This window comes from Cyprinodon tularosa, unplaced genomic scaffold (genome assembly GCF_016077235.1).
Source record: "Cyprinodon tularosa strain WSP-4 unplaced genomic scaffold, ASM1607723v1 ctg1128, whole genome shotgun sequence".
Classification (NCBI taxonomy): domain Eukaryota; kingdom Metazoa; phylum Chordata; class Actinopteri; order Cyprinodontiformes; family Cyprinodontidae; genus Cyprinodon; species Cyprinodon tularosa.
This window is the reverse complement of record NW_024037924.1, coordinates 8,448-132,842: the sequence shown is the minus strand read 5'-3', so window position 1 is coordinate 132,842 and position 124,395 is coordinate 8,448. Positions and strand designations below refer to the sequence as shown.

General features: G+C 38.0%; 1 protein-coding gene across 2 annotated transcripts; it reads left to right on the top strand.

Moving 5' to 3' along the window:
* The first annotated feature begins 4,891 nt into the window (after positions 1-4,891).
* On the top strand, positions 4,892-93,842 carry LOC119794322 (electrogenic sodium bicarbonate cotransporter 1-like). Of its 2 annotated transcripts, XM_038301826.1 has the most exons (25): positions 4,893-5,162; positions 16,740-16,913; positions 47,175-47,307; positions 49,545-49,705; positions 54,016-54,195; positions 60,130-60,206; positions 69,435-69,592; positions 69,807-69,894; positions 70,838-70,992; positions 71,429-71,539; positions 72,811-72,985; positions 73,073-73,206; positions 73,595-73,869; positions 76,253-76,323; positions 77,248-77,433; positions 78,623-78,736; positions 78,885-79,046; positions 83,333-83,511; positions 85,428-85,500; positions 85,815-85,883; positions 86,043-86,216; positions 86,322-86,477; positions 88,626-88,719; positions 91,185-91,264; positions 92,554-93,842. In XM_038301826.1, exons 1-24 carry the CDS (start codon positions 4,955-4,957, stop codon positions 91,226-91,228), a joined length of 3,351 nt encoding a protein of 1,116 aa, XP_038157754.1. In that variant the 5' UTR covers positions 4,893-4,954; the 3' UTR covers positions 91,229-91,264; positions 92,554-93,842. The 2 variants fall into 2 exon arrangements, with proteins under 2 accessions (XP_038157765.1, XP_038157754.1); XM_038301837.1 differs by lacking the exons at positions 76,253-76,323; positions 88,626-88,719 and having other exon boundaries at positions 4,892-5,162; positions 73,595-73,926; positions 77,252-77,433.
* The last annotated feature ends 30,553 nt before the right edge of the window (positions 93,843-124,395 follow it).

Sequence of the window (124,395 nt, the reverse complement as noted above, 5' to 3'; positions counted from 1 at the left end):
GCCCCCTCCGAAAAAAGGACTGCTGAGTAAAAACCATAAATGATATCTGAAAAATTATTTTTATCTAAGCTACAGCTATATCTTGTCTTCAATTGGAGTAACTTTCATGGCTGTAGGTCATCTACAACCTGAATGGGAAGAGAAAGAAAAAGAAAAAAACGTTTTCTCACACCTGATCTTTTAATTGGGCTAGCTGCAGCAGGTCCCTCTCCCCCAGCTTTCTGGTGCTTAAAATGTCCTCCGAACAAACGACTGCTGAGCAAAAACCGTATGAGTTATTCAAAAAATTCTTTCACCGTGAGCGTCAGCCATCCTTCGACTCCAACTATGCCAACTTTGGTGTATGTGTGTCTTTCAGAAAAATATTTATGACGAGTTGAAAACACATAATGTCATTCGTTTTTCTCCCCACTGCTGCTCCAAAACCAATGAAAAACGGCTCTGATTTTGATCGACTTTAGGTCGGTCTGGAGGGTTTTTAAGGAAAAGTATTAATCCTACCGTAATTCCGAAGACATTGTGTGGGTCCAGAGATTTCAGTCTACAAACTGACCAAAAATGGTGACTCTAGCTATAAATATGTGGCCGTGAGGGCGAGTTTAAAATGTTTTTTGGTCTTAAAAAAACGGCTGCCTCACACTCTAGCTTTTCAGTCTCTCCACTCTAGAAGGGTGGATTTTGCTAAAACTTTGTGGCGCTTGAGGTCTGATTATACAAAAACCGTAGCAGTTATCAACATACCGTCTTCAGTTTTAAATAGACGAAGGATTTATCTACAAACTGAGCTTTAAACTGTTTTTCTACATGAATGTATGCCGACACAGTGAAGTGCTGTTTTTTATGCTTTTTTTTCCTCTCCCCATTCATTTCCTATGGGATTTTTTTTGCGACGTTTTCGCTAATAATTCGCGAACCTTCGGACTAATGAGAAAGTTTTATACAAGCACGCATCGCACCATTGGTCCCGACGCGTGTGCCAACTTTGGGCCCGATCCGATGAATGGTGCGTGACTAGTTACGCGCCGAAGTTTTTGGTGGCGAGGAGAACTATAAGCTATAATAAAAATAATACGCGGAATAAATATGTGAGATAGTAGTAGGTGGGCCATGCCTTCGGCATGTGGCCCCCCTAATAATACGCGGAATAAATATGTGAGATAGTAGTAGGTGGGCCATGCCTTCGGCATGTGGCCCCCCTAATAATACGCGGAATAAATATGTGAGATAGTAGTAGGTGGGCCATGCCTTCGGCATGTGGCCCCCCTAATAATAATACGCGGAATAAATATGTGCAATAGTAATAGGTGGGCCATGCCTTCGGCATGTGGCCCCCCTAATAATAATACGCGGAATAAATATGTGCAATAGTAATAGGTGGGCCATGCCTTCGGCATGTGGCCCCCCTAATGACATTATGTGTTTTCAACTCGTCATAAATATTTTTCTGAATGACACACAAACACCAAAGTTGGCATAGTTGGAGTCGAAGGATGGCTGACGCTCACGGTGAAAAATTTTTTTGAATAACTCATACGGTTTTTGCTCAGCAGTCGTTTGTTCGGAGGCTGTTTTAAGCACTTGAAAGCTGGGTGACAGTGAGCTGCTGCAGCTAGCTCAATTAGAAGCTCAGCTGTGATGAAACGTTTTTTTCTTTTTCTTTCTCTTCCCATTCAGGTTGTAGATGACCTACAGCCATGAAAGTTACTCCAATTGAAGACAAGATATAGCTGTCGCTTAGATAAAAAGAATTTTTCAGATATCATTTATGGTTTTTACTCAGCAGTCGTTTGTTCGGAGGGGTGCTTTAGCAGCAAAAAGATGAGTGAGAGGAGCTGCTGCAGTTAAAACAAAGGGAGGAGCAGGTGGGATCAGCCATTTTGTTTGTGCTTCGTTTTGGGTTGTGAAAGACCTACAGACATGAAGGTTATCCCAGTCTGAGACAAAGGATAGATGTTGCTTTCACTGAAAGAATTTTTCAAATAACTTTTACGGTTTTTGCTCAGCAGTCGTTTGTTTGGAGGGTAAGCACCTGGAAGCTAGCTGACAGTTAGCTTCTGCAGCAGCCTGCTACAGTGCAGCTGCTGAACTCTTAGTGTGAGGCAGCCATTTTTTTTAAGATAAAACATTTTAACTCGCCCTCACGGCCACATATTTGGAGCTACAGTCACCATTTTTGGTCAGTTTGTAGACTGAAACCTCTGGACTCACACAATGTCTTCGGAATTGCGGTAGGATTAATACTTTTCCTTAAAAACGCTCCAGACCGACCTAGTGTCGATGAAAATCAGCCGTTTTTCATTGGTTTTGGAGCAGAAGAGGGGAGAAAAACAAACATCACTATGTGTTTTCAACTCGTCATAAATATTGTTCTGAAAGACACACATACAACAAAGTTGGCATAGTTGGAGTCGAAGGATTGCTGATGCTCATGGTGAAGAAATTTTTTGAATAACTCATACGGTTTTTGCTAAGCAGTCGTTTGTTCGGAGCTGTTCCTCCCATTCAAAAAAGCCTGAGAGCGAAGGGACGATAGTGCTGCGCTTTTCTCTCTGTCACTGACAGGCTCGTTAAGCGTTGTCAAGGTAACCGTGCTTCAAACAGATTTTACCTCTGCTGTTTTAAACAGCACATATTAATCTAATGGAGGGTGAAAGCACTGATTTAACATTGGGAAATGGATACTATATGACTGCTGTCCATGACACTTCCCTTGCCACTCAACACTGATAGACTTTCAAAATAAGACTCCAGGGACCCTACAAAATAAAAGCCTCTATATTTTTTACATATATTTATTGCCCTATATGGCTCAACATTATGACCCAAACTCAACCCCATTTTAGAGAATAGACTCTAGGAGACTGTTTAAAACACACCCTATGGCAAATTTCAAAATAAAAGCCTCCCATTTCATCTTCATCTACTGCCCTAATAACATGGTAAAAAGAGTGATTTAACGATTGGAAAGTCATCAACTATCATTGCTGGGTCTGAACATTTTCTCTAAACACAACTCTGTTGGACTTTCAAAATAAGACTCCAGGGACCCTACAAAATAAAAGCCTCTAGATTATACTAATGCAATAATTGATGCAAATGGCTCAACATTATGACCCAAACTCTTTCAGGTTGTTTTTATTAGACTCTAGTGACCTTTTCAAAAACACACCCCAGAGCAAATTTCACAATAAAAGTCTCCCATTTACTCTGTAATACAGCAGCTATTCACCTAATAACATGGAAAACCAGTGATTTAACATTTGGAAATGGATTCTATATCACTGCTGGGCATGACCCATCTTTTGATGCACATCCATGATAGACTTTCAAAATAAGACTACAGGGACTCTACAGAATAAAAGCCTCTTCCTTATACACACTCATACATTCTGGCATATTGCTCATAGCCATTTTTAATTTCATCACTGCAATGGCTCTGAGCATGCGGGCGGAGCCCGCCATTGGTGATTTCATCACTGCAATGGCTCTTAGAAGGCGGGCGAAGCCCGCCAATGGTGATTTCATCACTGCAATGGCTCTTAGCAGGCGGGCGGAGCCCGCCATTGGTGATTTTTTTCATCGCTGCAAGGGCACCTAGCATGCGGGCAGCGCCCGCCAACTGCACTTTACCCACTGCGGTTCAATATGGACAACCCATATTACCCTTGTGCATCATATGCTGTGCACGTCTATTTCCCAGATTTCAGCACAAGTGGCACACAGCTCTCTTTGCCCATGAACTAGCCCTCTTTCCTTCCCTCAGCAGCCCTCAAAGGCGTAAGCAGTTGGTCTGGGGAGCCCCAATGTCACTTGCCAGGGCCGTATTGGCACAGTTACCCAGACGGGCAGTAGGTGGCCCCCCTCAAAATTTCTTTAGAAATTTTCTAGTTCAATATAATGCTGCATTAAGACATCTACATGACAATGATCTAGTGAGAAGACTCTGGTAGAAACTTCACAAATGTTTCAGTTTCCTTGTTACATCACTAGTAGGTGGTATGATCTTCAAAACTCGACATGCGCTAGCCTAAACCCAATATGCTTTACCTTTGCCATGTCTACCAACACAGGAAGGTTTTTGCTGTGTATATGAGAAGGGAGGTATTGCTTCAAACCTTCCAGAAAGCCTTCCACACTGGCACATTTCTGTGTCATAAATAAGGGTGTGAAATTTGTGATTTTAGATCCAAAACATTAATAAAACATAATTTTATTACAATTTTAACCCTTAATTTTACATTAACTTGATGTTGCCACGCAGGATTACACACTTTAACAACCCCATCTGACATTTTCACAAAACTGACCTCCTTTTTGCTTATGAGCAGCAGGGATGAAATTTTCAAAAGTTTGTTGAGAAGAAGCATGGAGGGTTTATTTCATTTTCAGTTGAACACTTGTGGAGACATTTTAGAAAGTTCCAAAGAAGCTTCCCCGGCCTCTAATGAACGAGTATGTGTGTGTTGTCACTTAAGCAAAGCCGGCATAATCCCGTAAGGGCGGATGAGTAGACAGACATGTGATGGCCCACTTGTTTCTAAGGTGGAGGGTGTTGGAGAGAGAGGGGGGCTGGCAGGCAGGCATTAGCAGCAGATGGAGAGGCTTTGTAGTATGTGTGGGCGTCTGGCTAATCACAAACACAAATTCAAAGTTTTGTTTGATGTTTCGTTACTGTAACTAAAGGTCTTATATGGAATGATGTTGCTCATTTGACGAGGTTGATGTCTCATTAGGAGCAGCACCAGGTTCTCTGTGGACTACACTAAATTAGCCGGCTTCCTGTCCTCTCCCTCACCCTGCTGTACCAGATTAAAGCCACAACATTATACCTGTCACACTTAGCGTTCATCAAGGACGGCCCACACACGCTCACCCACTTGTGCTCGTTCACTCGCTGCCCATCACAGGCGTCAGGTGTAGCCTCTGGTGTTTTATGGTTCTTTAATGGGTGGAGATGAGCGCCACCAGCAACACCAGACTGAGCCCTAGTCCTAATTTACTGCAGGTCAATGAGCCAAAGCGCTATGGCTCAACGCTGTCACTGGAGGAAAAGTGTGAACAGTCTTTCTTCCTCTTCTACTACTACAGGATGGAGGACGAGGCGGTGGTGGATCGCGGGGCGTCCTTACTCAAGCACCTCTGTGATGAAGAGGAGGTAGAGGGTGAGTTTACCTGTTCATTTTTACTCCAACTTATTTTAGATGGCATCATATGTTTGGAAAGCATATAAGCTATGAAAATCATTTATTTATTTTCAAATGAAACTCACTCATTGATAAAAGCAGGATGTTGTTGATACTTGTAACAGGAGCCAAATTGGCCCACTTCCTGCATGTACTGTACACCCTGGTGTTCACCTATTTAACGAGCTGGCATGATGAAGATGTAGAACACAGAGCATGTGATCCAGTGTTTACCTCACTAATCCTGCCATAGACCGACAGGACAACATGGAAGATGAAAAGAGCTGCTAGTGTTCTAATAATATAGAAGTAATCACTAAACCTGTTAAGAACTCTAATGAATAGGTAAAGAAAGACTATGAGACATTTGTCTTCTTTAGGTTTAAAGATTCCAACTTTTAATTGGACTGCATTCATCCTGTGGAGAAAATTACCCTGTGAAGAGGCATTTATCTAATATATCATCAATGTTGTCAAAACCGCTGATAAAATTGTATTATTTTTCTTTAGCTGTTTATACTCTGATGAACACTTTTAGTGAATCAGTTCTATGTTAATGTTGCCACAACTTTGAGGGTCATGATGCTGTTGAGGTTCCTACATGAAGCCCATTTCCACATTCCTGGCAGAAGCTACCGAATTTTATTTATTTATTTTTTGCCGTTTTTGGGCCGATTCTCCAGTCGTGCGAGAATTTTTTGATCGGGCCGACTTTCAGCCTGATTGCGCGTCGTGTAGTGTAGAGGGGGCAACAATGGGAGATTAATCTCTCATGAGCACCTCCTGATCAGGAATCGTAAGGTCAGGAGAAAATTAATAACGGTTTGAAATTCAGTCGCCCGTCAAGGGCAAATCGATCAGTGGGCAAACAAGGATTCTTCTTCTTCTTCCTTTCAGACGAAAACACAGAAGCATGGTGGTGAAGCGAGTGAAATGGAGATCTTTCTGTAAAATTGACAGACCATAGTAGCCATGTTTGCTCAGCCATGTCTTTGTCCAAATATGTCGTCCCCTTTTTTTAGGGCTTTCAGAACAAAATTGCATGAATTGCCGAGGCAGCGCGTTTCACTCCAGTGAACTTTATATTCCTCTTCTGCTCGTTCGGCTTCCAAATAGACGAGTCTGAATAACGCCATCTCACTGTGGAGCTGAGTGTGACTTGGTTTTTAGACGTACAGTGTGGCAGGTAGATCGCATCAGAGTGTCGTGTCACACAGTGTGAGAATATACATAGTGAGCGGTGACCTATTAAACCCTGCGGTTTCGTCATACCAGTGACGTGCGGTGAGGTTCATAGCTGGTGAGGCACTGACGTCATCAGAATAAGATTTGCAAATAGATGCATAGATTGACAGCAGTTTACAGGTTATGTTTCACTTCTGCATCCTTACACATACAAACTGTAGCTCACAAAACACACATTTCCTTAAAAAACAAAACAAAATAAATGTTATTACTGTCTTACCTTTACTTATAAATGAAGTCCATGCGTCGCTCCTTCTGCACAAAAACATCCGTCACTCCTTATCTTCCTTCAGTTTTAAAAGTCTCTCTGTCTCAATGGAGATCACTGCCAGGGAAGAAAGCCTTCCTTGATCCGTCCTGTTCCTGCTGTATGTTTTCAGTCTCTTGAGCACCCCCTGCCATGAGGCAAGAGAACTGCCTGCCTCACCTCGAACCTGTTCTCTGCCGTTTATAATCGCTCATTACACGAAACACGTTACACAAACACAGTTGGTGACAAAAACACTGTACATTATATACATAAGCTAAATTATTAGAAATAAGTTCACACATTAAATTTGTTTAAACCATTTTATTGACGCCGTACAGCACCATGCTCTCTCCGCTTTGCAGCCAGCGCAGAGCCAGGGGTTGCGCAATCCAAGGTGAGGCAGAGCTCGCTCACCGGCATCGCTTCCAAGCATTTGAATGGGAAAATAAGAAAATTCAGCGATTTTGAACAAATAAAAATCGAAATTGGTGAAGCTACATGAAAAATAAATATTTTTTAGTACAAACCACCGGATGAATATAACAATTTAAATTACTTTATGATTATATATTTTCTTTCTTTCCATGATGGCTGGTGAGGCACTGCCTCACCTGCCTCCCCTGACTGCACGTCACTGCGTCATACAGTGTGAGCTGTAGCTGCGTGCAATTATTAAAAATCGCTGGTTGTTTTACAAAAATTTACAAATTTGCGATGGTAGTACAGCGACAGCGTTTCCTTTGCATATTTTCTAAATAAAAGGATGACATATTGATAGAGCATAACACTTGCTACCCACAGCAGCGAATCTTTTGTTGTTGTGTTGTTTGGTTTATCCTTTGTAGGGAAATGCACCATATATGAATTATAAATGCTTTCGGATTCTCCTTTTCTGATTAACTCGAGTCGCATTTTTTTCTCGTCTTTTTCATTTTGTGAAGTGGCTGAGGCCAAAATGTGTAGTCCTAGATTCATTTTTAAGAATCCAGACACACTGAAATCCCTCCATAACCAGGCCCCCTTTTATCCAATATTTTTGCCATTAACTGGAGGTCATATGCCTTAATGTTGCTTATTTTTTATTTTATTCAGATACATTTATTTTTCCTGCTCTAATTCACTGGATTGAATTAGAACATCTTGAAGTACCTTATAAAAAGATTAGAAATATAAACAGTCAAATCAGTCCTTAAGACATATTCTGTCATTAAATCTAATAAGCTATTATAGTGCAATTGTTAAATCTTTTTGTTGTTGTTGTGTTTGCTTAGTGAAATGAAGCTCTCTCTGCCTGATATTGCTGTAGACTGTGCCCATTATGCCTTCATTACATGTTGTTTGGATAACTGCAATTCTCTGTATAGTGGGCTCGATCAAACCTCCATTCAACGCCTGCAGGTAGTTCAGAAAGCTGCAGCTTATTTAGTTACAGGTATGAAAAAGTGCAGCGTCCTCCAGTTAGCTACAGGATTCATTTTCAGATTTTATTGATGGTTTTTTAAATGGGTTAGTCCCAGTCTATCTTTGTAATATACTGTTGGTCCATGTTCCAGCTCAATCAACAAAAGGCCATGCCAAGATCTCAAGTGAAAACTGGAGGGGACCAAGCATTTGCCTTCAATGCTTCTTCCTTTACATATTAAAACAGACCAGTCACTTTGCATTCTTATGTCTTAAAAACCCTCGCATTTGCAGTATTTTTTAACTCAAGTTGAGCAGGTTCTTCTGTTATTTTTAATCTTTCTTACAATATAAAACAAATCAAATGTGAGTGCATTGAGGCAAATCTACCATGAAAAAATGAATAAAATAAGATACATTTTTCAGTTTGACTCCATTGTAGTCATTAGGGTCAACAAGCTGAAAGAAGTAATGACCAAAGTTGACTGGTGTAGATTTTGGGGGTTATTTGAAATGTTGAGAATTAAGCAAAGATAAGGAGCTCTGTTTATGATGTTTTATCAACCTATTAATTGTCTATTGTCGGTGGCTTAAGGAGCCAGACTGTTAAAGGCTTAAATAAAAGTTAGTAGAATAAAATAAATGGATATTTGAGAGCCTAAACAGAATTATTCACATTTAAATCACTTTTTAGAAAACAATTCAAAGAGTGCTTTTAACATTTGGAATATAAGATATAATTTGTAATTCCTTATTTTCTGTTAATTTGACCTTTTATTTTCAATGTTTGTTTGCATATCGCCTTCGATTAAACCCATACAAAGTGTAAACCAAAGAAAACCACTTAAGCTCTCTTAAAAAAAGAAATTGTTTTTAATAAGCATTAATTTAGGAAACAATAAAGGAATGCTTTAACAATAAAAAGTGAAATTTTCTGAACTGTTTTACTGTAAGATGACATGACTAATGAAACGAGAATTTGTTTGAGAGCATTTTTCAAATAAGTGTCAATTTATCAATTTGTCCTATTTTTATTATTTTTTTTTAACTTTGTCGCAGTTGGGTTATGTTTATAGTCCTGTCTGCTCCCAATGATGGTGGTGATCCTCATTCAGTTGTGGTTTACGTGGCGAAAATGTCAGCCAGCTGCTCTTGCGGCACGATTCTTGGTCACCGTCCAGCAGGTTGAACGCTTTGGCTCAGAGCCCATTTTAACATCCAAGAACATTGTGTTTTGTTATGCTTTGTCTGTGTTGGTACTGAAAATGTATCTAGCTCAGTTATCTTTGACATTAGAATACAAAAAAAACAGAGGCTTTTATAAAAAAATAAATAAAATGCATACTGTCCGATTATCACCTCTGATATAATAATGTCCCAGAAGCAAGTGTAGAACTGTATTTATTGAGGCTATTGCTGCATTGGTATGCTGTCAGTGGCCTGTAGTGTGTCCCCATCCTTCTTGTTGGGCTAAGGAGTTCCCAGTGCCTTTGTAGTAGCAGAAGGATCAGGCTGTACTGTTTCTTCTGGTGTAAAATCCACTGAGCTACACAAACCTCCCTCAAAAAACTCCATTTAATTTTATTCACTGCATGCTTACAGGCTGTTCTTCTTCCACCCCCTAAAAATAGAAGAGGAAGTCGTTCCACAAAGCTACCCTGGAAGTGTGCAAATCTTCCTTTCCAGAACCTCAACTTTACTGTTTTTACTTCTTCTCCTGCATCACCTCCTTTCTTTCACCGTCTTTCAGGATGTCCCACATTGAAAAATCAAGAAATCAACTTAAGTTAATATTTTTTTTGTCGGCAAAATGTTTTTTCTTCTTTACTGCTGTTTTGAAGATTCGACACATGGATTTATTATAACAATGCAAAATACCATTAAAAAGTCAATTTATTTAAATTGTTCTACAGAAGGACATATTCATGTGATCTTTTAAAGTATGTGGCACATAGGATTATATTTAGCTTTTTTTTAATTTAAATTATTATCATAATTAGAATGATTGTAGTTATAAGTAATACAGTAATTATATTGATACATTTACATTTATTTATAGAGCACTTCTAAAAAAAAAATCTATAATCAAAGATTATAGAATAAATAATTAACATTAAACTAGCTCTCAGCTAAGAAAAAAACGAAGTTATTTATACTTTTACATACATTTGCAATATATGTAGTGCTGCCTAGAGGTGATCAGCCTGTGAGTCTGTGGAGGTGTTTATATGTAGCATAGGGTCATTTGAAATTTCCCAAATGAAAAGCAAACTACTTTGTTCTCAAGACAGAACTTTAGGGATAGAAGTTTTACTGCGCTACCCTTTTAAGGGAACATGCTTCTACAATTCTGGATGATAACTTCCATATACTTCATTTTCTTAGTTTTATAACTGATGGAAATTGTGTAAAATTTAACTTGGTATCATCTTGAAAAACTATATATTTTTGTATGTGATGAACAACAAGTTGGTGCAGCACCGAGACCAACTACCATATAAAGAAATTGTCGGGATGAAACAAATAATTTTGATGGTTTTTATTCTTTTTTAAATACCAGCAGGCCATAACCAAAATTAGCTCAAATGAAACCAAACTAATTTGTTTATTTTTAAATTGTAATGAGTAGAAACAAGAGATAATTGCAAGAAAATATATAAAGAGTAGAAGTAAAAAAGTTGTCTAAAAATATTTACTTAAGTAAAGTATAGATAACCAAAATCTGTACTTAAGTAAGGTAACGAGGTATTTGTATTTTGTTACTTGACACCTCTGTTCTGGATATGCATGTGTGCTTAAAGGGAATTTACTCCTCAGTACTGTCCATGCTGCTTATTAAGTTATTGTGCATCTTTTTCTGCAACAAATGGCTAAAGCAGCACAGATAGCATAATGAGTTGCAAGCGCACCTATGGTCCAAACTACAGGAGTGAACACACCCAGACACACAAAAAAGCAAGAAAGAAAAAAATAAAGAAAAAAATGAAAAATCTCACAGTAATAGAAATATATACTGAGGAAAATATCTGCAGTTGCTTTGCTGTTTGCTGTTCGTTTGCTCCTGTAGGCCACCGTTTAAAATAAAATACATAGAAAAATGGAAAGACATAAAAAAAACAACAAACACAGAAAATGAAGTGCAAAATAGATTTTAATCATTTTAAGTTTGGGTCACTTAACAGTAAAACATAAAGCAATTAAGAATCAATGATGATTAACTGCATAGACCCATTTAAACATCACAGTTAGATATAAAAGCTGCATCAGTAAATAGTTTTCATTGCTTAGTATGCTGTTTGTTACAACACCTTACTTTTTTACCTCATCCAGTTTGGAGTAAAAACAATAAGGAATAGCTGTGTTTACATGTTTTATTCTATGTGACTGTGATTTGATATTTGACAGTTTATCAGTTCAAAACCTCTGATACAGAATAGCACATTATACAGGTGCTGGTCATAAAATTAGAATATCATGAAAAAATAGATTGATTTCAGTAATTCCATTTAAAAAGTGAAACTTGTATATTATATTCATACATTACATACAAACTCATATATTTCAGATGTTTATTTTGTTTAATTTTGATGATTACAAATGACAACAAATGAAAATCTCAAATTCATCATATCAGAAAATTAGAATATTACTGAAGACCAATAAAAACAAAGGATTTATAGAAATGTTGGCCAACTGAAAAGTATGAACATGAAAAGTATGAGCATGTACAGCACTCAGTATTTAGTTGGGCCTCCTTTGGCCTGTATTACTGCAGCAATGCGGCGTGGCATGGAGTCGATCAGTCTGTGGCACTGCTCAGGTGTTATGATAGCCCAGGTTGCTCTAATAGTGGCTTTTAGCTCTTCTGAATTGTTGGGTCTGGTGTATTGCATCTTCTTCTTCACAATACCCCATAGATTTTCTATGGGGTTAAGGTCAGGAGAGTTTGCTGGCCAATTAAGAACAGGGATACCATGGTCCTTCAACCAGGTACTGGTAGCTTTGGCACTGTGTGCAGGTGCCAAGTCCTGTTGGAAAATGAAATCTGCATCTCCAAAAAGTTGGTCAGCTGCAGGAAGCATGAAGTGCTCTAAAACTTCCTGGTATGTGGCTGCGTTGACCCTGGACCTCAGAAAACACAATGGACCAACACCAGCAGATGACATGGCACCCCAAACCATCACTGACTGTGGAAACTTTACACTGGACTTCAAGCAACGTGGATGAAGTGCCTCTCTTCTTTTCCTCCAGACTCTGGGACCTTGATTTCCAAAGGAAATGCAAAATTTACTTTCATCAGAGAACATGACTTTGGACCACTCACCAGCAGTCCAGTCCTGTTTCTCTTTAGCCCAGGCAAGACGCTTCTGACGCTGTCTGTGGTTCAAGAGTGGCTTGACACAAGGAATGCGACAGCAGAAACCCATGTCTTTCATACGTCTGTGTGTGGTGGTTCTTGAAGCACTCACTCCAGCTGCAGTCCACTCTTTGTGAATCTCCCCCACATTTTTGAAGGGGTTTTGTTTCACAATCCTCTCCAGGGTGCGGTTATCTCTCTTGCTTGTACACTTTTTTCGACCACATCTTTTCCTTCCCTTCGCCTCTCTATTAATGTGCTTGGACACTGAGCTCTGTGAACAGCCAGCCTCTTTAGCGATGACCTTTTGTGTCTTGCCCTCCTTGTGCAAGGTGTCGATGGTCGTCTTTTGGACAACTGTCAAGTCAGCAGTCTTCCCCATGATTGTGTAGCCTATAGAACTAGACTGAAAGACCATTTAAAGGCTTTTGCAGGTGGTTTGAGTTAATTAGCTGATTAGAGTGTGGCACCAGGGGCCATCAATTTTGAACCTTTTCACAATATTCTAATTTTCTGATATGATGAATTTGAGATTTTCATTTGTTGTCATTTGTAATCATCAAAATTAAACAAAATAAACATCTGAAATATATGAGTTTGTATGTAATGTATGAATATAATATACAAGTTTCACTTTTTAAATGGAATTACTGAAATCAATCTACTTTTTCATGATATTCTAATTTTATGACCAGCACCTGTATATCTGGCTCTGGGAATACACTAAACAGCAAAACATTATTTATTGTTGGACTACTGTTAAAGGAATAGTACACCCAAAACATGATTAGCCTTCATTTTCTACTCACCCCCATGCTGAACAACACTCTGGAGTACTTTTTTGATATCTCAAATGCATCTGGAGATCTGGGAGGCTTCTTGCTGTCTGCTGACATTCAAACAATGGAGGTCTATGGTGACCGAGACAGAAAGGTCCATAAAAGCCCACAAAAAACGTTTCAATATTCCTCCATACTGCTCGTCCAATGTATTCCAAGTTTCCTGAGTGGGTAGCATCCAGAATTTACTCGAAACGAAGTCATTTAGAATGTTTTTAGAGCATAAACAGTAGTGTATAGGATTTCCTGAAAAGCGCGCACATGCGCGATCACGACGCTACGGAAGCCGGCAGACCAAACCAGCGCATTCAGCTCGGCAAAGAACTCCTGCTCTTCCTCAACACTGAAGTCCTCAGACATTTTTCTTTCGTTGTTTCTTTCTTTGCACAGGTAAACAGCACATTTCTTCTTCTACGCTTGCATTATCGGCAGAGCAGACGCTGAATGCGCACTTTCATCTGGTTTGGTCTGCCGGCTTCCGTAGCGTCGTGATCGCGCATGTGCGCGCTTTCAGGAAATCCTTTACACTACTGTTTATGCTCTAAAAACATTCTAAATGACTTCGTTTCGTGTAAATTCTGGATGCTACCCACTCAGGACACTTGGAATACATTGGACGAGCAGTATGGAGGAATATTGACACGTTTTTTGTGGACTTTTATGGACCTTTCTGTCTCGGTCACCATAGACCTCCATTATTTGAATGTCAGCAGACACCATGAAGCCTCCCAGATCTCCAGATGCATTTGAGATATCAAAAAAGTACTCCAGGGTGTTGTTCGGCATGGGGGTGAGTAGAAAATGAAGGCTAATCATGTTTTGGGTGTACTATTCCTTTAAACAAAGAAAAAGAATGGTACAGAGAAATGCTATTTTTAGATTTGAAGTACCAGAATCTTGTACTATGACAACAGATTTCAAAATGATCAAGTCATTTATTTTTTCAATCTTAAACATTTTTCTCCTTATCAGTTATTGAAAGTTGCCATTTTCTTTTATGTCAGAAAATCCTGGCACGGCTTGTTTTATGTGTGACCGATTCTGCGTTTTCATGTTGTCCCATAAACACGGGTCGTGGGTCCTTTTTGTTGAACCCAAAGCCCTCTAGGTTGCAGTTCTGATATGGGTGATGCTGGCTAAAACTCTGAGTGTTTTCCTCCAACATCTCTTACTGAGGGTCGGATTTTTTTAAACTCCTACTTTTTACATGACCACTGGTCATCTCTCCTAATGAATGATAGAGCACTAATATGTGACGATGTAAATCTTTCCTGTCTTTCTTATTACCAATACCTTTTTTAATTTGGTAGACCAGTGTTTTCAATGGATTAAACAAAACAAACTAAAATAGGACATTGTGCTTTGAGCAAATACAGGATGCTGTTGTGCTTCTAGACAGATCATTGTTTGATGCTGAGGGGTTCAGTCACTTTCTTGAGGGATCATGTGCAGTGCTTGGCTCAGCTTTACTCCAACTGCTCCAGAAGGAGACCTCTGTCACTGATAGTCTTTTGTTTCACTTCTTTTTGATCCCATTTAGAAAACATAGACAGACGCTCCAAAGACCAAATGCTTAAACAATAACCTGTTTAAAACAGGTTTGCAATTTTGCTAAATCAAGCTGGTATTAATTGTTTCTTTAGATCTGTGTATGGCTCTGTTCCCGAAATGCTAATATTTCTTAAATCTTTGCCTTTTGTTCAAAAGAGTTCCAAACAATTTCCTTTCTGAATGTCCTCGTTTCCATTCAACTTAAAAAAACAAAAACAGTTAGTCAGTTTTAGAGAATTAAAACTTAAAATGTAATATTCTCATTATAACAAAATGACAATTGGTAAAGTTTCGATGCGGTTTTGTATTCCACATTTCAAAATTTGGTTACAAAAAGATAACCCTTATAAATCTGGGTTATCTGGCTGGAGGTTTTTTTATTCTGGCCAGTTTGACAATGAATTAATAATCATGTGTCATACCCAAACCACTAAGCAATCAAAGTAGATGGAAATAAGAACTATTAATGTACATTGAATTAAATCAAAGCTAGTAATTTGCTAGTCACACATCTTGTTTTGGTCTACAGACAGTGCTAAAGAGCGCATAAGATGGTGAAATATTCCTAATTGCTCCTTTAAGCAGGGTATCTTTGCACATCAAGTTGAGTTTGAAATAACATAAGGTCTTCTTGTGGAGTGGCAGGTAAAGGACACTATTTTAACATTTCCACAAGTTGTATACGTGGCTAAGAAACTTTGTTTGATAGGTCTGATTGATGATGAAAAAATAAGAATCTCCTTTAGATCGATCATTACTAATGAAACAGGCCCTTGGAGCTCTGATGATCAAAGTTCAGCCATCTAAAACACCTTACTCCTAACCTTTCTAATATAAATGATAAATAGGGGATAGTTTCTGCTGTTTTAAACTGGGTTATTGGTTTAGAACAGCAATGTTTTTTTAATCTCACCTACCAGTTCTCTCAGTGTAATATAACCCCTAAACGCTGAAAATGGGAATATTGTTATAGCTTCCCCTCATTTTTCTCTCCTTAGTTTTAGGATTAGGATTTGATAAGGCAGATAAGCAATTAGCATAGAAAGTTTTGTTTGGTTAAGAAAAATAAAACGGTGGCTTTGCTGACTACTGCCACATGTATAAATGATATTGTGTTAAAATATATGATTTTACATTTTGCCTGATTCTTTAGCTCTAACTTGAAGAGTTTTAAGTTTGGGCCAAGTGTGAAAGCGGAAATTTGCTTTTAACATGAAATGTTGAAAATTCCTATGATTAACAAAACCAATTGAACTCTAAATTTTAAGTTAAAAACCACCAAAACAATTAGTTTGAGCAAAATCTTTACTTAAAAGTTTTTGTCTAAAACAACACATTTCCAGATAGCTTACCTAAGTTCTATTGAAATAATCAGGATGCCTGGTTATTCATGCTTATGTAGGTCAGGTTGAATTTCATTGTCAGTGTCTCAGGTTTCTGTTGAGACCTGGTTTGAAACGCTTCAATCGCTGAATCAAAACGCAACATAAGCGCTCTGAACCTAAACCACCTATCATATATAAAACTGCACGTTGTCATTGTTGTTATATCAACATATAGACGAGGGAAGTAGCCATGCAGACAGTCGTGGCGTCTTCACTGTGATGTGATACTTCTTTTTTGTCCTAATATTTGTTTTGACAGGGTACTGCCACCCCTACTTCCCTGTTCTGATGTACTGTCTGGAAATATTTGATGAAAAATGCTGGTTCATGCATGCAATAACTTTTGTTTTTTTATCCCCTCCTCATCTGTTAAAGGTCACATTACGCTTTTACTTCTAATGTGCTGTAATTCCCAAAAGGACTTTTTTTGTTAACAGGAAGATGCTTTAAAAACTCATCATAACATCTGAAGTATAGTTATAATTTCTCTGATGTAGTGCGTTCATTTCCTTTTTGTCCCTTTTGCAGGTCACCATACCATTTACATTGGAGTCCGTGTGCCGAAGAGCTCCCGGCGTCGGAAGCGCCATCGCCGGAGAACCAGCCACAAGGACAGAAAGGAGAGGTTGACAGCTAATGCGTTTGACAAGTCAGACACGGGCAACAACGACGAGGCCAGCAACAGCATCCTCAAACCTCTCAGTAAGTTCTGATGGACTCCATGTCAGTTCTGATTAGGTTCATGTTTCTCCTGCTGAAGGCTGCTCTCTGCCCCTGTAAAACCCTGTGGCCCCTAACAAAGTTGCTGAGTCCATTCATTGGCCAGAAATAGCTCTGCTGTGTTCTGCTGAGTGACATGTTTATTTTGGACAGAACAAAATCTTTTTTTTTTTTTTGTTGGATCTCATAGCTAGTTATAGCAATGGTGCTGTGGTAGGCGAAGCACATATTCTGGTTAATTATGGTCCTCAGATGGTCTTTAGTAATCAGATTAAATGGACTTTGGAAATGGGCTTCATTGTGGCACAGTTTGTAGCATTGCTGCCTTGCACCAATTCCTAGCTTGGGGACTTTCTGCTTGGAGCTTGCATGGTCTTCCCTGTGCATTAGGGGTATCTCTGCAGGTACTCTGGCTTCCTCACATAGTCCAAAAACATAACTGTTTGGTTGATTAATATTTCTAAATTGCCAATAGGCATGCAAATGATTGTGTGTCTCTGTGTTGCCCTGAATCAGACTGGCAATCTGTACAGGGTGTACCTTGTGTGGCGAGTGGTGGCATAGTGGTTAGAGCAGTGCGCTTGTGCTCTGGGAAGGTTGCAAGTACCTGGTTTGATCCCCACAGCCTGCACTCTGGACCTCTGACAAGACCCTTAACCCCACACTGCTCCCCAGGCGTTGCACAGTGGTAGCCCACTGCTCCCCAATGGGATGGGTTAAATGCAGAGAGTGAATTTCTCCATTGTGAGATCAATAAAGTTAATTTCTATCCTTTCTACCCCACCTTTAACCTATAGTCTGCCGGCTATAGGCACCAGCCCTCAGTGGCCATGGCAAACATGTGGTAGAAGATAGATTGATGGATTTGTGAAATCTCAATGATAATTAGTGACAATAATTGGTATAATTGGTAAAGGAGAAAAAAAGTACTAAATAATGTATAAAAATATGACTATCACTGAGGTTATTTGTGCTTTAATGATTCCCTTGTTTTTTTATTCTTGCTTTTTACTTCCACTAGCACTAATCAGGGCACTAACTCTCTTTTGCTGGTATTTTGTGGGCTGTAAACTGGAAGCTATCTTGCAAACCAGCGATCTGCATCACATTCATAATTTTTTATGAACAATTGGATTTTGATTCAGTCTGGTGAATTCTAGGATGGAGAATGTTAGAGTTAAACAGATAATTAGATATTTTTCCTTTGGGTATTGACTAGTTGTAAGCCGTCAAAGCTGTTTGTTTTCTAATTCTTATTAATAGTCAGAAAGTGGATCTTAAAAGAACAATATACCGTATTTTCACGACTATAAGGCACACTTAAACGTCTTTTTTTTCCCTCAAAATGTGCGGTGCGCCCTTTGGTGCAGTGCGCCCTATGTGTGTTGTAAGTGCGACTTTTGAGACCACCTCATTGAGGAGATGATGAAAGAGTGGCTGAATGTAAGGAGACCAGGTGTTTTTTTTCCACTCATCACCATCGCTGTTAATCTGTGACTCCATGCGTGCCCATCTCACAGCTGATGTGAAAAACATGGTGAAACAAATTAAGCTGTGCTCGCTGTTATTCAACCGCTCGACATCGGTGTAAACCGGACCCAGCAGGTGCAGCAGAAGCAGCGTGTTTACATGCAAAGTCAATGGTTGACGCGCGTATAGGCGCAGCAAAAGGTCCTGCATGGCGTTTTGAGCAGCAGGCGCTGCGCGTCGGGAGCGTTTAAGCATCTGACGCTCCGCCAACGCGCTGCTGCTGCTCGAGATGGAAAAATTGAAGTTTTGCTGCTGGAAGCGCCGCATCAACCAATCAGAGAAGCTGATCTGGGAGCTGACAGCGAGACAGACACTTCGCTCTGATGACATATGATATTAAGGCAAATGAAAAAGGCTGGATGGATGAGGAGATGATGAAAGCGTGGCTGAGGCAGGAGTATGTGAGGAGACCAGGTGGTTTTTTCCACGCATCACCATCGCTGTTAATCTGTGACTGCGTGCCCATCTCACAGCCGATGTGAAAAAAAAGGTGAATCAAATGAACGCTGTTATCCGGGGGTCTGACAAAGGAACTTCAACCGCTCGACATCGGTGTGAACCGGCCGTTCAAAGTAAGGCTGTGAGCGGCGTGGGAGCGATGGATGACCGACGGAGACCACAGTTTCACGATAAGTGGAAGGCAGCGCCGGGCAAGTTACGCCACCATTTGCGGATGGATTGTTGATGCTTGGACTAATGTGTCTGCTGGCTCTGTTGTTCGAGCTTTCGCAAAAGCCGGCATCATTTCTGAGGAGCCGCGCTGCACGGAAAGTGACTCTGACAGCGAAGAAAGGGAAATTGGCATGTCTGATTTAGCGCAGCTGTTTAATTCAGAAACAGAGGATGATGACTTTGATGGGTTTGATTAATACTTTGTAATAAATACTTGAATAAAGCACAATCATACTCAGTTTTGCTCCCGCTCTATTTTTCTACCTGAAAACTTAATTCAACAGCAGCCTCTGGCCGGGTCTCCTCCGGTTTCACCGCGGCGGCTGGCAGGTGTTTTTTCATCTAAATAATCTAAATCTTGCAGCTATATTTGCTGTGATCAGTGGGAATAAAGTAGTTTTAATATGTTTTTAAGTGAAAAAGTCCACCTGAAAACTTAATAATTGCAGTCAGTTCATCCAGATTATTATCCTGCCTATACTATTTCTGTCGGAGGCGCTCAGACCCCCACATACCAGCGGTGCACCGACAGTAGAAATCCCTTCAACAGCAGCCTCTAGGCCGGGTAGCCTCCGGGTTCACCGCGGCGGCTGGCAGGTGTTTTTCATCTAAATAATTTAAACTGCAGGCACCAGGATACCGGCAATAAAAGCGAACATATTCCGTCGGCAGGTTTCAGGATTTTAAGTTAATTTAGGAGTGATCACAGCGCTCTGTCATCTGCGATGCGTCTGTCTCACAGCCAGCTCCCAGGTTTGATAAATACTTTGTAATAAATACATGAATAAAGCACAGTCATACTCAGTTTTGCTCCCGCTGTATTTTTAAATACGCAGTAGAGGTATTTAAACGTAGTAGAGGACATGTACCTGTATATAAAAACGCGCCCTATAGTCCGGTGCGCCTTATGTGTGTGTTAAATACAGAAATGGCACACATAACTGAGACTGCGCCTTTTAGTACGGTGCGCCTTATGGTCGTGAAAATACGGTACTCAAAATGGGAACATTACTGTGGTAAATCAGAAAACCAGTAAAATTTGCCTGTTGTTTTTGTGCTAATTATCCTCAGCAATGCAAGTCAGTAACAACATTTTCTTCTCTATTATATACTACTTCAAAAACTAAAATAGATATTTACACAGAAGGATGTCACTGTTTGTGCCACTGGTTTTATTAATACATGAACCATCACAGGCACAACTGTTTTGTTTATATGTAGGAAACTAGAATAATCTGGCATAGAAAACATGTTATTTACTTGCAGATGAAAACGTTTGGTTATCTAACATAACCCCAGTTCTTAGAATAATATGAGCGAGGTGTCTCGCTATGGGATGCAGCCTCCTGCAGCCCTGATAGAAGCATCTATCTCAATCTGCCAATCCTGATTGGCCGGTGGAAGTGCCCATCATACGCCACGCCCCGTAGCTCCGACTACTAAAGCGTGTGCTGATCACGGCACTCCAATTCAACAAGCAAACTTCTTCTCGCCGCCCTGCAAGAAGGGTCGTCTGGCGAGACACCTCGCTTATATTATTCTAAGAACTGGGGTTATGTTAGATAACCAAACGTTCTTTTTCATAATATTCACTCGGTGTCTCGCTATGGGATATGGTAGCTCCCGTATTGCCAGACAGCTTATCGAACAAGAACCGGCCGATGGGGAAGGTCCACAAGGTCAGTTATGACTCTAGGACCGCACTGGCCACGCACGGTCCAGACACGTCAAGCATGTAGAACCGGACAAAAGTCAGAGGCGAAGACCAATTCGCCGCTGAACAAATGTCCTGAACGGACACTCCCCGAAATAAAGCCCAGGACGCAGCCATCCCGCGGGTAGAGTGTGCACGCAGACCCGCCGGGGGCTGCAGACCCCTGCTTCCATACGCCAAAGCTATAGCCTCCACCACCCAGTGGGCGAGGCGTTACTTTGTGATCGGCTGTCCCTTACGGGGCTCCGCCCAGGAGACAAAGAGCTGATCACTCCTCCTGAAGCTCTGCGTCCTGTCCATATAAGAGCGCACGGCTCGAACAGGGCACAGCGTGTGCGCTCGCTGTTCACCTGGGGAGGCGGCGAACGCCGCTAGCTCGATCGGTGAATAAGAACCAACCACTTTAGGAACAAAGGCCGGGTTGGGCTTCAGAACCATACGCGTGTATTCCGGGTCGAACCGGGTACATGCGGGGTTCACAGAGAGCGCATGAATGTCGCTGACTCGTTTCGCAGAGGCCAGGGCCAGTAACAGCACTGTCTTGAGAGACAGATGTTTAAGACTGGACCCCAACAACGGTTCAAATGGGGGTCCCTTAAGCCCCTCCAGAACCACCGACAAATCCCACGGAGGCAGCAAAGGTCTGGAGACGGGGAGGAGCCTGCGGGCGCCCTTCATAAACCGACAAACCAAAGGGTGTTGGCTCGCCGTTTTGTCTCCAAATCCTATATGGCATGCTGCTATAGCTGCCAGATAAACCTTAACCGTGGAAAAAGCTTTTCCTTTATCAATCAGTTCCTGTAAAAACGACAGAATCGCTGGTACAGAACACTGAAAAGGAACGTAGTCCCGTTCAAGACACCACCGCTCAAACAGTCTCCACTTGGAGCCATATAGGCTCCTAGTAGAGGGAGCCCTGGCGTTTTGGATAGTAGTAATTACACTCTGAGGGAGTCCCGTAGTGGTTAAATTAAGCCACTCGCGGGCCAGGCCCACAGCTGCAGTCGCTCCGGGTGTGGGTGGAACACTGTCCCCGCACCTTGCGAGAGCAGGTCCCTGCGCAGCGGCAGCTCCCAAGGCTGGGCGCACAGCATCTGGAATATCTCCGCCAGCCAGTGTTGCGCTTGCCAGTGCGGAGCTATTAGGATCAGTTTGTGATTGAATGCCCTCACTCTGGCGAGAGTGGGGGGTATCAGGGCCAGCGGTGGAAACGCGTATAGCAGCTCGTGCGGCCAGGCGTGCGCTAGTGCATCTACGCCCAGAGGGGCATTCAGAGTGCTCAGAGAGAAGAACAGCTTGCATCGATCGTTTTCCCTGGACGCGAACAGATCTATCTGAGCGCGCCCGTAGTGCGCCCATATCTGCTCCACGACCTGTGGGTGCAGCGTCCATTCCCCGTACACTGGTGCGCCTCTGGACAGCAGGTCCGCACCCGTGTTCAAGTCTCCCGGGACGTGCGTCGCCCTCAGGGAGAGAAAGTGGGCACTGCTCCAGAGAATCAGGTCGCGCGCCAGATTGTGCAACATGCGGGAGCGCAGGCCCCCTTGGCGGTTGATATACGCCACTGTTGTCGTGTTGTCCGTCCTCACCAGGACATGGTGACCTGAGAGGAATGGGAGGAAGTGTCTCAGAGAAAGAAACACCGCCGAAAGTTCGAGAAAGTTTATGTGAAGGCGCTGGAGGGCCTGGCTCCAGCGACCCCTCACAGACCTGCCCTCGTGAATGCCGCCCCAGCCTGATAGGCTGGCATCCGTGGTTACCACGTTCCTGGACGAGACGGTGCCCATAGGCACCCCTTGGGTCAGGCAGGACGGGGCTCGCCAACAGCGCAGAGCTGTTATACAGTCCGCTGTGACCGTTATCCGCCGTGCGCCATGACGCACGGGGTCCATTCGGAGCGAAGCGACCCAGCGCTGAAAGTCCCGCATGTGAAGGCGGCCGAGGCGAATCACGAGGATGGCTGAGGCCATCAGACCCAGCAACCGAAGGCACAGTCTGAACTGGACAGACCTGTGCAGACGGAATTGTGCAAGGCACGCTCTGAAAGTCGTCACTCTTTCCTCTGACAGGCGGGCTGTGAACGGAACAGAGCGCAGGGATAATCCCAGAAAGCATATCTCCTGCGTTGGAGATAGGTGGCTTTTCTCCATATTTATCACAAAACCCAAATCCATCAGGTGTGTTGTGACAATGTGTGTGTGAACCCTGGCTTCCTGTTCTGACTGCGCTAACAGGAGCCAGTCGTCTAAATACGTGGCCAGACGTATCCCCCGGCGTCTGAGCGGGGCTACCGCGGCCTCTGTGCACCGTATGAAAACCCTCGGGCTGAGAGACAGACCGAATGGTAGAACACGGTATTCGTAACACACCCCTTGAAAGGCAAATCGGAGATATTGTCTGTGAGGGGGATAAATGGGAATGTGGAAATACGCGTCTTTCAGATCCACGGACGAAAACCAGTTGTTCGGTCTTACTAGATGCAACAGTGCTGCATGTGTCAGCATCCTGAACTTGTATTTCCGCAGGAATTTGTTCAGGGCTCTTAAGTCCAGAATAGGGCGGATTCCTCTCCCCCCCCGTTTGGGGACGAGGAAGTATCTGGAATAAAACCCTGACAGACTCTGTTCGGGAGATACGACAGAAACTGCTCGTTTGTCTATCAGAGAGAGAATTTCCTCCCGTAAAACTCAAGCTGATTCTCCCTGTGCATGTGAGTGTATTACACCGGAGAAGCGGGGAGGGACAGTGGCGAATTGAAGCCTGTATCCCCGGGAAATTGTGCGCAACACCCACGGTGGAGCTGCTGCTGCTCTCCAGCTTTCCTACCTGAGAGAAAGCGGGGGAACATATTGCGGCTCCTGCCCCGCGCCCCCCTGTGGTGGAAATGAGAAATGATTCTCGGGCACCACCGGAGGCACGGTGGGGCGCTCTGCTCTGCTCCGCGGGGACGGCGGTGCCCGTCCCGGGAGCAGAGCTGCAGGGGGCTGAGCGGCCACCCTGCTTATGGAGAGAGCATTGTCTGTTTTGGCTTTTTTTATTATCTGCACCCTCGGCTCGTGGCCTGGCTGTGACAGATTTATTATTTTTATTTTGACACCATTTTTTCTTTGAACAAGGGTGTGTGACTGTGCTTGTGGACATTCCGCTCGGGGCGCAACCGCGGAGACCTCCGGGGCGATGTCCTTCTCCTCGCGGACCGGCTCTGGGATGGGCAACGGTGGCGTGGGGTGCGCACAAACAAGCCAAAACGGTGGGCCTGCGCAACGGGGAGCGGCAGGCTGCACCAACTGAGGAACTGGCGGCTGTCAGGCCGCCCTCTTTTTCTTCCTCGCCTGTGGGACCGAGCTCGCGGTGGCTGTGGGCGGCGGCGGCGTAGCGGTCGTGGAGGCAGGTTTCCCCTGCCAGCCGGCTCCGCGCTCCTTCCTCATCGGAGGGGCCGGACCTGGCGGTGGTGGCCGTCTTGGTATCTTAAAACGCGGCGGCTGGGAGGCTGCTTGCGCAAAGGTTTTGCGCTGCAGGGGCTTTCCGAGGGAGACAAAGTTTGAGGGCCTCGTTGTCCTTTTTCTTTGCCTCACATCTTTGCTGCATTGTGGCCAATGCAGAGCCGAAGATGCCTTCAGGGACGATCGGCATATCCAGGATGTCATCCCGCTCCCTGTCGGTCAGGTTAGCGAGACTGAGCCATCACGCTCGCTCCTGGACGACGAGGGTTTGACATCACCTTCCCTGTGGCCTGGACCGAGATACGTTGGATACGGAGAGACAGATCCGCGATGACCGCCATCTCCTCCCACGCATCCGGGTCTTGCTCCTCAGCAGACGCGCCAAACAACTCCGCTTGGTAGGCAGTGAGGATGGAGAGGGCGCTGAGGGCTCTGGCCGAGAGGGCTGCTGCTTTGTATGCCTTTTCGGCCAGTGCAGACTGAAACTGTTCGGGCTTAGCTGGCAGCGTCGGGCGCCTGGGGGAAGCTGCAGACAGCTGGCTCACGCTGCCTGGGCAGAGGTGCGCAGCTACCGGGACTTCCACCGGAGGCATGGAGAGGAGGCCGTGGGCGTCCATCGCCTCGCAGTCGAGGGATGCTGTGCCCGAAATAGGGTTCCTGTTGCTGTATGGGCAGCTAGTCCATGTTTTGGAGAGCTCCGTCAGCAACTCGGGGAAGACAGGGAGAAGCTGCTTCACCGCATTTCGTGCCAGGGGAAGCCGTTTGCCTTCGTAGCGGGACCGGGTGGGCTCCGCTATTGCGACCGGCCAGGGGATCTCCAGCTTCTCTGCCGCGCGTTTGCACACGTCGAGCAGGTCCACATGGAGGGAGGGAGCTGGTGAGCTCGCTCCCCTGTCTTCCTTGGCGGTTTAGGCTTCTCAGGCTGTGCTGGGGCCATGAAGGTGTCATCCTCTTCCTCGTCCTCTGATATGAGGAACGGGGGTGTTGTCATCCTCCTCCATGGGGCTGACTTCCAGCATGTCTTCCTCGGGAAACGGGGGGGCATGGAGCTGCTCGCACTGGGCACCCCAGTCGTAGTCAGTCTCCGGAGCTTCCCCAGCTGTGTCCACGTCCTCCTCCGCGGCTGCACCTTGTGCGGCGGTGGGGAGGAATGGATCACAGTCCGAGACGCTAACCTGGCGGGCTAGCCTGCGTCTGAGGCTCTTAACCGTGAACACTTTGCAGTGTCCACAGGAGCCGGGAATCTCTAGGGCCAACCTGGCGTGGTCGACTCCCAGACAGGTACTGCACACCGGGTGGGTGTCCTTCCCTGAAATTTTATTCCCGCAGCCACAAAGACGGTAGTCTCCCCTGGCGTGGGGGTTTTGGACGGTCGCTAGCTGGCGTGCTAGCGTGGCGGGGTCGAGGAAGTAGCTGGTGTGCTAAATGCTCGTCCGACTCGAGCGTCCGTGGAGGGGAGCCGAGAGGGATTCCGCCTTGAAGAGAGACAAAAGGATACCGGTCCGGTCTGGAGTGAGCGGACAGGGCAGAAGCCAGAGCACAGTGCTAGCGTCCGGCGACGGAAACTAGCAAGGTCCGTCTTTGGGCAGTTAAGCTAGCAGAAGGCTCCGACGTGAGATAAGCTCTCAGGTGAGAAGAGGTTTTGAATTGGAGTGCCGTGATCCGCACACGCTTTAGTAGTCGGAGCTACGGGGCGTGGCGTATGACGGGCACTTCCACCGGCCAATCAGGATTGGCAGATTGAGATAGATGCTTCTATCAGGGCTGCAGGAGGCTGCATCCCATAGCGAGACACCGAGTGAATATTATGAAAAAGAACTGCTAATGTCTCAGTTAGGAAAATTGTCTGTGAACTTAAAGGCTTCTTGTATAGGAACTATTGAGTGGCCAGCTGGACATGAAAGCGGGACATTTGTTCAACTCGTCTATCAAGAAATATTTAATATTGTACTACTGTAAATGTAATTCTCATAGTATTTTTAAGACTTTTTATGTCTTATTTTTCTTCTGCTGCTAATGTGTTTGCAATGTACTACCGGTACACTATGCCGAGGATATGACACTGCTACAAGCTCTACAATACAGCTACACAGAACTATACTGTATGTTATGATTTATTTAGGTATTTATTAATAATTTGAAGAGCATGTGGATTATTCTAGATCTTAGATAATCTTAGTGTTCCTGCCAGATAACCAATCTTTGGAGAAATAAAGCCTAATCGTAAAGGTCACAGGATTGTCCCTGAAGCTGTTTTTTTTGGCTATTCTCTTTGTTTTTCTCCCTTTGAAATGAAAGTAGTTGTCTGTCTCTCTTTGCTGGAGCTTTTCAGTTTTAGATTTAATTTTACAAGTAATGTTATCCCAAGACAGGTTTTCTTTGCATATGTATAATTTGGGAGGGATATGTATAAGTATAGATATTCTAACTATACTTTACTTATGTACATGCATCTTTATGTATTATTGTGATAATGAAACTGCATATGTATAATATCTATTAAATATATATATATATATATATATATATATATATATATATATATATATATATATATATATATATATATATATATATATATATATATATATATATATATATACGTCTCTTTTCCCTGAAAAGGGTCAAATCTTAACAGATAGATACCTCAGTAAAACAGTTTTCCAGGCCTTTGATGACCAGGTTTAAATGAAAAGGTTTACTGGCAGTTTCCACTCTACGTTGCTTTATACAATTAATTTGGCACAGGGAAACATAGGTTTTAGCTGATTAACATTTTCATTTTGAAGTTAACTTTTAATGAAGTTAAAATTAAAGGAAAGTCATATAAAATAAAGATTGCAGAGCCAGTTTGATGGGCTGCCTTTATCTGAAACCAAAAGATGGCAAAAGGAAGTGGATAATGTCAAAATGTTTGTCTCATGGAGCAGGGTACATGAGAACTGTAGTAGTAGTTTTAAGAATTACACAAGTGAATGACACTTTTTCAATGTGTAAAGGCTTAGCTGCCCTTGCCCTCTCTGTCAAATCCAATAATGAGACAGAGCTCTGATGTTTCTAGAAAATGATACGATTTTTGCACGTCTGCTTGCACATGACGTGACAAAAGGACCAAAATATCTCAGAACTGGACGTATACATGCCAGCAATGGATTTCTCGAGAGCAGAAATCGCCTCTGTAGATAGATCTCAACAGCCTGTGATCTATTTCATTTGTTTCTAGTCTGTTCCTCTGAAATTATTCCTCTGTCTTCCCAGCGTTTTACCAGGACTACAGCTAATGTTTTGACAAAAAGATAAATAAGCAAGATAAACCCTTTTCTCTATATGTATTTGAAAACTAGATGATTCGTAAGTAAAATAAACAATAAAATATAAGGAGCAAAAAGACCATGTCACAGAGTTCCTATTCAATAAACAGCATTATTTCTTAAAGGGGAATCTCATATTTTCTGTATTGGACCTGCTTAACTTCGACCCAAATCTAAAAACTTTGACCTCTCTGTATGTTAAGTCCTTTTTTCTTATACCCCTGACTAAAATCTATTGAACCCAACAGCTTCTGAAGTCATGCTTTTCATATATAAACTATAATGGCCTAAGTGTCTAATTGAGTCTCATTTTGAAGACCTCACACAACATCCATGGAATTGAGTTCTGTTTATATACGTAGCAAACTAATCTCAAAGTACCTTACATAACATGGATCCAGGTTACACAGAAGAATATAGTCAGCACAGTCCTATTATACAGACAGGTTCAAAGCCAGTAGCATATATTTCAATATCATCCAGTTAACAGTGAATACAGTCAGGTTCAGTTTATTATGCCAAGTGTGAAATGTTTGCATGTAAGATGATTGCTTTGAGTCACTGACTTTGCAGAAATTCTTCCCTCTGAATAAGCATGCGGTTCCAGCAGACCATTAATAACTTAAGTCACTAACTTTTCTTGGATCCATCATCGATTTATTAACAAAAAGCATCATGAAGATCAAGGAAAACAGCAGATAGATCAGGGATAGAGTTGTGGAAAACGTGCTGCTGTTAGATGAGACCAATATGTGCTACATACAACCCTGCAGATTCCCTTGAAAGAAAATATTTCTTCAGTCAGACAGGTTAATGGTAGTAAAATGCTAACGGGATACTACCTTCAGCAGCAGTCGATTATTTGTCATGGAAGTAGGTGGTTAAAATTGATAGAACATGGAGCTAAATTCAGGTTGTACATGGGGGGAAAAATAGTTAAAATGTAGAAAAAAAAACATAAGATCTGGATAAAAGTTCCCCTTTAAACAGAAAGATGGCTATATACATGAGCCAGAACTGTTAACAAAATATCTTTAATTTTTCCTGGGAGAAAATCTGTTTGAGGCTAAAAACATGAAATTAAATTTCTCAGATCAGCCCAATGTAATATTTTGTTACCTCAGTTGAAGACTATACTCAAATCCAAATGTGTATTCTAGATAGGATTTTAGACATGATGTGCAAGTAGCCTTTAATTCTATTTGACTGACCTTAGAGATCAGGATTATAGGCTAATATATCAGTCCTCATATGTGAAAAGCTAGTGGGAAAAATGCTAGTTCTGTACTTATATAGCACTTATATATCACAGGCTACACACGCACAACAACTGAGATAGACAGAGCTGTTGTTCAAACCAGGAACCCTCTGGTTGATGAGCAAATTCCTACATCCTATACCAATGTTGCCCCTTGAAATACTTCCAGCTGTAATTGAAGCAAAGATGGTTCTATAATATATATTTTTACTAGTAAAACCTTTTGAATGCTAAAACTGACATAACAAAATTTCATATTTTGTGTTGTACTAAGGCTTGGAATCACAAAAACAACTTTAGAGCTTGCTGTGGAAATATTAGATAATGGAAAATAGTAGGATATGAAAACCTTTGAAAGGCACTGTACATACTGATGTATAGACCTTTAGCCATCACAAATAACTCTAAGGTCACCAAGTATTAAAGTATCATTGCTTGGTGTATACAGGTTAAATAAAATAAAACAGAATGGTGTACATATGTTAACACCTTAGCTTTTTTAATAGTTCCGCTGTACATCACTCAAGTAAATTAGTGTCAAATAGAAGGTGAGTGTCCAATTCTAAAAAAAAACCCTCTCTTATTTGAAGTCAGACCGCTGAGCAAGGATCGCGAAACCACAACATCCAGCCTTGTTTACGGCAACAATATTTATCATCCATTCATGGAAAAAGGCGACAATGTTGGCAGCGGACTGTGGAGTTTGACGTATTGTTAGCAGTCAACACTTGGACATGCTGCTGGTGCTGGTGGAATAAAAAAAAAGAAAACGTAGTGGTTGTTGTAAAAACCGGCATGAAAAGAAGGAATTCATGAAATGCATGTTGATGGTAAAACATCAGCAAGATGCAATGTGTATGTGTAAGATGCAATTATTTCATTCGATTTTTCATATAACCAGACTTCTGCACACCTGTTTATACTGCCTAATAAACCTGCCTTTTGGTTTAAGCTAACTAAATCCTGATGGGGACTAGTGAGGAGAGCACTTTTATTGGAATATTCCTTTTTTAATGCTACTTGAGTAATATCATTTTATCACTTATATCACATTCCCCACTGCAAATATTGGTTTTAAAATGCTGTATGCAGTCAAAAAGTGTGAGCTGTATTTTATTGGCCTGACTATTTTATTTTCATTTTGAAATAATTTATTTTGGCTATGATTTTTCGTGACTTGAAATGCCAAAATATGAACATAATTTAATATTCTCTATCTTATATAGTTTTCACAAATTAATTCAATTGTCATGATTGAACTATTAATCTGTACCAGAGTAACTTTTCTGGTAAGTCTTCAATACTATTACTTTTTACTTTTGCTTGATGAGAAATATATTAAAAATAGTGCAACTCGTAATTTGATGTTTAAGCTTCTTTTCCCGCCACTGGCTGTTAGCAAGGATGCAGTACAAATGTTGTGATACAAAGCAAAACAAATGCAAAACACGGAATTAAAACAGTAGCCATTTTTTTTTATTTCTAACAAATATTTATTTTAAAGGAATAGTACACCCAAAACATGATTAGCCTTCATTTTCTACTCACCCCCATGCTGAACAACACTCTGGAGTACTTTTTTGATATCTCAAATGCATCTGGAGATCTGGGAGGCTTCTTGCTGTCTGCTGACATTCAAATAATGGAGGTCTATTGTGCCCAAGACAGAAAGGTCCATAAAAGTCCACAAAAACGTGTCAATATTCCTCCATACTGCTCGTCCAATGTATTCCAATTGTCCTGAGTGGGTAGCATCCAGAATTTACTCGAAACGAAGTCATTTAGAATGTTTTTAGAGCATAAACAGTAGTGTATAGGATTTCCTGAAAGCGCGCACATGCGCGTTCACGAGCCTACGGAAGCCGGCAGACCAAACCAGCGCATTCAGCTCGGCAAAGAACTCATGCTCTTCCTCAACACTGAAGTCCTCAGACATTTTTCTTTCGTTGTTTCTTTCTTTGCACAGGTAAACAGCACATTTCTTCTTCTACGCTTGCATTATCAGCAGAGCAGACGCTGAATGCGCACTTTCATCTGGTTTGGTCTGCCGGCTTCCGTAGCGTCCTGAACGCGCTGGCGCGCGCTTTCAGGAAATACTATACACTACTATTTATGCTCTAAAAACATTCTAAATGACTTCGTTTCGAGTAAATTCTGGATGCTACCCACTCAGGAAACTTGGAATACATTGGACGAGCAGTATGGAGGAATATTGACACGTTTTTGTGGACTTTTATAGACCTTTCTGCCTCGGGCACCGTAGACCTCCATTATTTGAATGTCAGCAGACAGCAAGAAGCCTCCCAGATCTCCAGATGCATTTGAGATATCAAAAAAGTACTCCAGAGTGTTGTTCAGCATGGGGGTGAGTAGAAAATTAAGGCTAATCATGTTTTGGGTGTACTATTCCTTTAAACCTTTTTTGTTTTTTTTTGAGATCTGTGAATTTATTTTTATCATTCAGTATTTGAACACAACTGTCATACCAAACATTTTCAATAATTCACATTTTCATTAGTGTGTCATAAAGTAACTTAACACTTCATCCCCTTCCTGTAAATCATACAAAGGTATAAAGATTCTTTCTTCTCAAATTGCACATTGCTATGGAAAAATAATTATCCATCTGCAAAATGAAAAAAATAAATAAACAAATGAGACATTTTTTTTATAGTCTTATTAAACTTGCACACAAGAAGAAAGTTGACATAGTCTGCTATCATTCTGAAGACACTGGCTTTACATCACTTTTTAAGGACAGGGCTCACAATGGGCAAACAAGAAAGTGTGAGGACTCAGAACTTTGGACCCAGAATGCAGGCAGACAGACTGAAGTGATTTATAAACAGCGTTTATTAATAGCATGGAGTTCTGCATCTCGTCAGCTAGGACTAGACGGTTGGAATCTCTGTAGAGGGAGAAAAACAGGTTAGTGACCACGTAACTCTGACTGGGAACGATGGTGAACATGTGAGTCACTAACCTGGTTATTAAGTTAAGGAGTGGAATCCAGCCGGATGATATCCCACAGCATGCGGCGGACGTCGGCCATAGAGTTTCAGGAGTTGAAGCCAGGAGTGAGCTGAAGCCAACAGATGAGGAAAAGCGGAAGTATCCGGAAGGAGAATCCAAAGTCGGTGTGGATGGGTAAGCAGAAGTCCAGGCCAGAAGATCAGCGATCAGATGAGGTACTGAAATCTAAGCCAGGGTTGGGAGACACATCTAAGTTCGTTAGCAGGCAGAATCTAAAGGAAGTCTGTAGAGAGGTCAGGCAAACAGATCAGAACAGGCAATCAGAATAAACAAACTGGGGTAGGCTAGATAACCCTTAAAATAATCTGTCACTGATGGCTGGGAACAAGCAGTTTAAATAGGAACTGGAACAGGTGGATCTGATGAATGATAATGAAAACTGGGAGGAGCTAGGCAGGTGGATGAAAGAAACCAACAATCAAGCCATCAGTGCCAAGATCATGACAGAATGAAGGGTAGCCCCTACCGAATAAACACATGTACTAATTAACACAGGGGATAAATGAACACCCTATGGGCACAGTCCATCCATCCATCCATCCATCCATCCATCCATCCATCCATCCATCCATCCATCCATCCATCCATCCATCCATCCATCCATCCATCCATCCATCCATCCATCCATCCATCCATCCATCCATCCATCCATCCATCCATCCAGACAGCTTACTCTTTCAGGGCAAGAACGAAGCTCCAATTTAGATGAATTGCTTCAACTGGTAACAAGCAATTCCATACAGTTGATAACTTAATTAATTTAGTTCATAAGTTGCCAAGTTCAATGCATTAAGTTGGTCAAACCTAATAAAGCTACAAGCTTTTTGACAAGAAGAATGGGCAAACCTTTCAAAGCTTAGGAAGATGTTACCCAAAAGACCTGCCACTGTAATGGCAGCTAAAGGTGGTTCTACAAAGTATCGACTCAGGAATGCTGTGTAATAATGCACATCACACTTTCTTTCTTTTTTTTTTTTAAAGTAAGATATGTTAAAATCAATGTATGATTTTCTTATCAATTCACAGTTATGCTCTAATGTGTTAATCTTTCCAAGAATATCTATCCCCCCCAAAAAAAACCACAAGTTTTTGGATGTATCATAAAATTTGCCAAATAAATATAAACAAGGTAAGAAAACCTTGGCAAAGATTACAGAATTTGAATCAAAGTGTGAATTATAAATCTTTTACCTGCCAAATTATAAAACTTTTACTGTAGCCAGTCTCTGTTTTAATCTGCAGGCATTTGTCAGGCAGGCTGAAAACTGAGTGACTGCTATACCTCATGTCGTGCTGTTATTTACTCCATCTTACTCTCCCTGGGAAAGCTGCCTGAAGGGAAGGCTCGTGCCTGTCTGGAATCAAATCCTCTTGTTTAGTCAGATGGACACTGCAGGGTTACACGCATGTCCACCATTCAGCTATTTGACCCCCCTCCTCATTTTGATGAGCATGTTCTGTTTCAATCCTTTCAATCCCCATTTTTTTATACCAGGATCAAATGTTCCCTTAAAGTGGATTACAGAGATTACTTAGGTACTTTTGAGCAGACTGAAATGGGTTTCATTTCCCAAAGTCCTATGATTATTTATTTTTGCTCCCCTTTCATATTGAACCTCCACTTACATTTTAAGGCTAGACTGCAAGGATAGAGATCCCTGGATTTATAAAGAGTCACCATGATTTTACAAATTTAAAGATCAGCACAGAAACATGAAAGTTTGCTGTCTGAGTTAAGAAAAGTTCATATTTTGAAATGCGAATACTCTAGATACTTGAACAATGCAGAAAAACAACTACAAACAAAAAATGTTAGAGATTAAGCACTTAAATAAAGAAATACAACATACATTTTTTCTATGATGTTTTGTCCCCAACTTTATGCTGTCATTAAATATTTAGAGAAGATGTCTCACTTTAGTCTAGGCAAAAGCTGACTAAAATTAGTAGCATTCCTGGCCCAGAGTCTGCATGTGTGGGTTCTTTTCGGGTACTCCGGCTTTCTTGCACAGTCCAAAACCATGACGATGACCATGTTAGGTTAATTGGCTTCTTTACATTGTCCTTAGGTGTGAATCTGTGTGTGCATGGTTGTGTGTCTTTGCAGATTTTATACATACTGTGATTGTTGTTGTTTTATTATTTATTACTTAAAAAAGTAACCAAATCCCACATGATGTGTTGTTGAAGATGAACTATTTGTGGGTGCTTTTATTATGTGCAAATGTTTTACATATTTTTTTTTATTTTTTTTACAATTGCTTACATTTTGCAATATTTGGTTTAAATCCATCTTAGTGGTCTATGAGTCTAATACAAAGCACCACTTTTGGGTGTAATGGGGCTTTCGATTCACTTTTTAAATGAGAAAAGGGAACTCAAGTAATCTCTGAGGTGATGGTGTTTCCGTTTCCCCCTTTGAGATATATCTATTCTTATTTTTGTCTGTTACCACTGAAATGTGTGTATTCTTTTTTTTAGACACAGCTGCTATTTTCTTATTTTTGTCTATTGCCACTACAGCCTCTGTTACAACCATTAGAATGACAAAAACAATCTACATGGTATTATGACCTCTTAATACAAATGGAGCATAACATAAAACCATCTCACTTACTGTATACACATGCCGCTGTGGCAAGTCAGGAGTATGAATGGCAAACATTGATTGATAGCATTTTCCAGGTGGGTATTTTTTCCCTATTCAGCACAATGCTTTTATTAAGATATGGTTATTTTTTTAGTTATATCAAATCTCCCATCAAATTTTTTTATCAAAACCACACCCCCCCCACCAACCTCTGTTTTTTTGGCAATGCCCACCTTGAGGGCCTTTCAGTTTTTATTTTAGTTTAATTTACACTTAAACATCCACCGAAGATATTTTAAAGGTTGTGCCATTTTAAAGGTTAAATAAAACTTTACTCCCCTTCTGTCTTATTAAAAACTTTAAACCACTGCAATCTCAAGCATGAGACATGTGCTACAGTATGAATTCTGGCAGAAAATAGAGTTTTATTTGAGTAAAATTTATAGCGATTTAAGTTGTTTATTTATAGGGCTACGTTTTTGACACCTTTCTTATGTAGCAAGCTTGAGCTGCTCTGTAGCTAAGAAAAATCTTTACTCAACAATTGTAAGTTATTTATATATATATATAGATATATATATATATCTATCTATATATATATATAGATATATATATATATATATATATATATATCTATATATATATATATTTTTTTTTTTTAAATAGTAAGTATTTATATTAAATGTGGTGTTCCTCAGGACTGTGTTTTGTGGCACCCTGTTTTTTGTAAATGAAGGGATAGATACATTTTTTTTAAAGTCTTACCAGTAACCAAAAACTATATTTAACCATACAGTCACACCACCTTTAGAAACAATATTAAAAGTTTAATCTTCTTTTTTTGTCTTGCTTTTTTTTTTAGGTATATATATATATATATATATATATATATATATATATATATATATATATATATATATATATATATATATATATATATATATATATATATTTATATATATATATATATTATATATATATATATATATATATATATATATATGTATATATATATATATATATATATATATAAATAAAGAAAAACTTATTTGCTTTTAGTATTTAAAAGATTTAAAGCCTCATATAAAGGCTGTTTTGTTTTTTGATTCAAATTATCTTCTGACTATGAATAAAAGCTTTCAAAATTGTGTTCATCTATATTTCATTGCAGCCTTTTTTTTTCCCTCAACGGCTGACACTTGTTACATTTTCATCAGTAGCTATCTACCTCAGTTTCTCAATAAAATACCAGAACGGGATGTCCTGAGTATAAACTGAGCCCTAAATGAACCTCCCCCAGGGTGACATTCTTCTTTCAGCCCGATCCCTGTTCTCGGCTTGTGTGCTGGCTGCCCTGCATACTGAATCTAAAGTTTGGGACATGGAAAACATCTCCTGTAATGTTTCTATGAAATTGGATAACCATTGCATATTTTCTTACAGAGGGTATGCTATTAGATCTTTTCTTTGGTCATATTTTGTCATGTTTTTAGAAAGGTCAAAGAAGATGGTGAGTATTTGTGTAGGATGCATGTCAAGAGTGGGACTGAGCAGGCCTTTAGTAGCTTTCACACTAAGCTTTCTGCCGGGCAGCAGGCATTCTTCCTCCGTCTCGTATCCCATGAGCCTTTGCTGCCGGAACAAAGTCCTCTTTGTGTGCCCGTGGTTCTTGGCTAGAGCATACAGCGTTTGAACGATGGGGATTTTTCATCTCTATCCGTCCTTTTTCGTGCTTGCTCTCACCCCTTTTTGCTTTCACTGTGCAGTGAGACTAACCCTTTCCCCACCTTCCTCACCCACCCTCCCACAACTCTCTTAGCAACCAACTGAGTGGGACAGTATTACAATGAACCAACCCTGTGCTTATTTTCAGATTGGCTCCCTGCAAAAAGGCTAACGCATGCAGTATCTGGAGAAAATGATATGAATCCTTACTGTACATCGAAATAACAAGAAATTGAACATATTAAAGAATGAGTAAATGAATATCATGAACAATATGAACCTAAATATATCGCATTATTTATAAGAAAGACATTTTTAAATTCATATATGAAAATGAATAGGGCCAGTTTTATAAATAATCATAAAAGTGACTAACTTTTTTGGTCTATGGCCTAATGACTTGCCTCCACAGCCTCCCAACCCAACCCAGGGCTTTGTAACCCTGCTCATCAGACCCAACTGTCCTTTACGTTTTAGACAAATCTTTCCTTCAGCAAATCTGATGTATGATTTCAATAATACCTCAACGGCAAATAAATGGTTTATGACATGCAAAATCAACTTTGTTTAACTATGCTATAATGTTCTTTGTTAAAATCATACACAAAGTTGCATTAGGCTTAATATATGCTTGTCATGAATTCTGCTCTCTGAGCAGCAGGCCATCCCTGTTATTAAAAGCAACTGGTTATAGCCGTGGTACATAGAACAAGGATTTTCCACGCTTTTTTTTTGGAAGCACCTACCTTGCCCGAACAGCAACTCTTATTTTTTAGCTGATTTCTAATTCCTGAAATGTCTTTTTTGGCTGCAAAAGGTCTCAGACTTTGATTAGCCTTCCCAGAAAAGAGACTAAATTGTGCTGCAGTGGCTCTAGGACGACATCATGATGTCTGTGGTTGGAAAAATTGCACCAGAAAACAATATTTCATAAGAAATAATACTTTGCAGTACCTAATGCAGTATTGTATCCCAAGCCTGTAGTTGACTTTGAAAGAGGTACAATATAGAACCTTTGAGTTAGGTGTGTGGAAGCAACATAAAAGCTGAAACATACAGAACTGTGGGTCCTCGGGACCTGGGTTAAAAAAAAATTGTATTGATAATATATAGATATTTAATTAACTGTATATGTAAAAAAAAAAAAAAAAAAGGACTGACCCTTCTGAATCACTAAAACATATCCCCTGATGCAGTTCCAGCTATAGTTTCTATGCAGTTTTGGACATATGTGTTTAAAGGTCGTTTGACCTGTTTACTGTAATTGAGGTAAGTCAGTGAAGATGTGACCGTCAGCTGAATGTGTGCAAATGTTAATTATATCCTGTGGGATATTATTAAACAGGTGGCTGAGACTAAATCTAGCTGCAACTTGTGTGAATGTGTGTGAGTGAAGGTCTGAGTGTTCCCCAGCAGACAGTTTATCCTCCACCCAGTAATCTTCTAGCCGCTTGTCTGGCTTCTACCTGCAGCAGTTGATGCCCTGCAGAAACGCACAATGAGGGAAAAGTGCAACCCTTTCTCTCATTTCCAGTTGCTGGTCAATGCTGATTTAATGAGGGGTGGAATAAATGTCTTAACTCAGAGATGTACTGGATCTGATTATAAAATAATTTTACATTTTGTTCACTTTGTTTCCTGATTATTTAATAAATACAGAAAAACATAAATAAAACAAAACCATATGGATGCAGTCTGGTTATCAGTTAAGATGCTCGCATCACCTGCTTTAGTTGCAACTCTAACTTGTATGGTTTCCTATAATCATACAGTAGGAAATTGTTGTTAAATAGCCTGACTCGCTAGATGTGACCATCTGGTATAACTGATATATCTGAGAAATTTACCAGTTAGAGACTTTGATTGGATTGAGGTGAAGGATGCTAAAGATCTACATGTTTTAAATTTACATAATTTTCTATATTACACCACAGTTTCCTGCAGAACTTTGTTATAATCCTTAAAATCACAAAGTAGAGAGAAGTGAATAAATACACCTTTATAAAGTCAAAGGTTTGTAGATTAAGGTTTTACAAGCAATATGTAACAAAACATACATAAGATGTTCTCAGTTTGCCTTTTTCAGGGTCCTGTATATTTTGGGAGAAATATAGGTCCAGTCTTTTTTTATAACATTTTTGAATAGGAGGGTTGGAGATACAAACCTACTTAAGGTCTTACCTTTTATTTCAGTCAGCAAGTATTTTAGATTTGCTGCCTAACATTAAATTGCTCTTTTGTTTATAAAACAATTTGGGATAATTTACTCTCTTTACTTAAAAAATCTGGTTACAGGATAGAGCCTCACTTTTATCAGTATTTAGAAAAATATGAGGAATTGGTTCTTGATTAAAAATTTACTTAGATTTAAACTTTTTATGCTTTTTGGGTTGTTTTTTAATAAAATTTATCTTCCGTATCGAAAGTACGCACTAGAAACGACGTAACGACAATCAGTCTGCTTAGCTTTGCAGCAGCAAAAAATGGATACTAATGCGAATTCAGTGAACTAATAGACTTGTTTATAACTACACATATGATGGACTGCAATCATAAAATTATGAGGCTGTTGTACGCCCAAGAGAGCAGAGAGAGAGACCAGGGGGAGAGTTAAAGGCAAAGGAGACATTGTTGGGGTGTGAGAGCAATCAGTGGAGTTACTGGAGGCATTTAACAGGGATAGAACCACAGACATGAGAGATATGGTACGGTGATCTGTTTTTAAAACTTCAGAATAGATAACAGCCAAAAATCTTGAGTGTTAAGTAGAGAGAAACACTAGGTGCTAGTGGGGAAATTTCTGCTACTTTTTGTTCACAAAAGTGGTGCACTGCCAGAGGGAATAGATCTGGTTCTCTATCCTTTATTTAAACTTTCTCCAGCATTTATATTGATCCTAATGAGCCATTTACCATCAAGTGCGTGTGGGATCTCCTGTTTGCTGTCCCCTCTGCTCCTGTAAGATTTGCATCGGGACTGTAACACGCTCAGTACCTCTGAGGAAACATGTCATTCAATTCAGCATCATTAAGCAGAATTTGTGCAGCCCCCCGGAACACATGTTTAGGATCAATAAACGCAATCTCTGTTCTGCCCAATAACTCCCTACTCTCCCCACAGAGCTGAAGTAGCAGAGACTATTTGATTCTCCCACATGACGTCAAAGTATGTGACTTTTTGAAAAAAGTTAGTTTTCAGAGACACTTATTGGAAATATTTACCTTGCAAGCAAGAAAAAAATTTCTGATATTTGTGAATTTACAAACTATACAAACAATAGATGCATTAGCCTTGAATACAGGCATCTTTCTAACCGATGAAATGCAGTGACCTGTATGATGTCACCAGATGCAGGAGGCTGAAGCAGAAAATACAGGCTGCACCAGTTTTAGCTGGAATATCCTGGACTTATTTTGTGCCTTTATGGATGAAAAAGATATTTGCACCTTCCTCCCAACCGAACTTGGCAAGAATTTGATTTATCGCTTGTTTCTGCTGGTTCAGTTCAATTTGAATTTAATTCAATTAAATTCAGTTTATTTATGTAGCACCAATTCACAACACATGTCATCTCAAGGCACTTTACAATTCAGCCAGATCATACAGTCAAACTGATTTAAAAAGTTTTCTATGTAAGCAAAACCAGTTGATTGCATCGACTCATTGACTCAAAAGCAATCCATCACACTAAGCATGCCTGCAGCGACAGTGGAGAGGAAAAACTCCCTTTTAACAGGAAGAAACCTACAGCAGAACCAGGCTCAGTGTGAGCGGCCTTCTGCTGAGGCCGACTGGGGTTCAAGGAGACAGAAGCAGAGATACAGAAAGAACCAGAGATACAAAAGGAAACTGCCAACCAGCTCCACAGAAGGCCCCGTCCAGTAAACACACAGCCAGCTCCCATGTCAGAGGATGAAGAAAGCAAAACCAACCAGTCATAGTCAGAGACACAGGACTACATTGAAAAACAGGCCAAGCTCCAACAGCTATAGACAAAGTTGTTGATGGCAGAAGCACAGCTGATATTTCTCTCCAGGATGGTGTCACAGTGAAACAGGAACAGACCAGATGAAGCTACTATGAGAAAAAGCAGAGAAAGCAGAGCGTTACAGATTGAACTAACCAATTCTGCAGAGTGGCAAAATAGAGATAGAATGACACAGAATGATGTAAGGTTGTGAAACAAATCAAGAATGCCACAGCCTTTTCTGCTGCTGCAATTGGCTATAACGTATAATAATAATAACATAATTGTACTGAAAGTCTCTACCTTTTGCAAACACTTTACACTGGAGGCTTTCCAGATGGATACTGTGTAGAATTCAAAATTGAAATAGATGGATCAATCTGGCTTATGTCATGTCAAAGAAATGTCACATTTAGGTCATATCGGTGCAAAACAAGCCAAAAAATGTATTCCTTTACCACTGTGCTTGACTTGGCTTGTAATGTGTTTTCACTGATGGGTTTTATGTTTTCTCCAGACATAATGCTCTGTAACAACACCTTACATTTTGTCTTATATGTCAAAACAGGGATTTTTTTTCCTATTTATTGTGGGGTTCAGTCAGACGCGGTCATATAATTTTGTGGAAGAAGTGCACTTTTGGCACTCTTTGGCAGTTTGAGCTTTAATCCAGAAGAACTTGAGGTGAATTGGCTGGGACTTGGTGTAAAACCATTCCCACTATGATGGACACCAAAATAGCTCCTTAAAGATCCTTGCTAATATGAGTTAATTTTAACACACTCCTCTTCGCTCCAGTGCAGCAAAATGCCCAAACTCATGCTTTTATAAAGGTGAGCACCCTGGTGATGATCAATATTAGAGTGCATCTAATTCCAAGCCCCTATCTGCTATTTTTTCTCTTAAATCCTAGTAGCAAAAAAGTAATTTATATTTGCTTTATTTTCTATAAAGTAATGATATTTATTTATTTTTGCTGGGTCTAAGTAGTTGTAGAACCTGGTATTTACCAAAACATTTTTTTTTTTATCCCTGATGTTTGTTGTTTTGCTTTATCGCATGTGAAAGTTATATTTGAGCATCAATTTGCAACAATGTGTGTCAAAGGGTTACTATCACCACTTTTTCATTTAAAAACAGAAACTCCCAATATTATTCAAATATGTAATGTAACAAGCAGAGGTATAACAGAGAGGAAGATCAGTGTGAGGGAGAATACAGAGATCAACTAGAAAAAGCTGTTTCGGAGAAACATCAAAGTGGGAATGCTTTTGCTGAATGAAAAAAGCTGAAATTACCTGAAGAACATATGAAAATGTGACAGGAAGTCATCAGAAACTTCAAACTGCAGAAAACAATTGAATCATCTGAAGATTTTGTAGTGTAGAATCATTTGGCAGTAAAATGGCAAAAACAAACTCATCTTAAAAGCTGCACAGCCAAACCATACATGATATCAAAAAATGTCTTGAATGTGGGCACTAGAAGGGTCTTAATATAATGTCTCCCAAGTTTCTAGAAAAATGTATAAAGAAATTTTGAAGGGGGGTTTACCTACTTTCCAGAAACATGTCAGGCGTGTTATGAATTAGCAGCAAACAGAAAAGCTTAATTCCTGTCCAGAAACAGAGCAGAATGAAGCCAAAGTTCACAACATTGGCTGAAAAGTATGAAATAGCTGAAGTAGAAAAGAAATTACAAAGAAAAACTTTAATCTTATCTGGTTGAAGAAAAAATTAGTAGCTTAAGGATGGGAAGTAAAATGTTGAGGACGATGGTATTGAATAATGTCAAGACTTGGCAAAACAATTGGAAAATTATTTAAAATGTGTCGGTTGATCAGCATAAAGAAAACAGTGTCATCCTTAGAGGATTGAAAATCTACAAACCTATGTGCAAGACTGACCATGAGAAGCAGAGGAAGGACAGAGAGAGAAGCTTATAGAAAGAGAGCTAATACCACTTAAGGAGCTGAATTTATCAAAAAATTGAACCTGCATGTTACGAGCCGCTGTGTTGATGACAGCACCGTTGGCAGGCTTAGGCTGCATGTTACAAGGTTAGCAGATGCTTTATTACAGTGTAAATCTTAGAACCTGATTAAGAAATATGCACTGAGGTGTGTGGTCAACAGGCCTTGGTAGTGTAATTTGAAGAAATTGGTTGACTTTGGGTCATAGCTACAAGCCATACGGCACAATGAATGAGTGTGCGTAAGGAAGAGGCTTTTATTTTGTAGGTTCCCTTTAGTCTTATTTTGAAAGTCTATCATGGATGTGTGTCAAGGGAAGGGTCATGCCCAGCAGTGATATAGAATCCATTTCCAAATATGAAATCACTGGTTTTCCATGTTATTGGGTGAATAGATGCTGTATTAGAGTGTAAATGGGAGACTTTTATTGCGAAATTTGCTCTGGGGTATGTTTTGAAAAGGTCCCTAGAGTCTAATAGAAACAAGCTGGTAGAGTTTGGGTCATAATGCTGAGCCATTTGCATCAATTAATAGGCAAGTATAATATAGAGGCTTTTATTGTGTAGGGTCACTGGAGTCTTATTTTGAAAGTCTAGCAGGGTTGTGTGTTGAGAAAAGGGTCAGACCAAGCAGTGATACTTGATGACTTTCCAATCGTTAAATCACTCTTTTCCCTTGTTATTAGGGCAGTAGATAAAGTGGCAATGGGAGGCTTTTATTTTGAAATTTTCCATGGGGTGTGTTTTGAAAACCCCCTAGAGTCTCATTTTTAAAAAAGTGGTTGAGTTTGGGTCATAATGTTGAGCCATATGCTGGGAAAAAAATATGAGTTTAATTTAGGGGCTTTTATTTTGAAGGGTCCCCGGAGTCTTATTTTGAAAGTCTATCAGGGTTGCGTGTGAAGGGAAGGGTCATGGTCAGTAGTCATATTGTATCCACTTCCTAATGTTAAATCAGTGTTGTCTCCCTCCATTAGATTAAAATGTGCTGTTTAAAGTGGCAGAGGTAAAATCTCTTTGAACCACGGTTACCTTGACAACGCTTAACGAGCCTGTCAGTGAGAGAGAGAAACGCGCTTCACTTTCGTTCCTTTCCTCTCAGGCTTTTTTGAATGGGATTATCAGCTCCGAACAAAAGACTGCTGAAGACAAACCGTAAATGGTATCTAAAAAATTCTTTCAGTCTAAGCGACAGCTATCCTTTGTCTCCAATTGGGGTAACTTTCATGGCTGTAGCTCATTCTCAGCCTTAATGGGAAGGAGAAATATAAAGGTTTATAAATCCTGCTGGTCTCATTAAATAACATGCAGCAACATGGTAGAGCAGAACGCTCAAAAGCAAAACTTTCCCTGCGAACAAACGAGTGGTGAGCTAAAACCGTAAAAGGTATTCAAAAAATTATTTCACCGTTGGCGTCAGCCATCCTTCGGCTTCGACTGTGCCAACTTTCATGTTTCTACTAAAAACGATTTGGCCACGGTGACGATGTAAAAATGTGCATTTTCTGAGTTTGAGGATTTTTCTCAGAATCAGCGTTTTCCTATGCCCGAACAAGTCAGCTAAAAAGCTAAACCATAAATGATATTGAAGAAATTCCTTCAATGTGAGTGCTAGAAGGTTCTGAAGTTGTTGTATATCAAGTTTCATGTTAGTAAATCAAATAGTTAATAAATGGGAGCGATACGAAATATGTATCGTTTTGGATTTTGTCTGTGATTTTTGGAAAATCTCTTATTGGATTTCTATTGGGGAAGTGTGGACTTCTTCATGGTCTGGGCCAAACTGTCGGAAAACCGTAAATGCCACACAAATGAGGGTTATATTTCCTGAATTCTGACAAAAATCCCTACGTTTTGATGTATAATTTATTTCAATTGAGATAAAAATGAGGGACTGAGAAGAATTTGTTCGGAAAAACCAGAACAGCTCAAAAGCTAGAGCATGCACTCTAGCAGTTGAAGAATTCCGTCCATAGACTTCCATTATAAATCTGAAAATCTTAAAAATTTCTTTTAAAGTTTGAAGCTTCACTGAAGCAAAACTGTAAAAGTTAGCAGAAAGCCGAGTTAAACAGTAATAGCAGAAAGATACGGAAACATTTTAAAAGTTGAATGGTGTTTCTAGCTGAAAGTATGCTGAAGTAGTTAAAGGTCAAAGATGATGAAGGTTTAGCTGAATTTTGCTGAAATCTAAGAATTCTACATGCATTTCAATGGGACAAAAAAAACGCAGAAAAAGCTGAATAACGCGAAAACTACCAAAAATATCTTTACCAAAAGACATAGCAGAATTCAACTGAACGAGCTGAACGTTTTGATACCAAAATTGTTGAAATCGGTTGAAAACTGCGGGACTAGTTAGAGTCAGAAAAATTTAAAGTGAACAACAATAAGTGGGAATGCATAAGCATTCCCACTTGATTAAGCAAGAAGCCCAGTTAAGACAACATAATCCTTTACTCTATAACCATAGCTACGCCACATTTACATCATCAGCAGTGAATTGGCAGATAAAATAGTGCATAAAGCATATAAATAAAATATATTACACTCACCAGAGATGCTGATTATTCATAAACCAATATATCCTTCTGTCTTTGTGCAGGAAGTCTTAGTATCTCCATTTATTATCACCCATTGAGGTCAGAAAACTTTTAACCAAAGCGAATCTAAAATCAGATTGTTAACTTGCATGGTAGCTTAACTATGGAAGCATTTTGCTCTAACTGACCAATCAGAGGACAGAAAATGCCGACATAGGGATTGGCACTCTAGCTGGCCCTGTTTGGAAATCTGAAATTGGATTGGTTGAAAAAACGTTCCTCACTAGTATTGTTATTCTGAAAGGCCCTGGGCAGATTTGATTGACATAGCAACACACAGAGGCTGAAATCTGATTTGACAAAAAAATATAGAGACCATATAATGGAAGCAGTGCAGCCAAAAGAAACGCTACAAAATCAATGGAATGGATTGTTTGGAATAAATTAATATCACTGGAAAGAAGAAACTTAAAGTTTAGGTTATGAATTCAGGTTAGTGTTTCTGATTGTTTTTAGGCCAGCAGTGAAGGCCTTGAAGGCCCTCACAGCCCACCACTGCAGGTGATTGCTTCAGTGGTCGATATCTGGTCTGGTAAATAAACCAAACTCTGTCCCTTAACAGCATTTTCCTATATGGGGCTCCACAGGCATCTGTATTGCTCTCTCTTCTCTTGTTTCTGTGGTTGAGACCATTTAAGGTCAGATTTTTTTTTACAATTATAGAATTTTTTAGTTTTGCTCAGCATCCTTTTATTTAATGTATATTTTTAAACTCTTTTTGTAGCTTTGTTGTAGATTTTTATGATTTGATGGAAAAAAGCTTTTTAAAAATTATTATCTTTTGCGATTTACACACAGAAATAGAGATCTCTGAAAAACGTGTTCCTGGTTTTGATATTTGTATATACCTTTTTTAGTAAAATGTACTTCTTTGGTTCCTTTCGCTATTTTCCAATATAAATTTATAATATTTATGTAATATATTATATTGTAATATACAGAGTTCAAGAACATTTTCATAAAAAAAAAAAACAGTGCTGTTTAAGCTCAAGAAGAGTTTAGAAGACAATATTTGGAGAGCAGCCCACATTTTAATTCAGAAATAAGTTTTAATTAGCATGAATTGCCATACATTTGCAGGGTTTATATGATCACCTTATCATCTATTGCCCATATCCATTTGAGCTTGTAGGGTTACACAGGGCACTGAGTGCTGTGTTGTCTAGGGAAACAATAAGACATACAGAATTAGAAAAACATTCACACACTAATTTTCAAGGGCAATTTAGAGAAGTCGGTTAACCTAACAGTCATATTTTTTGACTGGTGGAGTACCCTGAGAGATACGGCACATGCAAGAGGAGAACCTTCAACCCAGAACATTAAAGTTCTACTGAACTTGCAACCCTATCATCTAAATGATTTCTTATAAGGTAGAATAAGAAAAAAAAATCTTTGCAGTTGTATTTTTTTTTTTACAGAGCTGTAATTCGTTTAGTTTTTCATAATTAGTATAATTTATAACCGTACATTTTTACTTCTGCACTCAATTCTTAGGTTTAACAAATGCTTGTATATTATATACTTATATATAGTATTTTCATTCCATCCTATAAGAAGAAATTTTATAATAAAACATTAACTACAGATTATTCCCATGGTTACCATGCAAGCTTCTGACTGGAACTGAATGTACAGTTTCATCCATCCCTCAATGAGCTTTTATGTAAACGCTGTTGGTGGTCCATCATTAAAACTTTCATTTCAGTTTGCACTTGTTGAAAGTATGCCGGATCATGTTGTTTATTTTTATCCATTGAAAAGCACTGAAAAGCATATAAATCCTGTCGAAACTGTGTTTGGCTTTGTGTTATGTAACACTCTTAATATTCAAATGAAAAGACAAAGGGGGCCGAAGGCAGGCCACAGCTAGAGAATAGGCCAGTTTGTGAAGCATTTCCTATTCGTTAATGAGGAGTTTCACGGCCGCTTGCCAAGACAGCAGGACCAATAGTGAAGGCCTGTTTGAACAGCGAAGGGGAGGCGTCGAGGGAGAGTGGCTGACTGTGGGGACACTGTCACTGAGGGGACCCCTAAACTCCATCGTCCCCCTCCTACCTGTTCTACAAAGTGCAGGGGCCGGCGCCTGAGATCGACTGTAACTTCCACCAGGGGCTTTAATGAGGCTCTAGCTGCTGTGGTGGAAGTCGGATGGGCTTGTGTCACTCTCAGACCACTCTGTGATCAGCTGACTCACAGAGCAAACAGGGGGGTCACTGAAATATTAAAGATGTCCAAAAACACTAATCAAGAAGAGAAAGAGGAAAAGGAAGAGGATGTGGAGGAAGATAAAATTCCTCCTCTTCCAGCTCCTCCTGAGGTCAACGGAAAGAGTCCAGCTGAGGACGAGAAGCCTGCATCCAAACCCCTGCCCAGCAGCAATCAGTGCCAGCCTGTGAACCGCAGTATTTTTCTGTCTTCTGCAGTCTCGCCGGCAGCTGAGAGGATCCGTTACATATTAGAGGATGATGATGGCCCGGCTCCCCCACAGCTCTTCACTGAGCTGGATGAGCTGCTGTCGGTTGATGGACAAGAGATGGAGTGGAAGGAGACAGCCAGGTAAGAACATCTGTCCCAGTGTTAGGGATCCTTTTCAAAGTCTAGAATCTGTCTCTACTGAGTTGACATTTAGATGGTCAAAGGTCACCCTTTAGATGATGTCATAAACACGTTTGACATAAAATAAAGAACATGTCATTCTTTTTGTGGCTTTTTGGATTATTGTCATAAAACATAGATTGGATAATTGTTCATGCATCATTAGCACTGGATGGGTGAAGCTATCTCAGGGGGAAACAGGATCCTTGGGTTGCTGTTTGAGGAACCAAATGAATCCATTTATTATTCTAACCTCTGACCAAGTGCCCTCTGGATAAACGTTTCACATTCCCTGTAGCTGAGTGATTAAAAATAACTTTATTGTAAATTATATGCTGTAGTTATTATCAATGAATCTTTTTTGTACTTTTCAAAATTGGATTATTCTAAAGACCTAATCATTGCTAACTTGTCATATTAAAAACATTATATAATATTACATAATGACACAATGAGGGACTTATAACTGAAAAATGCAGCTAAAAAAATTGGTGGAAAATGCTACATACATCTGACTTCAACCAGAAAATATGAAGTAAGTTTAAAAATAAACCCATGGATGTAATTTTTTTTAATGGGTTTTTGGTCTGTCTCCTGTTTTCTCAACTCCATCAATTACACCAGATCGTTGCACCTATTGGCCTCGGTTCCTCAGGGGGTTTATTCCTGTTTAATGATCTGTTTGAAGGTTTTTCTTTCTTTACACTTTTCCCGCATACTTGCCAAGCAAGACAAATTGCTCCAGAGTTAAAAAAGGATAGATTTGTTGGGAATTTAAACAACAGAGACCAACAGAATTGAAATGAACTGAATCCAACTGTGCTATTAAAATCACCATAAAGGAAACAACGCTTTTCCCAGGGGTGTGTGGGGGAGGGAGGGTAATTCTAGTCACACTTTAACTTAGGTTTTCCATTTTTAATTTGCACTTTGTCCCGCTGAGGATGTTAAAGGATTACATCAAGTAATGTAGAAAACCCTTTTTATTATAAATAATTTTATGTCACATTTCAAGGAATTAAAATTCGATTATTGAATTTAAGGCAGAAATGGTACAGTTATAAATCAATTGTCAAGTATATGCTAATAAAACTACTAAAAAGTAAAAATGTATAGATTTTGACTGTTTTATGGTAAACTGGGTTAACTTATGCTGTTAATGAGATAAAAAGATTGATAACTTGGTATATAAAAATTACATTAATGTGATTTAAACTGCTTTATATACCGAGTAGTTCAAGCATCATACAATAAAAACTTAGTATTCTACAAACACATAAAGAAACAAATATATGTTGCAATGTAGACCAAAGATGTCCAACCAATAAGAGCTCAAAGTAGTGTTTGATTGTGCCATCTGGTTGCCAAGAGCAAGTTTAGCAGCCAGAGGCCAAATAAAAGTCTTTGAACTAGTTCAGTCTGCCATCTATCAGAGGGACAAGGGAGCAAAGAAAGAGATTTAAAAACCAAAGCACTAATGAATTGAAACACAGACAATGAAAAAATAAAACAAACAAACAATAGATCTGTCTGACAGCTGTGGATTAATGGCTCCAATTTGGGTTTAAACTTGAACATGATGAAAACTAAAAGTTCTAAAGGGGAAAAGATTTAGATACCACTTAAAGTAAGAAATAACCTTATTTTTTAGTATACATGTACAAATCGTATACAAACTAGAATAAATGTTTATTTATCGAGGCACAAAGATCTATTTAGAAACTGTCTGATTTACAAGAACAAATAATGTAATTTTTTAACATTTTTAGCAAAGTTGCACAGACCGCGAATTTATCCGACAGCAATAACTAAAGTCACCACATCTAGGTTGAATTTCTCCACAACTTAACCAGGTAGATAAAAAAAAACAAGCTTTTGTCTTCATGATGGAAGTTTAGGTTATTTCTCTTCCTTTTTATTCTCCAATCTCAATAACCTAGCAATGAAGTAAATGCTTTCAAGTTTATTGCATCTGTGAAGTCCTCTTTAAACTCTTCCATTCTACCATGACCTGCGCAGATAATATCTAGATACTAGATTTGAATAATATCTAGAAGTATTAACCATCCACATCTTGCATTTAAGAAAAATCTTTAATTATGACTTCAATCCAGTGGGAATTCACCTTGACCAATTTTGATATGCATGCTTTTCCAGTTGATTTGATTCCCTTTTTCCGACCTTGTTCTTCCTTCCAGGTGGATAAAGTTTGAGGAAAAAGTAGAAAAAGGGGGAGAGCGCTGGAGTAAACCCCATGTGGCGACCTTGTCCTTACACAGCCTGTTTGAGCTGCGTACATGCATAGAGAAAGGCACAATCATGCTGGACATGGAGGCTTCCACTCTGTCTCAGGTTGTTGGTAAGAGAAATCTCACCTATTTAATCTAGTTTAAATCAGTAATGATGCAAATACAGCAGTTTTGTAGGACTATCATAGTTGGTCATTCTTCGAATCGTGTAACTCTCTGCAGAAAAAAATATTTTTCTTTATAAAACTGCAACTACTCTTATTTCCAAAGTTAAATGTGTTGCCAACATAATTTGAGGGGAGTAACTACAGCAGTAACCTTTAGTGTTAAACTATGTGAAACTACACCCTATAATGTGCTTTTTTTAATCCTGTATTACATTTTTTAACCACATATTTCTTATGTTTTTACTGACTTTAGCATTAATTCAATTTTTTCTTTAATTTTTAATTCTTGTTCTTATAATTTTAACTTTGCACCCTTTTAAGATTTACCAGTTGTTAAATTTTACGTGTTGATTTGTTGAATTCGGTGAACAGCTTATAAAAAAGGCTTTTCAAATAAACTTTACTTTAAATTAAGGAACTGAAATGGGATATTAAGCGGGTGCCTACAGGATAATCTAGTGGGTGTTTTCCATACAACTTAGAGCAGCATCTGTCTGAATAGCTAACTGTGGAATAATTATTTGCTTATTACAAGTTATATATCAATAGCGGTAAGTATGAACTTGCATGACACCCACAAAGTCCATAAAGGTGGAAACAGAGTATTTATAGGGTACCTTTGGGGTTCATTCACAACTCTAGTATTTCAAAAACAAGAACACAAGATTTGCAAAGGATGAAAACACATGGATCAGCATATCAAAATATATTTTAAATCTGAAGATAGGATAAAATCTTCACAACAGTTAGAATACAGATGCTGCAGACGCCAAAAGTTGTTTGAAATTTTCAAACCAGACATTTCTGAGTAGGTAAGTAAAACAACTGCTTTCTGTCTTTGTTCCCCAGCTATTGTCCCTCTTATATCCCTCTTTCCTGAAGCTGCACTGTAAAGGCTGATAAAGGTCAGCATGTTCCTGACTGGGAAATGAGACCATGCATATGTGTACTTGTGGGTTCTTATGTGCTCGTGTACTCATGACACATCATCAACCTCAGCCCTACTGTAGTACTGTCGCAATTCGCAAAAACAGCAGACAGAGAACAGACAAAGTCCCCGGATGTTGTTCTCGCCCCTTCCTCTTTATTGAGTATACATCAAAGCAGACTTGTCCATTTTTTAGATTGACAGCTGTCCCAGCATGCACAGCAGCAGCAGCAGCTTTCAATGGAGCGCTACATTGAAAGTTAAAAGTTCTCTGTTCTGTAGCTGTTTATCAATAAAAGTATGTTTTAAAATCATTTGAGGCAAGAATATTATACTTTAAAGTGTCATTATATAGTCAATTTACCGATTTAATGCATAATAAAAATTTTTTTTGCCGAAGTTGAGAGGACCGCGGCAACCAGCGGAGCTTCGAGGGTAATGGCAGCCAGGGCTAACCGCAGCCCGTCTGCAGCAGCCCTCTCTCAGCGTAGCCATGTGTGAAGTACCGCTGGCTCTCATGGCGATTTTTTTGTTTTATTTGGCAAAATGTTCATTTGATTTTTGTTTATCTGACTGTGTTAATTATTATTCCCCCACTAAATGAAAAAAGTAATAATTTATTATTGTATAGAGACGTCACATGCCCTGCTCGTTTAGAGCGTACTCGTGACGTCACCACGTCACGGGTAAGCTTCTGTTCCGATTGATCCATACTTATGCTGCGTGCTCCCATTCTCCTCGAGTCCAGAATGTCCTGTGTTCTTCTCAAGAACATACTTGACATACTTGCGTTCTAGTGAATTGAGAAAAGGCCCATAACTATCTGCTTGATTCTCTCTGATGTCTTATGTGCCTGCAGTGGGTTATAAGGATCCAGTTCCTGAGTTAATGAACATCACACAACTCTGAGGTGTCTTTTGCGGTTCTTTTGTTTGACGATTGTTTGACTTGCACTGAGGTCATGAACTTTGTATTCCAACTCTCGTCTCATAAAGTAGTTCCCAAATGGTCAAACAGAAACTTCCCTAATTAAAGAGCAGTGCTTGGTTTCAAGTTGCATTAAGAGGATTTTGTCTGTGCCTACCAGAGTAGTACCACCAGCTTTTCATTTTAGTCTGGATGAAGGCACAGGAGGAAGAGGTCCTTCTAGGACTGATTAATGTGACGTAATTGCCTGCCTCAGACTTTGCAAGCCAAGAGGAACCAGGTCTCTTCGCTTTTCGGTGGATTCACTGATGGGTCATTAGCTGCACTACCCGTCCACAGGAAGAAAATTTCCCCGAAGCTGGTCTCTTTCAGCATTCAGGCTTTTGACTTTTTATAAATCAGACCTTTGGCTTGGAACCATTCAAGGGGTCTCTTAATTGGCGAAATTACACTGATAGAGTTACTAATTAAGCCTTTGGCAATATCAAGAACAGATAACAGTAATTTAAACAATTTTGGGGGAAAGTACATTTCAGGGGATATATTAAAATCACTTTTGTTTTATGCCCCTCAAAATCAACAGAAAAAACTAAAGAACATAATACATCATGAAAGTCTAAAAAATATTACGTACTTTGGAGATATCTATCACAAGATAAGTAAATTTATTGTGGTACTTAAAGGGTACAGCTTGCAGACAAGGTACTTGCATAGCTATGGAAACTTACATAGATACCTGTGTTAGTAGTTGAAGAGTACTTGGTATGCCTCTAGGGGACAATCTACAAGTAACCTATATAGGGCTTTTCTATCAAAGCTGCTTGGAACCCATACTGTATTTTTGAATGGTTGCTCCTGTTTTGACCAGAGCGGGTTCTCCGGTTCGCATCTGACACTGCTGAATAGCCAGCTGCCAGTGTGGCTAAATCCAAACTTCATCAGGTCTCCTTCACATGATTAACAGAGCAATCATATTAATAAGTCTTCACATTTGGGTTGCATTAGCATCTGGTCAGGATCAAGTCAACCTTGGTTTCTGCACCTACCATTCATAGTATAGGTAGCTGTCTGTCCGTTAACCAGCATCATTATTTACTTTACTGCCTGGCCTGGAGAGCTTTGATGCACCTTTAAAGCATAGAAGTATAGAGCTGCAAACAGAAATACCATGCAGAGCAACAAAGTCCACCATCGAGCTATTCTATTCTCATGTTATTCTGGTGGGCTTCCTGTTCCTCTACTTTTTCTCTGGTGGATTGATAAACACGTCTGGATCACACCAGCTGGCATTGCTTCTGTGTTCTGTAGCACCCACTGGTGATGATGAAGGACTCGGTTCTACAATTGGTCGACAACAGCTGTTGTAACCAAGCACCCATGTTCATGGGCCCCGCACTGGTTCAAGAAAGAGGGTTCTGCTGGTGGAAAAAAGGCAATAATGGCTTCACAGTGTGCTTACAGAGTTACTAACAGAAAGCTTAACAGAAAGGAGTACTGACACCATTCTTGTTGAGTACCTATGGAGCATAGCTATGGTTAACTGATAGGGTACATATTGAGTATCTATAGGGGTAGATATATTGTATAGTGCTACTTTTACCTAGTAGATACCTATGGAGTGTCTACTAGCATAGTTATTGAGTACCCATATGGTACTTAAGGAGTAACATAAGGATGTATGTGGAGTACTTCATCCTATTCATTAGTAGTGTTAAAAAAGTTTATAAAATGTTAATCTTGAATTTCAATTTTATGTTAAAGGACAACATTTTTTTTTGTCAAAATGAAAATCCTTTTGTTTTCTCCAGTTGAAATATTTATATCAGTTGGGCTGTGTAACTATATTCAGAGTTAATAATGAATAAAGAATAGTGATTTGTATATTCATTGTCATAAAATGATAAAGACATTCAACTGATCTTTTTTTTTTTTAAACATCCAACATTTCTAACAATGTTTGATTATATAAATGAAAAGATAAAAAGGTAACCTTATGCAGAATTATCTCTGTACATGCAATGTAAATATTCTAATATTTTAGTAGTAGTATAGTATTTTAATATTAGTATATATATATATATATATATATATATATATATATATATATATATATATATATATATATATATAAAGAAAGTCATCAGGTTACACTTTTAAGGTATTACCATTGATGCCATGTGGAAACTGAAAGTATTCTTGTAGGTATGTTTGTTTTTACATGATAAGTAACCAATGAGTACCTTTCAAGTAATTGTCTGTTTTGAGTGCTGATGGCAATGCTTACGCATAGATTGACGATTTCACTACCCCTCCAAAATTAAACAATAGGAATATTTTCTGTTAACTTATCTCAACAAAATATAACTTTAGACATGATGCAACAATTGTTTCCTTACAGAGATGATCACTGACAACCAGATAGAGATCGGCCAGCTGAAAGCAGACCTTAAGGACAAGGTGATGTACACGTTGCTACGGAAACACCGCCACCAGACTAAGAAGTCCAACCTCCGCTCCCTGGCTGACATTGGGAAAACGGTCTCCAGTGCAAGTAGGCTGTTTTCCAACCAGGACAACGGTAACAATGGTGCCAGTTTGGTCTTCAGTCTTTTCAACTTTTTAATCGAGAAAATCAAAAAAAGGAAAGTCATGATCCGACCTGTAAAATCCATATTTCAGTTGCAAGTACAGTGAGTTTTGAGGGCTGAATTGCAAGCAGCAGTTCTTTGTGCTTATTCGCTGCTGTGAAGAAACAAATTTGGCTGAAACATTGATCCAGACAATACAGGAAAACATTATTTACTCTTTCAAACACTTTGTCACTTTATGTTGCATTTTGAATCAACTAACTCTGAAGACCAATGTAGGGCAATGTTTAAAGAACATCAAGTCCTGCTCCCTTATACTTTTCTTTTTAGATATTCAAACTCATTTAAATATCAGTTCAAGATAACCTATATAAACCCAAACACAGTTTTCTTTAAAAAACAAACAAACAGCTTGGCCTGTAGAATCCGGTAATCAACTAAAAATACCCTCACTAACTACAGAAATAGGCTGAAAGATAGCAAAAAAAATATCCCAACATGGCAAAATCTGATATGAGTCAAAGTTATTAACATCTAACACACTGGAAATACAATCAGTTCTGTGATATTCAATGGACTGACTGGACAGATGGGGAATTTTTCTGATTGTTTTTTTGTTACATATCCTGTTCCACACATTTCAGAAAAAGAACAATATATCAATTGTAAAACATGGTAGTAGCAGTGTGATAGTGTGGGACTTTTTTGCTACTTGATTAAATTAATGAGATCTGCAGAATATATCCTGAATGTCCAGAAGAATTTCCAGCCATTATTTTATTGTCTTTAGCTTAATATAGCAGAACAACAGGACAAAGTAGGAAAATAATCAAAATGTACGTCCAGAACTTGATCACTAAAAAAATTAATAGAAAAGCCTTCCAAGGTTGCAGACCTCTGCTGAGGAGCAAATTATATCCCAAATTACCCCTATAGGTAAAACTTGCAGTTGATCCGGATCATCACAAAAATCCGATGGATTGTTTCTTAGCATGAGGGACACCTCTGATAAAAATTTGTATTAAAATCTGTCCATAACTTTTCAAACTCTCCTAAAAGCATAACCTCCTTGGTGGAGATGGCGAAGGATTAGCAGAGGTTTAGTCAAAATCTGTTCGTAAACTTGATACAGCTGCTGTGGCTTGACCCCTAAGAGGCTGTTCATGGTCATAAACCATGCAATTTAGCAATTCTGCAACATATGTGGAACCAGAATTCCTTGAAAAAGGTCTAAATGGCTTATATTGAGTATAAGAAGGGACCATAAGGACATTGTTACCTGGTATGTTATTTCTCTTAAACCCAAATTGGCTTAGATAGCTCTTTTCCTTTTTAAAATTATCTAATAAACTTGCTGAGCAGCATTTTGTATTTAGCTGGATTATTTTCCTCTGGAATTAAAAGGTGTTTGATGATGCAAACATTTGATTAAAATATAAAGCAAAATAGAAGAAAACTAAAAGGGGGCAGACACTTTTTCTGAGATTAAATTCACCAAACATGTTCAATTGACATTGTTTTTATCACCTGTCTAACAGCATGTTAAGCTTTACAAAAGAGTTTTGATGCATCAATGCCTTTGCTTTCACTGCAATAATATCTAACAGCAATGAGCAGAAGTGATGCAAGATTTTATTAATCTGCAGGAAGAAACCCCAAATAAAACATGACTAATTTGTTTCATTTTAAAGGGGGCCAATCCTAAAATATTATATAATTTACTTAAGTAATTGAAGGAAGAATATATTGAATTTTCAATATATGCTTCTGTGTACTATTGATTTAAAGCAACACTGTGCAGATTTAGAATGATTTTCTTAATGTGAGATGGATTAAATCATTTATTTTTTTGCTGGTTCAAAGTCATCTGCTATCAGATTCCATGAGGTAGAATTTTTTATTTTTCTGTAGTATAGTGTTGGCAATTATTTTCCTGGAAACCTGGAAATAATAGGTCTTTTTCTCTTAGTAGCTAAAAGCTACATTGTTTCTTTAGTAGGTAAAATTATTGCATCTATTACCATCTATCACAGATACCTTTTTTCCTCTTAACTCAGGAAATATTCTCTGCCTTCATTGCACAGACCCTACTGGTTTTATGGACATGTGCTTTAATTGTAAACATTGAGTAACTAGATGTTGACAACCTAATTAATCTGTGACCAGCCATGAGCCAGTGGAAAATGAAGTTATTTATTACTTCTTATCAGATTTAAGAAACATTTTATGATCAAAAGGAAAGGCTCCCACTTCATGTTAAAGCATGTCTGTTAACTGGATCATAGTAAAGATAAGGACCATCACTGATAAACATTAATTGGTTATAGCCCTTTTGAGGATAAAGTAGATCTTTAAGTAAAACAGAGTTGAAACCACTGTTTGTTTTCCTGTCTAACACCACCATTCCTCCTAACTCACTGTTTATCTGCACAATTTTTAATGCATGGATTAATTCCCTTTTCTGATCTGCTAACAGTCTTGATTTGTTTTATCTATCAAGTGTTCTTCATCTGTCCTTTCCACCTGTCTGCTTTTCTTCTTGCTTGCCTGGACTGGCTATGATAAACTGCTGCTGCTGCTAAAAAGCCCGCAGTCCTCTGGGGAACTCTGTGACCTGCCTTTCGGGTCACATCTCCATGGAGGACTTGCAGAACCAAAGGAGTACCAGTATGGACTGGCTTAGTAAGTTCCCCAGACCCAGTTATGACACACTGAACACTTGGTATCAAGGTGCCATTCGAGAAAGTTTCCTTGGACTCCTAAACGAGCCATAAAAATTCCATATTTAGTTTGAACTGGGGTTATGCAGAGGAGTTATGAGCAATAAGTGTCTTCGCTGCAGTCAGATAGCACTCATAGAGATCCGTCTGAATAAATATCATGTGGAGTCAAGTGAACAGTTATAGCCAGGGTTGCAATGTTTCATTAAAAGCACCTTACACAGCAGGCCTTGGTCCTACAGGGCTGACAACAACCATCATTCACAGTTAAACTTAACTTAAGGTATTAAGAAAATTATGTCAGTTAAAAACTGCTTAAAGAATAGAAATGAGAAATTTACTTTTTTAGTAATCAACAGTAAGAAATATAAAAACAAAAAATAAGAATTCGCTACATAAAGAAGTTATTCTAATTACTCAAGAATGAAATACAAAAAGGGCTGCACAGTGGTTAGCAATGCTGCCTTACAGACCCGGCCCGAGGACTTTCTGCAAGACCTCATGCGTGGGTTCTCTCCGGGTACTCTGGCTTCCTCCCACAGTCCAAAAAAATAACTGTTAGGTTAATTAGCTTCTCTAAATTCACCTTAGGTGTGAGTATGTGCATGAATGGTTGTTTGTCCTGTTGGTCTCTATGTTGCCCTGAGATAGACTGGCGACCTGTCCAGGGTGTACACCACCTCTAGCCCATTGACAGCTCTTCACCCCTTGTGACCCCAGCAGGGATAAGCGTGACGGAAAATGGATGGATGGAGGAAATACAAAAAAAGGAATATTTTAATATCACTGTGCAAAAAAATAGCATAGTGCTGCTTGACTGCAATATGTGGTAGGGTATTACATTTTAAGTATCAAGCTTTTATAGCGCGCATAGTGTTTACACAGTCATTTGAATGCTCCTTATCCTAGATAATAAATCTAAAAAATGGTGGAGACGCCACCTATTGACAAAGAAAGACATTTTTGAAAAAATTTACATTTATTAATTGCCATTAAGATCAATAATCTTTCTGTTTCTCATTCTGTGCTCAAATGACTGTGTTTTTCCCTTTGCAATATGAATTCAAATAAAAAAAACTCACGCTGAACTGTATCTGTGCCAAATTAATAGATGGTTTTAATTGTCTATTGACAACCATCAGTCAAAATGTTGCACTAGTTTTGTCGAGGGACAGCGCATAGTTTTGATGCTAATTTGTAGATGACATCATTAGCTATGTGTGTTTATACATAGTAGGATAAAAAAAAATGTTTTTCTTGTAGATGTTAGCTTTGTACATAATGGTAGGCTATGACTATAAACTAATTCATTTCAGCCTGGCTGGAGTGCATTTATTAATTATTTCTTGTTTAGTGCGAACTGGCACAACCCTGGGTATGCTGGGTTAAAATATATTTGGGGCCTGCTGAAGCCATTGATGGACCCTTGAATGCTTCATGCTCTGACTAACACCCAGCTTTTTTACTAACTGTTCAGAAGAACTTCACACAACTTCATTTGAAAAATAAAAACATCACTCTACAGATAAATTAAGTATTTCAGTCCTTATAGTCAATTTGTCTTGTTTAAAAACAATTTTCATGAATTCCATGAATTCATTCTGAAAAAAAAAAAAAAGAAAAAAAAAAATCAGATTTATACAAACTGACTGCATCATACTGACAGGCCTGGTCCTACCCACAATGCTGAGGGGGCAGATTTATGAAAAAGCATAGGTGGCTCCACTTATTCTACCGGCTGAAGTTTCCAGTCTAATGTGAGGTCACATCATGCTGTCAGATGTTTGAAGAGCTGTCGAGCTGAATCAGAAAGTCAGCAGAGCGTCAGTCACAGTCTTGAAGGAAGCACTTAGTGGACCAGCTTGATGTGAAAGTAGGACACTAAGACCACCGGATATTCTTAGCTGTGATCCTGAGTGGATGCTCTACAGCTGCTGCAGAAGCATGAATGCCTGAAGTTTAATAAACCATGAGAACGACATGCAGATGATGTTTGGATTTAAAATTCAATAACAAGGTTGATGTTTTTTTGGTATTAGTTTGACAGCAAGGTGAATTAAAAAAAGTTATTTAAGATCTGAAGGTTTGGAATGAAGGTTATTGCTGAATTACATTGGGTATTATGGAGTTTGGTTTCTATATTTTGACAAATAGGAGAATCAGTAACAGTAGTATGGTGTGCTAGTGAAGACTTTCAGATCCATTCTCTGTCTTATTTCTACAAGGTTGAGTTGTTCCCAATGGTGCTCCGCCTCAGCTGTCCTTTGGCATGAACAGGATTTTAATTTGTATTATCTTAAATTAGATGGTAATCTTTAGCAGCTTTAAATCTGACCTTCAGAAAAATAAAAACTGGAGTAGTTTAAAGTCTGAATATGATTCCTTTCAGTTGATTTTATCCACAGTTGTGGAGGGCTCCTTCCAGATCAGGGTTTATTTTCTGTTGGAAGTGAAAAAGTTTTTGTTCTCTTTTTCACAGGTAATTGTAAGTTGGAGGAGAAAATGGATGGACAGGGTGGAACCCTGTCTAAAGTTATGTAAAAACTGTTCGGTCTGCCGTAGAAAGAATAACTTAGCAAAAAAGCAAGGGTCTTGATTAACAGGTCAGTCTGAGGTCTGAATATTACAGATGCATGACTAGGGGGATGCTGAGACATGGTGAAGGACATGGAGAAAGACTGCTTCACCTCCACAGCAGAAGGAATCACATAGGGTTGTTAGGAAGTCTGATTGGGATGCTGTGTGGGTACTTCCCACTTGAAACCAAACCTGAGGTAGAAGTAGATGAACTGTATTTCCTGTCATGGTTGGAAATACTAATTGGCCAAATGATGTTATCATAAAAGGGGGTTTGGAAAGTATTGGTATTGGTATTTTAGAGTTCCAGACTTATTGCCAGAAGGTAAAGGTAGACTGAAAACCATAGATCACAGATTCTAATAGATAATGAAGACTGCAACAGGAACAGATGATGTTGATATAATCTTTAACCTATAGGATCCTCTGGATCTACATTTCTTTATTTCTATCTTTGAGCTTGCATGATAATGCAGCTGGGTGGTAGAGGTTCTGGTGATGCATGTGGAGGGAACTCTCTGGGCCACCGTCTTTTTCCTGGGTCTCCTCCTTCATCATTAGTTTCCCCTCTAAATGAAAACAAACAATTATGTTTAAACTATCTACTCCACCTCTACATCCTAACAGATAGTCCAACTACGCCCCACAAGAACCTGGCATCCAGCAGCATGAATGACATCTCTGACAAACCTGAGAGGGACCAGGTAAGTCTACATATGGTATTAATCCTCCATCATATTTCATAAAATGTTTTCTTTAACATGGTTTCCTTTTGCCAGATTTAGTACTATTTACCATTTCATCTTAGAAGTTTTAAATATAATTCTGCTCTAATGAAACTTTCCTTTACTGTTTAAAAATAAGAAACTTTTAAACGTAATCTCCACAGTAATCTAAGAGCCAAAGACAGAAAAGGCTGAGTTAGGTGTTGCTGTGATTATTATGGCATAAACCACAACACTGACTTCAGTTTCACTTTAGTTTTTGCACAAGCAACATGTTTGCACGTAAACTATGCATCCTATCAGGAACACCTCCGGTTGATTTTTATGCAGCGACAGCCATTTATGCTTTTAAACTGTATGATCAAGAGAGTCTTGCAACAAGATTTTGTGACATTATCAGACAATATAAGTGGAATTTTCCATGGTGAAACCTTAAAATACATGAACATTTAATCTGTGACTGTGTAAAGGAGGTAAGGGGGGCAAAACTGGCAGTTCGGCAAGGTAAAGTCCAACGTTCTGTGACCGGTTTAAACCTTGATTGATGTCTCTACTGTAAACTCCATCAAAGCTGAATTACAGCTTAAGAGAACGTCTTTCGTTTGCTTGTACACATTTATAGATAGTCCTGTTCAGCATTATTTAAAACTTTTTAATCATTGCTAACCAGTAGCTTTATTGTTGCTCAGAAAGGAACAACAAGACTAATTAATAAATAAAAAGGTAAAATACATAATTTTTTTTTTTTGCTGAAAAATAATAAAAAGACGAGAGTTGATTGATCAGTTATTTGATTCAAGATGCTTACCCTAAAATAAGGTGTCATTGAAATAAAACAGAAACAGGTAAAACTATCTTTAAAATATAAACAGTAAACATTTTTATTTAAACATGTTAATTCTTCTATATATATATATATATATATATATATATATATATATATATATATATATATATATATATATATATATATATATATATATATATATACATATAAATGCAGCAATACCCCAATTCTACTTTGGGGTATTGCTGCATTTTCTATTTTTATTTTATTTTTCAGGAAAAGCACTTTACCTGGATGCATTATTACTAAAAAAAGTAAAAGAAAAGGTTGCAAAGAGCTGACAGTGATTTCCTTCCACTTGCCTTTTATACTCTTTGGTATTTTCAACTTTAGAGTTCTATTGACATTTTCTGTGAGAAAAACTTGCTAAATATATCTCCAAACAGTGTCCGTTTGGTATTGTAAAGATATTTAGGTGAAAACATGGGAAGAAGCTGCTGAAATAATTATGCTTTCTTCAAATTTTGACAACTGGTTAAAAAACACACACTAACATAAATTTCTCTGGAAATATTTAGTTTCAAGACTGAAAATGAATTAAAAAAAGTGTCGAAAGTCCGATTATAACATGTTTGATAGAACTTCAAAAAGCCTGAAAAACCAATGCTCATGACCAAGACGTTCCAAAAATCCTCTAACAATTATGTAGATTAAGTAAAAAAAGGAGGGTTACTTTTGAATGATTCTATGTATTTAAAAAGAATCATCACTGTTTATTGTTGCAGTGGGTAGTACTTCTGCCTTGCACCAAGAAGGTTCCCGGTTCAATTCCCGGCCCCTTTCTTAAGAGTTGGAGTGGCAGACTAGTAGTTAGGGCATAATGCTTGGAATCCTGATGTTCTGAGTTCGAGCCCCACTCCCACAGACTGCCACTCTGGGTCTCTGAGCAAGACCTTAACCCCACACTGTGCCACACAATGGCACCCGACTGCTTCCCAAGGGGATGGGTTAAATGCAGAGGTAAATTTCTCCAATGTGAGATCAATAAAGTCCAATTATTAGTATTTCCTTGGACAAATATAAGCGATCCTTCCTGACTTTGGGAGATCCCTAATCACACAGGATTTTGCATTTCTGCCTACATTCCAACAGCACTGTGAAATGACTAACAAATATTGCTGCATAATTAACTAAAAAAAATAAATTTTCAGACAGATAACAGCTTATCAAGAAAGCCAATTTCCAGCTATACGTCAAAAGCAGAAAAGTGTTCTGGAAGAGGCAGAGGTGAGAATTGTCAATCATTTATTTAACATCTTAATGGAAATAAGATTTGTGGAAAGCAAAGCCAGATGGGATATAGTGACAAAATTGCAGGGTGTTAGTCTGATGTTACGTCATCCTCTACAGCCTAGAGGAAGTCAGTCCCTGGAAACAAAGGCTGCAGGTTGGAAACAGGAATAAAATGTCTAAAGTGCAACATTGCATCAGCTGACATGATTGTTTTAGGCTGTTGCAAAGTTTCCAAAACTTAACTCTGTCAATTGCGCAATTAGAGGTTTATGAGAAGAGTGTGAACTTTTAAATGAATGTTTGCTTGTAAGGTTAATACCGTATTTTCACGACTATAAGGCACACTTAAACGTCTTTTTTTATCCTCAAAATGTGCGGTGCGCCCTTTGGTGCGGTGCGCCCTATGTGTGTTGTAACTGCGACTTTTGAGACCACCTCATTGAGGAGATGATGAAAGAGTGGCCGAATGTAAGGAGACCAGGTGTTTTTTTTTTCCACTCATCACCATCGCTGTTAATATGTAACTCCATGCGTGCCCATCTCACAGCTGATGTGAAAAACATGGGGAAACAAATTAACCCTGTGCTCGCTGTTCAACCGCTCGACATCGGTGTGAACCGGACCCAGCAGGTGCAGCAGAAGCAGCGAGTTTACATGCAAAGTAAATGGTTGACGCGTGTATAGGCGCAGCAAAAGGTCCTGCAGCGGGTTTTGAGCAGCAGGAGCGTTTAAGCATCTGCCAACGCGCTGCTGCTGCTCGAGATGGAAAAATTGAAGTTTTGCTGCTGGACGCGCCGCATCAACCAATCAGAGAAGCTGATCTGGGAGCTGACAGCGAGACAGACACAGCGCTCTGATGACACATGATATTAACGCAAATGGAAAAGGCTGGATGGATGAGGAGATGATGAAAGCGTGGCTGAGGGAGGTGTATGTGGGGAGACCAGGTGGTTTTTTCCACGCATCACCATCGCTGCGTGCCCATCTCACAGCCGATGTGAAAAAAAAGGTGAATCAAATTAACGCTGTGCTCCCCGTTATCCCGGGGGGTCTCACAAAGGAGCTTCAACCGCTCGACATCGGTGTGAAGCGGCCGTTCAAAGTAAGGCTGCGAGCGGCGTGGGAGCGATGGATGACAGACGGAGACCACAGTTTTAGGATAAGTGGAAGGCAGCGCCGGGCAAGTTACGCCACCGTTTGCAGATGGATTGTAGATGCTTGGACTAACGTGTCTGCTGGCTCTGTTGTTCGAGCTTTCGCAAAAGCCGGCATCATTTCCAAGGAGCCGCCCGGCACGGAAAGTGACTCTGACAGCGAAGAAGAAGGGGAAACTGGCATGTCGGATTTAGCGCAGCTGTTTAATTCAGAAACAGAGGATGAGGACTTTGAGACTTTGACTTTGAGATACTTGAATAAAGCACAATCATACTCAGTTTTGCTCCCGCTCTATTTTTCTACCTGAAAACTTAATTCAACAGCAGCCTCTGGGCCGCGGCGCATCCGGGCTCACCTCCGCAGGTGTTTTTTCATCGAAATAATCTAAATCTTTTTAAGTGAGAAAGTCCACCTGAAAATTTAATCATTGCAGTCAGTTCATCCAGATTATTATCCTGCCTATGTTTTAAGTTAATTTATGCGTCAATAAACTGTATCAGAGGAGTAATCACAGCCTTGTGTCATCAGCGATGTGTCTCTCACGGCCGGTTCCCAGGTTTGAATAATACTTTGTAATAAATACACCTTGCAGCTTTATTTGCTGTGATCAGTGGGAATAAAGTAGTTTTAATATGTTTTTAAGTGGGAAAATCCACCTGAGAGGACATGTACCTGTATATAAAAAACGCGCCCTATAGTCCGGTGCGCCTTATGTGTGTGTTAAATACAGAAATGGCACACATAACTGAGACTGCGCCTTTTAGTCCGGTGCGCCTTATGGTCGTGAAAATACGGGTATGTAAAACCTGTGGAAGACAAGGCTTTAATTATGGTCTGGCAAGAACAACCTGTCACAAAAAGGTCAAGGAAATTTCCACAAAATTACAGAATATGTTCCGATGTTTCTCTTTTTTTTCTTATATGCAGCATTTATCAGCAAACTACCATCATTTGTGACATGTTGCAATCTTTTGTCCTTCAGTATTGTATGGAGAGGAAAGCAGAAGCTTAGCTTAATATTTCAAAATATAGTCAATTCAGCTTCTTCCAACTGGTCAGGGATGTTATATGGAAATGCGGGGGGCATAAATCAGAAAAGTCTTATTCAAAATTCAATATTCAATTAAGTCCCATTGTTTATATAATTCTAAGTCATTTTTTGAATAAAGCAAACCAGTTTGTATAATAAATCTACTTAAGAATGAAATGTATTTCCATACTTGGTAAAGCAGTTGATCTGATTTATTATTTACTTACTTACCATAGTGGAGACCTTTGAAAAAAAACAAGTTTAGTTCAAGCTAAATCTTTGTGTGCTCCTTTTTGCACAGAAGAGATAAATTAATAGTAAACACATCTATTAAACTGAATTGCTTCCTCAGACACTTCCTCTCATGACTGATAACGTAGAGATAAAACGTGGACAGGAACAGGAGCAAATTAATAGTGTCATAAATACTAAGAGAGTTTGGTTTAACTTTTAAGTGGAAGGAGACTGTTTTGTACCCTTTGCTCTGGCAACCCTAAATTTAAAAAAATTTGCAGAGTTCTTTTCAGAAATGCAGCTGTTAGGGAAGAGTACTTGATAAACAGCATCGTGAAGACTAAAAAAAAGGTTAAGGAATCAAGTTTTGAAGACATTCAAAGCAGGAAAAAATAATGATAAGCTTTGGATATCACCCTGAAATGGAACGGCTAAGTCGTGAATCTATTCAGAGACAGTGGTAGGGAGAGAACAGTGAATGGAGAAATGGCTTGAAGGACTCTGGCACCTCTGGAGGAGCAGAGACAAGGAGGCAAAGATGAGTTCTTGCAGATTTAATGAGATGTAGATGGCAACAGAAACACAAATCCAGGAACAATAAACAAGAAACCAAAACCAGGAGACACCAGGGAGAAAGACACTGGAGGATCGAAGCAATGAAGAGAAACCAGCACTAAGGAACTACAATGGAGGTCTATTTATGGGAGGCCGAACAAAGACTGGGCTAATCAGCTGATATGGAGCAGGTGTGGATAGAAGAGACCAGAAGAAAGGGAAAAGGAGACTGGCACAACGGGGCAGCAGAGAGCAACACAGAAAACACAACACTGCTTAGATCTAACTAGAGAACAACAAAAATGGCTGTGTCCGAATGTCCACCCTAACCTCTAGATCCCTTAATCACTTTAAACAGTTGGGAGTATATAGTGGGCTTTATAGTTAACTCAGTTTACTGACTGTTCAAGCGGATGATCTCTTTATTATTCGTTGGCATTGTTGGATAGTGACAGCGGGCCGCTGTGACAACAAATCCCATAATTCTTTGCTAGGAGAGATCTCCTTTCAAAGCATTCTAGGATATATCTGCTCGTCTATTGCCCATGGATCAGAGAATCAGAATCAGAAATACTTTAATAATGCCAGAGGGAAATTACTTTTGTTACACGCTCCAGATACAGTTTCATATACCGTATATATATATATATATATATATATATATATATATATATATATATATATATATATATATATATATATATATATATATATATATATATATATATATATAAACCACACAAGATAATAAAGATATAAATATATACACATATAAATCTCACTACTTTTCAAGGTGTATTGTGGGAAATTTTGTATCAATTATTTTTTCCTCCACTTGGCATGTAAACACTCATATAAAATGGCTTAACCACTATATAGTGCCCTATTTAGTGATTAGGGCGGACATTTGGCCACAGCCAATGACACAAAATGGAGAAGAAACCAATTACCGAGAAAACAGAATGAAATAAATCAAAGTGTAATTGAAAACTAGAAAAAGAAACCTAAACAGAACCACAAAGTCCACAAATAGCAGAATCATGAATTGAGATGATGGGGGAAAAAATAGCTGGAGCTTAATAAAGGCCTATCCTGGAGGTAGAAAAACAGTCAGTGGCTGCAAAAGACTGGAGGGGAGTTTGACCTACAAATACAGACTGATCGGTAATAGAATTGTTTAAAGCAGGCATCCCCAACCTCAGTCCTGGAGGCCCGCTGTCCTGCAGGTTTTAGAGGTTTCCCTGCCTTAGCACAGCTGATTAGAAAGATTGCAGTAGACCAAAAGCCTGTTAATCAGCTTTCAATTAAAATCAGCTGTGCTGGAGCAGGGAAACCTCTAAAACCTGCAGGACAGTGGGCCTTGAGGACCGAGGTTGGGGATGCCTGGTTTAAAGCATATTCATGTGTTATTTAAGTCCATGGTAATAGAAAATAAGTGAGATTCACACATAGTTTCCAGGCAACTAGACTGTTATTATGCTATTTGGCAAAGAAGAGTGATTCAGATAGTTTTTAGGGTGTTTGCTTTTACTCACAGCATTTTTCCTAAGCCATCAGAAATAATCTGAATAAAAGAAAAGTGTATCCCATTGCAAAATTTGAAAATTCCATCCAGTGAAATTTGAAGATAACATCCTTGTGGTTAAATATGCTGCTGTAGATTCTAACGCATAAAAATAAACACTGGTCAGCCCTGAATAAATCTCTAAGACTGACCCTTGTCATTCAATGAGGGCATTAGATCTGTTGAGGTGACATACAGTAGACTGCCACAATTAAAAATATTTCCTTTGATCAGTTTCACAACTTCCACTGCAGTTTTGTAGAAATTGTTGACACACTTTTGTCTGGAAATAAATAACCATTTCTGAAAATGACACGCCCAACAGGGCGTCCAAGGACCAGAGGTCCTAAAGTCACTGTTAGTAAATGTTTTCCATTGTTAATAAGTACCACGGTAGTATTCCACAGGGATCTCACCTAAATCATTAAGATTTGTTTACTCATTATATCTGATCAAAACTAAACAGTTCTGTTAAGTAAAAAAATTATTTCTGCACGATTATGTTTTATCACCTAACTAATCCTAATTTAAAGGAACAAACTTACCAACAATTTTGTTTAAGGTGTGATGTGTTGAAGGCAGAAATGAAATCATTTGATGGCTAAACATTACATCAAAGAAAATATAGGTTTATGCTTTATTTCTGTTTTTAATTTTTGCTGTTTGCTTTTAAAAAATCAATGGTCAAACATGCTTTCTAAAACTAAGATTATTAACATTTGCTTTTACAGGTCAATCTTTGACAAAAAAAAATATTAATATTGCTTTGCATTTTCAAAACATTTTTTTTTTACAGAAAATGTAATTTTAAACATCTGACAGATAAATTAAAGGAACCAGAGGCAGAATGAGAAAATGAAAGTCACGAGTGACTCGACTGGTGCTGTGGGTAACTGCAGCCACCAGCCAAACGGGAACGCACGCTTCTTAGAGAAGCTATATTCACTGCACTGCACTGGTTACGCTGTAACAATGTTTACAGATTAACCTTTTAGTGGGATATAAGTTGATGGTTGTTTGCTGACTGCAGAATATTCCTATCCCTGACAGTGTTTGAAATAACCATTTCTTCTTCTACTACTACTAGTGAAACAGCCATGACTTCCTGTATCAAAGCTTGACGTGTTGCTCATCAATTGACATCACATCCGTAGAACTCCACGAGACATTTGGCCTGAATTACAGTGTATTATGCAGAACAAAGTCTATTCAAGGCAATGGAGAGATGCGTTAGTTTTGGTTTTTAACTCCTCATCATCTATTAGCATTAAAACACTGTACATGCATTTGTATTCTTTCACAGTTCCTGCTCATAGTACCTTTAAAATTGAAAAAATATTGTGAGTGCCGGGATAAAAAAATAAAAACAACAAAAGACAAATGTATTCAAAAAGAGTACTGTAAATCAAGTAAAATGTATATTTTTTATGGACACTGGTTAGTGCCATGATATACTTACACTTAGACAAACTTTATTCTGATTTTGTATACACAAAATGTATACAAAATGAGAATACAGCTTACAACAGTGAAATGAACTTTACCAATATAAAGTGCAGCAGTGATCAGAATATAAACAGAGTAGAAGAAAAGGAGACTAGTTTAAAATTAATGGTGCAAAAGGACATTAAAATGGAAAGGTTCAGTGCAGTGCAAAATGAATATGGTGTAAATTGCAGTAGAAGTTGTGTCCTATTTAAAAGGATTATAAACGTTTCAGCCATGTTGGTAGTGCAAAAATTATGTTGCAAGTGTGATTCATAGTCATATTTAGAGTTGAACAGCTTAACAGTCAGATGGCAGTGGGGAAGAAGCTGTTGCAGAACCGGCTGGTCTTGCAGCAGATGCTGCCAAGCCTCTTCCAAGGGAGAACAGTCTATGGTGGAGGTGTGAGGGGTCACTGATGATGCTGATACAGTTAATAAGTAGGTTATGAAACAGTTACTGAAACATTGATTTATTCAAACTTGAAATAAATGCAGAATTCATTTGATGTAATTATTACACGATTTCATCAATTATTTAATGTCCCTGTACATTTAAATAACTATTTCATTGGCGTGCAGGTGGCGCAGTGGTTAGTGCGCACGACCCATATACCGAGGCCTTAGCACTCAAGCTGACCGGTTTTGAATTTGACCTGTGGTCCTTTGCTGCATGTCTCTCCCCCTCTCTCATACCCCCTTTCCTGTCAGCCTACTGTCAGAAAAATTAGCCACTAGTGCTATAAAAACCCTAAAAGAAAAATAAATTAATAAAACATTATTTCATGAGTCAATTATTCTTTTATTGTGGCATCCATCATCCTCCAGGATTTTCCAGCTATGTATATCTTGGTATGATAAAATGTATCAGAAAATTTAATCAAACCCATCTAAAGTATTAAATTTTTTCCATAACTGCTGAACCTTCATAGCTCAGCAGGTCTTTGTACCCCTCCCCATCTCAGTGTGGAGAAAGTACAGACTTTTTATTAAACAAATTAACTTTCTGGTTTTGGCATTTACACCAAAGAAACTGTCCTGTTTGATATAGGGCTTTAATTTAAACTTGAACTTTGTCCGTTTTTTTCTCTGTTGTTCATTTCAGCTGAAAAACAAGTTCATGAAGAAGTTGCCGAGAGACGCGGAGGCCTCCAACGTGCTGGTGGGAGAGGTGGATTTTCTGGATGCCCCCTTTGTGGCATTTGTTCGTCTGCAGCAGGCGGTGATGCTGGGAGCATTGACTGAAGTCCCTGTTCCTACAAGGTTGCTAACATGCAAAGCTAAAAATGACCTGAAACATGCATCAGTGCACAATGAGCATTCTTTCTAAATACAACTCCACAACAAGTATTTTATAATAAAGAAATTAGGCAAATTTGTAAACACCTTTTTACATTTTACACAATTTATGTTTTTCTTTGAAATAACAACCGATTACTGTACTTTCTTCTTTATCCTGTTTTGCTCCACTATACAGGTTTTTGTTCATCTTGCTTGGACCCAAAGGCAAAGCGAAGTCATATCATGAGATTGGCAGAGCAATCGCTACACTGATGTCCGATGAGGTTAGATTGTGTTGTACAATCACTGAAATAATACTTCATACTGTACTTGGTACTTTTGTGAAATACAGAAAAACTCATTGCAAAAGCTAAATGAGTAAAGTAAATATGTAATTTCAATGCTCTAAATATTGAAGAATTTATTTCACTGAATTATCCATAAATTCAGGAGCTGTTATAAATTACTTAAAGCAAGTGACTGGTTAGGACTGTAGGCAGTAATAATCATCTGGACACAGTATTTGCAGAGCTGCACTTTTCTAATGGCTGCAGAGTGGAATAGATTTTTTTCAGAGTTTGCCAAAAATATTTCTCCAAAAGGACAAATTCTATGAGCAATTCAAACCACCTGTTTAACAGGAGTATATATATATATATATATATATATATATATATATATATATATATATATATATATATATATATAATATATAATATATATATATATATATATATATTAATAACCCACGAAAACAGGATCTATTCTGTCACTTCAAGGTTCTGCACTCAGCAATCATATTCAAACCTCTTTCTCTTTTTGCAATTTGTGAGTCTCTACTGAAATTTGAATAAAATTTACCTTAATTATTTCACTGCAAGTAAAGTGAAAAGCAACTTATTTATATGTTTTCTTTTGTGACAAATAATAACAAAAATAACAAAGAGGGGTGAAACCTTTGAAAATCTAAGCTGACTCCAAGAACTCTGACACTTTGTGAGGTAAATGGTCAAGTTGATTAAATTGATGAATGACATTGCTCTTCACAGTTTTTGGGTTGATTCAATGGGATTAGTCGTCTATATAGTGTTTGTATGTCAGCGCTCTATTTCCTTATTTAGTAATCCCCAGATCTGATATCACAGTTCACTGCCCTGTGAAGCTGCATGCTTTCACTGTGAACTTTTTCCGCTCTAATACATCGACCCTCTCCCTTTTTTTCCTCAGATCTTTCATGACATTGCATATAAGGCGAAGGACAGACAAGACCTGCTGGCTGGTATCGATGAGTTCCTGGATGAGGTGATTGTACTTCCTCCAGGAGAGTGGGACCCGACCATCAGGATAGAGCCGCCCAAATCTCTTCCCTCTTCAGATAAAAGGTCAAAAACTAGAAACTCCTTAGTGTATTGTTTTAGTATCCAGCATAGATTCAATAGAATGATGTCTGTTGGAAAAACAACTTAGATTTACAATTTGTATACAGCGTCTTGCAGAAAAATTCACACTCTCAATTTGCATCCAGGTGCACAAAATAATTATGCAACTGCCACCGTTAGTATTATATAAAGCTGCTGTCAGACAGAAATATCCCATTGTTTAAGTCAGCACTGATCAATCAGGCTATTTAATCCCCCTAATGGATACCAACATCATCTGACGAGGAACAGGCAAATGAAGGTGACGACATGATGAATAAGATAACAGTTTGTGTCGGCATCACTGGGCCAATGTTCGACCTAAATCAAATGAGTATTTTTAGGTGACTTAGTGTTAATCTGTCACAGTACTGACTACAAAAACGTATTGCCCCTTTAGGAAAAACATGTATGCAGGAGGGGATTCCCAGATGAATGGAGACGCGCCTCATGATGGAGGTCATGGAGGAGGTGAACATGCAATGGGGGAGGAGCTTGAGAAGACTGGAAGGTATAATGATCTAAATAATTAGTTATTAGTATAATCTATCTATCTATCTATCTATCTATCTATCTATCTATCTATCTATCTATCTATCTATCTATCTATCTATCTATCTATCTATCTATCTATCTATCTATCTATCTATCTATCTATCTATCTATCTATCTATCATCTATCTATCTATCTATCTATCTATCTATCTATCTATCTATCTATCTATCTATCTATCTATCTATCTATCTATCTATCTATCTATCTATCTATCTATCTATCTATCTATCTATCTATCTATCTATCTATCTATCTATCTATCTATCTATCTATTTCTGTCTGTCTGTCTGTCTACAGTCTCATCTAATTGTTCCTGTGAAATAATGTACGGCACAAAGCAGTTTATTTTTTTCTCTCTAACTTACAACACATCTTCATCACGTCAGCTCAAGGCAATTTCCAGGCCAAATTAGTAAAATTACACAGACAGATCAGTTAAAAAGTCCAGTATGTAAAAAAACCAGAATGAATGTTGGTCTTGACTAATGAAGACTTACTTTTATAATTCAAATACATGTCCAAAACCTTAATTTCAGTGTAGTATCAATTTTAACCATGGCTTTTTTTTCCAGTGTAAAAACTGACACAAAATGCATCATTTATTATAAATCATTATGCATGGCTTTAAAAAAAGAAAAAAACATGTCATAAAACCTTTCCTTTGCAAAACTCTAGATGTATCAATGATGAACGGCTACAAGGAATGTCTCACGGCCATTTCGTGGCTGGCGTACGCATAGTGCTGCAGTTACAGGTGTTTAGTGACACTTGAAAGATGTGTTAGAAAAAATGTTAACAATCTACTGTCAAACTAATTAATGTTCCCACTACAGAGTATAGACTGTAGATATGTGACTTTTGATAAAGTAGAGAGAAAATTCACAGCTGCTAGTTAAGTCTACGTCTGTTTCTATTTTTACATGGAGACTTGGCAAAGTGCAAGTCAGTGTGATTCATGCGTATGGAGAGTTTCTCACATCTAGATTTATACTATGTTTAATAAGTTGAAGATTATGCAAGTGGGAAATCATAAAGCATTTTAAACTTATGAGTGACAGTAGATATTCTTTTAATTATTATATATTTTTTTACCTGGATTGCATCTTAAAGATTTATTTTTTGGTCAACTCTTTTGAAAGTTATGAATGTTTGTTTTTCAGCTTACAGGTTAGGAATGTTGTTGTGCTTCTAAACCTTCTAAAGTTTTTTTAAATTCTTTTCGCCAGGTTTTGTGGGGGCCTGATACTTGACATAAAGAGAAAAGCGCCTTTCTTTGTCAGTGACTTCACTGACGCGCTTCACATCCAGGCCTTGTCGGCCATTTTGTTTATTTACTTGGGAACTGTGACAAATGCCATCACCTTTGGCGGTCTGCTGGGAGATGCTACAGAAAACATGCAGGTCAGGGAGGGCTTTTAACTCTGAAAATAATGCAAAGTGTGACACCGATCTCAGATTTGTTCTTTAACCCCATTTACATGTTTGCAGGGTGTACTGGAGAGTTTTCTGGGCACTGCCATTGCTGGCGGTGTTTTCTGCTTGTTAGGGGGCCAGCCACTTATTATTTTGAGCAGCACCGGTCCGGTACTGGTGTTTGAAAGGCTGCTTTTCAACTTCAGCAGGTAAGCTCCGGATATTCTAAATTTGCTCAAAGCCTGCTAATTACATTTATTCTGGAATTTTATCAAATATGTGTATAAACCTTAAATAAGAAATAAACTGCTCAACTTAAAAAAAAATAAATCAAGTTTTGTAATTGTGTTTTTGAAAATAAACTTTGTAAATATATTTCTTCATCCTAATGTGATAATTTTTTTCAACCATAGTCTATACACTGTAAGTGCCTATGAAAACTTAAGCATTTATTGTCCCATGTTAATTATGAATTTTCCTTTAGGTTTTTTATTTTTATTTGAATATTTTCCTCAAAAGGAAATAAAACATTTCCTGTCTTCTTGTCGTCTTAAACTTCAGAGGTTTTGGAGTTATTTTGTGTGATTTTGCATTTAGGGACCATGAGTTGGACTACCTGGAGTTCCGCCTATGGATCGGCCTGTGGTCAGCGTTCTTCTGCCTGGTGCTCGTTGTCACAGATGCCAGCTTCATGGTGAAATACTTCACCCGCTTCACAGAGGAGGGCTTCTCGTGTCTAATCAGCTTCATCTTTATCTACGATGCCTTCAAGAAGATGATTAAATTAGCTCACCACTACCCCATCAATTCAGACTACAATATGGAAAACATCACACAGTATGAATGTCTCTGCATGTCACCTGTGGTCTCAGGTGAGGAGTTCCTTGACTTTATTGACCGTTTTTCATCTAATACCTTTTTCAGAAACAATTTAGGGATGAGCAGTTCACACCAGAAAAAGTACAAATTAAGTTTATCTTAGCAATATAAATCTGTGGTTAATACACACTTATAGTGTTAACATTAAGACCAACTGAGATAACAGTGAGAGGGTGCTATCAAGTATGTTAAAATATGCATCTTAAGAGGACATGTTAGTGTATTACAGTGAATACAATGTGCAATTCAAATTCAAAAGTACTTTATTAATCACAAATGGTAATTAAGCATTGCAGGAACTCAGGTCTTTTTTTAACCAGTTATAGTAGGTGTTGATAGCTGTAGACTTAAACAAACTTCATTGTAATTTTGTATGCACAAAAAGAAATTTTGTTGCATACAGCTTACAACTGTATAATAATATTGCAGTCCGAGAAAGATAAGCATTACCAATATAAAGTGCAGCAGTGATTAGAATGTAACAATGTAGGAGAAAAAGATACCGGTTTAAAACACTGGTGCAAAAGGGCATAGATATGGAAAGGTTTAGTGCAGGGCAAACAAAATATGGTGCAAAATGCAGTAGAACATTCAGTCGTGTCCTATTTAAAAGGATTATAAAAGTTCAGCAGGGTTGGTAGTGCAAAATAATGTTGCAAGTGTGATGCAGGAGGGATTTTCTGAGGCGCTGTGTCTTGTGCTGGATCTAGAGAAGCTGACACTCTTTTGTCTTTAAACAATCATCTGAAGAGGATGCTCACTGTTGACCATAATGTTCTTCACTTTATGTTTTTTCTTTCTTTGTGAAATCGTCTCCAGAGGTTCTGGAGGACTTCCTCCCTTGAGTTTTCTAAATCGAAATCTCTGTCTGTTCATTTGGTCAGAAAGCCTCGCAGAGAGACACTGTAGTTCGAGATATTTTCCCGAAGCCATGTTTCTGTGAAACTCACAATGCTAAATTGCTGTTATCCTGGCTGGGTCCTTGCTAGGGCTTTGAGTTCTGCTAACTTGTTATGGATATTATGGTCAAAGATCTGACATCGTCAATAATAGTTGATGGAAGTGATGGCTTCAAATTCCTGCTCCTCTCTCTTTTCCCTGCTCCTGGTCTGCATCTCTGGCACCTCCTGTTTAACTGAGCTGGCAGTTGAAGTATTATTTCTGCCTTAGATGTGTTTATGAGCTGCTTGCTGTGGGAAAAAAAATCTATATATAAGGTCTTTAGAAGTTTACAAGTGTGCTGAAGGCCTGATGAGCTGTGACTGAGTGATTATCTGGCAATAAGGTTGTTGGTTTGATTCCAGCTCCAGCCATCACATGACTGTTATATGGTGAGTTGCTGGGTGATGTAGGCCTACATATCAGTGTATGAAGAATTTTGTGAGTGTGATCTGTGGTGTATGAGCCAGTTTCTGAAATACTGTAAGATGCGACTTAATTAAAGTAAGTAGTTCAGTACTTTAGTGGTGGGTCAGGATTGACTTGTGTGCTGATCCCATTCTGGTTTGTGTCAAGAATGGTGCCTGGTTTACCCCTGCAGGATTGTGTAATGCTGAAGGAAGGGCAATGCAGGCCATTACTGGTGTTTAGTGGCATTATGGTCACTCATACTGATATAAAATAAGACTGTCTGGTTCTTCCTCAAGGGTGTCCTAAACACTGGAAGAATGTGTCCTTTTTTGAGTGTGGCTATATTACAGCTGGCTTGAATGGTGATGTCATGACTCTTAAATCTGCGTTTTCAGTCATTGGCCAGATAATGAGCCAAGTGTTGGATATTTTTATACAGTATATGATAATGTACAGTGTTATTGAGTACTCCAGTCCAGCTGGTGGAAGCAGATGCCATTTATTGATTTTGGGATGGTACTGACAAGGTTCTATGGTATGTTGTTTAAAATTCTTGCTAGTCATCCAACAACCCAATGTTAACCAAAAATAAGTGCACATACCACCTAAAATATGTACAAAGCTTCTCCAGGATGCCTTCAATGACCATCCTGATTGACTGGCTCTTTTTGGTGCAAACAGCAGGAAAGAAGTCAATTTTGTAAAATATTAATTCATGTCATCTTTTGGATATAAATTTCAAATCTCATGTCAGCCTGTTACCCGTGGCAAGGCAATGCTTACATCTTATATGCTCAGTGTTGTGCTTCATTCTAATAAATATATACATCCTGCCTTTATAGCACACAAAATTTGAATAATTTAAATACAAAATATTCAGTTAATATTCCAACCACTTTGCACTTAATTTTCTTTCCTATTTGGTACGTAACCTTACTGCTCAGCGAGTTGAATAAAACTAAACTGGAATGATGAAGTGCTATTAAAAGTTGTGTAAAAGTAATATTGTTTTGTTGCATTTTGCAGAAAACGAGACAGAGCTGCTTGACGATCCTTTAGGGGATGGATCAACGTGGTACTTGAACAACAATGGCCTGGTGAGTGTTTTTTCTATAAAGTTAATTTATAGAAAAAAGATGAACTTATAATTATATAAACTGAGAATCTTTAACATTGTGACTGCTGCTGTCTGCTGAGAGACAGCAAAACATTTCTAAACATGTCCACACATTTACCTGTTGCAGTGTTAATTCTGATGGACTTTAATCAGTATGCTGCTGGAAATATTTCACTAATTTACTTGGGGCTCCGGGAATGAAGTTAATATCTTGATCTTTAAAAAGATGAATGTGGCTCTTTTTTGTTTGGGGGGGGGGGGGGGGGGGTATTTGTTTTGCTGTCTGAATGTTTTGTATCAATTTGTAGCCTTCTTTCTTAACATGTGCATCTAGGTGAGAATTTTCCCTTTAAGCTGCCTATATATATGTTTATGAATCTGTTAAGTTTTGGGTTAAGACTGTGCAAAAGTGGCTCTAGTGTTAAGCATTTCCATTGAGCAATACATAAATGTTGTCCATTGATCCATTAAATTGCTTACAAAATCCATATAGTACATATTTGGGTGTTATATTTACTGTCAAAATGCAGGATAACAAAGAACCCAAACGACTGCCAATTCCTAAGGGGCGGACCCGTTTGTCAGGTTCAAATTGCATGTTTTCTAAGCCAAAACAGGGCTTTGTCTTTGGCCCACTTTATAAAGCCTCGAACTCAATGATATTTCTGACATTTTGAACGGACAAAGCTTCCAGGATTTGAAGCTTTGTGTCTTCAAACTTGGAAACAAAGTCCAGTGGATTGTTTTTTTTTTTTAGCTTTTTTGGAATGACTATGACCTGGATGACTGAGAGTCTTCACAATCATGCAGAGATTAACACCTTTACTTTGAAAGTTGGCTTGTGTGATTTTCTATACAGCATAGTTACAATTTATACTCATAATGCTTTTTCTCTTTCATGCAGGTACAAAACCGCTCATGGTCAAGGCTAACAAAGTCAGAGTGCTTAATGTACAATGGAGAGCTGGTGGGAGAGGCCTGTAACTATGTCCCAGACATCACCCTCATGTCCTTCATTCTCTTCTTTGGTACCTACACTACCTCCATGTGTCTTAAGAAGTTCAAAACAAGTCAATTTTTCCCCACCACTGTAAGTAGCATGATATTAAATGCATATTTTTTAAATGTCTAAAGAGAGATGCACTTTTCATCAATATCGTGGTCTATAACTGACCTTGATGTTTAATTCAGATTTCTCTATTTTCCGAAGAAATGGAACTAAATAGTATATCAGTTAAGCCTTTAAAGCATAATTAAACCACAATATAAACAGGTTAAAATTAAAAACCTTTCTCTAACTCTTGAAATAAAGTGACATACCTACATACCAAGGAAGGTCATAATTTGTTTGAACATGATCCATTTTAAATGCACAAGAGCTTTGTTCAGTTTAACAGTAAAGAGTGTGTATTAGAAAGCTGTCTGCTGATTTGTTTTTAAATTAGGAGCTAGGTTAATGTTGAGAACACAGAGAGAGAGCAAATGGTGTTACACATCTCTTTAGTTAAACAGAACTTCCCGAATATTTGAAGATAAATGGTTACTATTGAGTGAACATATTAAACTGTGTTGAGCATAATTCATTAATTTATTAGCAATTTGTATGTTTAGTTTGTAAGCATGCTGTCCTATTATGTAAATTGAATAATTTGTTCCAATAGGAGCTTTTTTATCATATTAGAACTGCCTTTTGAAAACCAAAACCAAACAGATATCAAGCAAATTTATTATGCCCACTTTTCTGTATTTTTTTTAAATATATATTGTAAATATTACTAATTTTGCTAATGTAGTTTTGTCAGTATCTCTCTTTTGTCTTTTCTTTCTTTCACCTTTTCTCCCATTTTTTAATTTCCACATTACATTAATTATTCCCTACATAAACCATAATAAAGCTATTTACATATATAAATCAAGCAGAGCACTATGGCAAAAGCGATAATGCTCCACTTGTGATAGTAAAATCTGTTGGGCTCTTTCTGGCATTAAGACAACAATTCCTAAAATCACATTGCCGGATAGAACAAAAAAAGTTTTAAATAGCACAGATTTAATATCCTACATTTTGATGCATTGATTATGCATGATATTGTAAAGGTAGCTAATTTTACCAGTGTCAAAGCTCTTTCCGAAAACACACAGTTTGCATGAAAGGGAGGGAGATTTAAGGTTAGAAATACAGCAAACTCATAAAAATCACAACTATTTCTTCTTGTTCTGCATCTGATGTCCATTTTGTAACACCTCACTGATACTGTATTATAATTCCTCCCAACCAGGTAAGGAAGCTCATCAGTGACTTTTCCATCGTCCTGGCCATCCTTATCTTCTGTGGGGTTGATGTTTTCGTGGGAGTTGACACTCCTAAACTTATTGTGCCAAGTGAATTTAAGGTGAGATCTTTTTAGTCATTAAAGGTTTAAACAAATACAACAAGATGAGATTAGTATCAAGATTTATAGGAATTAGTTGTAATATTTCTAAGAAGCATATATATATATATAAAGATGGTGAAGCTCTTATTTTCATCCCTCTCTACAGCCAACAAGCAATCTCAGAGGCTGGTTTGTGCCTCCATTTGGAGGAAACCCCTGGTGGGTTTATCTGGCCTCTGCTCTTCCTGCCCTCCTCGTCACTATTTTGATCTTTATGGACCAACAGATCACTGCTGTGATTGTGAACAGGAAGGAGCACAAGCTAAAGGTACAGTTTAAAGTGTTAGGCTTCTGTTGAGGTAAAGCAGGGAAGCTATCCTTATCTTGGTTTTAAGGCTAATGTCCATAAAGAGTGAATACCAGCTACATTCACTCTGTACTTAAAAATCATTCTTCTCATGAAAGTCAGAGATGTTTCATGAGTTATGGCGCTTTGACACCCCAACCATTTAGCCAGCAAATGCAGATGTCCCAGAATCTTCTAAAAACGCGGGCATACGCTGAACATACGTATTTTTTTTTAATTTTGGGGGGTATATGCATACAGTGGGGCAAAAAAGTATTTAGTCAGCCACCAAGAGTGCAAGTTCTCCCACTCAAAAAGATGAGAGAGGCCGGTAATTTTCATCATAGATATACCTCAACTATGAGAGACAAAATGAGAAAAAAAAAATCCAGAAAATCACATTGTCTGATTTTTAAAGAATTTATTTGCAAAATATGGTGGAAAATAAGTATTTGGTCAGTTACAAACAAGCAAGATTCCTGGCTCTCACAGACCTGTAACCTCTTCTGTAAGAGGCTCCTCTGTCCTCCACTCGTTACCTTCATTAATGGCACCTGTTTGAACCCGTTATCAGTATAAAAGACACCTGTCCACAACCTCAAACAGTCACACTCTAAACTCCACCATGGCCAAAACTAGAGAGCTGTCAAAGGACACCCGAAACAAAATTATAGACCTGCACCAGGCTGGGAAGTCTGAATCTGCAATAGGTAAACAGCTCGGTGTGAAGAAATCAACTGTGGGATCAATTATTAGAAAATGGAAAACATACAAGACCACTGATAATCTTCGTCGATCTGGGGCTCCACGCAAGATCTCACCCCGTGGGGTCAAAATTATCACAAGAGTAAAAGAGTAAAAATGAGTAAAAATGAGTAAAAATCCCAGAACCACATGGGGGGACCTAGTGAATGACCTGCAGAGAGCTGGGACCAAAGTAACAAAGGCTACCATGAGTAACACACTACGCCGCCAGGGACTCAAATCGGTCAGATGAAACCAAAATATAACTTTTTGGTAAAAACTCTACTCGTCGTGTTTGGAGGAGAGGGAATGCTAGGTTGCATCCAAAGAACACCATACCTACAGTGAAGCATGGGGGTGGAAACATCATGCTTTGGGGCTGTTTTTCTGCTAAGGGACCAGGACGACTGATCCGTGTGAAGGAAAGAATGAATGGGGCCATGTATCGTCAAATTTTGAGTGAAAACCTCCTTCCATCAGCAAGGGCATTGAAGATGAAACGTGGCTGGGTCTTTCAGCATGACAATGATCCCAAACACACCGCCCGGGTAACGAAGGAGTGGCTTCATAAGAAGCATTTCAAGGTCCTGGAGTGGCCTAGCCAGTCTCCAGATCTCAACCCCATAGAAAATCTTTGGAGGGAGTTGAAAGTCCGTGTTGCCCAGCGACAGCCCCAGAACATCACTGCTCTAGAGGAGATCTGCATGGAGGAATGGGCCAAAATACCAGCAACAGTGTGTGAAAACCTTGTGAAGACTTACAGAAAACATTTGATCTCTGTCATTGCCAACAAAGGGTATATAACAAAGTATTGAGATGAACTTTTGTTATTGACCAAATACTTATTTTCCACCATATTTTGCAAATAAATTCTTTAAAAATCAGACAATGGGATTTTCTGGATTTTCTTTTTCTCATTTTGTCTCTCATAGTTGAGGTATATCTATGATGAAAATTACCGGCCTCTCTCATCTTTTTAAGTGGGAGAACTTGCACTATTGGTGGCTGACTAAATACTTTTTTGCCCCACTGTATATATATTTATTGTGTTGGGCACATTACTTTGAAAAAGTAATTAGTTATAGTTACTAGTTACTTCTCCCAAAAAGAAACTGAGCTAGTAACTGAGTTACTCCACAATAAAAGTAACTAGTTACTAGTAAAAGTAACTATTGCGTTACTTTTGCGTTTCTCGCCCCCGTAACCCTCATCACCCGGCCCCCACCTTTTCGCCCCTTTTCGCCGTGTGTTTCAAAAGCCAGCTGAATAGAGTGGAGGACAAAGACAAGTACCTACAGAGAGTTTCGCATTTATTGCAACTCAGCGTAAATGACATCGTGGGAACGCTATCTGACAGGGTTTATAGGCCCGTCAGATAGCGTTCCCACTAGAGATAAGTTCTTGATAAGTTAAGCATAAGTTATGCACAAGTTACTCATAGGTTTTGGATAGGCTGGACCCCATGACTTATGAGTTACAGTTAAAGTGTGTCAACAATCAAATAACTTACCTGTAACTTATGCCCCACGTATGACCATACCCTGGCATACCTCAAAATTTCTCGACGTAATTGCTCTGTCTGTTTACCCATAACCTATCCAACGTACGGCAGCGTTTTTGCCAAATTTTTCATATGTCGGTATATGCTGGCTAAATCGTCAAGGTGTGACAGGACTGTTACTGATCATAGTTCAGGTCGAAATCCAACAACCTACAGCTTTCAGTAGACCACCTGAACCTGAGTATGTTATTTTGGTTTTCTATCTACATTTTTTGTTCAATGTTGATATACATGGATATACCATTGGCACAAACCTCACATCATTTTGGCCTCTTCAGGGTTTATATTAGTTCTCCAAAGTGGAATGAATACAAAACAAAAGCTTCACAGTTTTTTTTAAAAAGTTGGTGCACAAGTTTGAATTTATTGTGCATTTTCTGTAATTCGGAGAGTCTGAAACTTCTTACAAGCAGAAGAGGGTTAAAGCTGCCTATAGTTGTCCTCACTCCCAATCTTTTGCACCTACCAATAAGCTTGTGGCATGACTTGTCAGCACATCGACCACAGTAGTCCCACTGGAAAAATTATCTTGAAATACACAATATGTCTTAAATTAAGTTTATTTACCCTTACTTTGAATGTGTAATGAGAAAGTTTGCCAATGGAAATGCATTTTTACTCTTAAAATAAGATAGTAAGTCATGGATTTAAAGACTAGAAATATATATTGTCTTGTTACATCTGGAAAATGTCATGACACGGGGACAGAGGGACCCAGTATTCAAGGAGAGACAGTCAGTAGGAAAGTTCAAAATGTTTATTAAACAAACAAAACAAAAGCGGAGCTTGCGAACACTGCAGGATGGGGAGCGGGGCACCGCTCAATCATCGACACTCTGCAGGGGAAACACAGGTAAGTGACCACGATCATCTGGCAAAGGATGATTATCTGAGTTGGCCACTTACCTGGTTTAACAGTCCAGTCCTAGAATGTCCCCAAGTGCTGCAGTTCCAGAGGACATGCTGGAAGCTGATCCTGGTCAGGGATCCAGAACAGACAGGAACAGACAGGGACAGGATCCAGATCAGGCAGGAACAGAAACAGGTGGCAGGATCCAGACTTCGAGGCATCCACAGGCTCCCAGGAGGGTTCAGGGTCTGACTGGGACCAGAAGCATGACCAGGTGGTCACGCACAGGATCAGGTGCAGACAGGCAGGCTCAGTGGAAGAGGGTAGCCGAGACAGGACGAAGAACCGGAACTTGATGCAGGACTTTAAACTGGTCTCCTCCCTGGAGCCAGGCTAACTGGATAAAAACGGAACCTCCCCACATATTGAGCCAAAAACCCAGAGGACTCCGCAGGGGAGGAAAAGTGGACAATCAGGAGACGAGACAAACACAAAAACCCTCTTTCCACTGGCTGCTAGGATCCAGGACATGAACCATGAACTAAAACTGAAACGACAGACTGACAGAAAGACAAGAAATGATCTGGCCCTGAATGCTCAGGCTGAACCGAATATAACCAAGAGGAAACGGGTGAGAGGAATAAATTATAATTGAGGCAGGGAGGGAAAATAACAGGTGAGAGAAATAACCAATTAAGGGGGAGCAAACAGGCCAGATCACAACAGAAAATGTCTCTTTAACCTCATCAATTTAAGAACAAATAAGCTTATTTTAAGAAAAAAATACTTATCTAGTTTTTGATCATTTCCAGTGCAGGCTACCATACAATGTTGGTGCATACTACAATTCACTTTGACTGTTGTCAGACTTTGTTAAAATGCCTTTCAATAAATCATAAATTTACATTAATGATTGTGATGAGAGGATGTAATCCTGACCCGAACCGTATCTGCTGAATACACAGAAAGCTTTCTTATGCTGAATTAATCGGCTCTGTAATCAAGGGAGGTGTTAGCAGGGATTCATGTTCGGGTGTATCTGCAGCTGGTCTTTCCTACTGACCATGGCCAAGCATGCTCTTGATCCTTAACCTTGTTTGTTGTCCTTAACAGAAAGGGTCAGGATACCATCTGGATCTGTTCTTGGTGGCTGTTCTGATGGTGGTTTGCTCCTTCATGGGCCTGCCGTGGTATGTGGCCGCCACCGTCATCTCCATCGCCCACATCGACAGTCTGAAGATGGAAACTGAAACGTCAGCACCAGGAGAGCAGCCCAAGTTCCTGGGTGTGAGGTGAGAACAAGGAAGTTAAATCTCAGTGACAACAAATTTACAGTATGTCTCTTCTGAGGAACAAGTCTTACATCAGTCTTACAGTCTGACACATTTCTTCAATTTAAAAACAAACAAACCCAACAATTGTATTAATCCCCCTGTTCTTATTGGCTCTGCCTCATCCTGGCCTCCACTGAGCCCCAGCATCAACCTTCCTGCCATCTTTGCCTCTTTAACTAAAATATGTAACATTTGGGACTTTTTTTTCTTTTTTTTTTTTGTTAATCATCAAATACATTTTCAGACAGACCACAGAGATGAAACACTTTTAAAAAAGAAGAAAGAGTCTTGTGGTGCTGCATGATGTATTGAAGAGGTCCGTATGCACAACAACATTTGAACATCAATGTAGTAACAAAGACCCCATAAGAAGTAGCCTAGTAAACTAGCCCCACCTGCCAGCGGCCAAAATGATTTATGCCTGTGAGTGATCTAGCCTCGATCAATGCCCCAGGCCCTAGAACTAGTGGGCCAATCACAACGCAGAGATGTGTTTTGAATTTCTGGATGCTAAGCGGGCAGGGTTTTGAGGGCATGACGACAAAGCTGTGCGACACTGGATATAACACAACAAGGAAGATGGCAACAACTATTGAATAGTTCTCGTTTGACTTTTGAATCAGTTTTGTAAGGATTAGACTTGGGGTTTTCGTTGAAACGTGAGCAGGAAGAGGCTCTACGCTCATTCATTTTTAAGAAGGACGTATTCGTTGTTTTACCGACAGGCGGTTTGTTTACACTCCCCTACCAGCTTTCTGTCTTGCTTACTACGTCACAGTCTGTTGTGCTCATTGGTCAGAGCGTTGGCCAATTGACACAGACATGGTTTGAAAACCAACGGGTTGTTCTCATCAACAATCTTCCGATGTCTCATTCATCTGGGCGAGACTAAATTACTCATTTAATCTCACATTTAGTCTGGTTTATCGGGCTATATTTATCAGGCCACATACGAAGGCCGTTTTTCTTCAATATTTTTTTTTCTCTCCTCTTAATCTGTACAGTACTGGAGCAATACCCCAAAGCAATCCCTTCCAACTGCATGATGTAGTTTCACCCCATCTAAAAGTCTCTGTGAGAAAGTGAACCTAAGTGATGTGAATTTATTAACTTTAAATATTTGTTGCAACAATCACTGAAGGAGACAAACACTCTGAATAAGCACTTAAAGTAATTTGAAGGCATTTGCCATTTTTGGAAGTATCAGAGAAAGAGGGGAAACTTAGAAAAATGCAATTTTCTTAAAAAAGAAAAAAACTACAGTCACAAGTTTAGCCATACCAAAAAGTCCCTTTACCCAGTCGGCTAAGAAGAACATTTTCCTCTTATCCTAGTTTTTTGATGAGGTCAGATCAAACCAAATGGACAGTTCTAAATACGCACACTGTCACTGTTTGACCTCCATAGGGTGGCCACATATTATGCTCAATTTAATATATATATATATATATAAAAAGTGTTTCAGATTGATCCATTTTTCAATTGATGGGTCTGTGCTGACATGAATGAAAAATCTAGATTTTTAAATGATTTTTTTATAGTAGAGTTAGGTGATTTGGTCTGTAGACGTTATCATTCACCAATTGAACATGTTCTTCCTGTTTTTGGATGGTCTGTGTTTTGTTTTCATATCTGTGTGCTGTCCTCCACAGCACCCTGATGTGGCAGCTGAACTAATAAACTGTTTAATAAACTGCTTTGAACTTTACAATGCTGCTTTTTCTGCTGTCTGTAGAGCATTGGTGAAAATTTGAAGCAAAAACTTGTACAATCTGTTAAAATATTGTCAGTGTGGTTCGTTATTGTCATTAGGTTATTAATCAAAACTATAAGCTTTTATTTTTCTGAAATTCCACTATTTTGCTGTTTTGCAGAGAGCAGAGGGTCACTGGAGTGTTTGTATTCGTTCTAACAGGACTAAGTGTGTTCATGGCTCCCATATTAAAGGTAATCTACTAAATAGTTTGCAGCATTAACACACTCTTTATTCACGTTCTCACCTTATGATTTCTTTTTGGTTAAATGTGAGTTTTCATCTCATATTGCGAGGTTTTACTTTATACATGGGTAGATATCAAGTAGCATTTAGAATAAGGAAATAAAATGATTGTCAATAGTCAAACTGAGAATGGAATTTTGGAATGATTTAAATGAAGCTAAAACCAGGAGAATTGTGGTAACTTGTTTTTATTTAAAGTCTACTACTGAATATATAGATTTACTGTATATTTATGCACATTGTATTTGTATTTCTTATGTAGTTTATCCCCATGCCAGTCCTGTATGGAGTCTTCTTGTACATGGGAGTGGCTTCTCTTAACGGTGTTCAGGTACTGTTCTTTAAAATTTGGACCCATAAAAGTTGGACATGTTGTTTTTTGTAGACATACAGTATATGCAAAAAGCTGCCATATAGATATCAATGACTTTGATTATTCCAGCCTGCAGAGCTGCCAGTTATGTGTACTTTTTTGTCCTCCACTGTCTAGTTTATGGATCGTCTGAAGCTGCTACTGATGCCAGCCAAGCATCAGCCAGATCTGGTTTACCTGAGACACGTTCCCCTCAGGAAAGTCCACGTATTCACCTTCTTGCAGATTCTCTGCTTAGCGATGCTCTGGATCCTGAAGTCCACTGTGGCAGCCATAATTTTTCCAGTGATGGTAAAGAAAGAAAATAAAATATTTAAGAGATTATCTTAATTAGAGATGTACTCCAGTTTTCTTTCCCACGAGCTTTGTCCCATCCCTTGTTTCCCATGTTTTCAGATTCTTGCTCTGGTGGCTGTCAGGAAAGCCATGGACTACATATTCTCCCAGCATGACCTTAGCTACCTGGATGATGTCATCCCAGAGAAAGACAAGAAAAAGAAGGAGGATGAGAAGAAAAAGAACTGTGGCAGCCTGGACAGTGATGCTGAGGATGTAAGAGTTTTCATTCTAGCAAAGGCTTGTTTTTTTAATCTACAGGCTTTTTACTATTGCTGTTTTTGTCAAGCTGACCAACTATCTGTGGTCCTTCTCACAGATTCCAATTTCTTGCCTTATGGGGCTGGATGTTGTCATAGAAAATCTTTTGCTCTACTCCTAGAAGAGCACATTACAAAGCACATTGTAATTTTTGCGACTTTGTATAACTAAAGAAAGTTCTTATCCCAAATGGATTAATTATATCAATATGTAGCATCAGTTTGAACGAGGTAAGGATATCTCTCTACTCTAGGTCCATATAAATCAAATTCAGTTTGAAATATACTTTATTGGCCTATGGCCCATGCATCATCATTTACCACTTTTGCTCCCTCAGAAATCCAATTGGGTGAAAGTTGTTGCTAACATTCTGTTGATAGATGCATTGAAAGCAGCACAATACCAGATTTGTATTTTACCTCAAAAAGAAACATTTGAAGAAAAAAAATCCTTACTTTACAAATGATTTATATTGTCATGTGTTTAGAGGTCTGACCCAAAAGGGGTCAGACCTCTGGGACTGACGTCTAGGGGGGTTCTTCTCTCACTTTGAAATCCAGTCAGTGTAGGTTGATCCAGAGAAGAGGGGACTCATTGGAGAGTGGACAGGTAGACATTTGTTGGCCCAGGAGGAGCAATAGAGCGGACTGCAACTTGGAATTCCCAGAGAACTTAAACGAGACGTGTGGAGGTTAATCCCCTTCTCAGTGTGAAAAACAAAACAATCCTTCCGGGGGAAGAAGGCCAAACATCCAGCTTGCAGGATGGCTTCCTGCCGAAAGGCATAGAGAAAAACAAAGTTAGGCTCAGTGAAACAAAGACTCAGGTAGACTCAGCGAATCTCAGCATGGCTAGAGTACCCAAAATTGGCAAACACTCTGGCCTTGAGGTAGTGACAGTCCACTGCTTAAATACTCCTCCAGATAATGGTCCCACATCTGCAGGTGGGCAGGGAGGCCCAATGAGGACGGGGCACCACCTGGTGGAGGAGAAAAGGAAGCACAAAAACAACGCACAAAAACTGGATTCCGGACATATATATTTCCTTTAATGCAACAGTAAGAGTATAAGGACATGATCTTTAGTTTGTGGCTCAGGCAGAGAAATTACTAGACCTTCTTATCTAGTTATTTCAGCTATGGATAATGGATGGATGGATGGATGGATGGATGGATGGATGGATGGATGGATGGATGGATGGATGGATGGATGGATGGATGGATGGATGGATGGATGGATGGATGGATGATAATTGTTGATAACGTTCTGGTATGGCTGGTCCTGCCAGTACCTTCTTGTTTTTATTTTTTATATTAAGAAAAGCTCTTTTATTTCTAAAATTATTGAATATTATGCATTCTTAGGATGAATAAGAAGAGGAAGGATTAGTTTTGCACTTTTGTGTTAAGGTTTCCCAGTTAGGACGAAAGCATTTTTAATATTTTAGTTATTCTAGGTTTAGGTTCTTTCTTTTTGACTGTAGTAAAGGACCTGATTTGTTTTTTTACATCATAATGCAAATCCACGTCACTAAAGATGCTCAGAGTAAACCTTCACTTTGAGCTTCCCTGTTCGAAGTGCACAGAGTAATTCAGGTGATGAATAAGGTGGGCTGATGGTTCTAGTCTGAACAGACATTCTGGACTTCTCTAGATACATTTACAGTGCTGCTCTGCTGCACTTAGTAGCCCTGTTGCTTTTCTGCATCTGAAAAAAACAAACAAAAAAAATATTTTTTCTTTCTCCTTTAAGTCGTCATCATGTTGGATGCAGTGGGCAGCAATCGAGTCTGTAAACTATACCTTGGAGTTAGCCAAAACCCATGTGGTGACATTCAGTGTTTCTGCAGTTTGCAAGATTAATGCTATTAGTTAGATGAAAAATGACAAATTTTATTACATTTTAAAATCTGCAAGTTATGTGAATCGCATTGATGTGATTTACTTTTTTGGAGGTAGGGTGTCGGGGCGTTACTTTTAATGGAAAAGATTTTTCGGGGGATCATAACCCTACTAACCCTAGCCTTGTAAATAACACTTTTGACGGTACCTACCTGATCTGACAGCGGGTTCAGCCTGAGGATGTGTTTCCTCTCTCCAACAGTCTGACTATCCTTACAATGAGAGTGTTCCAAATATTAAAATTCCCATGGACATCATGGAGAAGGAGCCCTTTTTAGGTGATAAGACCTCTGACAGTGAGTAAAACCCAACCGCCGGGAAACTGGAGGGAAAAATAAGTCTTCCCTCTCTTGACTTATCTTATCTCTGCTCTGCTTTCTCACTGGATGTTTCTAATGGTGTCCTGTTGGGTTTTTGCTTTTCACTCTTCTCTCTCACTGTGTCGACATGCTATTAATGCTTTTATTTAATGCAGTTGCAATGTCTCTAAATAATGCATGAAACCTGCTCGCTGCTTGGGGTTTTGGTGTGTCTAAATCTTTTTTTAAGCTTCAATTTAATTTCTTGCTTGACCTAACACTTCACATGTTTGTTATTTAAATACTGTTAGTTTTTTTATCTCTTAAAAAAGCATTTGCAATCAACTCTTCAGTTCACTGTGCTTTTATTCCAAGCAATGAGACTTTCTTTATTCGTTATGTCCAACCCAATTCAGCTTTATTTATACAGACCTTTAAAAATCAGCACAGGACCAGAGTGCATTACAGTTAGAATAAGTTAAATATAAACCAAGAAAAATGTAAATATTACATATTTGGTAAAATATATTAACATTTATATTATGTATATAAATATAAATTAAAACACACATTAAAATATACAGAGATAAAGACCACATATTAAAATGATATAAGAACAAAATCTGGGATAATTAAATAAAATGAGTTAGAAAAGAAGTAAAAGCCAATGTCTTACAGGGTGTCACACACCAGGGTGAAAAACTGGACTTTCAGGAGGGATTTAAAAATAGACAGAGAAGATGCCTGTTCAATTTCTAAGGGCAGATCATTAACAGTTTGGAAGCGGCTGCAGCAAAAACATGTTCTCCTCTAAATGTATGCTCAGTCTGTAGAAATGCTGAGGTGAAGCTGATCAGCTGACCTTAGAGAACAGATATCTGTATCAGTTTGGGACTGCTCACAGCGAAGGATGAGGCTGTTGATCCATTTTTCTCTCAACTGACCAAGAAACTATTAAATGTATTCAGCTCATCCATTTGGGAAGCTGTATATTTTATTCAAACTTGAAGGAGTTTTAGAGCACACACTCAACTGCCTTTGTTGTTACCCTAAGTCCCACTTGATGTTACATCAATGTGGTCAGTCATCATCCAGTTGATTAGCTTAAACACATTGGATTTTTGTGTTATTTTTCTGCACACCTGGGCTAGACTTTTTTTCATTCCTATTTTTCCTCATTTTGAATAGATTAAATATGATAGCGTTAATTATATAATTACTTTATAAAGGCAATACTTTCATTAGGATTTGTGTAAGGCTTACATTAAAGTTCTTGCCTGACCTTTATAAAACTCTCAGCTTAGCTACTGGACATTTTTTGACTATATTTTACCTCTTACTGCATAAATGTACTCTTCTCTTTCCTTCATAAATTATCTTTTTCCTGAGGTTACAGGCTGAGAGGCAAGGTACTCAAACACAGGAAAAACAACCAACACATAAACTGACTGCTTAGAGCACTTTAAAGCGACCAGTCAACCTAACAAGTTTTCTTATACATTGGAAGACCTTATGTCCCACCTCACACCCTGAAAGTATTTACAACTAAAAATATAAATCTGGAGTCTTAACCTATGAGGCTATATGTTTGTTTTTTAGCCTGTATTTATGTTTTTGCTCCTATATGGATAAAAAAAAACACAATAAGTTTATACGCTAAACACTCATTGATTGATAATAAAAGACTTGAAGAATTATTAGTAAAACTACTTTTTATTCTTTATTTCATAACCACATTAGAAATGTTTTCTTTTCATATTCCAAAGTTGAGAACTTATTTAGATTTTATAGGTGTTTAGATCTGGGTATTTGAAAGATAGGGGATCTAAAGTTCCACACCTTTTTTGACACATAAAATAACTTTTTAACTTTTTCTAACAGCCTCTGCTGTGAAGTGAGGGAATGGGTCTGATGTTAACTTGATTTAATTATCTGGGTTTTTAAAGTGGCTTAGAACAGAAATAAATGGGAGGAATATCCATAGTAAACTGAGAAAGATCTTAAGGCTCATTAGCATTAAAGTATCATGAAATAGAAGATGACTTGAGACTTATAGACATGATTGCATCTTAATGTATTTACCTGAATTAAAACAGAATAAGTGACTTAAATGGTTAATTTAAAACTCTAACCATAAATCAACATTTCTGCAAAACTAAACAACAGTTTTTAAGGAAACCATTTGTTAAACTTTGACACAAATCAGCAGGATATGAATCTTATAAAGATTTAAGGCTTTTTCTGTAACCCACCCATCAAATATGTGCAATGCACGCAGTGGTAACTCAGTTAGCAACTAACTTCCCTGTCCCCTCTCTCCTCTGGGCTCTAAGTGTTTATTGTTGTTGCATGTTTGCTTTGGAATAAAAACCTGCACAGTCCTTCACTCTTCCAGCTGAACTAATGAGCTCTCCGCATTAAGTAACTTCCTGCTCAGAACGGGTATTTCCCCCCCCCCCCAGGAGAGAAGTCCCTGTCATTCCTTGATCGACACACATCGTGCTGAGAAGCTTCGCTTCTACCAGGACAGCTACTTATCCAGGTGAGAAAGAAATAAGAGGAAGCCAACAGAGAATAGAAGAGATAAGCTGGTGGAGAGAAAACAGAAAACATGAAAAACTCAGCTGCAGCGTTCTCATCTTTTGACTTAGCAGTGATGCTTGTAAAAGGTCATCAGGCGGCTTTGGCATAACATTGGTCTGATCTTTAAAGGTCGGATCAGCTAAATAAGGCTAAATAACGCCATGCCTGTGATTCTGTCTGCAGACGTCATCAATTAACTACTCTCTAAAAAGAAAAGCTGCTCCAACTTACTGTAAATTAATTGCTTCAAATGGTGACAAGTAATTGAATCACGTTGATCCAACTTAATTAATTAAATTTATAAGTAAAATAAATTACATTGGGAAAACTAAATCCAATTAATTCTTACTTATTGAAGCAATAAATTCTGAGCTGCATTTTCTTTTCAGAGTGTAGCACAGTTAACTCCAGTCTATACATATTTAGGGCTTTTAAGGGCTAGGTAGTAAAATAAAATAGAGCAAATTGAAAAATTAAACAAAATTTTATCAACCAAAAAGTATGTTTTTCTTATATGTTTGAGTTCACCTTAAGCTTTGACACTTATCCAAACCAAGCAGAGGAACAGACTAGATGTAGAGAACAGCCTGGGATCAGCTGTTTTTCACACTGAGCTATAGGAGCTCATCAAAACCGCTACAGTGTCTTGATGAAAACAAGTAAAACTAATCTGACTATAACTGTTGTTCTGTATTTTTTTCCCAGTTCTTCAAGTTTAAATGTGATTATAATGGAGGTATTCCATTTTTTATTTATTCTGATTCCTTTCTAACTTCTTAATGTTTTTTTTTATTTCAGATGGAAAGAATACAATGATAAGAATTAAATGCACAAATTAAAAGATTACGTAAAATAACTTTTATTTTATAATCAGTTATTGTACGATTCCACATTTGGACAATCTTGAGAGGAGTACTCATGATAAGACAAAATTCACAAAGGCATACATAAGTCAAAAAAGGTTGGGAAACACTGATGCAGATGCTGAAAAGTCAACAGATAATCACAGTCATTACTATTAAAATTTAGTTTGACAGTGCTGGAACTGTCGTGTGTTTTTTTTTCAAATTTATTTAAATTTAGATCATCTTATCAAAAGCTTAAAGATGAGCTCAATTAAAATATGTTTTGTCATGTTAAATCCTAGGGTTAGGGTTATCCTAGAATGAAAAAAAAGTATATATTATTATAGTATTATTATATATTATATATATATTACTCCATAGTTTTAATATTTCTGTATTGCAGCCCTGAGACGACCCCGCTGAAGACAGTGCCTCAGATTAGGATAGAAATGGACCCTGAAGATGAAGACACCTATTACTGGAGAGGTCGGGGCTCAGAGACGTGTCTCTAGAGGATCAACCTAATGCTTCCTGTCTTATACCCACTTTATATGAATCTTCACTTTTGTTTCCTACATGATTTGAAGACTGTTGTTTTAAATCACTAGAACTGAAAAAGGGATATTTGAAAAATAAGGACTTTAACCTCTTCCATCTTCACCATCATGTTGGTATCTTTCTCACAGGTCACAGTCTCACTGGTTGATTACATGTAACTTCTTACTACTGATCTATGCAACTCCTTCCACATGCCCCTCCTCACAGTAACATGTTGCAGCGCTCTCACTAAACATGGAGTGCCATCCCATCTCTTTCACTTTTTCATGTCATCTCTTTATATATATATATATACACATTCAGATTTATTTTATATGTACCGGACTACTATAATACTTTCCTGTTGCAGGGAAATTATGTTTTTATAGCTCTACCTCTTGACTTAGTTTCAGATCATATGAACTACTGGAATTTTGATAATTTTTTTCTCTGTCCTTTCATAGAGTTGTAATAATTAAAATGAATCTGCTGTATCATAGGAAGTAGAGATGTAAGATAATTAACTATAAATTAACAAAGCACATTCAGGTGCAGGTGTGTATTTTATTTAACTGATGCAGAACAGATTGCTTCAATTTGTTTCTAATCTTTTCAAAATCTTTCACAATGTTTTGATTATATTTTGTTTTTAATTTGATATCTTTATTGATTTTTAAAAATGATAATGTTGTGTACATGTAGTACATATTTACGTGTTTTCTTTATTATTATATGCATAGAAGATCAACATAATCATCCAACCTTCCTCTGCCAAGCATTAATTCTAACTGGGAATGCATATCATATAAAGAAATGATTGTGCTGCATAAACTCTTTTACCTAAGTGGCCTATAAGGGATTGATTTGGACTGAAATAGTGATGGAAAGATTGATGATGTGGAAAATAATACTATCACAGCCTATTATCGCAGCAGAACTTGGTGTATTTTCTCAGCTGTCCTCTGAATTATGGGTGGTGAATTATTTTTCTGCATTTGCAAATATTTTAGGTTATCAAAATACACTGAAAAAATGCATCAGATTTCATCTCTGTCTCAGATATTTTGCTGCATTTTGGTTCCTCTGTGGATGTAAAGTTCATTCAAACCCATATTTTAAACCCCAGCACAGCTCTCTAGATTTTTCAGAGGTGGAACTTGTTTTGAAGAGAAATGTACAGACTTTTGAAATGTACAATGGTTAAAAAAACGAGAAAGTACGCCTCCAGGGTTTTATATATCAGGACAAAAGAACTGGTATTATTGAAAAGGGGTATCAAATATACAAAAACACACAACACATACCTCCATGTTTGTAATTAAAATAGGAGAAAACTCATAAAGCCAAAATAATATTATGTTATTATATTTAAAAATACTAAGTACACCCCATGCATGATTTTACACACAAAAAACTTTTCAGAGTTGTCGAGCTTCAGCATGTTCAACAAAATGTTCAGATCCTATTGCTTTTTAATATGAGCCCAAATCATCCCCTCCCAAAAAATGTTTTCCCATATGTCTCAAAAATGATGAGGCTCCAGACGTCTTGTTGGTCATTTAAATATATCTTTGGAAATCTAAGTTCCTCCATTCTTTTAGTGTCTAGTACGTAGCAAGAAGATGTATTTCCAAGTTGTGTCTTATTATATATTTTTAGACAAAAAAAATGTTCTCTTGGCAGTTCTTCTAAAACATGCATACGTGTTCTTCCCATTTCTGAAAAACAAATACGTTAGAGTGAGTAAATCTGCTGGGACATGATAGAGGCTTTGATAGAGCTCTGATGGTAATCTGCTATTCCAGTGGATCTAATTGAAGGAACCTTTACTTCATATAGTTTGGATGCAGCAAAGGTGCATTTTATTTTGCCGAAGAATTTTCTCCCTTTTAAATGTGTCCATTAGGACCTTTTGTGTTGATAAATAAAAACCATGGAATTGAAACCTTTTTCCGTATGGCAGCAAACAGATCTGAGCATTAGAAATAATTTAAATACTCGTCTTTGTTTTTTAGCCATTGTGTATAATTGCCATATCTGTGCTAAAAAGTTCCCAAAGTTAAAGAATAAGGTTGTTTGGATCAAAGTATTTAAGGAGAAATATGCTATTAATGGTGCATTTCCCATCGACATGGCTTTACTTTGGGGCAAAAAATAAAAAATACATAGAACCGTACATTTAGGGCCGGATTTATCAAAGGTTTGCGTGTAATAAAACGTGAGCTATTTCACTGCGCACGCTAAAAAATGTACAAACTGATCTATCAACAGCGTGCTAAAAGCATTTGATCTTTAAAACGTGCTAAATAGCGCCTGTGATCCATTTAGTACTTTTTCTGCAATGAATATGCAATATGGGGCGTTTACACGCTAAAGTGCGTCTTGTGGGAGGAGACATGTAAATATATTAATTTAGCACTCGCAAAGTGATTTATCAAACTTGAACGCAATTTTGCTAACGGTATCTGACTCTATATTTAACACGTTTCAAAAGAAGGTGCAAATGGTCTGTATGCGTAATTGCGCACACATGGCAGCGGTTATTGTCGCAAGAAGGAGACATGGAAATGAAGCAAGGAGGCGCAGAGAACGCATTTTTTCACTCCGTGTGAATATTTTTGCAATGAACGAGGAAACGATCATCAAAACATATCGTTTATCCAGCATTGCCATTTTGGAGCTGTTGGGGGAACTCCGAATGGATTTGGAGCCAGCCACAAGGAGGACCCACGCAATAACAGATATCACAAAACTCCTTGCAACATTGCACTTTTTTGCATCTGGGATCTCCCAATCTCGTTTTTCAGAAGTGCTGTCCGACGTTCTAAATGCCATGTCGCCCTGACGCCCTACCGGAGAACCCCGACACCCTGCGCCTGTGGAGCAACATGCCAATGCAGTCATCTTATCCACAGTCACTTCTTGTGAGCCATTTGGTATGTGCATTTTTCTACAGGCCGATAAAAAACACCTGTTTTATTTTTGTTTGTGTGTTTTTTTCTTACTGCGGTGAAGTAGAAATTCAGCCACATACCACCTTAGGGAATAAAGGTTGCCAAAGTTTATATATATATATATATATATATATATATATATATATATATATATATATATATATATATATATATATATATATATATATATATATATATATATATATATATATATATATATATATATATATTTCTTTTTTTGGAGGGGGTGGTGTCACTGTAAGATTAAAATTTCTTAATGCACTAGTTTGCACAAACTACAAACTACTTTGCCGCAATCCACAAAACGCGCAAAACCATCATTTAAATAGGGCGTCTCCAACAGTTTTGCGCCTGCCACCAGTTACGCAATCGCTCTTGTTAAATCACCCGCAAACCATGGTTCAGCCCCTCGCGCAAAATTCCACTTTGCGAGCGCAAATTACTGCACGCAAAATTGGATCTTGATAAATCCGGCCCTTAGTTGTTTAAACCCAATTGATGACATGCAACGAGTCTCATAATTTAATTATTTTTCTTCCATTTTAAAGATAATGAGTCATTTTTGTTCAGTAAGTGCAGAGTCATTGCCATACTCAGAGTCATATTAATGGGAATTGCTGCAGGCTGATATAAACCAGGGTTATCCTTTAACTAGATTACAACTTAACAAAAGTAAAGAAAGTTCTCCTTATATGCTTTTAGCCACCAACACACTTGCATGGGTTACAGAGTCACCTTGTCACAGCATATATTGAAATCTTCTACACTTTTCATAATTTTTTTTTAACTTGCAAGAGTACAAAAATGGGACTAAATGGAGAATTCCTGTGGGGAGTTTTTTGCTAAAACTATGTCACAGTCTGTAGGCATCTGTCCTAGGAACCTTCAACTTGATCTAAGAGAAATGAATACTGATGCTTTATTTTTGAATTAACTTATGAGTCTTTCTAGAACAGCTGAGATGTTTTATTGTAGAATTTATATTTTTCAAATGAAATGTATATTGAAAATAAACAGTTATCAAATACTGATGGTTTGCACTTGATTTTTCCATATTATATATAAACTGGTCAAAGGACTAGATGCATCTTTGCTTTTCCTTTGGTTTTAGAACTCCCTTAATAATTTTCTGCAGAAATTTACCAAAGTGTAATTTGGTATATTTTGAAGATATTTATTTCCATATTAGCACAATGGTATCCCACAGTTGCTGTAAATTTTTCACCTGCACATCAATGATCCGCAAACTCCTGTTCCACCTCATACCAAAGTAGTTTTTATAGATTAAGATCTGGTGAGTGAGAAGGCGATGGGCACTGTGGAACTGCATCCTCATTGTTTGAATGATACTGAGCTACAGTACATGACATCATTAATTAGGGAGTTCCAACATACATCCATCCATCCATCCATCCATTTTCTTTACACGCTTGTCCCAAGTGGGGTCAAGAGGGGTGCTGGTGCCTATCTCCAGCAGTCAGTTCCAACATACAATCCATTTTTATTGCAAAATCTCTTTATGTATGTTTGTGAAACATCCTCTTGCTCTCAAACATATTTATGATATATATGCTGGGAATGTGGATTTCAGTCCCCATTTGCCTTATCTAGAACCACAACTGAATATAATTTCTTTGCAACACCAGTGTCAGGTTTGGTGAATGGTTGTAGAGAAACCTTGTAGGCTGGTGGCAACAGAAGAATAATCCAGACTGAACAAGCAGGGTACTTAGAAACCAAAACGAGGAGACATTTAGGAGGAGAATACATACAAAATGAAGAGAATTCAGCAAAGGAGGTGTATTGGAGAAAACAATATATGGAATAATCAGTTGATAGGGAGCAGAGGTGGTGAGGAGCAAATACAAAGGAGCTAAGGGGAAAGAAAAGGGATGCTACCAGGCAGTGTAACGAGGCAAAACAGGGTCTAACTGTAACTAGGAAAGAACTTAAAGGTATAGTGGAGGGTGTTCTTTTTCCAGGTGGATCATCTAAATAAGTGGTCCTCCTAATTGTCAATCATTCTGCTGATATGTTTACGTAAGGCCGTCCTACATGCTCGTCCATTTTCACTTACAGATGGTGAGTCTGGCATAGTAGAAAAAATTGCAAATCTTTTGGAAAGTAGGCTTGTATGAGAGATGCAAACAGCAACTTTTAAACAGTGTGCAAAAGGAGAAATGGTAGTAACAAGTAACCATATCTGGTCTCAGAATAATGAAGAAATTTGCTTTGTTTTACTTTATCTTTTAAAATAATTTTATTTTTGGTTAAGCAATAAAAAGAAAATTAAACTTAACATTTTTAAATAACATCCTTTTATTTTTAAAGCTAAAAATAACATGCTTCCTACTTTTATTCAACTTTTGTTATTAAGATAAATACAACTTGGCATTCGGCATACACTGTTTATGATTCTGCTGACCTCTGACAACAACATGAGACTTTTGTCCTTAGAATTGCCCCTCACTGGATATTCTCTCCTTTGAGCCATTCTCTATAAACCAGGGGAATGTCTAAAGGCCTCATTTATCAGCAGTCCCTGTAGCACTCAGGTCGGCGTATTACATTAACAAGAATTCAACATTCATACTTTCTTAAATTAATTTTCATTCTGAGGCTTTGAACCCCAGCATCTCATACTCCCTATGTCCAGTTGCTGCTGTTTGATTGGCCGAATTACTCAGTTGTATAAACAATCATTTACACAAGACTTCCTAAAGTCATATATAATGTTAGGCAAGATAAAATGTAAAGTTTAATCTGAATTATAACGTGTCTGAACTCCAGAATGTGAGAGTCACTAAAAATCTAAAATATAAATACAAATCAAAACAAAACAGGGGAGGTGGTTTGATTGAGTTTTTTTCCACATATATCCTAGAGAGAGAAACATAGAAATATCACATGATGCCGTATACTAAGAGACTGACAATGTTAAGATTTAACCTAGATTGTAATAAGATCATTTAAATGTTATTTATACTGAAGCAGATGCTTTCATTATTTATTAAAAGGCTCCATCTAGTGTCTGATTCATGTTACTACATAATGAGGAGAAGGGGCTCTTAAACTGAGCTGTAAAGTAATACATGCATGCAAATATTATAGTATATGTTTCTATAAGACTGTTATTGACAGTTTTCTCCTAGATTTATACAGTTTCCTTGAGTGTTGTCCAAAGTTTTGCTGCTTTCTTATAAATTACTAGTAAAATTCTTGCAGAATTTCAGTTTTATTTTACAGAAAAGTAATTTATGTTTAACAAGATGTCCACCGATGGACTATCCAGGCTGTATCCCAGCTTTCACATAAAAGGAAAAACATATTAAAACTAAAAGGTTTAATATAAAAAAAATATATATATATATATATATATATATTTATTACAGGCAAACATATATATATATATATATATATATATATATATATATATATATATATATATATATATATATTTTTTTTTTTTTACAGGCAAACAGACAACAGTGTTAAAAGCTAAGCTACACCAAAAAAACAACAAAAAACAAACAAAAAGAACAAGTGTACAGTACAGGCTTAAGAGACCTTGTGCTATGACCATGCCTATATGCAAACTGCATAGGAAAAAGAAAATAAACAATTTTCCTTAACTTTTTAACAATTCATTCAAACAGAGGATAGAATTAATTATTTACTTTTTACAGAGAACATGCATAGTATGCCTATGGAGTGATTGCTGAAAGATTGGACACCAGGTGACAGAGGATGACAAAGCACAAGGGATATGTCAGAGGCCAAGCAGAAAAAGAAAACCAAAAGAGCAAAGGGAAGTATCAGAAATTAATAATAAGAATTTTAGTGCTTACTGTCTGGCATTTAACTTGTTGGACAAAAAACCTGCATCAGCTCTAGTTTACATGGTTTGCACCCCAGACATAAAAACAAGAAACCCCATATAACACTGGAGCTGTGTGTCAACATAATCAGTCTGCCAATTTTCATCTCTGCTTGACTTCCCACTAGGGGGGTTTACATGACACAAACAATAACATATCCAAATTCCCTTTGAAGGTAAAAGAAAGGCAAATCAGAGATGAAAAGGTTTTCATGCTTTTTCAAGCTGGACAGAATTGCATTTCATCTCCAATTCTTTATTTCGTTTAATTGATGTCAAAATCATTTAAAATAAAACGTATAGTCAAAGAAATTATTTCAGAGCTCTTGTCTTTTGTCTGCATTATCCTGGTCTAAGGACATTCTGGCCTACAGGTTTTTCTTTGAAAGCTATTTTTTTCCTGCTGTTGTCATTATGGGTGTCTGTCTGTCTGTCTGTCTGTTTTTTTTTTTTTTTTTTGGTTTTATTTTCTAATTTCCTGTCTATGTTTTGTTAGACTATGGAAAGCAAGGTAAGGTAAGTTTATTTGTATAGCAAAATTCAATACAGAGAGAATTCAGAGTGCTCTACTTGAATGAAACTGACATTAAAACAGAATAAAGTATGGATAGGAACATGATAAAAGCAGGTAGTTACGGTAATAGGAAACTGACCACAAACTTAAAAAATTAAAAGTTTAATTTTAACATTTAAAGGCAGTTCTAAACAAATTGCTTTATTTTTTTTATATCTTTGACTTTAAATAACCCAGGCTTGTTAGAAAGTCTTTTAAAATTCCTGTTCAATGTTGTCATTTGGTTCAGATATATCTGCTTATCTCTTTGTGTTTCATTTATTTCTTTACTGAGTTGTTTCCCTAATTATGTATTTAAGTCATATTATTTTATGTTAGTTTTAGTTTTTTTTCTGTTTTGGTTTGTAGAGCCATTTGATTCTCTGTTCAGCTTTATTTGTATTACTGAGGCTGTGTACGAAACATCCACCCTAACACCTAACGCCTCAGTCACTAAAAAGAGCAGTATATTTGGACTTTATACTAAATTGACCGTTAGGACAGATGATCACTACTTCTTTCTTCTGTTTGCAAAGTGACCATCAGTGTATCTTACTTTTCAATTGCATTGAGGGAAATTATGAGTCTACTACATTTTCATCCATTAGACATTCGGATACTGATATAAAATAGCTAACCATTGTTAGGGCGGACGTTCGGACACAGCCTTACCACTCAGTTTCCTTGCTTTCATTGTGCCAAAGCAGCATCTCCTACTTAGTTTACCTGATTCCTTTGTCACTTTCCACCCTTCCCCTAGTATTCAAGTTTTTTACCTTATCATATTCATTTCAGACATTTCAATTCCCTGCCCTGATCTCCTTATCCCAGTTTTAGTTTCTACTTAAAACCTTAATTTTCATAGTCTGGCCATACTGGGTTCAATAAAATCAAACATGAAAACGTTGGTGGTCTCTTTCTTGTTGCGGAGGCATGCACTTTCATTTTAACAGTAGGGGTCTGCTTTAGGCAGTTTCTTTGAATGCCCTTTTCTGCTAGACTATTGTTAATTTCTAAATGTATAGGCCCTTTTAAATCCATGATAAGACTCATATTGGTGTGCTGCATATATTGAAGCACTTTTTTTTTCCAGAAAACCTAAGACACATCTTTGAATCTCGCTTCAGATATAGCTTTTTCTAATAAATACAAACTGTAAACTTTTTCTATTGTTTTGTTAATTCTAATGGGAATAAACAAGTACGTCAGAAATAGCCGGACCTTCATAGGGTGTCTACATTTTTCCTTGTGATTTCAAAAACTCGACAGCTGATTTATCCAACAGGACAATGATCCAAAACACACATGCATCCAAAACAATAAAGCAGGCTAACACTAACAATGATAAACCTTGGTTTGAGCTGTGCTTAGTAGTTTTGGTAAAAGAAAATAACTTTATATATGTAAGGTTTATATAAACTCTGTCAATTTTGCTATAAAAAAATAAACAAACAAACAAAAAAACCTGTCATTTATGAAGCTAGAATTGTGTCAGCACCTTGTTGATTCATACAAAAGTCTTGTGGTTGTGCTCCAACTTTTATACGGTACATTCAAACAAATATTAATGGGAGTTTTTAAATCACAAAATAAATTAAAACTTATCTTCTGTGCCATTCCCCATAAAACATTAATTTGTATGTAGCATATTTAGTTAATTCTGGAAAAAAGAAGAGAAGTAGATTATTTATATTGTTAACCGCTCCAAAAGTTAGACCTGCAACATTTGCTAAACACATTTATAACAGCTAAAGCCTTTAGTGACATCTGCAGATGTTTACCAATTTTATTATAAAAAGTTTCAGAAAAAGCAGACGGCTTATTTGATTTAATCTTATTTAAATTGGTATGAAAATGATAACATTCTTCACTGCTAGTCTGTGTAATACTGTTAAAGTAACATCATTTCAATCTGTAACACCTTGGTAAATATAACAATGTGTTTTCTGAGGCTCTGCCAGGTCACACAAAGTGCAGAATGATCACAGTAATAAAAGTCTGGTAGTCCAGATAGGAAGTAACTAAAGCAATTTGTTTCACATATAGCATTAGAAAACAGGTCGCAGATTGCCACATTATCTCTCAGACACAGGACAAACTGCACAATTTAAAAACTCATAAATCAAAGGTGTTTATTTCTGCCTGCCCCACATTATCGGGTGGTTTTCCAGTTAATTAAAGGGAGATCAGGTTGTTGTAAAACTTATAATGTTTTACTGCGTGCCAGCATCAATAGGTTGAACGAAGAGCCAGACTTAAGAAGAGCAACAGCTTGTTATTTCCACTAGAGGACTGTCAGGAGCTGTGAAACAGGAGATGCTTCAAGGAACAGGAACGTTTTGAAGTAAAACTTGATTGAATTTCTTAATGTTTTTGAAAGCATGTTGCTAAAAGCATGTTGCCCTGTTCCACATATCTTTATTACCAGCTTAGCGTATTGGCTTTAAAAGCTTCATGTGAAAACAAAAGAATAAAAGTTTATTTCTTACCCTATTGCATGATTCAAAAATATGTGCAATTTTTTCTCTTAGCTTAATGTTAAATCAATTTCGGTGTCACATCTGCCTTAATTATTACTTTACATCAGGTTTTGCTACACTTACACTTTCTGTTAGTTAGTTTATAAAATTTGTTATTATTAGTTATTGTTATCTTCTGTGCATATTCTCTAAATTCAAGCTCAAAACTTTTGGGAATGGAGGGGAATTTATATCTTTTATAATCTTCAGTGCCTTGTGTTTATATTTTAAGTAAAGGAATCTACGTAGCAAGTTTTTTTTTTGTCTTTCTGTCAAACTGTTCATTTAGCCATCTGTCATGCTTTCTAAGTACAAAGTGTCTGATGTTTTCATATTATCAATACTGAACCAGCAATTAGCCTGCGTTAGTTAAGTACCTTTCTCCAGCACAGCATTATTGAATACTTTGATTTAGTTTGAACCTGTGAGTTGTGTCTATGTAAGGCTTTGAAATATTGTTTTCTCTTAAGAAATTCTTCATAGATCAAATAAAATGAACTGACTTTAAACTTTGCTCCACTTCACTTAGAGAAGACTCACTCCTTTCATTGAGTCAAACATATCTGCTTCAACAAAATATTATCTTCATAGTTGCTCCTTTATGGTTTTTGTTTTGTCCACAAACAAAACATCTTTTGTTTTGTTTTCCCGTTGGTAAAATTACACCGGTTATAACCAGCCCCTTCTGCATCCACATGTTAGAAATATCAAAACTCTCAGACTTACAGAAAAGTCTTCCTTGTAAAAGAAAATGTGTTCCAGGCAGAGTTGCTAGTCGTACTGTTGTGTTTTTAAAAATCTAGTTATACAGTTTTTTTTATATGAAACATCAAATAAAACACCTAAGAGAACTACTTTGTAAAGCACGATTTTAAACACAAGTAACACAAGGTGTTGAGACTAAATTTGCATTTAGATTTCTTTTTTATCATCTCTATAAATACTGAGTCTTTATGTTGATCCATTCCTTTTGCAAAGATTAGAAGTCATACATCTTCACATCTTTCTATTACCTTCTATTTATAAAAAAAAAACAAATCTTGGGTACATTTTATGAAGTAAATCAAGACATCCTTCTCTATAGCATAAGTCTTAAACTCTGCTTGAAGCGGTTCATAGACCAAATGGGACACATAATAATAATTGGACTTTATTGATCTTGACCTCTGTATTTAACCTATCCCCTTGGGGAGCAGTGGGCTGCCATCGTGGGGCACAATGGGGGTGGGGGGGGGGGGGGGGGGGGGGGGGTTAAGGGTCTTGCTCAGAGAGCCAGTCTGTGGAAGTGGGTCTCAAACTCACAACCTCAGGATTCCAAGCTCTATGCCCTAACCATTAGGCCACCACTCCCCCATGGTCCATCCAATGTGTTCTTGGTCTTCCTCAAGGTCTCCTCTTAGTTTGACATGCCTTCAAAACCTCAAAAGGGAAGCCTCCTAATCAGCTCTCCAAAGCAAGTCATTTGACTTCGATGTTGGTGTATGAACCCATGATGGCAGAGCTCATTTCCTTATCTCTGAGGCTGAGTTCAGATACTTAGTGGAGGAGGCTTATTTCAGTCTAATTAATCCTGTATGTTGTCCTATCGGCCCTGATCCATATCTAATGAGCATGAGAATATGTGTGGATTGGTTAACTTGGGAGCTTCTCTCTGGTTCAGCTCTTTAACACCTTCCATTTTTAGTGCAGAAAAAAAAACCTCTCCATATGAATCAGTGGATGCACTGTGAAATTAATTTGTTTTCTAAAGTGAAACTGACTACATGGTGTTTGTTTAAGAGATCAATATAATCATGTTGCTCAATTTCCAATTTGAGCAATGTTTGGAATGACCTGGTAAGGTTAACATGTGGCCTTCATGTTCGACGCACCACAGCCGACTGCTCAAAGTGTAATAGGCTCCGTTCTGACAGCACTGATGTCTCACAATGTCAGAGGTCCAACATGTGTTTAAGTCTTCCCACTTCACCATTACACTGTGATTAATCAGGGTCACATCTGTTCATGGGCACAGATACAACAGTTAAATTACATGGTTTATATTTACAGTCTTTATATTTATCCTGTACGTAGAGCTAAGCTAACCCTTATTCATTCAGTAGGTGTTTCTCTGAAGAGGCCTCTTTCTGTTTGATTATTACTTACATCCCTGAATAAATTACACAGCAATCATTCAGTCTACAAAGAAAAACTCTCATTAGGTTTAAATTTAATTGTGGTTTTAACAACCTATGCCAGAAAAGCTTTTGCTAAAATCTAGTTACTATTGAATACACAATATAATCACTGTATGATGAACTAAGGATATTTTTATGTCCTAGAAATATTTCAGTCAGATGGAGACGGTATCTGTTAGGCTCTACGGAAATAAAACGTTTATACAATCAGCGTCATACTTAATTTTGAAAGGAACTTAGAGATACTTAGAGATTCACTTCCATATAGAAAGCCCATATTCCTATCTTAAGGTAACACAGAATACATGTCAGATTAAATAATACTACTTATGCTTTAGCGATAGTATCTAGGTGTTACTTTATTGTATGTCTCGTAACATGTCCGTTGGTTGTGTTGTTCTTTTTTCATCTCTTTGCAGGTGATGAAGCAGACTGAAGATGTTTTATCATTATCTCCCTTTTATCTCCTCTTTCTTTCATGTTTTCTCCTTTTTTTCTTCATGTTCTACTTACATTGCAGTGTCCATATAATCTGTAAAACTCCCTGCATAATTATAACAAAGATATTTATCTGCATACAAGCGGAACACTATGGCGATAGCCGTACTGCTCCACTTGTGAATGTAAAATCTGTTGGGCTCTTTTGGCATCAACACGATTATTCGTATTGCCACATTGCCAGATGGGACACTGTTAAAAAATTAAAAAAAATTTAATAATAAAAAAAAAAATATTTGAAAGGAACTTTGTGTTAAAGGTTTGTTAATGTCCATACCCATCATACTAATGATTACAGTGGGATTCCTATAGCAACAGGGGCATTTTAGAGGGAGCAGACTACTCATTCAGAATTATCCCCCAAGCGGATCCAGCTTTGTGGGTTTATTCATGTTTTACCAGGGTTCTCACATGATACAGATGAGCGGGCCAATATTAAAACTCAGTACAGAGTAGAAGACGATTTTTCCTTAAGAATATTAATCGTTCACTCCTTGCTGAAAGAAAATGTGAGCTGTGCAAAATCAAAAAAACTATTGGTGTCCTTAAATGCACCAGTAATTCCCTCTAATGAAATTATATAAAGAGCACAGTTAGAAACGGATCTCAAGCTGGCGTATCATTACATGTGTGGCTTATTTGAGAGCAAAGAATCGATTTTCAGAACCTGCTTTATTGGGTTGACTTTTGATCCTTACATATATCTCTCTGAGGAATCAACACTGTGCCCCCATATCATCTTTAAAACAGTGGATGTCATAATTTGCTATATTTCTTCCAACCTATTGGGTTTCTCTGTGTTAACAGTACTTATGAGTAGTTAATGGGGTTGACCATCTGAAATTAAACCTTTCACCCATTAGGAGATGGTCGCTGACCTGTATTATATTGATATATCAGATAAACTTTCCAGATTTGTTCCAGCAGACCAATTCTATTTAAAGGGTATTTACTTACTTTGAATAGTGGTGTAATCACATCTTCCTCCTGCCGATGCTTTGCAAAACTGGACTGGTGGCAGCATGATTGTGTAGCCAATTGATATAGGGTTCTCTTGATTCATGGGTATTATTGAATAGCATAAACTCACATTACATTTGAGGCCATCCTGTTAGAAATTAATTAAAATATATTATTTTCTTTTTAATATTGCTAACAAAATCTCTTTTATAGTTAGAATTTTTGATCTCTTTCTCTGTGCTCATAATGTTGCTAGGATGAAATTAATTATCCTTTTGTCTAGAAATATTCTGGAGAGATTTTAAAATGGAAATTGTAAGCTGTGCGAATTAATATTCATCAGACTACCAGGTCCCTTTACTACCATCAAATCGATATATAGATTCAAACAGAAATGTAGAGAGTATTAAATTTCATATTTAAAACACTGACATTTATATTTGCCAAATATTTTAGTCCTTAGTGTATCTCCTAATGTTTTCAAAGCTATTATAAAGTATCACACTGAGCCAAAGAGCTTAAGAGCTGAGGAAAAATACATCAAAGACTAACTTGTTATTCCTTCATAAAAACTGTGCAGCAGCCAGAAACCCTCAGTGAAGGTTCAATTAATTTGTTGACTAAAACAGGTCCAAACACTGAGGCTACTGTTAAAAATAAAAATAATTTTATCAAAAATCCTATCATTTATACAAGATAATATTTAATAATATATATATTTAATAAATATGTTTGTTGATATTACAGCAGAAACTGAGGTTCAAGGAGACAGAAGCAGACATGGAAAAAGAAGCAGAGATACTGTCAAGCTCAGAACAATAGAATCCAGTATTCGAGGCAGACAAACAGATTTATCAAAACATTCATTCATAGAATACATCAGCTTGGGTGTTTAAGGCAGGAACCTCTGCAGGAGGAGACAACAAGTTAGTGACCACGTGTTATTGGAAGTGGATGATAACAAACATGTTAGTTACAAACCTGGTCTTATAATTTAGTCTGAGACCAGAGAGTAAGGTTGGTTCCAGCTGGTCGACTGCCAACAGGATGCAGTGGGTGCTGCACAGAGAGCCCAAGATGCTGATGTGTCGGTGGTGGGTAGACAGGTGAAGGAAGGCAGGATAATCCTGAGGGCGATGCCAAAGCCCATGTCATTGATGTGCTCAGTTGTCAGAGCCAGGAGATAAGAGATCCAAAGAGGTGCCGAGGGAGAATCCAGAAGAGTTCAGGTAACAGTTCCAGGTTTAACAGGTAGACAGAGATTCGGCAGGAGTCAGAAGACAGGTCAGGCAAACAGATCAGAAAGGGAACAGGTTGGCTCAGAGGTCAAGAGGGAGAATGGGTCAGAATCAGGCAATCAGAAATACAGGAATACTAGAGAACTTCCCACCACTAGCTCGAAAATAATCTGGCATTGATTACTTGTCTGAAAGCTTGTTAAATAGAGAAAGCAGGTGGATACGATGATTGGTAATGAGAACCGGGCCGAGCTAAGCAAGTGAGAGAAATGAGTAATCAGACCAGACATCAGTGCCAGGACCATGACCGATAAAAAAGGTAGCTTTCCGTCAGCTCCACATGTTGCCCCTTCCAGAAAACACACAGCCAGACAGACAAGCTCTGAGCCAGCTTCCATGTCAGAGGAATTGAGAGAGCAAATAAATACAGTTAGTCACAGTCAGAAAAACAGGACTACAGTGAAAAACAGGTAAAGCTCCAACATCTATAAACAATGTGTTGATGGTAGCAACACAGCTGATATTTATCTCCAGAATGATGTCACAGTGAAAGAGGAACAGACAAGGTGAAGCTACTATGGTGAGAAAAACAAAGATCATAATGTTAGAGGTTGAACTAACAAATACTGCAGAATTGGAGAATAGAGATAGAATAAGGCAGAATGATCAAAAGGGGTCCCTATGTAAATTGTCTTCTTCCAATGGCAAAGTGTCTCACTTACCACCTCAATTCAGGAACAAATGCACTTATTTTAACAAAAAAACATTAATTTAGATTTACATTTTTTGCAGTGAAAGTAGCCATAAAGCAACAATACTCTAGTAGACAGTGGAATAAAATGATCCTAGGTAGGTTTGCCTGACTGTATGTATTGTTATTTTATGTAATCTATGTATGTATGTATGTATGTATGTATGTACCGTAAATTCTCTAATATTGGCCTGTATTCCATTAGCGGCCGGGACTCTAACATTGGCCGGTCTCGCTGTCAGAGGAGGTAAATAATGGCCGGTCTCTCATACAGGCCGGGGCTATAAACGTTTTTTCTGGGCATTCCTCAACATTATACTTGTGGTAGTAACATACAAGTACCACAGCCCTGCGCTGCTGGATGACAGGCCCTGACTGCTGCCCGTCTGCGCGAGGAAGAGAACAGACACGCAGCAGAACATGAGGAGGAGCGCGAGTGATGAGGAGATTAAAGGGAGAGATGGAGAGGAGGAGGAAACTGAGGAGGAGGATTAAACAGAATTGGAGGATTTTTTTTTCTTTTTTACTTCAAACCAAGCGAGACATGGTAACTGTACTTTTTCAATAAATGAACCTAGTGTTTTATAGATTCAAATAGACACAAAATCTCATTTTTATTCATTCCACTGGTAGTCTGTTTTGCTCAAATAGCAATAGAGGCCTGTCTCTAATTCTGGCCTCTTTCCAATAAGGGCCTGGACCGCATGTATGTATGTATATGTAATCTTGTATTCTAACAAACTCCCACCATATCTAATTAAAGGATCAAAGGTTTTCCATTGTGTTATAGTCCAGTATTATTGGCCTGTTTAGACTCTGACTTGTTTGCGTTTCTTAGCTGACAGAATTGAAACTTCGGCTTCGACATTTTATGTACATATTTACTTGAATCCAGTTGTTGCCTCTTTCAAAATGGTTTTCACTGTCATATACCAAAACTTTTAAATTTTTCCCATAAAAAAAATGTGGTTTCTCAATTTTTTATTTATTTTTTTTACAAGAAAGCTAATATTACATAGTAACCAATCATTATAAAAACCATGTTTTTCAAAGGGTTGTGTTGGTATGAGGCCTTAGATCTCCCTCTCCAAGACTTTATGTAGCTCTGTCTCAATAGACCTACATTAGGCCTTTTAGGACTATTGGAGCAGTGATGCATCAAATTGCAGAGCAGTAGCTCATGTGGATAAGAGTTGGAGACAACTACTCTTGACAAATTCTTTTGAACAAGGGCGAGGGCCATAATTGCTTGTTAGATTGAAGTATTACTGACCTCTGAAATTGGATTAGGACAGATGGATAAAGACATAATTTGCATAGTTTTAGGTAGTTTTTACCGTACTGTTCATAAATGAGAAGACCATTTTATTTTTCTGTTTTAAATAACGGGTGAGAAGCATCTATCTTTTTGTCTCATATTCAGAAGGTTTGTAAAATCACTTGCTTATCCATGAAAATATTTTTTGAGAAAAATAAGAATCCCTTTTTTGTGCTTCTACCTTTGGGACTATATTAGGACTATAGGGAATAAATTGTCTCAGAATGCCAGCTTGGATGAATACCAACATGTTCCGATTGCTGACTGAACCCAGATGGGGCCTCAATGACAAGCATGACATAATGATTTTCTTCTACACTCACAAGGCTTCAGTGCGCTTTAAAACTGCGCTTTCTCTACCTGACATCTACATACAACCCCCCCGGGCTATATATATATATATATATATATATATATATATATATATATATATATATATATATATATATATATATATATATATATATATATATATATATATATATATATATATATATATATGTGTGTGTGTGTGGTGTGTGTGTGTGTGTACATGTATATGTTAGCGTGTGTATGAAGACTGATGTTGTAGCAATTTCCACCTTTGTTGAAAAATTGTATTGCAAGAGGGCCTTTGTGCCTGTTGGACGCTGTTCTGTGTCTTTTTGAAAATTGCTGATAAAGCAGCATCAGCTACACCACTCTGCTTTCCCCACACTGCAGCTTTGCACACAAACAGGAGCAGAAAGCATAAGTGAATTGTGAGCAGTTTTGCTGCATTTCCAGAGAACAGAAATATCTCCTGTGACACCTGGTGCGGCAGATGCTGGAAAAATGCAGCTGAGACACTTTCTGTACGGAAAAGCTGTACAAGAGAGATGGTGAGAAGTATGACTAGATGCTAACATGATGTTAAGTTTACACACAGAGATTATCACCCAGAGGGTTGTGTGAACTCCTAGAAATTCTTGGCAGTATGGATGATACATCAGGGTCATAGTGCCAGGAGATTTAGAGCAAATGCTAAATGACAGAAATCTCTACCCAACACCAATATTAACACTACGAAAGAGCATCACATGTAAAGAAATGAGAATGAGAAAAAAATATTATCTACAAAATATGAGAGCAGAAGTATATTTAAAATTATTAAAAACTTTTTTATTATTTTTGTAGATTCCATTCAAAACTTGTCTAAGGAAGAGTTTAATGATGTGTGGCCTTTTTTTAAATCTTATTCAAAATAAAAAAAAGTTGAAGTTTCCTACTGACTATTGTTAATGGCCAGCAAAAGCAAGGTTGTTAAAACAACAGTTTTCAAAGCTCTTCAGAACTAATGGAGTTCCGTTTGATAATTTATCTCAAACATAATAAGAAGACAGCAAAACATCAGACCTTCAAGACATAGATCATTAATCATAATAGAAGCTCTGAGAACTCTGGATTAGAGGCAGGTAATTTGTGACAAGTACAAAATAAAGTTTAAAAGAAAGCCAGAAGTAGTCATTGGGATACAAAACACATATGTATAGTTTCTTATTTGATAGTATGTACAAAATTAAATACATCACAAGTGAAACAATGTTAAGCATTTTGTGGTTTATAGCATAATTCACTAAGAGCAGACAACCCGAAAATTCCTCATTCAGTCACGTGACCCACTTAGAGATGCCATGACGTCAGTTTAGTCAGGATGAAGTCATTTTGCATACCGAGTCAATATTTATTCACCTTTGTGATTGAGCTTTTATCCTTTAACGAGGACAAATACGAAGCAATCAGAGTCTCAGTGGTTTTATTAATGCACGCTGGTTTAATCATTGCTGCTAAACGTTATTTGAACTTATGCAATACCGGTGGAACTTCATTATCTTTCAGAACATTTTCGATACGGTTCTGTGCAGGGCTTGACTGGGAGATTTTTTCAGGCCAGGAGTCAGTCATATAACCAGGGTGGCCTGGACTAGACTGCATGATCTGGTTGAATTGTAAAGTGTCTTGAGATTACTTGTGTTGTGAATTGGCGGTATAAATAAACTAAATTGAATTGAATTATATAAAAATCCACTAATGAAAAGGCAAAGTTTGCAGTTTTTCTGTTTAAAAGATTAAAGCGGAGTGAATATTTTGCAAACCACTTAAAATTCATAACTGAATCTGAGGCAGTGTATTATTTGTTGATACATTTCAAAGAATGGATTAAAAAACATACAATCACATTATTTAGAATAATATATAAAATCCTGGCCCATTTTGCACAATTTGGAAACTTCTTATGAATAGTTTGAGAAATTATTTTGACTTTTCTATTTTACTTTTACGTGTAATCTGATTTTGATTTAATTATTTTGAGGCCTAATCAACACACGTTCAAGACATTAAGTTGTTTTGGCAACGTCAAGTAAGCTAGAGGTCGCTGAGTAAAGAGGAATCCCACTCAAGGCAGTAGACTAATAAATTTACATACCGTAGTCTAATGACAGAAATAAGGAGGAAATATGGCACGGAATCGTATTTCGGATTCGTCCGCTGATGGGAGACTTTATCTCCATGACCTCAGAGCGCACTTCAACATTTGGACAGCTGTAACCAGGCAGGGCACCCTGCCTGTAGTTCAAAGTAAGAACATGGTGCTGCCTATTCCATATCCATATTCCTGGACATCCTGCCAATATCTATTTGTGCAGTTTAACGTAACATAGTATTTTAGGGTGTTATTTTGACCTTGGGTTCTTCGTGTAATGGATGTGGACAACTGTTCAATAACGTTTAAATAGTGTACTAATATAATAATTTCATTGTGGTTGGCCTAAAATGATTTTGGTTATAAACCCAGTGACTCAGGTTCATGCCAGCTGACCAAATCTATGTTTTTATAGTTTTACCGTGAAGTTCAATTAATATATTCACCTGAAAACTGATATCTGTGTGTTACAGACCCTGATTGCATGCACCGTAGTGAATATGGCAATTAAGTAACGAATCTCTGTCTATTTAATTACTTATCTTTATTGTATTTTAAATAGTTCTATAGGCTTATAGGTCTTTTAACCAAAACTATTTTCACAGCACCCCCTGTTCAAAAGGGTCCCGAGACACAACGGGGAGGTCTCTGTAGATTTGCTCCTTAGAAGCTGCTGGCTGCAAAGATTTTGTATTGCTATCATTCCAGGACCAAAGGTGCGTCCAGCATGAACTGGATGCCACTATTGTGGCGGACCGCTCCCCCTCATCAGCAAACGAGGCAGCCTGCCCTACCTGGACGCCACCATCAGAAGGGTGCTTTGGATCCTTCCTGTGGCTCCCTTACTCATCCCTCAAGTAGGTTCAGTCCAAACACCTTCATGATTTATCCCAGTATTCACCTGCTTTCCTTCAGAACATAGACATTTCGGCCTATTTGCACCCGACAGTATCGGGGAATACGAGGTTAAAAAAAGGAAGGAGTCATCATCAACCTGTGGTCTCTGCATGACGATGAGAAGGAGTGCACCAATCCTGAGCTCATCAAACTGGTTGAGATCCAAAAACTGAGCATGAAGCTAAAGAAACATTTAGGTTCTTACAGAACTAATGTTGGTAAGATGTGCCGGTACATCTGACCCAATTGGAGATGATGACTCCAGTTCAGCTGCTAATGTCAAAATGGAGTCATCAGCACAGTGTGGACAAAGATGATACAGAGGGTATGATTTGAATGGAAAAAAATCAGATCCCATTCCCATCAGAATGGATAAGGATAGGATGATCTGATGGTTCTGCTGTTTTTGTTTAATAAACACCTTTTCTTGGATCAGAAAGCAGCCCGGTCACCGGGCTGACGGTGCCCACGTCCAGCTACCTGCCCTACGGTACCATAATCAGGGTGTGTTTGGGAGAGGCCTTAGCCAAGATGGAGCTCTTTCTCCTCCTGTCTTGGATGCTTCCACATCTCGGGCCTGCCAGACCACCCCCCCTGCCGAGCTTGGAGGGAAAGTTCGGTGTAGTTCTCCAGCCTGTCAAGAACCAGCCGGAACCGCTGAGAGCTGAGTCGGGTTTGGTTGGTTTTACAACAGGATCAGCTTCACCTTTTTATGCCCCAAACATTGAATAAAACTTAAGATGAAGCTTTAAAAACATTTAATGACAGCTTAAGGGGGGTTTCTGCTCACCTTCCAGGAGTTCTGGTTGGCCCCAGGCCCATTTTGCTTAATTCAGGCGGAGTAATCTTCATCCGTCAAGTGGTGATGCAAGGCTGCTCAGTGGCGCAGTGGGTAGCACTGCTGCCTTGCAGCAAGAAGGTTGCAGGTGCATGGAGTTTGCATGTTCTGAGCATGCAATGGTTCTCTCTGGGTACTCCGGCTTACTCACACAGTTCAAAAACATGACTGTTAGGTTAACTGACTTCTCTAAATTTTCCTTTGGTTGTGCATGAATGGTTGTTTGTCTCTGTGTTGCCCTGCGATGGACTGGCAACCTGTCCAGGGTGTACCCCGCTTCTCACCCGTAGACAGCTGGAGATAGGTACCAGCACCCTCGCGACCCCAGCTAAGATTAAGTGTGTCAGAAAATGGATGTTTAAAAAAAAGTTTAAATATAAAGAAAAAACAGAACAAGAACTCTTTATCTCCTAAATTAATCTAGTAAAAACAGGGACCTGAATTGATACAATCCCTAAACTAGTAGTTAACCAAACCTTCATGAATATAGGCTCTATAAAGACAAATAAAATTATTTTAAAGAGCAAGCAACATATTTGATTTCATCACAAAATCAAAAACAGTGCACAATATTTGTCAGCGATCACTGTACTGGTAAATATTAAGTTCTGGATATCTTCTGATGGGGCTCCTCGCTGCTTGACATTAACATTTGGTTTCATAAAACACAACAATGACCAAATAGGAACAATTTAAAGCAAGAAAAAACGAACAGGCAAATTAAAGAGCTTGACGTTCTGCTTCAATCCAACCAAGTAAAAAATAAAAAATAAAAAAAATTATTACAAAAAGCTTTTTGGTCGGCTTTAGCTCCCCGAAACATGTTGCTGCCAACCTGAGAGACACATACATTTATCCACCATGAATCAAGGGCGTAGGTTTGACTTGAACTTTGGTAGGGACACTATCAGTCGGTTGTCATTGGTGCTATGCAATATGCATGTCCTTTTTTATGCACGGTGTGAGGATCCGTACTAATAAGACTAATTCATTGTTAAAAGAGAAAAGCATAATTTTGCTACATTAATAAAAATTGTATAAGCACTACATTCATTAGATGCTGTTTATTAATGTTTGAAGTATCACCAGCTCTGATCAATGTGGAATTAGGACTGTTTTCCACTTTGAAAATGGTTTAATTTGAACGACTAAGAGAGAAGGTAAATACAGTATTTTCTTTTGAAGATATAGAAAGGTGCAGAGTTAAACCCTACTCTTATATTTTACCTACTATGCTCTCTCTGTATCAAGCAAAATAATACATTCATTAAAATATTAACTTCACTATAAAAGTGGAACATCCGGGCTGTAGTTACTCTGTGTAGCCCATTTCATGTATTTTATCTGGGACTGAAAAAATGAATCGTATTAATTGATTATTTCAATAATCGTCAACTAATTTAGTGAGTGATTCATCATTAACTGGAGAATAGAGACTCTAAAACATAATAAAAATGTAAAATATGCCTTTCTCCAACAGAGCAACCCACTTAGATCAGTAATTATATCAAAATTTAAAAAATACAACATATATACATATATATATATATATATATATATATACATATATATATATATATATATATATATATATATATATATATATATATATATATATATAAGATAAAAAAAATGTTTTTGTCTGTCAATATTCTTCATCCAGAACTCATCAAGAGGAAATATTTTAGTAGCACCTGGTTTATTTAGACATCACCTGAAGCGCTGAAGGGCCAGCTGCTTCACCTACAAGCTGCCCTGCATCATTATTACTGGATATCTGTGTTTCCTATAATCATATAATGTATAAGTGCATTTTTAATAGTAAAGGATTAAATGTAAGACAACCTCATTGTCCTATATTGCTTACACAACACTGAGCATGAGCCTAAGTGTATTAATATATAAAATCACTTTTAACAATTATAAAAGACAATATAGCACTATCTTATCTGTACTTTAATAATATCCAAAATAAACAGTCAGATTCAAGCATTTTTACCAGACATTAATGTTTGTACTAATTTACTTATAGACTGTGTGGAAATCTATGTAAGATAAAATCAATGTTAATATTCTTCCTCTGTTTGTTCTTGTCTTTATCCTATTTCTAGAAGTATAAATAGTCATTTAAATTATTATTATTATGTGGAACCCTAATTATGCTTTTTAAACAAAAAATAGCAGATGTTTAGGCACCATTTCTTGTTGTTATAGGCTACTCTATAAAAGAAATAACACCTGCTAATAATTATACCTAAAAGAGTCATCAAAAAATGAAAACAGTAATAGCAAGTAAATATCGGTAAAAAGGAAACCCTCAAATTTTCTTTCTTAATTGGCTGTGGCTAAGAATCAGAAATGTTGATGGCTTACAGCCTTTATTTGCCCGTTTTTCCAGCAGTCTTCAGAACTCCTGGCTGACTCAGAATATTTCGTTTTATAAAAGAAAAAAAAAAGGTTTTTGTTTTTTAGTGCAATGATATTCCTTTTTTTTTATTGGGACTAGTTTTACAGCCTAATATTAATTGTAGTAACCGCGGCATTCTAGTGTGAATAAATTTTCAATTTTGTGCTCCAAGCACAGACGGACTAGAAAACAGCCTATCAAGGAGAGAGAAGGCGGGACCTAAGGCAGAACAACCAATGAGAGTGGAGTTAAACAGCGCAGCACAGTTCCATGCGCTGCTACATGAAAGGGACAGGAGAGACCAGGCAGAGGAGCTGCGAGAGGAAAAGAAGCCTCTGCTGCAATAACTACTGCTGTAAATTATAAACATGTTGCTCAAATCCAATTATTGTAGGGACAATTAGGTCGGTTCAAAATTTTGGTAGGGACATGTCCCTATGCAAACCTACGCCCATGCCATGAATACACGTAAAAAACTATTGTGCTTTGGGTTCTAAAAGGCAGATTTTCTGACCCCCAACTCTTCCTGCAAGAAAATATATTTTGATCATGCCTTCATATAAATTCATGGAGAAGGGACCACAAGGTGGTAAATCTATAATATCTTCACTTTGAGAGTCCCGATGTTCCCTCAGAGCCTGTTCCTTGTCCTCCAGAGGCCTGAGTAAGACTCTGGGTGCAGTTGATCTAGGGTGACCAGACGTCCCCGATTTCCGGGGACTGTCCCCGTTTTGGACCACCTGTCCCCGGCTAAAGCTGTCCCCGGAAATGTCCCCGATTTTACCGAGGCGAAAAATGTTGCGTGTAGACTGTTATTACGGTAGAGCTGTTGCGCGCAAAAATAGGTATTACGGTAGCTGGTTGCGCTGCTGATAACATAAAGATAAGGAACAGAGCGCACCACTAGAAGGGCGGTAAATTATCCTTTTGGATGTTAGCTGCCATTAAAACACAAAAAAGAAGAAGAGTGCATCACTTTTAAAACAGAAGAAGAAGAAGTGGAAGTTCGTTTTTTTACAACCTGTGGCAACTGATGGGGAGCTACGCTGAGTGATGGTAAGTGTGTTAATCAATTTATTTTATTCTGATCGGGCTGATCTTGTGATAAATGTTTGGTTTGTGTCCAGGTTAAAACAATAATAAAAAGTAAGACAAGACCACGAGTTGAGCATGAGTAAAAGACGCTGGGTTAAAATGTAGCAAAATGATTGAAAACTCCTTGTAAGGCGCTAATCTGGTACGCTGGTTCTCCAGGGATCAACAAGGGTTTGTATCATGGGCGTAGGTTTGCATAGGGACCATAGGGACATGTCCCTACCAAAGTTTTGAACCGTCCTAATTGTCCCGACCAATAATTGGATGTGAGCAACATGTTTATAATTTACAGCAGTGGCTCTTTTCCTCTCGCAGCTCCTCTGCCTGGTCTCTCCTGTCCCTTTCACCTAGCAGCGCATTGAACTGTGCTGCGCTGTTTAACTCCACTCTCATTGGCTGTTCTGCCTTAGGTCCCGCCTTCTCTCTTTCTGATTGGCTGTTTTCTAGTCCGCTGTGCTTGGAGCACAACATTGAAAAATTATTCACACTAGAATGCAGCGGTTACTACAATTAATATTAGACTATGAAACTAGTCCCAATAAAAAAATGAATATCATGTACACTAAAAAACAAAACCCTTTTTTTTTCTTTTATAAAACGAAATATTCTGAGTCAGCCAGGAGTTCTGAAGACACAAAATGGGCAAATAAAGGCTGTAAGCCATCAACATTTCTGATTCTTAGCCACAGCCACCTAAAAAAGAAAATGTGAGGGTTTCCTTTTTACCAATATTTAGTTGCTGTTACTGGTTTCATTTTTTGATGACTCTGAGGAAGTTCAGGTATAATTATTAGCAGGTGTTATTTCTCTTATAGAGGAAAACAACAAGAAATGGCGGCTAAACATCTGCTGTTTATCGTTTAAAAAGCATAATTAGGGTTCCAAATAATAATAATAATTTAATTGACTATTTATACTTCTAGAAATAGGATAAAGAGAAGAACAAACAGATGAAGAATATTAACATTGATTTTATCTTACATAGATTTCCACACAGTCTATAAGTAAATTAGTACAAACATTAATGTCTGGTAAAAATGCTGGAATCTGACTGTTTATTTTGGATATTATTAAATTACAGATAAGATAGTGTTATATTGTCTTTTATAATTGTTAAAAGTGATTTTATATTTTAATAAACTTAGGCTCATTCTCAGTGTTGTGTTTGTAGATGATGCCACTAAAAAGAAAATATACATAAGGAGCTATTTATACAGTCAGACAGTAGCAATATAGGACAATGATAAAAGGTTGTGTTACATTTAATCCTTTACTATTAAAAATGCACTTATACATTATATGATTATAGGAAACACAGATATCCAGTAATAATGGTGCAGGGCAGCTTGTAGGTGAAGCAGCTGGCCCTTCAGTGCTTCAGGTGATGTCTAAATAAACCAGGTGAAACTAAAATATTTCCACATGAGGAGTTCTGGATGGAGAATTTTGATTATATATATGTATTGTAGTTTTACAATTTTGGTATAATTACTGATCTAAGTGGGTTGCTCTGTTGGAAAAAGACACATTTTACATTTATATTATGTTTTAGAGTCTTTATACTCCAGTTAATGATGAATCAATTATTAAATTAGTTGACGATTATTGAAATAATCAATTAATGCTTCAAACATTGATAAACAGCATCTAATGAGTGTAGTGTTTTTTTTATTTAATTTTTATTAATGTAGCAAAATTATGCTTTTCTCTTTTAACATTGAATTCCTCTTATCAGTACGGATGCTCACATCGAGCATAAAAAAGGGCGTGCATATTGCATAGCACCAATGACACCCGACCAATCGTGTCCCTACCAAAGTTAAAATCAAACCTACGCCCTTGGTTTGTATAAAGATGTTTTAGAATGGATAGGTGACCTTTAGTTTATATTTCAGATAGTTATTATAAGTAGAGTTATTTCAATTTGTTTTGATGATTTATGGTTGTGATTTATGAGCATAGACTTCCAGTTTTTGGTGTGCTTTTTTACTGCTCAGTTTGGATATATATGAAAGTTCCTTGAGAAAAAATAGGAGTCAGTAACAGGAGAACTGAATAAGACAAGATCTACATGATCTGAGAATGATGGAGGAAGAGATAACCACCTGTTTAATGTTCATTTATTATGTGGTTTTTGCTTGTAGCACCTAATATTGTGGTAATTAGCATTTTTAGTATTTAGATGAGATATTAATAATAATAAGTTTTCATGTTGCACATCCCAATTTTTTTTGGAGGTGATTTTGATTATATAATGTCTCTGTTTTAGAATAATGTAAGATTGATGCTGGAGGAGTGAGGAAGAAGATAGAAAGACAGAAAGGAGATTGAATGAGAGAGGAGGAAACTAGGAACTCTGATAGAAAAAACGGTTGACAAGAAGGGAGAAAAATTTACTTTGAGGAGTAAAGCAGAGAGCAGGCAGAAGTCAGAAGAGGGCTAGAAACAAAAGTGAAGGTGGAGAGGGAAGAAAACAGACAAGACTGAATGACCAGATGGCTCTTTCAAAGAAGAGGAAGTGTCATTTTACGGAGAAATTATAATCAGAATTTCCATTGGGAAATTATATATGTATATGTTATTGCTGTTTATAAATATGGACTATTCTTGGATTATATACATTGTGTTGATGTTAAGCTTATTCTGCTGTTCAATGGTTAAACTTGTTTAAGATATTTAAAAAGGTTATTTTGCTTTTTACTTGCTATGTCTTCTCTTATATTATTTTACCCAAATTACCAGGGCCACTGCCTCAGACCCTGTTCAGTTAATATTTCTGTTTCAAACATTTAAAATGTATAATATGTATTAATAAAGTTCAAGTGATAAAGCGTTGACATGATTTGAGTGATAAACTAACATATTGAGCGATGTAGTGTGCAAAGTATGCTGTGGAACACAGAGTGGCTGTATACTCAGGTTAGTAGGAAAAATGAACCTGCTACTTTGAGACACACAGGCCCCTGATGTGGCTAGGTGACAGTAAGAAACATATATGAACCTTTACCTGCAGGCTTGACTACTACTTGTTTTTTTTTTATGTTAATGAAGAAAAAAAAATATTTCTTATAGGTATGTACAGTAGATGTAAACAGAATAAGTATTTGTTGCACTTTTTTGAAGAGGTGGGGAAACTGTCTCAACAGACAGCCACAGGCATAGAATAAATATATGTATTTACTTTTCTAAATTTCTTTTCCTCATGTCACTCTCCCCTTAGGAGGCGGCAGAGCTCTTTGAGCCCAACAAAATTGGAAAGCCCTGCTAATGACCCTTGACCCCTCCGCTCCCACCCCCACCACTTTGACCCAACCCAGAGACACAGTTCTAGTTTTCTACTAATAACACTATTCATGTTATTAATCTTAGGATACACTAAACGTTTGGAAAGGCACATTCCTGGCTTTTACACTTGATTTTTGTTGTTTAAATATTAATAAATATGTAAAAATATATGAAACCATTACTGTCCCCGTTTCCTAATTTCATCTCGATAAGATGTATTGATTTTTATCCACGAGCAAGAAATGTCCCCAGATTTGATTTCAGAAATCTGGTCACCTTAAGTTGATCGACTCGATGCGAAGCTACACAAAGATGAAAAAGTCTCATATAAACCCTGCTTACACTTGGACATACAAGAATCTGAAAAAAAGATTTTATCTGAGGTCAGAATTCCTGCCAAAGGATACATGCGTGATAAATACACACAGGCAAACTGCTCTACATGCATACTTTGAATGTTTTATGAATACAGATTGAATACCATGAGGGCCCCAATATGTCACTAGCATGAGTGAATGCACCTTTTCTGTGGTGGAGGCTGGCTTTTTATGCTTCTGTATTTATTTAAACTAAATGTAGTTTAAATAAAACTGCTTGTATAAGTATATATCACCTGTGTGCCCTTTTGGGAGAATTCAGACTTCATACTTTTACCTTACTGGATTTTTCTTCCAGTTCACATCGGGTTTTTTTAGACTTCTCAGTCTCTCCTGAGGATTTCAAAGAGGACCCTGTCAAACACATGGTGAAAAATCCACTTCTAGTAGCAACTGGTAGATCTAATAGGTAAAATAAGTATAAAGAGCATCATCAACATAACCATTTTTTTCTGTGGTAAGAGCTGTGATTTCTTTTTAAGATGGTTAAGCTCCACCTTGGCTTCTGCAAGAACCCTGTTCTTTAATTTTCCCCAGAGAATGAGAAAAATCCTCCCTCTGTTCTTTAATTCCTCTTTCACTTCAAAAAGGTTTTCCTAGAAAAAATCCATGCTGAATAAATAACAAAAAACAGATAAAGGGACGTGTCAAGGTTAAAATCTCAACAATTTAGAAATATTGCATAAGCATTTAAGTACAAAGCCTTCCTTTTTTGGTTTTCAGTTGTAACTATTAGAAACATTGCATCTGATCAAAACCCAAAACTTCAATCAGCTTTTTGAACATGCATATCTACAGACATACCTCAATACCCTCAAGCCAGTCTTCCCTCTTCTTCTGCACGTGTTTTCTTTTATTGAGGACTCTCAGGTCATCTTTCTTATCATTGATGAGTCTCTTATAAAGCAGCTCATACCTACATTTCTCATCTGTCAAGTTCTTAAGTCCTGCCTTCAGCTGCTTTACACTATCTCTGCCCCACATTACGATACAATGTCTAATTAAAACGTGATCAGAAATCAAGCTCAATAAATTGCTGAAATTGCTCTCAAGTCAAGAGATTCTCCCTTTTCTCTCTTTTACTGAACACATTTCTACCTCATGTTTGTGTTTGAGGAAATAAAAGCCATAAAAACTTCAAAATGTGGAGGGCATTCTAAGAAAACCACATGCATGTGGAAACTGTAAATGAATGAAGTGTGCAGCAGCACTGATGTGGTTCAAAGTCAGTCTGTGCGATACAAACCAGCCGAATGTCTTTAACAATTTTGTGATGGTCCACATGTCCAAAAGGATGCTTATATTTTCCTCTTCATTCTGACAGGCTGCTCCCAGATCAGAGATTGTGTCTTGGTGTTCACAGCGGACCTGCTTCATCTTATGTTTAATGACCAGAAAGGACAAATAAATAATGGAACAATATAAAACGGAAAGTCTACACATATTTTAATGTTGGATTGAAAAAAAAAGTATTCTCATACATTTTAACTATTTTCAGCACTTTGTTGACAGGAACCTTTTCTAGATGATTTATTTTTTTATTTTTTTTTATTTAATTTTTTCAAAGTTTTCAATACAACATTAATAACACAGAACAGTTCGACATAGAGAGCAGTTGGCAAAAATACAGCTTGTTGAAAGTAGAGATGGATCATGGACCATCTTGAAGCACAGCACATTTTAACCTGTAGGAGTCCCATTTTGACCAAAGTTTGTGAAAAATGTCCAGTTTCAAGTGAATTTTAAAAGTAATTTGTTCCATGTTTCTTATTTCAGTCATAATTTCAATCCAGTTTGAAATCGTGGGGGCTGACTGAGTTATCCATTTCTTAGTTATGGCTTTTTTTCCAGCAGCAAGCATTATATTCCAAAGGTATTTGTTTACTGTGTCCATTGCCGGTGTTTTCAGTCCAAGGTACATGGTCATGAAGTTGAAAGGGATGGTGACATTATAAACAGTTTGCATTACATTGTTCATGTCTTTCCAATATTTCTGGATAACTGGGCATTCCCAAAACAAATGATAATGATGCGCCTTTAGGCACCCACATCCTCTCCAGCATCCAGTGTTCCCTTGTGAATAATGAGCGCTTTGACATGGTGTTATAAAGAAACGTGCAATAGTTTTCCAGCTAAATTCTTTCCAGATATGTGACTTTGTTGTCTTCCATTGAGATAAACATACACTTTCCCATTCATCCTCAGTTAAAGTAAATCTACCTTCATTTTCCCACTTATTTTTAATATAGGTAGTAGAATGGTTGTCTGGGTTATTAATACAAATGTATAATTTTGATATTAACCCTCTAGGAAGATTTGATTTATATGCTTTAATGAAGAAATCTATCAACGGGTTGTCATCATTCTGTTTGATTTCTACATTGTAGTAATTTCTTATCTGTAAGTACCTATAGAAATCTTGATTCTCCAAGCCAAATGTTTCTTTTATAATTTCAAAACTTTCCATGTGATTTTGTTTTACAATTTGGTAGAACATTTTCAGGTCTTTCTGAATCCATAATTTAAATCTTGCATCTGTATTATTAGGCATGAAGTTTGTATCGTAAGCAAACCAATTTAAAATTTTTATGTTTCTCTTAAGTTTGTGTGTTTTAAGCATATCTTTCCAGGTGCTCAAAACAGAATTTACCCAGGGATTCTTCACCTGTTTGATTTGATCCAGTCGTTTTTCATCTGCTAATAAAGCTTGCATTGGGATATTTGGTAATAGGTTACATTCAATGTTTTTCCACTGGGCATCATATTTGGGATCACACCAGTACAACAAAGTTCTGATTTGAGCTGAAATAAAGTAATTTTTTAAACAGGGTAAGCCCCAGCCCCCCTTTCCTTTTGTTAATTGGAGAGTTTTGAGTCGAATGCAGGGTTTTTTACCTTGCCATATAAATCTTGTCATGGTTTTGTCCCATTCCTCAAATAGTTTGTTAGGAATGGAGATTGGAAGAGTTTGGAATAAGTAAAGAAATCTGGGAAGGATGTTCATCTTTATAGTCTCGATCCTTTGGCTTAGAGTTAAATGGGGGATAAGATTCCATTTTTCTAGATCTTTCTTAATGGTGTTAAAAAGAGGGGTGTAGTTCTTTGCCAAGATTGTAGACAACTCCCCATGTAGCACCACCCCCAGGTATTTAAGAGATGTGGTTTGCCATTTAAATGGATATGTTTTTCTGAAAGTTAGGGGTGGTTGCCAATAGGAGAGAATTTCAGTTTTTTGTATGTTTAGTTTGTATCCGGACAGTGGACTAATTTTTTGGAGGAAAGCCATCACATTGGGTATTGAAGTTACTGGGTTGGACAAATACAACAAAACATCGTCTGCATAGCAGGCTATTTTATGTTCTACTTTTTTGATGACTACACCATTGATTGATTTTGATTGTCTAATGTATTGGGCTAATGGTTCCAGGTATAAAGCAAACAACAAAGGCGACCAAGCGCAACCCTGTCTCACTCCTCTTTCCAAAATTAAAGCTTTTGTT

Bases quoted from the DNA above. Each gene is read 5' to 3' on its own strand.
- LOC119794322 (XM_038301837.1), top strand. From the start codon at position 4,955: ATGAGCGCCACCAGCAACACCAGACTGAGCCCTAGTCCTAATTTACTG. The intron at 73,207-73,594 runs GTAAGCTCCGGA...TTTTGCATTTAG, and splicing joins CTGCTTTTCAACTTCAGCAG to GGACCATGAGTTGGACTACC. The intron at 85,884-86,042 runs GTACTGTTCTTT...TCCACTGTCTAG, and splicing joins CTTCTCTTAACGGTGTTCAG to TTTATGGATCGTCTGAAGCT.